General features: G+C 43.9%; 1 protein-coding gene across 4 annotated transcripts; it reads left to right on the forward strand.

The window, feature by feature from the left end:
• Positions 1–4,399: 4,399 nt before the first annotated feature.
• Positions 4,400–112,390, forward strand: LOC141103018 (interferon-induced very large GTPase 1-like). 4 transcript variants are annotated; one of them, XM_073592145.1, is made up of 4 exons: positions 4,464–4,491; positions 25,193–25,316; positions 41,544–41,653; positions 96,755–112,390. In XM_073592145.1, exon 4 carries the CDS (start codon positions 96,757–96,759, stop codon positions 103,963–103,965), a length of 7,209 nt encoding a protein of 2,402 aa, XP_073448246.1. In that variant the 5' UTR covers positions 4,464–4,491; positions 25,193–25,316; positions 41,544–41,653; positions 96,755–96,756; the 3' UTR covers positions 103,966–112,390. The 4 variants fall into 4 exon arrangements, with proteins under 4 accessions (XP_073448244.1, XP_073448245.1, XP_073448246.1 ...); XM_073592146.1 differs by having other exon boundaries at positions 41,547–41,653; XM_073592143.1 differs by lacking the exon at positions 25,193–25,316 and having other exon boundaries at positions 4,400–4,491.
• Positions 112,391–144,179: the final 31,789 nt, after the last annotated feature.

Genomic DNA, 144,179 nt, shown 5'->3' on the forward strand with positions numbered 1-144,179 from the left:
TGATAATAACTTGATGTCAGTCCATGATGTGAGAGTTGTTATAAATAAAATTTAAATATAACAGACCCATCACATCAAGTCCACACACCCTGTTAGGATAGATGCCACCTGCAGCCAGTTGTTTTATAGTTTTTGATGCTTTCTGGTCCATCATACAGATTGTTGGTCCTTTTGTTTTTATTTATTTTTATTTTTGAAATCCAAAGCAGAATGTGTGGATTGTGAAATGATGTGCCCCTTTTTCTTGTAAGTACAGTGGTATAAGCAGAAGAATATTTTGGATTTATGGGCATCTCTCCATGACCGCAGGGTATTGTTATCATTTATTATAATATTGCCAGGAAAAAGTTGTCTTTTGAAACATGAGACTGGAGTTCTTACACAAATAGCGTGATAGAAAACAAGCCATTGTAATATATTTATGCAAGCCGGACCCAGTAATGAAGGGTTCATCCCGATATATCAGAGCTGCAGCTTTTATGCAAAGGTGCTATTAGACAAAGTTAGATATTGTTTTGGTCGAACATTTAATTTTTAATGGTCCGACATTCTGTGCAGCAAATATACAGCTAACTAAATGTTTGTTTAATGAAAGGTTTAAAATATGAGTTTGTTTATGTACAAATCTAACAATGAAAAATGCGTACATTTATTCAAAAGAAAGGAAAAGACACATGTGTTAAATTGATGGTGTAGGAATCAGCTGCTGTGAGCCCAGTGCGGGACACACTCCCTGAAGACCCAGATATTTAATTTTTTGTAGATTTGAGTATGAAGTTTATCACCCAGAAGGATACTCTGTATTCAAAGTCATTGGATCCTTTTTCCCCAGCTCAAGAAACAGAGCTCCATGTTTTAGCAAAGCCTGTGAGCTGTAAAAAGAGTGTATATTTATATAGATAGTCGAGATATAGAGAGCTTTTGGTTCCATTTAAAGGGCCAGAAGTTTGTTTTTACTTCGGCAGGTAAACCAATAAAGCATGCTAAGTTAATTTGATCGGCTGTTTTCAGCCTTCCAGCTTCTTGCTGAGGTAGCCATATTAACTTTCACACATGGAAGCAGACCAGGTGACTAAGGATGCTGCATTTACAGCCCCGGACACTTGATGGGTCTGTGCAACTCACAGATTCCACCCTAGTTCTGGCCCAGTATAGCTGGGATTAATAATTCAACTTTAAGGACCCCAGAACGAGAAGAACAAGTGGTCCACAGGGGGCAACTTCTTATGAAACAGGACTTTGGAAAAGGTGATCATTTATGTCTGTCAGCCACTCTTTTCCCTTCAGCTTGACACATGGACCGTGTCATCAGTCACAAGCAGTTATGGCTGCCTTAGTAAATGAGCATGGGATAGAGCCAGGGTTCTCCACAGTTGTTTTTATAACATACCACTTCTTGTTTTACCTGCTACCAAAGGTGTTACCAAAAGCTGAACATCCCTCCCAGAGATTACAAAAAGATATATCCAGATGCCCAAGTTAGGATCTTACGAGTATGCATTTTGTCTGTATGGACATGTTTTTTGGATGTCTAGTGGCAAATGCTACTGCAAAGGCCACAGTAAAAAGTGTTATCAGAAGTAGTTTGTAAATATAGAGTGCAGAAAGTACAGAGAGTAACAAAAGAAATCATTTTTATAGGAGAGTCCTTACTAGAAGTTTTGAGGTTTTATTTTTACACCCCCTACTGTCTACAATGTATCAGACAAAGTAGAGTAAGAAACTAGAAAACTTTTGCCTGAATGTTTTCTTATATTTTATGAAGCCCCTAAGGGGGATATTGGACTCTCTCCCTATGAGATTTGGTTTGGGAGTGTGTTACTCACTTGCTTATATTTTGTCTCAGCAGCTGAAGTCCTTCATTCGGATCTCATAGAGAATGTTGCTGATCTTTTAAGGTTTTTGACAAACTCATTTATGTGTTTTCTCCCCAATTCCAGATCCTAAAAGTTTGGAAGGATCTAAAACTAAAGCCAGGTGACTTGTGGATTTTTAAGAGACATTTATATATAAGGAAATGTTTGGAGACTCAATACAGCATCTATTTCATGTACAGTTTTTGCAAATCTTGAAGGAAAAGTCACCTGGATCCACACCAGACACTGCAAAAATGACTAAATTAAAGAAATCTTTGTTTGATTTGTTTTCCTCTTGTGATCACAGTCTAGGGTACTTTTTGATTCAGTTACTTTAATTGTAAGGGATATATATATATTTGAAAAATAGTTTAGCCATGTTGAAGTCATATTTGTCTTTTGTACGTCTTCCATTTTATGTAGAATTGTCTGTGTTTACATGTGCTGATAAGTCAGCATGCCAACAATTAAGCTAGAAGGCCATTCTGGCCACAGGAGTGTACAGCCAGTACTCTGTAAATATGTCTTATCAATCATTTGTTTTTCACAATGAAAAGTCATTTGGTAATGAAAAAGTTGCTCAGCTATTATTTTCTCCACAATGGAGTTTTTTGCCTCTTTGGCCAGGACTACCTCCACCTAAGCGTGTGGAGGTTCCAGGTTAAAGGTGATAGCAGGTATGGTTAGTGATCAAAATATTGATCAAAAGAGGGGAGACTGTAATGGAAATTTGTAAGTTCTGTATATAATTGTATTCTATTTTGTATGTATTGCACACTGCCCTCACTGTGCACACGGCACTAATAATGTTTTCAGTAAATGTTTACATTCTTTTGAGTCCTGATTAGAATAAGCCTGTCTATGTAACGCCCCTTGTTACCATAAACATACAATTGTAATATTAATGTGATACCTACGTAATCATGTGCATAAAAACCTTCAATTGCGTCATAATAAAGCAGAACAGTAATTTGGAAAGATGCTGAGCGTATCTTTTGTGTCTGTTCCCTACTGCAGTAGTTATTATTAATTTGGAACCACTAATCAATATGAGGATAGGAGTTGCCTATCATCAATTCAACCGAGTCAGTATCCTGTCTCACCTTGCTTTGCACAAACTCAGTTACTCTCTATTTTCGGCACTTTGCCTAAAATGTAGTCAAATTGCTTAGAGCTTAAAGATTTACTGCTGCTCATGGACTTTGGGCTTCAGCAAAATGGCGGCCTCCAGCAAGAAGAAGCAGAAAAATTGCTGGAAGCAATTTACAGCACACACTTATTTTGGTAGCGTAATTATTAATGTGAAATGCATGTTCTTTGCTAAAGATCATTATTTTTTTATCAAGTTGTTATGGATAAAGTTCTGCTTTAACCAGTCGCCGAACAGCCGCTGCAGTTACACTGCGGCAAGTTGGCTCGGCTGCGCGAATCGATGTACTGGTACGTTGGTTCGTGCACTGGCTTTTGCGGGCGTGTCGCGGGAGCTCACCAGCAGGTCTGCCCGACTCAATGTCCGCTGGCCACCTGCGATCACGGGAAAGAGGGTAAGAATGGAGATCTGTCAATGTAAGCGAACAGATCCCCATTCTGACAGGGGAGGAGAGAGAGATCTGCTGTTCCTAGTGATCAGGAAGAGCGATCTCTTTCTTCTCCCAGGCAGCCCATCCCCCATACAGTTAGAGACACCTCCCAGGGGACACAGTTAACCCCTTGATCGCCCCCCTAGTGTTAACCCCTTTCCCTGCCAGTGCCATTTATATAGTGATTAGTGCATTTTTATAGCACTGATCGCTATATTAGTGTTACTGATCCCCAAAAAGTGTCACTTAGGGTCAGATTTGTCCGCCGCAATGTCGCAGTCCTGCTAAAAATCATAGATCGTCGCCATTACCAATAAAAACAATTAAAAAAAAAAAAAGTCCCTAAATCGTTTCCCTATTTTGTAGACGCTATAACTTTTGTGCAAACCAATCAATATACGCTTATTGCGATTTTTTTTTTTTTTTTTTACAAATAATATGTAAAAGAATACATATTGGCCTAAACTGATAAATAAATTCGTTTTTTTTATAATTTTTTGGGGGATATGTACTATAGCAGAAAGTAAAAAATATTGTTGTTTTTTTTTCAAAATTGTAGCTCTTTTATTTGATTATAGCGCAAAAAATAAAAACCGTATAGGTGATCAAATACCACCAAAAGAAAGCTCCATTTGTAGGGAACAGCGTCGCACGACCTCGCAATTGTCAGTTAAATCGACGCTGTGACGTATCACAAAAATGGCCTGGTCATTAAGGGGGTAAATCCTTCCGAGGCTGAAGTGGTTAAAAGAAATATGTATTTTTGAGGGTTCTAAGTAATTTTCTAGCAAAAAATGCAGATTTTTACATGGATGTGAAAAGTGTCAGAATTGGCCCAGCAGGCAAGTAGTTAAAGTTTACCAAGGATATTATTTTGCTTTTTTCCCCCAAGCCCCTTCCCTAGGATTTCCAACCATTGTGCTTTCCAGGAAATAGCCTGACTTCAAATAGCTACTTCATACTGAAACTGAAACTATGCATGCCCTGAATGTATAAAAGGGCTTGTTCTCAGGACATAGCAGGACTCTGCACTAAACATCCAATAAGGGAGCAAGGTAAGAAATCTTATGGACAATTATAAACGTATGGTCTTGCTTTATATACTATATATCACATTTTTTTTTAAACCAGCTCTTTAAATGCTGATTTAAATTGCTGGGGGTTAAAAATGATCTCTCACCAAAACATTCTTTCTTAGTTTTGGATAGAGTAGGGAAGATTAGAATTCCCATCAGGACCAAAAATGATGAGAAGCCTAAATTTTACATGTGTCACCAGAACAGGAGGTGAGGGAAAAGTGGGACATCTGTGTAATGGTAATATGCCGCGTACACACGAGCGGATTTTCTGTCAGAAAAATCTTGGATGGTTTTTCCAACGGAATTCCGCTCAAGCTTGCCTTGCATACACACGTTCACACAAAAGTTCGCTGAACTTTCGACCCCAAGAACGCGGTGACGTACAACACTACGACGAGACAAGAAAATGAAGTTCAGTGCTTCTGAGCATGCGTCAAATTGTTTCCGAGCATGTGTAGGAATTGTAAGCGTCGGAATTGCTACAGACGATCGCATTTTCGGATAGGAACTTTTTCCGACCGAAAAAAATTGAGAACATGCTCTCAATCTTTTGCTGGCTGGAATTCGGCCAGCAAAAGTCCAATGAAGCATACACACGGTGATAGATTTAGGGATTTATTTTTAATTTTTTACTGGTAATGGCGGCCAATTAAAGATTGAAAAAAATCATATTTCTTCATATATTTAGGCCAATATGTATTCTACATATTTTTGGTATATCTTGGCATATTTTTTGGTTTTTTTTTACTAGTAATGGTGGCGATCAGAGACTTATAGCAGGACTGCGATATTGTGGCGGACAAACTGACACTTTTGACACTCTTTGGGGACCAGTTACACTAATACAGTGATCAGTGCTAAAAAATATGCACTGTCACTGTACTAATGACACTGGCTGGCAAGGGGTTAACATCAGGGGCAATCAAAGGGTTAATGTGTTCCCTAGTGTGTTCTAACTGAAGGGGGGGGGGGTGGACTGTGTAGGGGGAAGAGATAGATCGCTGTTCATACTCTGTATGAACAGAGGATCTGTCAGTTCTCCCCTTGAGAACCGGAAACTGTGTGTTTACACACACAGATGCCAGTTCTCCGTGTGCCCCGAGCGATCGCGGGAGCCCGGCGGTGATCGCGATTGCTGGGAACTCGCATCGGCTCCATGGGCGAGCGCGACCCCTAGTGACCACAGGGCAAAGCGACGTTACATAACGTTGTTTCGCCCAGCTGTGCCATTCTGCCGCAGTACAACTGCGGTGGCTGGTCGGCATGTGGTTAAATTTAAACCAATGAGTGGATGAAAAAAAGTATGTACGGTTGTAAACTTGATGCAACTTCCCTCCATGGTGCGATAAAAGCCAAAAAGATCAGGAATAATAAGGAAAAAATGCATTAAAATAATACAAAAATAAATACAGATATATATAGTCACAAAAACTATTATAGACAAAGTCAAGTTAATCATCATAAAAAATCTGCAAGAAATTTTGATATCCATTATTATACAAACAATGAGGAAGGCATGTAAACTACATGTCGTCACAAATATAAAACATTCCCATATGAAAAATTAAAACTATTGGAGTATGGTTATTATTCCAATATTATCCGCACGAATATACATGTAAAAAAAAACATGCAATGTCGTTAGGACCAAAATAAGAAGGACCCAAGCTACATTAAAGAGGAAAAAACATAGCTATGTAGATTTATATTACATTTGAAACAGACACAAAATCAAAATGACAAGATAAAGGCATAATCTAACTCCACATACTGAGAATATGAGACAATCGCCTTAGTGAAAAAACTGCAAGAGGTGTGTGGAGTCTCACTCCACAAGCTGCATTGTGAGGCAACAACTTCACTAGATAGACCACAAACAAAGCATAGGGCGGAGCTGTAATCCTACTTGGCAGATTGCAATGCAAGAGTCTCAGCCCACACACTGCAGGAAAGATAACGGCACGTCTGGGAAATGTCCACAAAATGGCACAAACATGTTAACAAAAAAATATGTTAAACTAGTGCAAATATTGTCGTGTTACCGATCTAAATAAAGAAACTGTGTATATAAATGAATATCAATAGACCGGGAAGCAGCCTAACCCCTTAAGCCCCGGACCATTTGGCTGTCCAAAGACCAAAGCACTTTTTGCGATTCGGCACTGCGTCACTTTAACTGACAATTGCGCGGTCGTGCGATGTGGCTCCCAAACAAAATTGACGTCCTTTTTTTCCCACAAATAGAGCTTTCTTTTGGTGGTATTTGACCACCTCTGCGGTTTTTTTTTTTTTTGCGCTATAAACAAAAAAAAGCGTCAATTTTGAAAAAAAACGAATTCTTTTTTACATTTTGCTATAAAAAACATCCCCAAAAAATATATAAAAAACATTTTTTTCCTCAGTTTAGGCTGATACGTATTCTTCTACATATTTTTGGTAAAAAAAAAATCGCAATAAGCGTTTATTGATTGGTTTGCTCAAAAGTTATAGCGTTTACAAAATAGGGGATAGTTTATGGCATTTTAATTAATTTTTTTTTTTAGTAATGGTGACGATCAGGGATTTTTATCGTGACTGTGACATTATGGCGGACACATCGGACACTTTTTGGGATTTTAGGACTATTCACATTTATACAGCAATCAGTGCAATTATGCATTAATGCATTGATTACTGTGTAAATGTGACTGGCAGTGAAGGGGTTAACCACTAGGTGGCGCTGTAGGGGTTAAGTGTGTCCTAGGGAGTGATTCTAACTGTGGGGGGGATGGGCTATGTGTGACATTGATCACTGCTCCCGATCACAGGGAGCTGTGATCAGTGACAGTGTCACTAGGCAGAACGGGGAAATGCTTGTTTACATTAGCATTTCCCCGTTCTTCCTCTCCGTGAGACGATTGCGGGTATCCCCGCCGACATTGAATCCGCGGGTCCCGCGATCACGCTCACGAAGCTCCCAGTGGGTGCGCGTGCCTGCAAGCCGCCTCTTAAAGGGCCACATACAGGTACGTTAATCTGCCTGTACGTGCCCTTCTGCCGCAGTATATCTGCGCGAGGCGGTCGGGAAGCGGTTAAAAATTAAATATAAGGCAACTGTGTAACACAATGAGGTTACCAGTTCTAATTAAAAGTGGCAAGGGAACAACTAAAAGATAATTCCACCACTTCAGAGTGTTGACCAAGCAAATGAATCAAAAATATATGTACCTTTCCATGTGTATATGAACTCATATGATTATGTCAACAAAAAATGTGGAAAAAGTATGATCATGTCAAGGTATGAGTAGAAAAACCTTCACTATCATATCAGTGAACCATCAGTATGTAATGCAGACAGGAGGAACAGAGGGAATAACAAAAAAAACACTAAATATCGAGTATTATTAATAAAAATGAGACACATCCCATTCAAAATCCAAGCCAGCAGGCTGCCTCGTATTTAAAGTAAAAATCCAACGAACCTCCTGTCTGCACAGGATGCCAAACTTATCACCACTTGGGGGTTTCACTATTTTATCCATACCCTGAATGGTTATACTGGATGTATCTTTATTGTGGAAATTGTTCCAATGACATGCCACATTAGTAGAATGTTCCTTCACTATGTCATAAATATGATCATAGAGGCGATCCTTGCAGGGCCGATCCTAGGGTCACGGACACCTGGGTGCAGACATATTTCTGTCGCCCCCACATGGGCGTGGTCATCTTACTAACCCCTCCCCTTTACAAATGTTTCTATGGCAAGGGCTCAAACACAGAGATGCTCCCCTAAGGAGACTTCGTTACCCTGGGATACTCTCACAATCTCTTAACAATAAACAAAATACAGGAAAAGAAGCTGAGTACTCTAATGGGACCTGGAGCGGGGTCTCTCTAATGGACACAGAGAGGGCTTCTTATAGAGAGTCTGTTATAAATAGCCTCCCACCAGGCCCCATTAGAGACTACAATGGGGTCTAATGGGACCTTGAGGGGGGTCTCTCTAACAGAGGCCCACTTGGTGTCCATTAGAGAGAGTCTGATAGAAAGAGTCCCCTCTAGGCCCCATGAGAGACTACATTTGAGTGTCACTGAACAATAGTCAGAGAATGCAGACCTACTAGAGGAGATGGTCAGAGACTGCAGAAATTATACAAAAGAGGGTCAGAGACTGCAGACTTGATACAAGAGAGGGTCAGAAACTGCAGACATGATACAAGAGGTGGTCAGAGACTGCAGACATGATACAGGAGATGGTCAGAGACTGCAGACATGATACAGGAGATGGTCAGAGACTGCAGACATGATACAGGAGATGGTCAGAGACTGCAGACATGATACAGGAGATGGTCAGAGACTGCAGACATGATACAGGAGATGGTCAGAGACTGCAGACATGATACAGGAGATGGTCAGAGACTGTGGACAAGATACAAGAGATGGTCAGAGACTGCAGACATGATACAAGAGAGGGTCAGAGACTGCAGACATGATACAAGAGAAAGTCAGACACTGCAGACATGATACAAGAGATGGTCAGAGACTGCAGACATGATACAAGAGATGGTCAGAGACTGCAGACATGATACAAGAGATGGTCAGAGACTGCAGACATGATACAGGAGATGGTCAGAGACTGCAGACATGATACAGGAGATGGTCAGAAACTGCAGAGATGATACAGGAGATGGTCAGAGACTGCAGACATGATACAGGAGATGGTCAGAGACTGCAGACGTGATACAAGAGAGAGTCAGACACTGCAGACATGATACAAGAGAGGGTCAGAGACTGCAGACATGATACAAGGGATCAATGCAGCCTCACCAGTGCCCATCAAATGCAGCTTATCAGTGCCTGGATCACACAGAGCAGTGATCTCCCGCTGTGTCACAGAACTCGGATCTGAATTGCCCGGGTGGCCACTGTAACAAAGTCCTATGATACACGTCACGCAGGCTCCTATGATACACATCACACTGATTCAATTTCCTGACACTGGATCAGTGTGCCGTCTATCACAGGAGCCAGTCTAGGAGGGGAGACTTTGTTACAGCGGCTGACGAACATTTCAGATCCAAGCTCCATGACACAGTGGGAGATCGCCGCTCTGCATGACACCAGTGCTGGGACAAGGTCATCCAGCTCCCAGAGTGAACATTTCAAACTGAAAAAGTGTGAGTACAAGAGTCAGGAACAAGGTTATTTTTAAAATAATATATTGGACCCTGCATCTAGAGGAAAGTGCAGTGTGTGGCAAAAATTGGATGTGGCTTTCACTGTGCTGACTATTGGGTGAGGTTTAAAGGGATGCACAGTGCAAGGGTTCAGTACGAAGTGATGCAGAGTTCAGAGGTCAGTAGTGATGCAGAGTTCAGACTGCTATGATTGTGGAAGGGGGGCATTTAGAAAATTCAAAGGTTTTAGGGTAGGAAGGGTCCTCTTTAAAGTCATTTTACTGTTTGTTCAGAATAGCTACAATACTTTAGTGTGCATGAATAGGGGAGTAATCTGAAAAACAAAAATGTCATATATTGCAGCTTACCAATCATTAGATGCGGTGGCTGCATTTGTATTCTTTTTTTGGGGGGGTTTTTCCACAGTTTTTCGTCTGGTGATCTGGCCAGTAACGCACCTTTATTAGAGCGCTCCCACTCTGGATAAAGGAGCACAGGGGGCACAGCAGACAGTAGCACTGTCAGTCTGGGGGGAGGGGAGTGTTAGATGAACTAGCAGATTTAAATACACTAACAAATTGAAGCCAAACTCCAACTCACACTTTATAATCATTAAAGCGGAGTTTCGCGAAAATTTTTTTTTTAGATGTCAGCATCTGCAAATACTGCAGCTGCTGACTTTTAAAATAAGGTCTCTTACCTGTCCCGGGGTCCAGCGATGTCGGCACCCGAGACCGAACCATCCCTCAATCCTCATGTGCTGCCGCCGCCATTCTCACTGAGGGAATCAGGAAGTGAAGCGTTGCGGCTTCACTGCCCGGTTCCCTACTGCGCATGCGCAAGTCGCGCTGCGCGTCTACACTGGTCCCCGTTATGTTGTGGGAACTGTGTATTTCCCACAACACCACGGGGGTGGGCGGGGGGATTGCGGCTAGCTGCGGCTAGCTATACCCGGAAGTGGGTGCAGATACCTGTATTATACAGGTATCTGCACCCCCCTCCCCCCTGAAAGGTGCCAATTGTGACACCGGAGGGGGGGAGGAATCCGATGAGTGAAAGTTCCACTTTAGGGTGGAACTCCGCTTTAAGACCCCTTTTACACTGATGGGCTTTTCTGGCATTTTAGCGCTAAAAAAATAGCTCCTGAAAAGCGCCTCTCAAGCCTCCCCAGTATGAAAGCCGAGTGCTTACACACTGGGGCGGTGTGTTTGCAGGACAGGAAAAAAAGTCCTGCAAGCAGCATCTATGGGGCGGTGCGGGAGTGGTGTATACACCGCTCCTTCACCACCCCTGCCCATTGAAATGAATGAGCAGATTTGCCGAAGCGCCTGCAAAGCACTTCGGCATCGCTGCAACATGGCGCTTTTAACCCTTTATTTGGCTGCTAGCGGGGGTTAAAAGCAACTCGCTAGGGGCCGAATAGCGCTGCTATAACAGCAGTAAAGTGCTGCTAAGACTAGCGGAGCACAACAGAATTAGTTTAAAATGTCATCCACTTGGTGGATGACATTTTTTTTTTTTTCAACAATAATTTTAATTTATTTTATCAAACAAATACATATCAAATAAGGTTGCTGCTTATATTACACAACACTTGTAATACAATAAACGGAGAAGGCATATAGTATAGAACTAATTTAAACCTTGATGGCCTAGTCCAGCCTACCCCAGATGGGTTCAAGCTGTAGGTCTGGAAGGTCACCTCCTTAACTATGCTTCATACAATATAAACTATGAGTATGGAAATAATATTGGGAAGGGGAAATGAAAAAATTACGAATAACCAAAAAGTAATGGATATCAGAGATAGTGTTCTACAACGACAATTTGCTTAGATGAATGATCACAGTATTTCAGTCTGGAGGGTAAATTTAAATTTTACATTCCTTTAGGTAATTGGAGGCTATGGGATGGGATAACCAAATTTTCCATTTTTTTACTAAAAGAGGTTATGGAGTGGTTTTTATAAGCAAGCATTAATTCAAATTGTGCCTCGGTATTCACTCTGGATATGACCGTAGATAGATTCGGAGCTTCCGTAGATTTCCAGAGGTAAGCTATTGTAAGTCTTGAGGCTATTAAAATGTGGACCACAATTGTTCTATGTATAGTGGGATATTTCTGAAGGTCTATACCTAGTAAGGCTGAAGCGGGAGTAAGCGTGGATAGGTTTCCTGTAATATCTGCTATAACCCCTTCCCGCCGAGCGTACGCAGATGTGCGTACTCGGCTTTCCGGGGTTATACCGGGATAATGCCCGCAGCTGCAGGCATTATCCCGGTACTGTTTTTTAGAGCCGGCGATCGGCTATCCAGGTATAACAACCGATGCGGTTAAAAGCCGCTCGGCTATTATACCGGAGGAGCGGGAGCGGACGCCCCCCCCCTCCCGCTGTCTCCCGCCGCTCTTACCAGGCCTCCCGTTCCATCGGGAGGCCCGATGACCAATCGGCTGGGGACGGTCTGGAACGAAGCCGTGAGTGGCTTCGTTCCAGCCTCCTAATCGCAAACACGGAAGCGATGTCATGACGTCACTTCCCGTTTACTCGGCTGCCAATGGCGCCGGTTTAAAAAAAATACACAGTATTCAGAATCGCCGAAAACGACGATCTGAATACTTTGAAGTGCAAAGGAGGGATTGGAGGTCTTTTAGACCCCCGATCCCTCCATAAAGAGTACCTGTCACCACCTATTACTGCCACAAGGGATGTTTACATTCCTTGTGACAGCAATAAAAATGATCAAAAATGTTTTTTTTTTTAAACACAATTTATTCATATAAAAATAAATAAAATAAATAAGAAAAAAAAAAATTTTTTTAAAGTGCCCCTGTCCCCGAGAGCTTGCGCAGCAAAGAAAACGCATATGGAAGTCGCGCCCGCATATGTAAACGGTGTTCAAATCACACATGTGAGGTATTGCCGCGATCGTCAGAGCGAGAGCAATAATTCTAGCACTGGACCTCCTCTGTAACTCTAACCTAGTCACCGTAAAATAAGTTTAAAGCCTTGCCTATAGAGATTTTTAGGTACCGTAGTTTGTCGCCATTCCACGAGTGCGTGCAATTATAAAGCGTGACATGTTTGGTATCTATTTACTCGGCGTAACATCATCTTTCACATTATACAAAAAAATTGGGCTAATTTTACTGTTTTTGTTTTCTTTTGAAATTCATGAAAATGTCCCTTTTCCCAAAAAGTTGCGTTTAAAACACCGCTGCACAAATACCGTGTGACATGAAATATTACAACAATTGCCATTTTATTCTCTAGATTCTCTGCTAAAAAATATATATATATATATACATATATATATATATATATATATTATATACATATACATATATATATATATATATATATATATATATATATATATATATATATATATATATATATACATATATATATATAATGTTAGGGGGCTCTAAGTAATTTTCTAGCAAAAAATACAGATTTTAACTTGTAAACACCAAATGTCAAAAATAGGCTTAGTCATCAAAGGGATAAATGATGAGACTGAGTTCCAAAAGGTTTTCAGGGTTTTGCAACTCCAGAGAGTGTGTATAAAGCGCCTTTCACACGGACAGCTATTCTGCCGCAGTTAAAAGCATGTTTTTTTTTCTGTGAAATTCAAGACTCCAGGCACTGCGACCAGCTGCATTTGCACAGTGCGATTAGCTGCAGTTGCGTTTAGCTGCGGTTTGCCATTTCCATGGCAACCTGACAGTGTACCGACTCGTATTGAACAGGGATCCGACTTGGATCCCCGCCACTGTTTGGTATGAATCTTGAGGGGGAACTCCACACCAAATTTTAAATAAAAAACCAGCATGGGTTCCCCCTCCAAGAGCACACCAGGCCCTTTGGTCTGGTATGGATTTTAAGAGGAACCCTATATGCCAAAAAAAGACGTGGGGTCCCCCCAAAATCCATACCAGACCCTTATCCGAGCACGCAGCCGGTCGGTCAGGAAAGGGGGTGGGGACAAGCGAGCTCCCCCCCTCCTGAACCGTACCAGGCCGCATGCCTTCAACATGGGGGGGTGGGTGCTTTGGGGGAGGGGGGCGCCCTGCAGCCCTCAACCCCACCCCAAAGCACTTTGTCCCCATGTTGAGGAGGACAAGGGCCTCTTCCCGACAACCCTGGCCGTTGGTTGTCGGGGTCTGCGGGCAGGGGGGACTTAGGGCCCCCAGATCCCGGCACCCCACCCTATGTGAATAAGTATGGGGTACATGGTACCCCTACCTATTTACTTAGGGAAAAAGTGTCAATAAAAAAACACACTACACAGGTTTTTAAAGTAATTTATTAGACAGCTCCGGGGGTCTTCTTCCGGCTCCGGGGGTCTTCTTCTTTCGACTTCGGGGGTCTCTCCGGCCTCCGGTTCTTCTCCGTTGTCTCAGGCCTCTTCTGCTGGTACTTCTGCCGGCTCCCCCGCTATCTTCTGCCACTCTTTTGCTAGCGGTGGCCCGGACTTCTGCCTTCTGCGTTCTTGTCTTTTTCCCTCTTCTTCCGATGTTGACACGACGCTCTCTCCGGCTGGAATGCTCTCTGAGTGCTCTGCTATGACTTATATAGGCAGTGACTCTGCCCCCTTAAGACGTCACAGTCCCTGGGCATGCTGGGACTGTGACGTTTTAGGGGGTGTGGTCACCGGGTGACCGTTTTAAAAACCTGTGTAGTGTGTTTTTTTTATTGACACTTTTTCCCTAGGTGAATGGGTAGGGGTACCATGTACCCCATACTCATTCACATAGGGTGGGGGGCTGGGATCTGGGGGCTCTCTTATTAAAAGGGGGCTTCCAGATTCCGATAAGCCCCCCACCCGCAGACCCCGACAACCAACAGCCAGGGTTGTTGGGAAGAGGCCCTTGTCCTCATCAACATGGGGACAAGGGGCTTTGGGGTGGGGTTGGGGGCCGCAGGGCGCCCCCCTCCCCCAAAGCACCCACCCCCCATGTTGAGGGCATGCGGCCTGGTACAGTGCAGGAGGGGGGGCGCTCGCTCGTCCCCACCCCCTTTCCTGACCGACCGGGCTGCGTGCTCGGATAAGGGTCTGGCATGGATTTTGGGGGGATCCCACGCCGTTTTTTCGGCGTAGGGGGTTCCCCTTAAAATCCATACCAGACCGAAGGGCCTGGTATGCTCTTGGAGGGGGAACCCATGATGTTTTTTTATTTAAAATTTGTCGTGGAGTTCCCCCTCAAGATTCATACCAAACAGTGCCGGGCATTGGCGGGGATCCAAGTCGGATCCCCGTGCTTGTCGCTCATTGGGAAAGGAAAAAACATTTTTCTTTTCCCGATGAGCAGCTTGGCGCTGTTATCCGCAGCTGACACAGTGCACTGCGATTACCTGCGGTTATGTGCGGATAGCTGCGCTAAATCGCTCCTGGACGCAGTCAATTCTTTTTTTTCTATCCGCACAGAACCGCATGTAACTAAATCGCAGCTAAACGCAGTGTGTGAATGGGGCCATAGGAAAGCATTGTGTGCTTTTAGCTGCGGTAGAAAACTAGAAGATCCGCAGCTAAAAGCACCATTCTATCCGTCCGTGTGAAAGGGGCCTAAGATTTCCAGTTTGCTCATTACACCTCCAACAAATGTCGGGTGTGGATGGATAGATTTTGGATAATTTATACGGGGTTAAATACCACCTGTTAGTTATTTTTTGAGCATTGTCCCAGTGTTCTATACACGATGATGATTTGTGGATTATTTGGAATGATTTTTTCCACTGGTCCCATGAGAAGTTTTGATCTAAATCTCTCTCCCATTTTAACATGTGAGCATTTTTATTATCTGGTTGGAAGGAGAGTATCTCATAGAAAAAGGAGATGCCTTTCATTGTATAGTCCTTATGATGAGAAAAATATTCCCATATTATCGATGGAAATTCTATCAAATTATTAGGATTGAATTCCTTTAAACGTTTACACTTTCCAAGCTTGCTTATAATAACATCCTTAAGGTTCAAGGGTAGATTTTTATATAATGACTAGGATTGGTCTGGTTCACGGGCAACACCCAATATACAAGGCACCTCATCCCAAAACAGTATAGGGACAAGAGAGAACAGAATAACAGGGACTTTAACGGTGCCAACAAAACTTGAAAAATGCTTACATATTAAAAATATCAATTTTATTGGTACAAAAAATGTTTAAATAAAGCAAATTCATTACACATGGTACATCTCTTGTTACAAAGGTTATAAAAACAAGGTGGTTAAGAGATATGCAGGTTCAAACCATATTTGAGAAAAATTGCACACTAGCCCAACATGTAGGGTTGTCCCGATACCGATACTAGTATCGGTATCGGCACAGATACCGAGCATTTGCCCAAGTACTTGTACTCGGGCAAATGCTCCCGATGCTTCCCCCAATACCTGGAGGACAGCTGTGATCGGCGCGTGGGGGAGTTACAGGATTCTCCCCCAGCGGCTTTCACCAGCTTTAGTGACATACAGCGGTGATCGCTCACCGCTGACTGTCACTGCATCCTCCTCCGTGCCCCCTCTGTTCCTCTGTGCCTCTCCGCTGTCCCCTGCATTCCTCTATCCTTATCTGTCCCCTCCGTACTCCCCCTCCGTTCCTCTCTCCTTATCTCTCCCCCTCCGTTCCTCTATCCTTATCTGTCCCCTGCATTCCTCTCTCATCTGTTCCCTCCGTTCTCCCCCTCAGTTCCTCCGTCCTCCTCCTCCTTCCTTTGTGTATGGATAGAGTCAGCTGACTCTGTCCATTCACATAACTGAAACATTGTAATCTTCTGTGATTACGATGTGTCAGTTTATGAATGGAGAGAAGCCGCTGTCTTCTCTCCATTCATTCTCAGTGCAGCTGACGCTGCAGAGAAAGGGACTGGGGAATCTCTATCCTCTGTCTCTTTCTCTGTCTCAAGGGGGAGATATCAGAGGTCTGTTAAGACCCCTGATATCTCACCAAAGCCCCCCAACAGGGCTGATTTAAAAAAAAAAAAAAAAAAAAAAAAAAAAAAAAACAATAAATAATAAAAAAATATTATTGTAAAAAATAGAAATTGTAAAAGAAAACAAAAAAAAAACCACACACACATACAACGTTCACCCCCCCCCCCCCCAAAAAAAAATAGCAAAAAAAAAACTGTCACGTGACATTAAAAAAAAAGTATCGGTAATCGGCATCGGCGAGTACTTGAAAAAAAGTATCGGTACTTGTACTCGGTCCTAAAAAAGTGGTATCGGGACAACCCTACCAACATGTTTTGCTATTTGCTTCTTCGGGGGACGTGCAATTCAGAGACAAATTGGTATGACAACCTAAACAATATAGAAAGAGAAAAAAGGCAGTTTAGATCAAGTGCTCTTTGAGTATTGGTTTATAGCATAGAAATATGTTCATTAATATAGTATGGTGGCCAGGATTACACTGCAGATCAAATGAACACAACCACTCACCCCACAAATAGCACCACCAACAAACACGCCAACCGGATGCGAAAGCTCACCTCTAGAGGTTTCCCAGCACAGAAGGGAGATGGTCTAGGTAGTGGCCATAGAGGGTAGAAGGATCGGGCTGTAATGTGAAACATGGGATGTTAGGGAATGATATACATGAGATAAACGGTGGCTAACATAGAAGATAATATTAGAGAGAAATTTTTTATTAAATTATAATTGACACACTGCAGGGGGACTGATGTCTCTCATAAAGTTTACTTACTTAATAAGGTTATAATCGATTGAGTAGGAATTAGTAAGGATAGGACTAATTCTGAAACATCTGCAGACTAACGGCATAGAAAAGTGTTAAGGAGGATGCTTTAAATAAAGAGAGGATATGGTTCAATTAATATGCAAATAGATAGTAACCTCAGTGGAAAATATAGCAGATGGAGTAATGGTGCAGTAAACCAAGAGGTGATTAAATAATGGACCAGGGATTGCCTTAATGCAAAAGACTATGTCTCAAAGAAAGTCAAGGAGTGCAAGTACTAACGTTTAGAGTGCTGCACACTCTGAAAAATAGTAAGAAGGTAAGAATCTCTCTCCCATTTTAACATGTCAGCATTTGTATTATCTGGTTGGGAGGAGAGTATCTCATAGAAAAAGGAGATGCCTTTCTTTGTATGGTCCTTATGATGAGAAAAATATTCCCATATTATCGATGGAAATTCTATCAAATTATTAGGATTAAATTCCTTTAAACGTTTACACTTTCCAAGCTTACTTATAATAACATCCTTAAGGTTCGAGGGTAGATTTTTATATAATCTGATTCCCTGTTTGATCCATACGTCTACTGAAAAACGGATTCTGCAATAATTAATAACTTCTGTAGGGAGACATATTTTAGATTTTTTTTTAATATGTCTAGTTTTAGAAAGTATGTGTTTCCAAGCAAATATTGTAGTTTTAATACTCAGTAGATTTGGAGTGATTACTTTAGGAAGAATGACAGTGGCTATTGCTAGGGCATATAAATCAGAATTTTTAGTAGATTCTTGTTCTATGTTTAGCCATAGCTTATCTTTTTTAGGGTAAAACCAATATTTCATCTGGTCTAAAATGGATGCGTAATAATAGTTCTTGACATCTGGTAGATTCATTCCTCCCTTAGTTTTAGTGGTGGTTAGAATTGAAAATGCGACTCTAGTTTTTTTTTTTTATTCCATATACATTGTTTAAGTTTGGTATTCAATTGTGTGAAGAATTTGGCGGGTATAGGGATAGGTAGACAACTAAAATAGTATAGAATTTTTGGTAAGGTTTGCATCTTGAACGCAGCTATTTTGCCGACCCAGGATAAATGTATTTTTTGTATATGCATTAGGTCTTGATTAATTTGTTCTAAAGGGGTAGGGAAGTTTACGTCATATATTTTAGTTGGAGGGGAGGTGAGTTGTATCCCTAAATATGTTATCGAGGTATTGTCCCAATTAAAACCATGTTTTGTACTTAAGTCGTAAATTGTTGTAGCAGGTATATTCATAGGTAGGATGTGACACCTACTTTGATTGATATTGTAGTATGACACCTCTTTGAATTTATCTAGTACTGTAATTACTGATGGTAAAGAAGAAATATCAGGCTTGGTTAGTGTCAGTATGATGTCATCGCCAAATAAGCCTAATTTGTGTACATCTTGGCCAATGGTAATACCTTTGATCTCTAGGGAAGAGCGTATAAATTCCGCTAAAGGTTCTATCGCTAGGGAAAATATTAGTGGGGATAAGGGTCATCCCTGTCTGGTCCCGTTGGTTAAAGAGAAATTTCTAGATAGCATACCTGTTGAGAAAATCTTTGAAGTGGAATGGGTATATAATGCCATAATGGCAGAGTGTATAAATCCTTGGAAGCCAAATTTGGTTAGAGTATGTGAAATATATTCCCAATGCATTCTGTTGAATGCTTTTTCAGCATCTAATGCTAGTAGTAGAGAGGGTGTTTTGTCGTTATGTATTAGGTTAATAATATTTAACATCCTTCTTGTGCTGTGGGGTGCTTGCCCACCTTTGACAAAGCCTACTTGGTCAGGTTTAATTAATGAGGGGGTTTTGTTGACTATTCTATTGGCCAGTATTTTTGCGTATATTTTAAGATCAGAATTTAATAAAGATATGGGTCTATAATTTAAGGGGGATGTAGGGTCTTTTCCTGATTTTGGTAATGTAATTATTATGGCCTCTAGAAGTTCTTTTGAAAAGGTGTTTGAGTTTGCCACTTGGTTTAACAATTTGGCTAGACATGGGATTAAGGTGTCTTTAAAGGCTGAGTAATATTCTCCTGACAGGCCATCAGTCCCTGGTGCTTTATTTTTTGGTAGTTTGTTTATGACTTTTAAGATTTCTTCATTGAAAATGTGTTTTTTAAGCTTTTCTAGAGATATAGGGTCGATGGAGGGAAGATTAACATTGTCTAGAAATGCTTTAATTTTGTCGGTGTCAGGTTGAGGGGTATTTTTATCATCTTTTAAGTTGTATAGCACCTCATAGTATTGTGCAAATGTGTCTACAATTTCTTGGGGGTTTAGTATTACTTTGTTTGAGCTGTGGTGGATTAGCTTAAGAATTTTATTTTTTTGTTGACGTTGGCGCAGTTGAGAAGATAGTACGGTAGTTTACCCGCTTTGTTTCCTTGAGAGTAATATTTTAAATTTAATTTTTTAAAATATTTATCGTGATCAGCAATTAGGGCAGATCTGAGTTTGGCTCTTAGATTACTAAGTTGGCATTCTAGATTTATGTCTTGGGGCTTTTTTTATGTAGTACTTCCAAATTGGATATATCTTTTAGAAAAGTATTTATTTTGTTGTTTCTACTATTTGTATTAGGAGGCCTCTGGCATAGGCTTTGTGAGAGCACCATAGTGTAGAGTTATTAACATTCAATAAAAAAAATTCCTCAAGGCTTTTTTTTCATCACAGACCGATGTTTCTCCTGGGAGAGAATAGATGTGTTATTCCTCTATAAATAATTATTGGGACAAATTTGGTTTGAATTAATTTCTTGTGTAATTGGAGCGTGGTATGACCACGTTAAATTGTGAATGTGAGCATTTGTTATTTTTGGGAGGAGATATTTGTCTGTGATGAAATAGTCTATCCTGGAATATGACTTGTGAACATTAGAAAAAAAAAGTGAAGTCTTTTTCTGTGGTGTGTAAACATCTCCAGGTATCATACATGTCTTCAGCAGAGAAGATGTTGGCCAGTCCTCTTCTAGGAGACTTTCCTTTCTTGGATGTGTCCATGTCCGGATCCATTGGAGCATTGAGTTCATCACAAATAATGAGGTGTCCTTTCTGTATTTTTTTTGTTTTCTTGATAAACTGGTGAGGGTTTTTGTTGGGAGCATATATGTTGACGATTGTGTATATCGTATTGTCAAATGAAGCTACCAGAATTATGAATCTTCCTTGGGCGTCTGTTTTGATATCAATTTGTTGAAAGGAAACGGTGTCTTTTTTAGCTGTTATCACTCCTTTTTTTTTTTTTTTTATATTACTGGAAACAAAAATTTGTGGAAATTTATGGTGTTTAAATTTTGGTGGGTTATCCTTTGCAAAGTGTGATTCTTGAATACAAATGACGTTGCTTCCAAATTTAATAGCTTCTGACCATAGAGCTCTCCGTTTGAATGGGCTATTTAGGCCCTTCACATTCATTGACATAAGTTTAGGAATCATTAATGGTATAAGGATGGATGCTGAGGTGTAGTATCATATTTACCGTATTTATCGGCGTATAACACGCACCGGCGTATAACACGCACCCCAATTTAGGAGGGAATTTTAAGGAAAAAAAAACTTTTAGGAGGGAAGTTGAAGGGAAAAAAACTTACATTTAAATGCCCATCATTGCAGCCTTCTCAGTGCAGCCATGTCAGTACAGCCTTCCCCAGTGCAGCCTTCCCCAGTGCAGCCTTTCCCAGTGCAGCCTTTCCCAGTGCAGCCTTTCCCAGTGCAGCCTTTCCCAGTGCAGCCTTCCCCAGTGCAGCCTTCCCCAGTGCAGCCTTCGATCCCCTGTCCTGAGCTTTAAAATCGCCGACCGCGATTTGAAAATGGCGCCGCCGGCGCCGAAATACACCGAGCCGGTCCTCGGCTCTTTCCGGCGGCTCTCGTTTACTTTCGGCTTCACTCGTAGTCCCGAGCGGAGCTATCCGAACCTACTCGGCTAGGTTCGGATAGCTCCGCTCAGGACTACGAGTGGAGCCGAAAGTGAACGAGAGCCGCCGGAAAGAGCCGAGGACCGGCTCGGTGTATTTCGGCGCCGGCGGCGCCATTTTCAAATCGCGGTCGGCGATTTTAAAATTGTGACAGCTCAGGATTGCAGGGGATCGGCGTATAACACGCACCTGCGACTTTCCCCTGATTTTAAGGGGAAAAAAGTGCGTGTTATACGCCGATAAATACGGTATATATAATTGATTGCTGAAATGTAGAAAAAGCAACTTGAAGGTGCAGTTATACTTTTCCTTCAGTAGATGGAGGTGTTGTATTAAAGTGGAGGGCCACCCTAAAATAAAAAATTGCATCAAAAATATTAAAAAAAAAAATAAAGAAAAACATTTGAAACATTTTTTTTTTTAACTTAACTGAAACCCTTGTTGCTAGGCAGTCTTCCTAATCTGCCTCTTCCTATTCCGCGGCGCTTCCTCCTCTTCGGCGACTGGCCCCCTTGCCTTCTGGGAACTGTGTGTGTCCCAAAAAAACACGGGGCCATTCACAAAGCGCTGCGCGACTCACTCATGCGCAGTAGGAAACAGGCAGTGAAGCCGCAAGGCTCCACTGTCTATTTCCCATCGTTAAGATGGAGGCGCCGGCGGCCAATCCGATGGATGTATCGGCCTCGGGGGGGCCGACATCGTGGGCTCGCTGGACAGGTAAGTGTCCTTATTAAAAGTCAGCAGCTACAGTGTTTGTAGCTGCTGACTTTTTAAAAAAAAAAAAATTGCGTCCGGAACCCCCCTTTAGATAAAATATACAAGTGAAAAAAACATAGGGAGAGTCATTCAACAAAAACGAAGTAAAAAACATGAAAAAAGAAGTGGAGTTGTGATGCAACTCCAGTGTACAGTAACATGTACTCCTAATCAGGGGATTGTCCGGAATAATGGGACTAATGCAGAATTTCCCGAGATCCGGCTTCAATGAGCTTCATTTAAATCCTGAGGATTAACATTGGAAGGTACTTGTAGGGGTACAAATTATTTAACAGAGTTGAACTTACTCTTTTTTTTTAGATCTTGCCCTTTTAGGATTTTTTGTTCCAGTCCTGAGATATTGGTCCAGGTGCGTTAGTATCCATTCTGTTATTCTTCATGTTGGGGATTAACCCCCAAGAGCGAAGGATTTTCAAGCCTTGTTCCAGGCTATTGATTGAGTAAGAGGTTCCTTTGTAGTCCACAAGTAGTTTTGTGGGAAATCCCCATTTATAAATCACACTATGGTTACGCAGGATCTTCGTAATCGAGTTTAGATTTTTGCAAAGTAAAATTGTCGCTTGAGATAGGTCTGAGTACACGATTATACCTGCGTAGGGGTCAAGGAGAGGTGAGTGGCAGCGTGCGTATTGCATAAGTTGCTCTTTTACTCCAAAAAAATGGATTCTGGCTATGACATCTCTCGGAAGTTTCTCTGCAATATGATGCGGTTTAGGCAATCTGTGGGCTCTATCAATTTCCAGTTCTTGTTGTGGAATTGAAGGGATTAGCTCAGAAATAATTTTTTTAATGAAGCATTTCAGATCTGACAGTTTCACATCTGGGATTCCTCTGAATTTTATATTATTTCTCCTACTTCTGTCTTCAATGTCTTTGAATTTTATTCTTAGCTGTCTTACTTCTTCTTCTAGTTCAAAGTGGGAGTCCACTAGATCGTGTGTGCTGAAGTAAAGTCGCACATTTTATTCTCCATACAGTCCACTCTTTCGTCCAGTGCATCATCATGCTGTAGAGCACCTCTTAAAGAAATTTATCATATCTTTGATAGTTATGTCTAGTATGGGTTGCCCTGCTGTTGGTATGGCATTTAATTTATCATCATATGGGTTGTTTTCTGGAGTGTAAGTGTTGTCAGGAGTGGCTGTGTTAGATTTACCTTCATTAGCAGAGATCCTTCTCTTCTGTTTCACAGGGCTCAGAATGTCATCCTGGAATTCACTGTTGATCTTGCTCTGTAAGGCATATTGCTTTTCCTCATTCAGCTCTGAACGAGCAGCCTGTCTTTCAGTGTTGTAGTGAGGGGCGGAGTTAGGGCCATCTTGGTCTCTCTGAGTCCCAGTCGGCCTGCAGAAGGCACTCAATTTGCGAGGCCCCCTTCTGGTTTTTCGTTTGGCCGACATTCTCCTTTCGTTCCCGCTGATCTCCGATGGATGACATTTTAAACAAATTCTGTTATGCTTCTATGTAATCCAGATGTAAACAGCACTTATGTATTTTTATTTTTGAACAGGATGTCTGTTTTAAGTAAAAAAATTATGAAGAAGCAAAGTTGTGAAACGCGTCGACCTCTTGACATTTGTATTAACAGAGATCTCTAAATCATTGATACCTGATTATTTTTCAAATGATTTTATATTTGTAAAAAATAATTTTTAAACTTTTTGTAATAAAGATAATAAATACTATTTTGTTTAAATGTCCCTTACTGGTACCGTTAAAGTCCACCATATCAGTTCTATCTCTCAAAAAAATATATAGGATGAGGTACCCCCATAGCCTATTCAAATTTTTTATATACATAAATGTGACAAAATGTATTTTAAGTTTGGTTTGCTAGGAGTTGATGTATTTGTTGCCCTAAAGAAAAAAGATCCTGTTCTCTTTAAGCAGTGATGGCAAACATTGGCACCCCAGATGTTTTGGAACTACATTCCCCATGATGCTCGTGCACTCTGCAGTGTAGTTGAGCATCATGGGAAATGTAGTTCCAAAACATCTGGGGTGCCAAGGTTCGCCATCACTGTCTTAAAGCATGAATAACAGCACAGTGCTTGTGCTGTGTAATTTGGCCCCCTGTATCATCTAAAATACCTGGCTGATCCTGACTGGTTCTGCCCTCCCCTTGTAAACTGACCACAGTTTATCATGGCTGCTGAGCCCTGACAATGTGGTCAGTTTACGTACCTCCGTCATCTGCAGCTATCTGCAGATCTCCTCTGTCCCCCCCCCAACCCCCGCCTGTCTGCTCGTACCAGTGCCCACCCCTCCCCTCCTGCTGCTAAAAAAAACCTATGATATAATTATACTATAACCTCTCTTAAATAAGGACATGTGCCCCACTGTATGTGTTTTATAAAAAATATGCCCCAAAAAACTTGCATTTGAAAAACTGCTGCACAAATACCATTTGAAATAAAAAATTGCACTACCCACCATTTTATTCTCTAGGGCCTCTGCTTAAAGGGAAAGTTCACCTTTACAGAAAAATCTGTAAGGTGAACTTACACTGGACCCTCTCCTTATACCCCCCCAGTCCCGCTGACCTGGAGCCTGGCGATCACCAACTAGGAGTCCTCGTATAGCCACCTCACCGGCCTGGGGCTTAGAAATCCCCTTGGCTCAATCTCCTAAACGTACCTTGTAAGGAGGTATGTATAGGAGCATTCTAATTGGTCAGCGCCATCACATGGTCGACACCGACCAATCAGAACCTGCATAGCTCATCCTGTCACCGCAGGGGAAGAGGAGAGAAAGCCGTGGGGATTTCAAATTCCCAGACTGGTAAAGTGGCTATACGATCTGTCAGATCAGGTGATCCTCAGACTCAGGTTAGCGGGACCAGGTGCGATGGGGAGGGGCCCAGTGTAAGTTCAGCTTACAGATTTTCTGTAAAGGTGAACTTACACTTTAAAAAATATATAATGTTTGGGGGTTCTAAGTCATTTTCTAGCAAAAAATGCTAATTTATACTTGTATGTGAGAAGTGTCAGAATTGGCCCAGTAGGCAAGTACAGTAGTTAAAAGTTTATCAAGAAAAACTATTTGCATTTTCCCCAAGTCCCCTCCTTAAGATTTCCCACCCTTGTGCTTTCCAGGAAATGGTCTGACTTCAGATAGACCAGTAAGGAAACTGAAACTAAAGCCCTTGAATGCATAAAAGGGCTTGTTTTCAGGACATAGCAGGACTCTGCACTAAACTGGCAATTATTAGAGAGCGAGGTAAGAAATCATATGGACAATTGTAAAAGTATAATTTTGCTTTATATATTACTGTATGTTTTTCTTTTTTTTTTCATCAAGTCTTTAAATGCTGCTTTAAATTTAAAATGATCTCTTGCCAAAGCTTCCTTTTCTATTTTTGCATAGAGTAGGGAAGGTTAGAAACCTAAATTTTTCATTTTTCACCAAAACAGGAGGTTATGGAAAAGTGGGGACATCTGTGTAATGGTGCAAGGCTCGATTCACACCTATGCTTTTTTGGTGCTTTTTGCAGAAACGCACTACAGTACATTTAACATGATTTCCTATGAGACACATTCACATCTATGTTTTTTTTTTTTCAGCCGCTGTATATTTGGAAAGGGTCAGGGACTTTTTGAAGGCAAGACAGTGATTTTTTTTGTATAAGCTTCAGAAAAGCATGTAGTGCGTTTTGCCTTTTTTTTAATCTGCCCAACAACAAATTGGCCCAAATAAAAATGCAAATTGCAGTAAAATGCATGTGCAAAAATGCAAAACACGCTGCAAAAAGCACTGTAGAAAAGGATCAAAAGTGAACTGCATAGGTATGAACTGAGCTTTATGGCTTGTACACACTATAAGAAAACTGAGCAAACATTTTAGTCCGAGGAACGATCTGACAATTTTCGACAGCCGATTCCGACCTTTTGAATAAAAATTTCCAAAGGGACAAACTCCCAAATTTTTCTCGTACTGGAACAGAATGAACAACTTTTGTGTCATGTGTACCGTTTTTCTATGATTGATGTACGAGAAGAAGCAGAAATTAAAGACTGTGCATGATCAGAAACAATAGACAACAAAGAAAAATTTGTCGTATGAGAATCTTCGTACATTATTTCTTTCCTTGGTTCCGACTTGCTGTGAAACAACAAGGAAAATTGGACGATCGTTCAACCATTTTCTTATAGCATGTATCCCACTTTAGGGTACATTCTCACCAGTCACTGCATTACAAAACAGGTGGGATGCAGTGGGATGACAGCAGCCCTGTGTTAACATGACCTCTCGTGAACTGATCTCTTGTGTACTGACTGGGCTTGTTCTGATTACGTTGTCTGCAGCCCGCCCTGACCTTGGCTCGCTATCTGGTTCTCCTTTGCTTCATCCATCCATCCTTGTCTGACAGTGTCTTCTGGTACTTCCCTAGCGAGCAGGGTGAACCCGGGGGTCGTGACCTGGGGTTAGCACGCAGCTAAGCCCAAACCCTTGTGAGGGGTCCCTGGCAGAATACCGGCTTGCCCTTAGACTCCAGGCCCTGGGGGATCCCGTGTCACTTGCTCGCCTTTGGGCTCACTGTAAGTAGTACCGTGACACTCTTAGGCAGTGTCCGTGAGCTCCTTCAGTCTGTCCCTATACTCAAGAACGTATGCTACGATAGAGGACCCTTGGGGAACAATTCCCCCTTCCCAGTGGGCTCCGTCTAGATCTATGGGTCTCCTCACCATCCTCCCATACAGTATCTCAAATGGGGAGAACCCGGTAGATTCCTGAGGCACCTCCCGATAAGCAAAGAGAAGGTGCCACAGATATGTCTCCCAATCCCTGTGAGTGGTTGTGAATGTCCTAAGCAGCTGTTTCAGTGTTCCATTGAACCTCTCACACAGCCTGTTGATCTGGGGGTGATAAGGAGAGCTCTGTAGGGGCTTTATCCCACATCCCTTATCCTTTATCCCTCCATAGCTGTTGAGTGAGCTCAGCAGTGAACTGGGTCCCCTGGTCGGAGATGATTTCCAGAGGGAAACCCACCCTGGCAAAGATCCGAAGCAAGGCATCAGCCATGATTTCTGTGTGGCTATTTGCCAGGGGAATGGCCTCCGGCTACCGGGTGGCATAATCCATCATGGTAAGGATATATCTCTTCCCAGCAGGACTAGGTCAGGGCAATGGCCTACCAGGTCTATGCCAACGTGGCTAAAGGAATCATTAATGATAGGTAAAGGGTGTAGGGGAACTTTCAGTGGGCCCCCATGCTTACCCACCCGCTGGCATGTGTCACAGGTCCAGCAATACTGACAGACATCCCCCATAATCCCTGGCCGAAAAAATGACTGAGTTAAACGGTGGAGGGTCCAGATCATCCCTAGGTGTCCGGCTAAGGGTATGTCATGCCTAATGCACAGCAGGTCATGCCGATATTTCTGCGGCACAACCAGCTGCCGCTTGGGAGGTTGGGAGGCTGTCTTTCCCTCTGCTCCCTCTGTTACCCGGTAATCCCTGGGCCCACTCTACCCGATCCCCCTCCAACCCCCCGGTGTCTAATCCTGCTCTTTCCCTATAGCTAGCTAGGGAAGGGTCGCTGAGAGTTGCCTGTGCAAAGTCTTGGGGAGAAGCCCAAGTTGGGGTAGTAATAGCTGAGGTAGTACAGTCTAGGTCAGGACTGACAGGTCTTACCAGAGTCCCGTCCTCGAGGGAGCACACCTCCATCCAGGCTTGCTGGTGGGTGGTAACAGAGCAGGCTTCTGGGGATACATCCAGAGAGAAGGCTGAATTTCAACGTCCCAAATCGTTGCCCAACAAAACCTCCACAGGTAAGTTCTGCATTATTCCAACTTCCACTTCTTTGGCCCCTGAACCCCAATCAAGGTGAACCCTGGCAGTGGGGACCCGCATAACATTTCCCCCAGCCACCCGCACAGCCACAGACCGTCCTGTCAGCTCTGCCATCCGGGACTGTATCAGGGTAATAGTAGCTCGCATGTCTCGCAGTCCCTGGGCAGCCCGACTATTAATCCACATAGCTTGTCGATGGTGCAAATGATTATCCGTAGCGGCAGCTTGCACAGGGTCTGCCTCATGTAGAATTCCAATATTCTCCTCACTTGGGTAAGTCACATCATCTCTCACAAGACAGTGTGCAGCAGCCCGGGCAGGTCCAAGGGGCCTGTGGTTCCAAGGGGCCTGTGGTTCCACGTGTCCTGGGAAACATTCTGCGGACAATACCTCCTAACAATGTTGAAAAAAGGAGGGGTGTGGAGGCGCCAACTGTGGTAGCTTGTTTATGCAAAAATGAAAGTTAGTGTAACAATTACACTTACTGGTTCACAGGGTGGAGGTGTTTCTTTGAGATGGGAAGTGTCCTGGGATGTGCTGTTATCTCGTTTCCGGCTCGGATTTCATTCCTTCAGGCGTCTGGGTGTGGAGTCTGTAAACAGGCTGAACCGCTGCATCCAGTGCATGGAAAGCTCCACGCTGACCACTCTGGAGTGTGGAAGCGGAAATGACGTCACTGATGCATGGCAAACGTCCAGGCTGGTGTTGGGGATGATGCAGGGATAGTACAGGCTACGCACTTGGGGCTCACAGCTCCTTCTACTGGCCTTTTTCCTCCCTGGAGGAGAGCAGCTTGAATATATAGTGGAGGCAATTGGGCAATTAGGCAATTAGGTTAAAGTGTATGGGCTGGAGGTCTGTGGCTGTGGAACCACAACAACCATCGGACCCACAATCTTCCAAAAAACACAAAAAGGTTGAAAGCGAAGTATGAAGAATTAAAAATATGCTTAATTGGGGGTAAGTTTAATAAATATAAGGATAATAATAGTAAGTGGAATTAGAGTTAAAACATTTATTTAAAAGATGAAAAAATGTGGAAAATTAAAAATGAAATAAAAATAAAATAAAAAATAAAATGAAAAATAAAAATAGGAAAAAACTATGAAAAATAGAAATAAAAATAAGTATAAAAATAAAAGTAAATATAAAATTAAAATAAAAATAAGAAATAAAAATGAAACATAAAAATAAAAAATAAAAATAGAAATAGAAAATGGGGGAAAAAAAATTAGAAAATGAGATTAAAAAGCACTGGGATACACATTATGAGGATGAGCTCAGGGGGGACATGAGGGGAGGGGTGGGGGGGAGGAAAGAGGGGGGTGAAGTTGTTATATAGAACGGTGGAGTTGCTATCTGGGTCCATGAGGGGACAGCGGTCCCTCAGGTGACTGGATGATGCGACAGCAAAGGACCATGGGGGTATTTTTATGTTGTAAAAAACTTCTACATGGTTTGTATAGTGATGGGCAAGGTGTGTGTATATATATATATATATATATATATATATATATATATATATACTAAGAAAGTGAAAAACGAATGTATGATTGGAAAGGGGAAGAGGGGGTGTTTGCCGTGCATCAGTGACGTCATTTCCGCTTCCACGCTCCAGAGTGGTCAGCGTGGAGCTTTCCATGCACTGGATGCAGCGGTTCAGCCTGTTTACAGACTCCACACCCAGAGGCCTGAAGGAATGAAATCCGAGCCAGAAACGAGATAACAGCACATCCCAGGACACTTCCCATCTCAAAGAAACACCTCCACCCTGTGAACCAGTAAGTGTAATTGTTACACTAACTTTCATTTTTGCATAAACAAGCTACCACAGTTGGCGCCTCCACACCCCTCCTTTTTTCAACATTGATTATCAACAGAGGTAATGGACACCCTCTGAGGATGGCTGCCTCCTCATTCTAGAATTTACCTGCCTTATGTTAATGTGCTATTATAGCTACCATTGTACTATTTACCTTAGACATCACATGCTGCGGAGCGCCGGAGACCCCCCCTTTTTGTTTCTCTGCTGATTACTGAACAGTCGTGCCCTTCTCCGAGCTGCACCGCTTTTTGGATGTCTTCCTATTTTTTATGCCATAATACTAAGCACATATATACATTTTTATATATTTTTAATTAATTTAAAAACTTGTGGAATTTTTTTTTTTTCTGTTGTTGTACCGATACACACTTATGGAGCTCATCATAGAAATTGAGAAAGCCAAATTTAACATTTTAGATGAATTTTACTCTTTGTTCCCAACCAATTTCTTCAGTCCCACCTCCCCCTATCCAGGTCACCATGGTAAATCCCTATGCAAAAAATTCTTAAAATTAGAAGACTTAATCTCCTCCGCCAATCAAAATTGGTGGGATGGTTTTTTCCTGGAACAATATTTATCATATAAAATTACACCCAGAGGCTTGAGAGTGTTAAAACACTGTTCCTTCTTAGACCCAGACCTATCCAAAGAATAGGCTTTTGTATCTGAATTCTGTACAGAAAAATGGATAAAAATTATTATTGCACAAAGAAAAAGGAAATATGAAACCTTGGTAGCTGAAATTAGGGAAACCTGCAGCGACATCACACAACACATTGCGCAACTTCCATACACCTGGCTCAGGACACTAAAAAGGAACACCATCAGACAAGAAAATGACCTTATCCAAAACAAATTAGGAAAATTCAGGAGGGACATTGGTGATTATACCAACAGGGTTTTCTGCTGGAAGAAAAAACTGGTTGCTCCACCACCCTGGAGACCTGCACGTAGGTCACTCTTAACAGGCCCCTCACCGACAACAACCACCCAGCACTCCCACCATAACCCTCCACCTATCCCTGTTCCCCAACCTCTTCTCCAACTCATTCCCAAACCACAGCGAGTGACAAAAACCAACAAAAACAAAAAAACTCATAACCCCCAGTCAAAAACAATGCTCACACCAGTCAACAATACTCATGCGGATCCAGATCCATCACCAGATTCACCTTCAAACCCCGTGGTTGAACCTAACTCCACTACACTTTGCCCTGGTACTCCTCCCTTCAACACCAGGGTTATAACAAATACACAGTCCAACCCAGTCACCCCCCTTTTTCCTACTTCATCCTATAGCCCCACAGTGACCAACAACACAGAAACAACCAAGGATGATGATTTTTTTAGGGTCAGCCCCCCCACTCGGCACCTTCAAAAGAAAGTACGCAAGAGAGGAGGAAGGGGGGCAGAGGAAGACTTAAAAGGAAAAATACGGAAAGTATACAAATTTTCAACATATCCACTCATATATTATCTATGGAAGAGACCTCACTGTTGGGCAAAGGTCTCACCTTTGCACCTACCATCCGCCCAAACCCATTCATGCTATTCAAAGACCTTAATAAATTTATACGAGACTTGACAGTGAAAAGATTCTACAATATCCAATCCTCTCTGAAACCCCCACCCTCGCAAGAACCCATTGAAACCATTAACCATGATGTCCTCCCAATAGATACCGACACAGATTCCTCCATCATCTTGGACCCAGATGAACGCCATACAGAATATCCCTTTGCAGATATGGAATTGTACACTCAACACTACCAAACATCCCCTCCGATTCAACATACAAAATTCAAGCCCAAGTCCATCTTCAACCCAGTACATAAAAAAGGCCCCTATCTACAGGCATTCTATCAAGTCATGTATACCGACCTTGTCCAAATGTGTAAATCGGCTCCCAAGAAAAGAGCTAACCTCTCTAAAGCAGAACAGAAGGCCCTGGATGAGTTAACCAACAACCACAATATCATCATAAAGGCAGCAGACAAGGGAGGCGGCATTGTAATACAGAACAGTTCAGACTACATGGCGGAATCACTCAGACTATTATCCGACACCAACACTTATTCCAAACTCACTCATGATCCCTTACCAGAATTCACCCAGAAAGCCACAAAATTAGCCCACAGAGCCCTAGAAGATGGTATTATTTCCAAAGCTGAACTGTCATTTCTCATCAAAGGTTTTCGCAAAACTCCCTATTTTTACCATTTACCAAAAATCCATAAAGACCAGTCCAACCCACCAGGCCGTCCCATAGTAGCTGCTATGGAGAGCATCACCAGTGGGTTTTCTATGTACATAGACCATTTCCTTCAACCCCTTGCGCAACACCTCCCATCTTATATTAGAGATAGTACCCACCTATTGGAGATGCTTTCCTTCTACACCTGGGAACCCACCCACCAGTGGGTATCCTTGGACGTTACATCTCTATACACTTCCATCCCCCACGCAGTAGGCCTCAGAGCAGTAGAATATTTTCTCTCCGAGGACCCCCTCATCAATCCCAGACAGGCACAGTACATCCTGGAGGCTACACAATTCTGTCTAGAACACAACTACTTTGAGTTTGACCACACCTTCTATCTACAAACTCAAGGCACTGCCATGGGTGCCAATTTTGCCCCAAGCTATGCCAACCTGACTATGGGCTATTGGGAACTACAATACGTCTCACATAACAACCCTTTTGCCACCCATATCATATATTATGGGCGCTACATCGATGATATCATTCTGATCTGGGAGGGCACATCAGAGAGTATAGAGTCCATTGTCAAGCATTGCAACTGCAACTCCCTAGGGTTATCCTTCACCTATGCCATAGACCCTGAAAAACTAGTCTTGGACTTAGAACTTTTTCATAGTGAATCTGAAATACATGCTACAAACTTTGTCAAACCCACCGCTGGGAATTCCTATATTCACTACCAGAGCTGTCACCATCCAACATGGATCAACAACATACCAAAGTGCCAATTCCATAGAATTTGGCGGAATTGCACCAAGGACGAAGATTACCACATACAAGGTAAACTCCTTTCCAACAAATTTCAGGACAAAGGATACCCACCACATCTGGTACAAAAGGCCTTCCTCCAACAGGCAAAGAAACCTCCACACCTTCTATCTACAAACTCAAGGCACTGCCATCGGTGCCAATTTTGCCCCAAGCTATGCCAACCTGACTATGGGCTATTGGGAATTGCACCAAGGACGAAGATTACCACATACAGGGTAAACTCCTTTCCAACAAATTTTAGGACAAAGGATACCCACCACATCTGGTACAAAAGGCCTTCCTCCAACAGACAAAGAAACCTCCACCCAAACCCAAAACTGAAGATAATCCACAACCAACACGTTTCACTACCCAGTTTCATGATTGTCACAAGAAGATGGAGAACATCTTAGCCAAACATTGGTGCATCTTGCTTGGAGACCCCTTTCTAGGTTCTTCCCTCACCCAACTACCCAAGGTTTCATATCGTAGAGCAAAAAAATATTAAAAGTAAGATAGCACCCAGTAAAATCCGTAAAGTCCCACCCACTCCAGCCTCACAAATCCCCCTAATTCTATTAGTGGGAATGTACCAATACCGGAAAAAATTATGCCTAACGTGCAAATTTGTTGACCATGGACAAAAAAACTTCACTGATAAAGACAAAACATACACCATAAAAGACTTATATAATTGCTCCAGTGAATACGTGGTGTACTGCCTGACCTGCCCATGTGGTCTCTTTTATGTGGGCAGGACCATACGCCCCCTACGCCAACGTTTTGGCGCACACAGGCGTTTCATAGAAAAGGGCTGGGACAAACAGTGTCCCTCTTCATTTTTTGAAGGAACACCAAAAATCTACCATGGGCCTCAGAGTCTGGGTCATCGAGGCCATGCCCAGAGGTCTTCCTGTTGCGGAACGTTTTAAACGCCTGTGTCCTACTGGATATATTCATTGGGTACTCTCTCGCCAGGGAGACTCAATGAAGAATTAGAAACACATTCTTTGTTGTAGTTTATTTTTCTCCCCCCCCGTTCCCCTTTCCAATCATACATTCGTTCTTCACTTTCTTAGTATATATATACACCTTGCCCATCACTATACAAACCATGTAAAAGTTTTTTACAACATAAAAGTACCCCCATGGTCCTTTGCTGTCGCATCATCCAGTCACCTGAGGGACCGCTGTCCCCTCATGGACCCAGATAGCAACTCCACCGTTCTATATAAAAAATCCGAGCTGGAAACGAGATAACAGCACATCCCAGGACACTTCCCATCTCAAAGAAACACCTCCACCCTGTGAACCAGTAAATGTAATTGTTACACTAACTTTCATTTTTGCATAAACAAGCTACCACAGTTGGCGCCTCCACACCCCTCCTTTTTTCAACATTGATTATCAACAGAGGTAATGGACACCCTCTGAGGATGGCTGCCTCCTCATGCTAGAATTTACCTGCCTTATGTTAATGTGCTATTATAGCTACCATTGTACTATTTACCTCACATGCTGCGGAGCGCCGGAGACCCCCCCTTTTTGTTTCTCTGCTGAATACCTCCTAACATGCCCTGCTTGGTTGCATCTGTAGCAGAGGTCAGTCTTCCCTCGTGAAGATGGTAGCTGAGTGGGACAGGAGATCAACGGCTGGTGTGGAGGGGCAGCGCTCTGCGGAATGTTTGGGCCAGGCCGGGCTGGGGTCTTATGCTCTGGTTGTACAGTCCGTCTTGAATCCACGTATTGGTCAGCTAGGATGGCAGCTTCATCTACTGTGACTGGCCGCCGATCCTTTACCCAGTCTCTAACTTCACGTGGGGTATGATTGTAGAATTGTTCCAGAAGGATTAGCTGGAGCGCATCTGCCATGGTAACAGCTTGGCACCCGGTCATCCAACTCTCCGCTGCTCGGGTCATTTGATGAGCCCATTCTGTGTATGGCTCTCTCTCCTTTTGGCAGAGGTTGTGAAACCTCAAATGGTGTGCCTCTAGAGTGATGCCGAAGCAAGCCAATAGTCTTTCTTTTATCCTGTCATAGTCCTGGCTGATCTCGTCTGGGACATTATTGTACGCCTTTGCAGCCCTTCCTGTGAGCCGGCTGACCAGAAGTGTGACCCAATCTGCTTTATCGACACCTTTAAGTCCGCATTGCCGCTCAAACATTTGTAGGTAAACATCCATCTCATCTTCTCCGTCTTGAAACATGCGGAAGGCGGCATAGGGTAGCTATTGTTTAGACTTAAACAACTAAGAATAGGCTTTGGGCAAATCCAAGAAAACAGTCTTTCAAAAATGTAACAAAAAGAGGAATATAGCAATAACAAATAACAGGGTGAATGTGGGCAGAAAAGGTCCTTGCAGCCAGTGTCCGTGACAGGGTCATTTAAGGGATTTTTTTACTGTCCTAGCATGTTGGGGTCTTAAGAATTGAGATAGGCATTCAGTACTTCAGGTGTGATCAATTTTCAATAACTGGCACCATAGCTTGTAGACTCTATAACTTTCACAGCAACCAAATAATATACACTGATTTGGGGTATATTTACCAAAGAAATATAGGAGGATACATTTTGGTGAAAATGTATAAAGAAAAGTTACATATTTGCTAAATTTTATAACAGAAACTAAGAACAGTGCATTTTTTTCCTAAATTTTCAGTAGTTTTTTTCATTTGTAGCGCCAAAAATAAAAACCCAGTGGTGATTAAATACCAGCAAAAGAAAGCTCGATTTGTGTAAAAAAAATATACAAATTTCATATGGGTACAGTGTTGCATGCGTAATTATCATTCGAAGCGAGACAGCACTGAAAGCTGAAAATTGGTTGGTTTGTTAAAATAGCATTGTAGCTGGGTACTAATGCCCACTCTCAGTGATATCCCTGTGAAATTGTGTGTTTGAGTATTCAGCCTGATGTGTCAGAGAGGCTGAGGTATTTGGGAAGGTCAAGGCCAGCAACAGAGGACCCATCTTAACTAATAGCTTCTTTAGAGGTAGCGCTACATAATAATAAACCACTGAATCCGTTTTCTCTATGGGCATCCAGAGCTCTAAAGCAAAGGACTTCCAAATACACATTAAACGGAGGAATACTTTGAAGTAATATTGTGCAATGTAGATGAAGGTATCTCCTTTGATAATGGATAAGTAGAATGAATGAGCAAAATTAAATCTTGGGTGAAAATGGGTACATTTTGGACACTAGATGAGTTCCAAGCCATAGCGATCTTTAAGATTAATTACATCAAATCCTCTGCTCTGAATAGCTCTCTACCTCCAGAACTTGTTACCCAATGTAAACACAACCCTCCATTCCGGTGGTCACCGAGATCTATAAAATTATTTAAATACACCTACCGTCCACTCACTTAACTAGCCAATACCTAGTATACCAACTTAAACTATTGGGCCAGGACACAATTCTCCTGGATTGGCCAAGCGTCCATATTAAAAATTAACCCTCCCCCCCCCCACTGTACTTATTCCAAACAATCCCAATCTTGTTGCCCTGCCATTTTTTCACTACTTTTTTAGCAAAAACCTTGAACCCTTCTTTGCCATTATAAATGCCCCACAGTAAAATATGATACTCTCACACTCCCGAAGATGGCTGGTGGCATTAGTCTCACTGATGTTCAAAGTATTACGGGGCCTGCCTTCTGCTTCACCTAGAAGACTGGTAAGTACACTCCACCTTTAAAAGACTGGGTAAGATTTGAACAATCCTTAAAGCCAACCCCCTTGCATATGTAGTCATGGCTTAGTTAATCCGACATTCCAAAACAAGTCAAATCTCACGCCCTGCTTAAGGCCACCCTGCATATGTTTAAGACACTACGACTTAGACATTACTTAACAATTGAATACCCACCTCTGACGCTGGTACGCCAAAATCTCAAGTTCTCATCTGGGAACACACCATCCTTTCCCAGGTCCTGGTGGATTTTGCCACTACTTCCAGATGGCACATTTTTTGCTCAACAAACCTTCGCTACCTCCATGCCCTCCAAGTGCTGGACCGATTCAAACCGTTCCCAAAATGGATCTATCTTCAGATCCAGCTCTTCTTAAATGACCCACCCAGACGCACTCATCATACCAGACACGTAACAGAGTTAAAACGCCGCTCTCTTCACCTTCCCGCAGACCCATCTCATATCAAGGATTTATCCTATCCTATTTCCCACGAACCCTCCCAGTGCAGTGCAGACACCGGTGAAGGCCTGGAATAGGAATTTGGGGTTCAACCTTACTGAAGATGACTGGTCCCATATAAACACTAACCTACTCAAAAGTTCCATTAACGTTAACATCCAGGAAACAAACTAAAAAATTACACAGCTGCTGGTATCGCATTCCCACATGCCTTCGTACTATTTTTCCTTCTGTGCCAGGCCAGTTCTGGCGACGCCAAAGTGACAAGGGGACTCTATTACATATTTGGTGGTCATGACCCTTAATACGTTCCTTCTGGACTAACATACACTCGCTGATAAAGCAGATTATAGATTAACTCCCCTTTGACACAGCAGCTTTTCTGCTACACCATACAGACTTATGCCCCGTACACACGGTCGGATTTTCCGACGGAAAATGTGTGATAGGACCTTGTTGTCGGAAATTCCGACCCTGTGTAGGCTCCATCACACATTTTCCATCGGATTTTCCGACACACAAAGTTTGAGAGCAGCCTACACACGGTCGGAATTTCCGACAACAAGGTCCTATCACACATTTTCCGTCGGAAAATCCGACCGTGTGTACGGGGGCATTAGAGCGAATGTCATGGCAAAAACTGGGATGGGTGGCGAAACAAGGAAAGGAATAATAACAACATTACACGTGACGTACCACATGAATTATACATGCATAACATATATATGAGCAAGTGGCAGTTCACACAAGGGCAAATAAATAACAGACATTATATACAATTTTACGTGTGGCATACCACCAAACAGGAACAGGTTACCTACATCCTAACTATCTATCTATGCACAAAAAACAAAAGGTTACTAGTGCTGTCCAAGTTGAAATCACTCTCTCCTTGTCCAAGGAAGACAAAATGGGTGGAGGAACACCTGAAAGAGAGAAACACAGACAGCAGAGAAATACATCCTATCCCTACGATAACACAGTGCAAAATATACATAAGTGAATAAGTAATTCTTAATTGCTCTCAGCCGAGAACAGCATAGCAGTGTAAATACACCCTATAATATATCTGAACTATACACATATAAATGAAAGTGGGCCCTGTTCTCATCTGAGATTGCCACCCCCTTCTACAGCTATCCTACAAAACGTTCTTAGCATTTCCTATAGATAAACACATAATGTGAATGAAGGCTCACTCAGGCTGGCACTTCTCACACCACCTAGTGGCCAATATATGACACTGGACAGTCCATTATTCAAAGTATACGGTAAAAACTTTGCCCCCCTTTTGCCACAGTCTATTCTATCTAGCTAACTAAACACCCCAGTGTCTTTAAAGCTTCAGAGTCCATCAATATATTCACTCGGGGTAGAACAACATTTCCCAGCAGTTTCCCTTTTTCTTAGGGATAACTCCGGGGACAGGTGGCACAAATGCAAATAGGCAATAAGCAGCCAGGCCATGATGCAAGGGACTGCACTTCTGAACATAGGTCCCCTTCCAATGGTAGTCTCAGACTGTCCACATGACAGCTGAGGACTGAGAAAAGAGTTCCTTATTAGTTGAAGAACCAACCTGCTGAACGTCACATCACAGGTCACTTTTCAGAGGGAGGCACACCGGCAATTCCACAGCACTCGCCAGCACGACTCAAGTGGGCACTCCCTGTATCTGCCAGCAGTATTCAGTCCAGCACAGTCTCAGCAATACAGCCAACAGGAATGTTCGCCACTAGGAACAATTTTCTGCACAAAAGATGGAGTGGCTTTTAAGCAGAGCGTCTTAACTCCACAAAGTACACATTTGTAATCCACATGGTGTCAGTGAAACACAATTCAATATCTTCTACCAGTAATATCCGGGATCAGGTAACTTCAAGGCCTCTCCTTTGGTATTTACTGTAGTAATGAAATGTTGAATGTCCCTTTTGTTTGGCCTACGGATGATCACACAGTCTAAGATAATTTTGCAACCATAGCCCCAGGTATGCAGCACTGAAATATACTTTTCAGCTATCTTGGGTGACAGCTTTGGAAAGTCCACCCGCAGAGGGATTCGGAGGAAACTTTGCACAGCTTCATCTACTCATTGGGTTTCTTTATCCAGAATCTCTTCCTCTAAAGTAGCCGGTATATAAGGGTACAGAAATCTGTATTCCTCAGCCACTTTCTTAATGATGATGCACTGTACCTTTGACAGCCGGGGCAGGGTCTTAGGGTCTCCATACCCGGGTAAAACCCGTGTGTCTGGAGCAAGCCGAACCGGGTACTCTGCAACAGTATCGGGTTTGCAGTCAAGTTAGTTGCTCCTATCGGTTTGGTGGCTATAACTTTAGGGACCCAACGTTCCCAGAGATTCTCCTCAAAGGATTTAATAACAAACACACACTGTTGGAGCAGTGTTAGTAGACAGTTCAATCTTTACACTTGCACTGGGCCCCGGAGGAACCTCATCCTCTTCCAAATCACACAACTGTTCCTCTTCACTCTCACACTACTTTCCAGTCCAAGAAAAGTGTCCGAAAACAGTTTAGATAACCCATCAGAAGGGATGTCTGAAATGGATATTGTGGAGCACTCCTCGGCCGGGAGATATTAGCGCGTGGAGATGGCTTTAATTGGCACAACCATATTGTCTCCCATAATGGCCACAGGTATCACCTCCCCCACTGGCACACCGCTTTCACCCCTTGCAGGCTTCCCAACTCCAGCACCCTTTTCCCCAGTGACTCCGACATTAAGGAGAGCAGGTGGGCCCGACCACGGCCTCGAGGGACGGCCAGAGTGCTGGGTCCTGGAGCAGCCGCCATAAGATAGGAGGAGCAGCTTCTCGCATTCTTGTCCCAATCCGCTTGCAGTATCAGCGAAGGTTGGGCTGGTGGGACTACCTCGAGCAGGGGTTCCCCACAGTGTCCACAGACAATTCAGGGCCTTAGATGTGTGGCCAAGCCGGAAACACTTCCCGCAGATCAGTCCCAAGGCTTCATAGCCGCCAGCTATGACAGGGCAAGACTACCTTTAGGTGTATACCGCACTCTGGTGTCAGTCAGAATGCTTTTTGACTAGCTCAGACCAAAGCCAACACCCGGAGTGTACATTTTCTAATCCGCCATTGCACTTCCAAACTGCCCCATCTTCTCCAACCCACAACCAGGCACACGTAGCAGCACTTCCTTGTCCTCCTCTGCAGAGTGGGGGCTCCCCCCCGCCTAAGGATTGCTGCAGATACTTTCTGGAAACGTTAGTGTCTGCCTTTCTCCTTCTGCAGCATGCCAAATCTGGAATGGAGTCTGTTTTAACCCTTGCAGCGCTGGTGGGAAGTGTCAAAAGACCAGGCTGGTACTCTCCCATTAGCAATGAGACTTGTTGGTTCTTCTCCACGTTGTTAAAATGCATAATAACACAGTCTATAAGAAGTAGAGATGTTACTTGCCACTTTCCCATGGAGCCACATAAAATACCAATGTAGCTGTAGCCGGTTGCTATGGGCGACTGCTACAGGAATAATGCCTTTGCCCCACATTGGGTGCCAAATGTAGCAATGGCCCTGACCCCTAGAGGACTAATGGTGACTTCCGGAGTTAGGGACAGCTGACATCTTTATGTCTAGAGAGAGTTACAAGGCATGGTGGGTGTAATGCAAGGTAGATTGATGGGTGCAAGACACTTCTTGAATGCAAAGAGATTTATTGTCTCTTGAACAGAACTGTGGGAGAGAGGGTTTGGGCCAGGACACCCTTTAGTAGATGAAATGTTAATTGTCAGACTCTGAGACTTCTATAGGCAGACAGCCATGCAGGGAAAGGCATCCAGCTAGACACCACATATGCATGAGTAGGACCGCTGTCTCCTATGGCAACAATCTTGTAATACTTTCTAACAAAGGTTGTAACAAACTCCACTTCTTCTACAATCTTCCTCAAGCATCACCCCCGTGTCCCTGCTGGGTCCCTAGCTTAGCACTCACAGATACTCCTCAAGCGTCACACCGCTGGCCTGCTTGGTCCCTAGCTTGGCACTTGTTGAAGTTTCCCAATTCTTCAACGTTCCCGGCTGTTGAGAATACTGCTCTGGTACTTGCTTCAGTTACTCACAGTGGTCCCCGGTAACAAGGTGGATGGTCCCTTAGTGGCGACATCTTGGTTCTGAGAGAGTTGCCAATTGTCATGTGCCATTCACATTACCTATTATGCTGCATCTATATTGGCACCCCCTGGTGTTCTTCTCAATTGATACAGGTACATCTGCCAATGCAGTGTGTATACCCTGATCCGTTGCCTTTGCTGAGACCTGGACCAATGATCGATGATATTATTTTTACTAATTTTATGTGAGTTGCCATTTGTTGTTTTTTTTTTTTTTTTAAATGTATGAAATCCACTCCACTTAGATTGCACACTCTGCTGTGTTTTATGTGCCATTATATAGATCTCTTCAGTCTCCTGGAGGTGCTGCATAAAAGTTTTCTGGATTCATTGAAAACTTATCCTCACAAGCTATAAGGATCTGTTAATGAACTATACACCACAGATTCTTCTAGACATTTTTAGACTTTTTTCTGAATTCCCATGTGTAGTTATGGGCTAAGAGCCCTAGTTGTCCCATTGTGCCATTTCACTCTCTATACTCGAATAATCAATTTTAATTTTTCCAGCAGTGATTTTATGGGAAGACCAATATCCTGTGCATAGAGACCGGCCCTGACTTAATTTCAAGTTGTATGAGAAACGTTTATCTGGAGTTCTTATGCTTCACTGACAGCAGGTAAGCTTGCTCAACAGAGATGCACAAGGTGTGGTATGAATAGACTATATAACAATGGAATTTGCTGCCAATCCATACGTGAAAATGCAGTTCTAGTACTACAAAAAATAAAGCAGAGTTGGACTTTAATCAGAGGAGGTTTCAGGTGATTAGCGGTTAAAAGGGTGCTTATGGGGGTGGATGAAGTGATAGGATTCTAATCAGGAGTAATTATGCCTGGTCCTTAGTTCATAGGGAAATATTGCCAAGTTTGAAAAACCTGCCCTGTACACCCATGTTAGAGACATTATTGGTGAAACAAAACCTATTGAGAGAGTCTGCCCTGTGTAAGATAGACTGGCAATTAGTGACTTCTCTGCTGAATAGAGTACTGGCATGTGAATGATTCCTCTGTTCGGAAAAGACTGCAGTACTTTCCGCATCGGAGTTGCAATAGTTGACATTACCACTGCTGTACAGCAATAATATCAATATCTTGCACACAGAGCTTTTTCTGTATTGTCATTGTAATGACAATAACCTTAGGTTCACACCTATGCTCTTTTTAGTGTGTTTTGCAGTTTGCAGAGATGCACTACAGTCCATTTTAACATGGTATCCTATGGTACACGTTCACATTTATGCATTTTCAGTCAATTAATTTTTGGAAAGGGTCAGGGACTTTTTTCCCACAGCAGATAGCATTTTGAGTGTAATAGACTTCAACGGACCCGTACCAAAAACACAAGTGTTGCATTTTTGATGCGTTTTTACTTGCATTTTGCATTTTCTTTTTCTCTTTAACACACTGGGGGTTATTTATGAAAGGCAAATCCACTTTGCACTACAAGTGCAAACTACAAGTGCAAAGTGCACTTGAAATTGCACTGAAAGTGAACTTGGAGGTGCAGTTGATGTAAATCTGAGGGGTAGATCTGAAATGAGGGGAAGCTCTGCTGATGTTATCATCCAATCATGTGCAAGCTAAAATGCTGTTTTTTATTTTCCTTGCATGTCCCCCTCGGATCTACAGTGACTGCACTTCCAAGTGCACTTTCAGTGCAATTTCAAGTACACTTTGCACTTGTAGTGCAAAGTGGATTTGCCTTTTGTAAATAACACCCATTGTGTATAGCTAGTGTGTACACAGAAGCCAGCCACTGAGTCCTGAACAACCGACGAGTCATCAGCTGAATGTAAAAAATAGAATTGCCAGCAAAAAAAAAAAAACGGGGAAAAAAATGACGTGGGGTCCTACCTCCTCCCCCCACCCCCAATTTTGAGGGGAACCCCATGCCAATTTTTTTTTTTAAATAACGTGGGGTCCCCCAAATACATACCAGACCCTTATCCAGCGGGATCTGGGGTCATCTTGTTAAAGGGGGCTTACAAATTCTGATATGTCCCCTGCCCGCAGAACCCCCACAACCACCAGCCAGGTTTGTGGGGAAGAGGCCCTTGTCCCTATCAACATGTGGACAAAGTGCTTTGGGGGGGTAGAGCCACCCCCTCCCTAAAGCACCCCCCCATGTTGAGGGCATGTGGCCTTGGTATGGTTCAGGAGGGGCGGGCCGCTCGCCCCCACTCCCCTTCCTTTCCTGACCTGCCAGGCTGCATTCTCGGATAAGGCTCTGGTATGGATTTTGGGGGGAACCCCACGCCATTTAAAAAAATGTTTTTGGCATGGGGTTCCCCTCAAAATGCAAGACCCTAGGGCCTAGTATGGATTTGACTTTTTTTGCCGCCAATTCTTTTTTTTTTTTTTTTTTTTACATTCAGCTGTCAGTGGAGAATCCCGCTGACAGCTGATGAATCTTTGGTTGTTAAGGATGCAGCAGCCTGCTTCCCGGCCGGCTTCCTGGCCCGCTCCTTAACAACCAGCTATACACAGTTTTTTTAAAGAGAAAACTGCATGCAAAAATGCATCAAAAACGCACCACAAAACGCACCTGTAAACCACATCAACCGCAACTGCATAGATGTGAACCTAGAGTAAAGAAGATGCCTGGAAGAGTCAGATGGGAGCTAGGGAGTGAAGGAGTCTCTGGGGGTTATTTACTAAAGGAAAATCTTTGCACTGCAAGTGCACTTGGAAGTAAAGTTGCTGTAGATCCGAGGGGAACATGCAAGAAAAATAAAAAACAACATTTTAGCTTGCACATGATTGGATGATAAAATCAGCAGAGCTTCCACTTATTTCAGATCTACCCCTTATGGGGCATAAACACGGTCGGACTTTTCGGCTACAAAAGTCCGACGGACGCCAACGGACCAAATCCGCCGGACAATCCGATCGTGTGTGGGCTTCCCCGGACTTTCAGCGGACTTTTCTAGTCGCAAATCTGACGGACTTTAGATTTGGAACTTGCTTCAAATCTTTACGTCGTAACTCCGCCGAACCCAGATATCCGCTCGTCTGTATGCTAGTCCAACGGACAAAAAACGACGCTAGGGCAGCTATTGGTTACTGGCTATCAACTTCCTTATTTTAGTCTGGTGTACGTCATCTCGTACGAATCCGTCGGACTTTGGTGTGCTCATGTTTAGGCAAGTCCGGTCGTTAGAAAGTCCGCCAAAAGTCAGTCGAAAGTCTGTCGAAGGTCTGTCGGACAGGCTGTCGGACGTTTGTAGCCGAAAAGTCCGACCGTGTGTACTGAAGTAGAATAGTAAAGTATCGAACCAGGAAATTCAGCAATGCAGGTTTATTAACAGCTGATAACATACAGGTTTATGTTCAAAGTATTACAAGACACAGGTCTAATTTATACAGTTTGTTACAATGCAAGCATATTAGATATAAATAGTCTTATCCTCTAACCAAATTAAAACAATTGTGAATTGTTCTCACCTTGAACCAGAATGGGTCTTTACTGCCAATTCTTGGGAACCCGTCACCTGATAGGGACCAGTCAATCGGCCGGTGGTCTGGTCCCCTCACAGAGTTCTGGGTTCCAGCTCGACCAAGTTCGTGAGGGAAATTCACTTGAGACCACATTCTGGAACAAGTCAAGAAGTCTTCTCTGACTCGTACGAGGAGACAAGTTAGGACAGATACTTGCCCATTGGTTCTGACCTCTATGACCCATGCAATAGGGCAGCATACACAGAGTCCAGCCTTATGAGCTCCTATCTGACTTGTCTGTCTAACAATTGCAGAGCTTGCATTTATATACCATTTTACAAGTCTTATCTCAACCATCTCTCTTACATATGATTGGTCGCTAAGATCTACGTCAAAGTAACCAACCATAAATCTGACACCTGTTCTACAACCAGATAAACTTAATTATTCCCAAAATTCCTATATGTTCATTAAAGTGATTTATAACTGTTTTTGTCCAATTAAAAACACCTGTATAGAGACAGTCTGGCACCCAGCTGTGTTATCAAACTCTCCTTATCTTGATAAGATTTAACTAGCTTCAAGGATTTGCAGATTTACAACTTTGAGACAATTAACTTTCAATAACCCCACCAGATGTTTTATATGTTTCACTATATGCATGTATTTGAACAGTTTTAATGAGGGCACAAGCAGACCTTTGTTTGACCCTGTCAAACTTAATTAATGTTCTGTACATAACTTTCCTGTATTCCACCTAATTATTTTAACCACCTGTTTTCTTATCTGTCTGAGACAATTCTATATTACTTAAATCTATTCTAATGAACTTTCACCCAGTAGACTATCTTAATACATTTTCGAGAACACCTGTGTACAAGTACTTGTCATAAAGCAGAGGTCATTTAAAGTTCAACACTTAAAAATGAAGACTTTCTAAATCTGGAAAACACAGTATACATTATTAAAGATTAATAATTGTTGCTTTACTTATTGAATAATAATATTGATAAAACCACTACTATATAATAATAATAATAATAATAATAATAATCAATAAAATACATGCAAATCAATATGAATAATATGAAATACATTGGCTAATATGAGATTCTACAACATTTCCCCCCTGTTGAGGCTTTACACAAGCCTCACAGCAATTACAATACAGATCACCCACCACGCCCTTCAGAGACCCCATGCACCCGACACTTATCGCATAAATTGTCCAAAAAAAAAATAAAAATAAATCAGTCCAAAAAATAAATAAATAAATAAATCAGTCCAATCAAAAACACTGCATCTTCTTCTGTAGCTGCAAAGTCCTTCTCCATATGTGGCACGGAAAACATAGTTGTCAGTCTCAGTGGCATCGTGATCATTCTTGCCACAAACTTCTTGCAACAGGCAACAGTTACTCAGCAACATCACATCAAGGATAACAAGGAAGAGGAACAATCCGTTTAGCTAGTGAATGAAAGCCAAGTATGTGGTCCCAAGGAGCATTCAGCAGACTCAGTCCCATAAGGCTCTGCCTTTTCCTGCATAGGTCTTTTCAGCTTAGCCAAGTGCTTGATGTTTTTTGGAGAGATCTCCTTCTTCATCATCAGTTGCTGGTCCAGTATCATAGCACAAGCTGCTTTGGATGCTGTAAGACACAAGTTCAGTGCATACCTGTTCTGCAAGGGTACAAGTCTCAGATGTTCCTTTATTGCATGAAATCCTTCCTTTGTAGCAATTAACATTTGTAACAAGTTGCATTATGTCTTCTGCGATCACCCGATATTTGTCTGGATATAAAATACACTTCAAAATTATAGTTGTAAAAAATACAAAAATAGTTAGTGTCAGGATACAATAGGTCTCTGGCAAGCACTTCAGGACAACCTACAAAGCAATGGCTCCTACACTCTCATTTTATCTAATAACTTAATTTAGAGTGTTCCTTTTACTTCTACAACATCCGCTGAAATAATATACATGTATCTATATAGTTGTACCATAATACAATACTCTTAGAATATTAATAATAATTATCAGTATAAATCCCTTGAAGTACATGTTTTCAGTACAAAGTATTTTATATAAACTATTCTTTTACATTTCCCAACCTATACTATTTCCCATACAATAATTGTAAATTCTTATAATTTCTTAACCTTGACTCCACCTTTCAGTCACTATTACCCTGGTCATGTCATACTGTCAATATAGTCAGTCCAGATATTTCATTAGTTTTAATTTTGTAATCTACCCACAAAGTTTGCTAAACCCAAAACCATTTCACTTTTTGTCCATCCCTGCACATACTATACTGCAGAATATTATACAATAACAGTCAGCATGGGTCTCTTCTGTCAGTCACTGCTATACTGTCTAAGTCAGTAGCCTACCTCTCCTATGTCTTAAAACATGAATTATAAAACAATATCAAGACAAATATCATAACATCCTATAAAGCATCAATAGCATACAGTCTTTAGCGATAATGTCATACTCATTACATTACACCTCCCCACTTTTTTTTTTTTTTTCTCAAAAAAATGATAAAACTATTTGTTTATAATGATTGAACATTTACTCAAAGTGGAACTCTACTCACAAAAATGTGATAAAAAAAGGTTCATTACCAAGAAAAATACATTCCACATTAATTATTATGCTACCATTCTACTGAAGCCCAGAACCTTTGAACAGCAGTAGAATTTTAGGCTGTCAGCAGACTGGCCTCTAAATTTTATTCAGTGCAAAAAAATAGAGCACAACTGAGCATGTGTAGAGCAGGGTGGAACAGTGGATTTTAAACAGTATAGGCACTTATTTTTTACTGTGCTTCATAGCTACACCTGCAAAAGGGGTCAGCCTCAAGTAACCCAGCAGGAATTAATTTTCTGACCAAAGTTCCACTTTAAGGTGTTCACAATAATACTTATAACATATATAACAAACAAAACAACAGTAATAGGGCGTACACACGGTCGGACTTTGTTCGGACATTCCGACAACAAAATCCTAGGATTTTTTCCGACGGATGGTGGCTCAAACTTGTCTTGCATACACACGGTCACACAAAGTTGTCGGGAAATCCGATCGTTTTAAACGCGGTGACGTAAAACATGTACGTCGGGACTATAAACGGGGCAGTGGCCAATAGCTTTCATCTCTTTATTTATTCTGAGCATGCGTGGCACTTTGTCCGTCGGATTTGTGTACACACGATTGGAATTTCCGACAACGGATTTTGTTGTCAGAAAATGTTATCTCCTGCTCTCCAACTTTGTGTGTCAGAAAATCCGATGGAAAATGTCCGATGGAGCCCATACACAGTAGGAATTTCCGACAACACGCTCCGATCGGACATTTTCCATCGGAAAATCCGACCGTGTGTACGGGGCATTAGTCTCTACATACAAAGTATCACATATAATTAATTAGAATTGTCCATTACTGAAATACTTCCAATGTCTTTGTCTGCAACAGTCTCTTGTATGTATTCCAACGCACTTGTGTGAATAACACTCAGACTTTGACTACTATACTTTGACTACTAAAGAAATGGAAAATGTCAATGTCACAAATGTGGATTTAAATGGACACTTGAATTGTGAATTCTTCCACTTCCTTTTATGATCTTTAATGTACTTGCAGTCATCAAGGGTTACTGACATACATTCCTTTAGTGGCTTTGATTGGAACAAGAGATCACATCTAAAACAGGGATCTGTTTAGAAACAAAACTACACCAATTTGGTTAATTATTTTAAACACAAGAACATTTTATCTCCCACTGTACAGCATGAAGTCTAAGCAACTATCATTTGCCTCTAGAACTCCTAAACTTAGTGACAAATCTATCCAAAGTTTCATATGGCCCAGCAAATTGTATTTCATTTGATCAACAACAGCCCATACAACCTATCCACCAAACAATATGAGTGTGGACACAAGGTTCTATTGTCTATGCCAAGCATAGAGCAGAATGGAACTGATTTTTCATAAAAATGGGTACAATTATCTGATATCAGTGCTGTATACACTCCAATCCTGGGAAAGATTTCCCACATCAGACACTTAGCTGTTGTCTCGTACATTTGCATGACCATATGAAAAACTGTGATTTACTTTAAAAAGGAGCAGACATTTATTAAAGTATATCTATATCTACAGCTTTGTTCTTTCATTGCAATAAAGTCTATATACAGGCACACAAAATAGACTTTGAAGAACTACATTTTGTGAAACTACATTGTGATTGTTCATAATTAAAAAGAAATCAAAATAAAATTACATGGTCACTTGCACAGTCTGTTAAATCTAAAGAGGTTAAGAAAATGTGCATTACTATGTCCCTTCCTTAAGAATAATTATATACAAATTTTATTGTTAATTAGATCATATTAATGCAGAGTGACCCTAATCAAAAAACTGACTTTGCCACCTGTAGTAGCATAACTAGGAACTTGAATAATAAAAAAAAAATCAAAAGGAGTGAAATTTTACAAAGTATAACTTTACATATGAAAACGTGCTGGCTGCTCCTGGAATAAAGAAACAAATTATTTATTTAGGCAAACTAATAATCAACCTGATTATTACTAAATATTGAAATCAGGTAGGACAAAATAAAGTATATCGACTATACCAATAAGGGACCTTGCTCACCAGAGCTTACAAGCTAAGATTAAAAATTAAGACTCTAATTATCTAATTCACCCCCCTGTATGTGCTACATATAGCACATATAATAAGATGGTAGCAGTGTTGTTACCATGCATTACTCTTCACTATTCTTTTTAGAAAATAAGAAACAAAAATAAATTTGGAGTTCCCTTGTACCAAATAAATAAATCCCATTACTATCTTTGTGATTACTACTAAGTAGGCAAATATATAAAGATGACAGTATACATAATACTGTACAATAAGATAGGGACATGACAAAATAAACAACAAAAGCTACAAGGGAGAATAAGCACCCTACTTACAAGAGTGATACACTAAAAATAAAATGCACCTTTCACTACTACAGTCCATAATATAAAAGACAAAATACCTATTATAATCTACAGTTTATATTCTAATAAAAAAATCAACAAATGTTTAAGAATAAGAACGCATTCTGAGATTTTATTTATTTTTTGGTCAGCTCATCCAGTTTCTGTCTAAAGGCACCTAAACGTGCCCCTTTATCTCAGTACAGAGCACTGAGATGAGCTGTCACAAAAAGTGATTTAATGCTGTTGCACATAAGCTCCTAAACACATACTGAAAAAAAAAAAAAAAAATACAGTATTTCGTCTAACATGTAAAACCTACAACTGTAAAATCTTTTAAGTATGACATTAATTACACTAGCGGCATTGAATTTATCTACAGATTTTTCCTTCCAGAAGCAGTATGCTGGATACAAAAAAATATGGGTGAACTTTGTGTCGTAAATTACTTAAAACGAACAACTTTCTTTTTTCTACAGTTTAAATAACTTCTAACTCCCTAAGCTCATTCATGGCGCTATCTAGCTAAGGTACATATTCAAAAAGAATATAAAAAAGATTAAATGAATCGTGCCTTCCACGCACACACTCACTGCCAATAACATTTAGAACTTTGACGTTAAAGTCAATCAGTCACCATAGATGTATCAATCCCTAGCCTCTCAACGAAAGACACATACAATCAATCACATAGGGATTCATTTTACACCTCATACAAAAAAAAAAAAAAAAAAAAAAAAAAAAAAAAAAAAAAAAAAACACACACACACACACACACACACACACACACACACACACACACACACACACACACACACACACACACATACATTTAACTCATATAAATATAAATCCTCCTATCAAATACTAACAAGTGTCACGAAATCAAAGATATGACACAGAAAGTTCTAATTGCATTTGTATGGAGGATACATACCATTTCCCTATTCATCATACACTATGCAGAATTCAGCATCAGTTACATACTTCTTATACCCCGTACACACGGTCAGACTTTGTTCGGACATTCCGACAACAAAATCCTAGGATTTTTTCCGACGGATGTTGGCTCAAACTTGTTTTGCCTACACACGGTCGCACAAAGTTGTCGGAATTTCCGATCGCCAACAACGCGGTGACGTACACCACGTACGACGAGACTAGAAAAGGCCGGTTCAGAACCAAGCGCGGCACCCTTTGGGCTCCTTTTGCTAATCTCGTGTTAGTAAAAGTTTGGTGAGAGACGATTCGCGCTTTTTCAGACTCGTGGCTTTCAGATCGTTTTCTGCCGTTCAGTTTGTGCTTGTGGGTTTGTATCTGCTCTTCAGTGCGTGCAAGCAAGTTCCGCGTGACTTTAAGTAGTCATTGTATTCTTGTTCGTTCGTTACTGGTTTTCAGGTCGCTCTTCACAGGCCTTGCTGTTCTTCAGTGCGTTCTGTTACTTCGTTCTGAGCAGCCGACCGTTTTCTAGCCATGTTTCGTATGCGTACTCCTCGTAGAGTTCGTGCTGTGCGGGGGCTTGGTGTTGGGGTCCTGAGATTGACACAAGTCCAGTCCATGAACAGGGTGGGGAGGAGTTCATGGACCAAGAATTGGTTGCTTCAGCGTGACCAGTTCTCTCATATGCCTTTGCTCCGAGAGATCCGTGAGAATAATCCTGATGATTTCAGGAACTTTCTCAGGATGACGGACCCCGTGTTTCACCGTTTGTTGGCTTCGCTGACCCCCTATATCAGCAGGCAGGTTACCTGCATGAGGCAAGCCATCACTCCGGAGCAGAGGTTGGTCGCTACCTTGCGGTATTTGGCCACAGGGAGAAGCCTGCAGGACTTAAAGTTCTCAACAGGCATCTCCCCCAGGCTCTGGGGATCATTATCCCAGAGACCTGTTCTGCCATCATCCAGGTCCTGAAGAAGGAGTATATGAAGGTAAGATTTTTATCCTTTTATCTCACATTTTATTGTATTTAATGTTTGATAATATCTTGTATTTCTTTCCTCATTCCATAATTACCATGATTGTAATATGCTGTGAATGTCGCCTTTGTTCTCATGCATGCTGGATTGTTATGTAATTATTATGTTAGGTCCTTCATACATATTTGCCCTTCAATAACCTCTCCAGCATGGTGTCTCCTGCCCTATATTCACCTCATGTAGTCACTTAACAATGTATTTTATCAGCTCTATAGTAGTGCTTTACCCCAAACACCCCCTAAAATGTTTGGAAATGTGATTTTTGATTTCAATTCAGGCAGAGTGCCAGAGGGTTTTTTTTGTGGTGTCCCCCAATTTTTTTAACCCTCCCTCCCCCAACTGCTAAGTCAGCTGATCCCAATTCTCTATCTATCCTCAATCATCTATCTGCTGACTTTGCAGAGGGTTACCTGTCCTAGAGTTCCCCCCCCTATAATGTTAGAAATGGCCCATGAGAGGGGGGGAGGGGGAATATGATAGGTGTACCTTATACTTTGGCCTTGTTAAATTCCCCTTAGTAAATGCTATCTGGAGGTTGCCCCATAATGTTTGTGTCTAATCTGCTTGCCATGTATCTTAGAAAAAATAGTAATGTTTATTGTTTTTTCCTCAACAGTTTCCTTCAACGCCACAGGAATGGCAGACTGTGGCCTCCCACTTTGCCCAGCGGTGGGACTTTCCTAACTGCGGAGGGGCAATTGATGGGAAACACGTCCACATCGTCCCACCACCCAACTCGGGGTCATACTATTATAATTACAAAGGGTTTAATAGTATAGTGATGTTGGCGGTGGTGTCGGCTAATTACGAGTTCTTGTATGTGGACGTGGGGAAGAATGGCCGGATGTCCGATGGTGGAGTGATCGCCCAGACGGAGTTCTACAGGCGTCTCCAGAATGGCAGCTTGGACTTGCCACCTCCAGAGGACAATGTTGAAGGTCTCCCATTTGTGTTCGTTGCTGATGAAGCATTTGCGCTGGGGGACCACCTGATGCGGCCATTCCCGATGAGGACCCTCACCCCGGAACAGAGGGTTTTTAATTACCGGCTGGCCAGAGCCCGAAGAGTGGTGGAGAACACATTTGGAATCCTGGCCAGGCGGTTCCGATTATTTCTGACACCCATCCATATGGCGGAGTATAAACTGAACCATATAATACTTGCCTGCTGTGTTCTCCATAATTTTTTAAGAAAACATTCAGCCAACTATGCTGGCTCAGTTGGGCCTGAGGCCGGAATCCCAAATCCATCAACACTGACAGCGCTTGAAAGTGGCCGTCCTGGCTTGCCCTCCCTGAATGCCCGTGATGTCCGGTTACGCTACCTGGAGTTCTTTGCGGGTAGGGGGGCTATCAATATGCCAGACAATCTGTGACACCTTTTTCAAATAAAAAACAACCAAAAGAAATTCTTGGTGGACATTTACTGCTTGTGTTTGTTTTAGCTGACCCTGACAGAAATGTGTTGAGTGCAGAAAATGTCGTGATTGGGTAACCTTATAAAAAACAGTGTTGGCTGGTACTTCCTAAATGCCAAAACATTTCACTACAAGTGCACTTGCAACTGCACTGAACCTGCACTTGTAGTGCAAAGTGTATTTGCCCTTAGGAAATACCCCCCATTTTTGCATAAAACAGCAATTACATCACCCCAAAAGTGTTGTAGTGTTGAGACAATAATCCACACATTCTTGAGTAAGGCACTTTTTTATACCTGCACAATCACATATGCATTTCCCAAAGGTTTTTAAAACAAACCAACATGTTTTAACATCATGTGTTAACATCAATGATGTTATTATTTTTTTTAATAACAACAGTGATTTGTTGCTGGATGTTTTGCAATTGGAGATTACACCCCATGATCTCCCCGATGAGTATCTGGGCACTTTCAGATGTAAAGCGTTCTGGATCACGATCACCTAAAAAGAGATAAAGAACAAAAAAAAAGGTCTCAAAAATCTGCCACCATCCATCTCTTTTACCTGAGCCTGTGGTCGCAGACACTCACCTGTTGTGCCAATCTCCACCACGTCTTCTTCCTCCTGCTCAGCTTCTTGGGTTGGTATTTCCCCTTCTTCCAGAGGGGGGGGGCTCTGGTCTCCTCGGATGAGGGGTGTCCGAGTCTTTTCTCCCCTATGTAAAACAAAAATGGTATACTTAGCACACAGATATTTGATGACAGAACTAGAAATAGGAAACATTGCTTGGAAGTGGGGTACAATTGTCTATTTTAGCCGAGTTCCAAGATGTATCTTTTTTAGTGTCCTTTGTCAAGCTGCAATACTTTACCTGTTTGATACAAGCTTCACAGATGTAGCCCCCCCTATAGTATACACTGGAGCACCTGTGTGGTCCCCCTAATAAAAAGGGTGTTCTGGGGTCCAACACTAGTGCTCCAGTGTCCAGATGTGAAAACAGCTGCTCAGTGTCCTCTCCTTACACACAATCTAGTTTGCATTTCATTCTAGTAACAAATCCATCTACACAAACAAATATTTGGCATCCAAGTAGGCCCAAAAAAATTTGTGAAAATGCATATGGCCTAAACAATGGTGTTCTAGAGGCTGAAAGAAAAATGTTTGATACGAACGAATAATGGGCCCATGAACATTAAATTTGACCTTTTTAAACGTTACAATTAATAAAAGCATATGGAGCAGAACGAACGGAATAAAGACAGAAAGAATAGGAACACAGCACAACTACTTACTTTTTTGCAGCACTCTCTGGATCTTTCGGTACTGCTCTGGCTCTCTCAACCTCAGGTCCGACCACCGCTTCCTGAGCTGATCTTTCGATCTTCGGACCCCGAAATTCCGCTCAAGACTCCTGACCACTTTCGCCATGATCTTGGCCTTTCGGATGTTCGGGTTGGGGTAAGGCCCATATTTTCCGTCATAGTCGGACTTCTTCATGATGTCGACCATCTCCAACATCTCCCCAAACGACATATTTGTGGCCTTAAAACGTATCCTTCTGGATCGGGACGTGCCTGGATCTGGGCTTTCCTCCTCCTCGTTGTTAGAATTATCACGCATCTGTTGTAACTCCGCCATCATGCTCTTCCCCCACTGCGCCGAACAAAAAGGGGCGGGGAATACACTAGAAAGAACGTCAGGGGCGGGTGGAGTTACACGCATGCGCAGTGTGTATAAAGCTTAACACGCGTGCGTATTACGTACGATCTGTGAGCGGAGGAAGGAGCATTGGACGCGCCGAACGTAAGAACGAAGGTAAGAGACAAACTTGTGCCTATACTGCTTCTAGATTGAGGCCTATATTGTAACAAGATTAGGAGAGTTTTGTATGACATTAGGCTTTGTCTTGTGTTGTGTCTTGCAGTGAACATGCATATCTTAATGAAAGATAATGACTTCATGTCAGTATTCATAGATATGCTAAGTCAGCTGCCCTGTCTGTGGGAGATTACCCACCCCCATTTCAAGAACCAAGCAAAGAGGAAGGCAGCACTGGAGCAATTGTGTGAAATTGTGAAGCAGGTGACCCCCACGGCAGACATCACTTATTTAAAGATTTTCATTGGTGGCCTGAGGAGCACATATCTGAGGGAGCGCAAGAAAGTCCTGGATTCACAGAGATCCGGAGCAGAAGATGACATCTATGTCCCCAGGATATTGTACTATGACAGGCTGCACTTTCTGGCAGGCCAGACTGAACCCAGGTCATCACTCTCCAGTCTTCCTTCCACGCTTCCTTCCCCCCCGGCTGAGGCTTCTGACGCCCAACCTGGGCCTTCCAGGCCACATGTAGAGGAGCCCAGATTGAGCCAGGTATAGCATTCCTCTAAATATTTCTGCTTGTCCAATCAATGATGTTAACTAGATGTTAGTTGGGAGTACTAATTTAGGATTGTGATTGATGATGCAAAAACTAAAACTATGTCCCTTTTTCATACACAGGGAAGTCTCAGCCAGGAGGTGGCCGGGCCGAGCCGGCTGGCTGATATCAAGGTCCCTCCACCCCCCCTGAAAAGAGAAAGTGGCAGTAGGAGGAGTACCCTAGAGGAGGCGGCTATAGCATTCTTTTGGAGAGCTACAGAGGTCCTGGGAGCACCCCACACCATGGAGAAGAACATTGCTGCCTTCATAGCATATAAAATGCAGAGGATGGAGGAGGGCCAAAAAGTCTTGTGTGAGGCCCTCATATCGGCCCTGGAGAAAGGTATGAGGGGCCAAATTACACCTCACACACATCTTTGGGATGGTCCTCCTCCTCCTCCTTCTCCTCCAGGTCCTCCCAGTCCTCCTCCTCCTGCAGGTCCTCCTCCTCCTCCTCCTCCAGGTCCTACTCCTCCTCCTGCCACATCTCCAACTGCACAGCCACAGCCCGGAATGAAGCGTGAAAGGAAGACCAGAAAGTGAGGACCCTGGATCCAGTCTGGTCAGCCAAAAAATGCAGCCTCTTGTGGTACCACAGCCTGGGGACACAGATGTCATCTGCTGCTATCCGAGTCTCTGTGAATCCCGGACCAGACTGCACTCCCTTACATATGGACTCCTCAGGCCACCAATTTTGATGTTGAAGAATTGATGTCTGTCGTGGGGGTCCCAGGCTTCGCTAATTTCTCCTGTTGATCCAGTGTTGCCTTCCTCTTTGTTTGGTTCTGATCCCTTAATAAAGGATTTTTGTTTTGAATTATACTCTCCTATGTGTTTTACTTCAAAAATGACAGTTTGTTTGTGAGGATTCAGGTACATTTCAAATATACAATGTGAAATGAACAAGGGACACCAACACCAAACAATCTCCTGGAGATTAAATAATAAAAGAGATCAATGGTGTTGGGGTAACTTGACACACAAAACACACCCAAAAATATTCTGGAGTAAAAATAAAAATAACATTGAACAAAGATCAGCCTTGGAAAAAATCCAAACATTAAAGAAAAAAAAAGGCTTAAAATCCAAAATAAAAAAAAAAAATTTAAAACTGTCAGATGTGACAACTAATAACAATATATTCAAGGAATCCCACTAAAAAAACACAAATAAAAGTTTGTGAGAAGTGTGTGTGAATATGAGCAGCAAAACGACTTAATTCTTGTCACATTATAAAGAAGAAGAGAGTGCGCTGTATTAAACCATTTTTAACATTGCAGCGTGACGAAAATGCTGTATCCATTGCGAACGCTAAGTTTACCAGAACGAGCTGTCCCGTGTCGGAATTTCTTCTGAGCATGCGTGGCACTTTGTGCGTTGGAACAGGCCACACACGGTCGGAATTGACGCGATCAGATTTTGTTGTCGGAAAATTTTATCTCCTGCTCTCCAACTTTGTGTGTCGGAAAATCCGATGGAAAATGTCCGATGGAGCCCACACACGGTCGGAATTTCCGACAACACGCTCCGATCGGACAATGTCCATCGGAAAATCCGACCGTGTGTACGGGGCATTACAATTCACTCATAGAACTAACACACAGGGTCCTTTCACACCAACGTTTTTACAACCACTACAGACTTATTCTAACCTAATTTGGGAGATGATTAGTCTCCCTCACACATACAATATTCCCTAACAGTCTACAAAGATTACAAAGAAATTAACTTACATTTGTGAACATTCATTAACAAAATGTCATTATCTTCTGTTTTCTATATAGCAATACACAGTCACTCCACCTAGCAAAGTATGCATACACATGAACACAAATTCCTGACTATATATAAATATACAAACATTCACAAAATTATTAAAACTGACAGGATAGTTAGTAATTACTTATGGACAGCAGTGCTCAGAGTAAAGCCAATATGCACCGTATGCGCATGCGTCTCCTTACCAAAACGCTTGTCTCAAGACACGAAAAACCGCCAAGCCCTGCTTGCCACGGCGATCAGGAATGTCTCAACCTGATCTTAACTCAGTTAGTACACAGACCATTACAACAGATACATATAAACACATACACTTATAGCACAAAGACGATACATACCTTTTAACTTTGTTAACAAATGGAGCTCAAAAAACCTTCACCTTATTTACATGTCAGGACTTACCTTTCCTGACTTTTCTAAACTCATGAGTATTATTTTACACCACAATTTTTATGTTCAATATAATACAAAACAAAAGGTACCTTTTTCTACTAGTAGCTACACATCAGTACTGTTTTTGTTTTTAACTTAGGCTTTCCAGGGGTCTGATAACCCCAAAGCCTCCTCCAGATTGATTGCCAATCCAGGATACCAACATGCATGTAAATTTAGGCAACTCAAGAACCTCTTCCAAACTGGACTTACCAGTCTAGGATACCTATTCTTCCAGAACTCCTATAGGGCTAGCATACCAATAAAAAATAAACCTCTTCTAGACCAATTTACTCAGTCTAGGATACCAACATGCATGTTAAAGGTATGTTCTCCAGGGGTCAAAACATTTACCCCAGAACCTCATCCAGACCTCTTGTAGGTCTAGGATACCAATCAAAATAACCTCTTCTAGACTGATTTATTCAGTCTAGAATACCAACATGCATGTTAAAGGTAGGTTCACACAGAGAGTAGCTAGCCTTCTACAGGGGTACCCCTTTGGAAAAAAATTTTCTTCTTTTTTTCTTTTTTTTTTTTACCCAGGGTATTTCATCCTGTACAATGCATTTTAAGGCATTCACAGTTGAGAAAACCCAACCTACCATCACAAAGATCTGCCTGGTGGACAGCGATACCCCAACAACAACCACCTGCCCCTCCTAGCGCTAGCAAAACACGGCACAACACAATGCAGAACTAATAATAGGTGTCTGCTAACCTGATATAAATTGCACAAAATTGTGTTGAGCTCAGTGCCTCACCAGCCTAGGAGTTAGGCAAGATCGGAGTTGAGGTTATGCTGTCCCCGTACGGGCCACCAAATGAAGTAGAATAGTAAAGTATCGAACCAGGCAGAAATTCAGCAATGCAGGTTTATTAACAGCTGATAGCATACAGGTTTATGTTCAAAGTATTACAAGATACAGGTCTAGTTTATACAGTTTGTTACAATGCAAGCATATTAGATATAAATAGTCTTATCCTCTAACCAAACTAAAACAATTGTGAATTGTTCTCACCTTGAACCAGAATGGGTCTTTACTGCCAATTCTTGGGAACCCATCACCTGATAGGGACCAGTCAATCGGCCGGTGGTCTGGTCCCCTCACAGAGTTCTGGGTTCCAGCTCGACCAAGTTCGTGAGGGAAATTCACCTGAGACCACATTCTGGAACAAGTCAAGAAGTCTTCTCTGACTCGTACGAGGAGACAAGTTAGGACAGATACTTGACCATTGGTTCTGACCTCTATGACCCATGCAATAGGGCAGCATACACAGAGTTCAGCCTTATGAGCTCCTATCTGACTTGTCTGTCTAACAATTGCAGAGCTTGCATTTATATACCATTTTACAAGTCTTATCTCAACCATCTCTCTTACATATGATTGGTCGCTAAGATCTACATCAAAGTAACCAACCATAAATCTGACACCTGTTCTACAACCAGATAAACTTAATTATTCCCAAAATTCCTATATGTTCATTAAAGTGATTTATAACTGTTTTTGTCCAATTAAAAACACCTGTATAGAGACAGTCTGGCACCCAGCTGTGTTATCAAACTCTCCTTATCTTGATAAGATTTAACTAGCTTCAAGGATTTGCAGATTTACAACTTTGAGACAATTAACTTTCAATAACCCCACCAGATGTTTTATATGTTTCACTATATGCATGTATTTGAACAGTTTTAATGAGGGCACAAGCAGACCTTTGTTTGACCCTGTCAAACTTAATTAATGTTCTGTACATAACTTTCCTGTATTCCACCTAATTATTTTAACCACCTGTTTTCTTATCTGTCTGAGACAATTCTATATTACTTAAATCTATTCTAATGAACTTTCACCCAGTAGACTATCTTAATACATTTTCGAGAACACCTGTGTACAAGTACTTGTCATAAAGCAGAGGTCATTTAAAGTTCAACACTTAAAAATTAAGACTTTCTAAATCTGGAAAACACAGTATACATTATTAAAGATTAATAATTGTTGCTTTACTTATTGAATAATAATATTGATAAAACCACTACTATATAATAATAATAATCAATAAAATACATGCAAATCAATATGAATAATATGAAATACATTGGCTAATATGAGATTCTACAACAGTACGCCCCATTAGATTTAGAGCGACTGCACTTCCAAGTGCACTTTCAGTGCAATGTGGATGTTCCTTTCGTAAATAACTCCCACTGTGTAGCTACTGTATATATATAACAGGTGGGGAAGTTCCTTGAGGACTATTGTTTGAAGGAGGTCATCAGTATGGGAGGTTCCCATCAATCTGGGGGTGCAACTTGCAAGTGGTTAACAGTCACAGAAGTAAGAGGGAGGTGGAACAAGAGTGGGCACACCTCAAACAAAAGAATCTGTGCCTCATAAGTGGATGGAGCTTAGGAGAATTAAAACAACTTGAGGTGGGGACATATTTCACATCTCACTGGCCAATTTTATAAAAGAAAAGCAGGTCAGCTGGTTTCACAGTGGGACTCTGGCAGAGAAGGGGGATTTCATCTAACAGAATAGGTGACACTAGAACTGTTATTTCATCTACTATGTTTAATAATTGTCACTAGTGGATAGAAGGGACCAGGATAATTATAAATGCTTTAGCACACGTTTTCTGATGTTTTAAAGGGCAAGTTCACCTTTGTAAAAACAAAACAATAAATGCACATCTTTTTGCAGGTAAAAAAAAATAGCATTTATTATTTTTTTATTAGGAGCCTGGAAAGCATTGAACTCACAATCAGCAGTTCATGGGTGCAACCTCAGGCTCTTGCAGACTGTCAGTGTAGCGGTCTGCTAGGGATGAACATTGCAGAACGCCCCATAATGCACTGCGAGATCGTGCATTGGTGTCTTATGATTGGCCAAAGCATGCACCTCACCTGCATGCTTTGGCCAATCACAGCGCGCTCTGCTGAGAGAGCCATAATTGGCCAAAGGCAGGGTGCCTTTGGCCAATCATGGCTCAGGAGGCTAAGTCTACCACCCACACTATATAAGGCTGCTTACTCGGTGGCCGAATATAGTGTAATTATGAATGAAGAGAGATTAAGCAGGTTAGTTAGTGGCGTGCAGGCAGTGTATTTGATATATATATATATATATATATATATATATATACACAGCCTAGTGTGTGTGTAATATATATATATATATATATATATATATATATATATATATATATATAGTAACATCGGGGGTTGATTTAGCTTAAAGGTAGAGCTTACCAGTGAGCCGAGTCCACGCCAGATACGCAGTTTTAAGGGCTTGTAGGCCCACTTTTATTAAAGAAAGAAAATGTCCGATAACAGAAGTGTTGCCCACACAGGGGTTTCAGCTTTCCACAGCAACAATGTAAGTTCAATCAGAAATACCAAGCCACCTGGCTCTCTTTAGCAGCACTGCTGCTCAAACTTATGCTTCAGCCCTCTCGGCTCTATAACAGAGTTCCTGTACACCCAGTACACTCAGCACTCTTTTTCAGCTTCCTTTTCCAGCCCACAGGCTTGGACCCTCTGTCTACTCTGACAGACCTGTGCAGACATGCACACTTCTCCCTTGCTTGCCTGGTCTCCTCGGGAGGGTGGAGCCCAGAACTATGGTCAGGTGTCTACAAATAGCCCAACACACACCTGACCAGTCAATATGCTGGTGGATCTCAAAACCTGGAGAAAGCTGCAAAAGCAGTTTTCTCCAGTCCACATTTATGCTCTGAAGCCTTGCCCCAAGCAAATGTGCATACCCTGTGTCCACTTTAACCCCATTTTCATAGTGACAGGGACTCTCACTATTACATATCCCCCCTTTGTTTCGATCCGGAGGGAGGAACACCAGCAACCGTCATGGTTGGGACACCTCTGTGCTGGCTGTCAGCCACGTAGGCCCAACCTTTTTTTCGGGTGCGCTTCCAGGTACATCCCACCCTGGATCTTAACAGGGTCCTACATTTCCCTATACTCAGCCTTCTCCCTCTTCTTTTTGGGTGCCTGGGCTTATTCATCTTTCTAGGGGAAACCCTGCTTTCCCTGATCCTTTCTTTCAACTCACTGACATCAGCTTTAACCTTCACTATAGGTACTAATACCTTTCTCTGGTTGTCTACGGCAACCACATCATTATTAACAGCACCAATCATCAGATCACCAATTTTGAGATTCCAACTTCCGATACCACCAGTGCTTTTTTCAGAGTTTGTTAGGACCTGTCCTGAGGAGGGACCACACACACAGGCGAGTGACTATGCTCCATGGAACTATCACCAAGCTCCACCTCACCTGCTGTCCAACGCTCCATGGGCGGCTGTCCTAACAAACACAGACCCAAGCACAAATCATTCCTTACTGCGATAATGCCAACTGGTGTACACATTACATTGCTACAGCAACCTTCAGCACTTTCTCCCACAGTGTCTCCGGGTACCTTAACCTGTACCTCTTGGCCAGTGACAGAAAGCATCTTGACTACTGCCGCGTCCATTCTGGGTCCTTCCTTTTCATGAGGTCTAGCAGGTGAGACAGTGTCTGCGCCCTCTACTGACCACTGCTCAGCCGCACCTCGGACCGCACCAGCAAAGATGTTCTCAGTCACTGCACCAGGCGGAGAGACCTCTGATATCTCCAACAGTTCCCCTGAGCGACCTCCATACCAATCAACAACTGGAAGTACTCTCACCGGGAATCGAGAGATCCTGTGCCAAATGGTTAATAAACATTGGTTCCACCAATTCCACTCTTGGGCAAGGTTTTCCAGCACCGCCTGTATCACCTGGCTCCACCCATTGGTACTACGCAGCACCACCTGGTCCGACCACGATGGAGACACCCAAGTGTACAGTGAGTGTGTTTTTGCCAACTCCAGCATTTCAAGTAAAGTTTCTGTCATTTCAATACATTCTAAGTCTAAATTTGTGACCTCTTTAGGGACCTTTCCCTCCTCCGAGACATGGAGGGGCTCATCCACTGTAGTCTGAGAGGTTGAGACCTTGGAAGAGACCTCCACCTCTTTGGAGGTACTCACCATCACTGCCTGTTGCTCCCCTGGAGCACTATCAGCCACATGTCTCCTCTTCCCCTCCAACTCAACAATGAGCCTCTGCAGGTCAACAATAGTCACGTTGTCACCTTGACACTTGCTATTACTTAGTTGCTGGGCTGTGGACAACCCATCTGCCATGCCTGCGCCCAGAACCGTTCCTTCAGACTGGAGGGCCTCAGTCTTTACAGGGGCTAGTGTACCCATGAGCATCGGCCATTCTGTGACCCCTCCAATGGGCATAGCAGGTGTTCTGTCCACACCTTTGTTACACATCATTGTTTTGTAAGTCTTTGTCACTTGGTCTAGCGCTGCAAGTGTTTCCTTGCACCAATCATCCCAGTCCCCTGTGGTTCCATCACCAGTGCTCCACAGCACTGCATCAGCTGCTCTAGAAGGCCCCACAGGAACCTGGGATTCACTAGCCAAAACAGCACACTTGTCACTTCTATCTACCTCACATTGTGACAATATTTTTTTACTCACATCAACTTGAGAGATTGCATCCTCAACCAAGGCAATGTGCAATGCCTTATTTTGACCACATTGCTCTGGTGGCGCTACAAACACATCTAGCTTTGAACTCTCAGCTTTTACAGGCTGAATTAACACCTTGCCAACTGGGCTACCCTTATGCCCCGTACACACGGTCGGACTTTGTTCGGACATTTCGACAACAAAATCCTAGGATTTTTTGTTGGCTCAAACTTGTTTTGCCTACACACGGTCGCACAAAGTTGTCGGAATTTCCGATCGACAACAACGCGGTGACGTACACCACGTACGACGAGACTAGAAAAGGCCGGTTCAGAACCAAGCGCGGCACCCTTTGGGCTCCTTTTGCTAATCTCGTATTAGTAAAAGTTTGGTGAGAGACGATTCGCGCTTTTTCAGACTCGTGGCTTTCAGATCGTTTTCTGCCGTTCAGTTTGTGCTTGTGGGTTTGTATCTGCTCTTCAGTGCGTGCAGTCAGTTCGTATCGGAGTTTTCTGTGCGATCTTGCCCGCTCGTTGCTGTTTTTCAGGTCGCTCTTCACAGGCCTTGCTGTTCTTCAGTGCGTTCTCTTACTTCGTTCTGAGCAGCCGACCGTTTTCTAGCCATGTTTCGTATGCGTACTCCTCGTAGAGTTCGTGCTGTGCGGGGGCTTGGTGTTGGGGTCCTGACCTTGACACAAGTCCAGTCCATGAACAGGGTGGGGGGGAGTTCATGGACCAAGAATTGGTTGCTTCAGCGTGACCAGTTCTCTCATATGCCTTTGCTCCGTGAGATCCGTGAGAATAATCCTGATGATTTCAGGAACTTTCTCAGTATGACGGACCCCATGTTTCACCGTTTGTTGGCTTCGCTGACCCCCTATTTTAGCAGGCAGGATACCTGCATGAGGCAAGCCATCACTCCGGAGCAGAGGTTGGTCGCTACCCTGCGGTATTTGGCCACAGGGAGAAGCCTGCAGGACCTCAAGTTCTCGACAGGCATCTCCCCCCAGGCTCTTCTTTGTGGACATTTACTGCTTGTGTTTGTTTGAGCTGACTCTGACAGAAATGTGTGGAGTGCAGAAAATGTCGTGATTGTGTAACCTTATACAAAGCACTGTTGGCTGTTATTTACTAAATGCAAAGACACTTTTCACTACAAGTGCACTTGCAACTGCACTGAAACTGCACTTGTAGTGCAAAGTGGATTTCCCCTTAGGAAATTACCCCCATTTTCTCATAAAACAATTACATCACCCCAAAAGTGTTTTAGCGTTGAGACAATAATCCACACATTCTTGATGAGCAATCTTTTTAATACCTGCACAATCACATGTGCATTTACCAAAGGTTTTTCTGACAAACCAACATGTTTGTTGTATAACAATTTTTGTGGTGTCATTATCCAAAATCAAAATGTGCATTTTATCGAAAACAGGCCTGTGTAAAACCCACAAGAAAGACACAAATCTTGATCTTACAAAGTTCACATTTGGTAGAACTTGAAGGCAATATCAGACATGAGTATTTAGGAACTGTGTTTGATATTGCGTTCAGATGGGGGGAAATCACCCCAGGAAAAGCCAAATTTGGAAGATGCACACAAATTTCCCAATGTCAACATGTGCTATCTGCCATCACGGGGGATCAAGGGACATGTTTTGGGGGAGAAAGCCCTTCCTCACCGTTACTTTATTATTGAGGAAGGGGTTGCACCCCCAAAACGCGTCCATTGATCTCCCGTGATGGCAGATAGCACATGTTGACACACTGTGTGCATCCTCCAAATTTGGCTTTGGGAAAAATCACAAAAACATTTAGCACATTGTAGCACACAAAAGAAGAAAGTGATTGGGAGGGGTTTTAAACTCGCCCCAAAACATCAATGATGTTTTTATATTTTGGAATAACATCATTGATGTTTTGCTTGATGTTTTCCAATTGTAAATTACACCCCATGATCTCCCCGATCATGATCTGGGCACTTTCGGATGTGAAAGGATTTTCATCCACAACCTCACGATCACCTAAAAAGAAAGGAAACCCAAAATAAATTAGGTCTAAAAAAAAATGCCGCCATCCATCTCTTATCTGAGCCTGTGGTCGCAGACACTCACCTGTTGTGGTGACTAGTTCCACCACGTCTTCTTCCTCCTGCTCATCTTGTGTTGGGGGGATTTCCCCTTCTTCCAGAGGGGGGGGGTCTCTGGTCTCCTCGGATGAGGGGTGTCCTCCGAGTCTTTTCTCCCCTATGTAAAACAAAAATGGTATAATTAGCACACAGATATTTGATGGCAGAACTATAAAGATGAAACATTGCTTGGAAGTGGGGTACAATTGTCTATTTTAGCCGAGTTCCAAGATGTAGCTTTTTTAGTGTCCTTTGTCAAGCTGCAATACTTTACCAGTTTTGTACAAGCTTCACAGATGGAGACCCCCCTATAGTATACACTGGAGCACCTGTGTGGCCCCCCTAATAAAAATGGTGTTCTTGTGTCCCACACTAGTGCTCCAGTGTCCAGATGTGAAAACAGCTGCTCAGTGTCCTCTCCTTACACACAATCTAGTTTGCATTTCATTCTAGTAACAAAGCCATCTACACAACACAATTCTTTGAAGACAAGTATAGGGCCTCAAAATGGTGGCCAAATGCATATGGGCTAAACAATGGTATTTTATAGTCCGAAAAAAAATGTGTGATCCGAACAAATAATGTGCCCATGAACATGAAAGTTGCCATTTTAAACTGTACAACAGTTCCTAAAAGCACATGGAGCAGCACGAACGTAATAAACACAAGAACAATAGGAACACAGCACAACTACTTACTTTTTTGCAGCACTCTCCGGATCTTTCTGTACTGCTCATGTTCTCGTAATTTCAGGTCCGACCACCGCTTCCTGAGCTGATCTTTCGATCGTCGTACCCCGAATTTCCGGTGCAGACTCCTGACCACTTTCGCCATGATCTTGGCCTTTCTGACATTGGGGTTGGGGTAAGGTCCATTCTTTCCATCATAGTCGGCCCTCTTCAGGATGTCCACCATCTCCAACATCTCCCCAAAGGACATATTTGAGTCCTTTAATCTCCTTCTGGATTGGGACGTTTCAGGCTCCGGCCTTTCCTCCTCCTCCTCGTTGCTGTAATTAGCACGATCCTGCTGTCTATCCGCCATGTGCTCTTCCTCCACTGAGCCGAACGAAAAGGGGCGGGGAATAGAATATAAAGAACGTCAGGGGCGGGCGGAGTTATACGCATGCGCAGTGTGTATAAATCGTAACGCGCGCGTCTTACGTACGATCTGTGAGCGGAGGAAGGAGCATCGGAGACGCTGATCGTGCTAACGAAGGTAGGATCTAAACTTGGGCCTATACTGCTTCGAAATTGAAGCCTACATTGTAACAAGATTAGGGGAGTTTGGCCTGACATTAGGGTTTGTCTTGTGTTGTGTCTTGCAGAGAAAATGGATGGGTTCAACGACCACAATTTCCTGCCCCTGTTTATTGACAAGTACAGAGAGCTGCCCTGTCTGTGGCAGGTCAGACACCCCCACTATAATCACAAACAGAAGAGGCAGGCAGCGCTGGAGAAACTGCTGGAGTTGGTGAAGCCGGTGGTCCCCACAGCAACCATCCCTTATTTAAAAGCTAAAATTGGTGGCCTGAGGAGCACTTATCTTAGGGAGCGCAAGAAGGTCACAGATTCCCAGAGGTCCGGAGCTGCAGCAGATGACGTTTATGTCCCCAGGCTGCGGTACTATGAGAGACTGCGATTTCTGTCAGACCACACTGAAGTCAGGGAATCCCTCTCTACTCTTCCTTCCACCCTTCCTTCCACACCAGCTGAGGCTTCCGATGTCCAACCTGGGCCTTCCAGCCAGGAAGAAGTGGAGGAGCCCAGCTGGAGTCAGGTATAGCATTCTTCTACAGATTTCTGGGCAATAAATAAATGATGTTTACTAGATGTTATTATTGATCACTAATTGCTGCTTGAAAGTGTTTTACATATCAATAGACAGTAGTGGGCACCCAAAATTGGGACAAGAATGCAAAATGCTGGGCTCAGAAGGATAGTCTGTTATATTTGTTAACATTCAATTTGCAGCAGTCAGGAGGTGAAAATTGTGTGTGATTGATGAAAACAATACTAAAACTATGTCCCTTTTTCATACACAGGAAGACCTCAGCCAGGAGGAGGCTGTGGAATGTGGCAGTCAGGAGGAGGTGGGGATTATTAGTGTCAGCCAGGAGGAGGCGGGGATTAGTGGCAGCCAGGAGGAGGTGGGGCTAAGTGTCAGCCAAGAGAAGCCAGGGACAAGTCGCAGCCTGACTGAGTCTCAGATTCCTCCCCTCCGCCTGCCATATAAAAGGGCCAGGAAGGCCACTCCCAGTCCTGTGCAGGATTCAGCGTACAGGCTGATCCAGGAGGCTTTGGCGTCCCTCAGAGCCTTCCCCAGTCCTGAAGAGGCCTTTGCCTGCATGGCTGCCACCAAATTGCAGGGCATGCAGGAGGGCCAACGCAAGATTTGTGAGGACCTGATTTATAAAGTCCTTCGTAAGGGGGAGAGTGGGGAACTGACACACAAGACAGATGTCATGGAGAGGGACGATCCTCCTCCTCCTCCTCCTCCTGCTGCCACAACTACACCACCACAGCCAAAGCCTGTAAGGAAGCGTGGAAAGAAGACCAACGAGTGATTGCCCTGGGTTCAGTCTGGTCTGACAGAAGCTGCAGTCTCTCGTATGACCACAGCCTGGGGACACAGATGTCATCTGCTGCTTTCCGGATCTCTGGGACTTCTGGACCAGACTGCCCTCCCTTAGATAAGGACTCCTCAGGCCACCAATTTTGCTTTTAAATAATTGATGTCTGCCCTGGGAGTCCAAGGCTTCGCCCACTTCCGCAGTTTCTCCAGCGTTGCCTCCCTCTTTGTTTATAGTTGTGACCCCTTAATAAAATATTTTTAGGTAAATTCTACTCTCCTGTGTGTGTTTTCATCCAAAAAGGACAGTTTGTTGGTGAGTATTCAGGTACATTTCTAAAGTACAACGTGAAATTAACAAGGGACAACAACACCAAACAATCTCCTACAGATTAAATAGAACAACATATCAATGGTGTTGTGGGAACTTGTCACCAAAAACACACACATTTTCGGGAGTACAAATCAAAATCACCAAAAAAAAAAAAAAAAATAAAAAGAGAAACACCAAAAAAAATTCTACATTAAAGTAAAAAAAAAAAATATGTTGTCAGATGTGAGAAATCAAAATATATTGAGGGAATCCCGATAAATAGTAACGAAAAAAGTTTGTGAGAAGTGTGTGTGAATATGAGCATCAAAACGACTTAATTCTTGTCACATTATAAAGAAGAAGAGAGTGCGCTGTATTAAACCATTTTGAACATTGCAGCGTGACGAAAGTGCTTTATCCATTACGAACGCTAAGTTTACCAGAACGAGCTGTCCCGTGTCGGAATTTCTTCTGAGCATGCGTGGCACTTTGTGCGTCGGAACAGGCCACACACGGTCGGAATTGACGTGATCGGATTTTGTTGTCGGAAAATTTTATCTCCTGCTGTCCAACTTTGTGTGTCGGGAAATCCGATGTAAAATGTCCGATGGCGCCCACACACGGTCGGAATTTCCGACAACACGCTCCGATCGGACATTGTCCATCAGAAAATCCGACCGTGTGTACGGGGCATTAGGGTTGTCAGGTTGTGCCCACACACACTCACTGTGTGACTCAGTCCAACCTTGTTCCACCAGAGTAGGACCAGAACCATCCTGGACAGACTCTGGCTTCATCACATGGAGACCCCCTGAGACCTCCATGGACAATCCTAAGCCTCTGCCTGTCACGTGAGATCTACTCTCATCATTGGTAGTGAACACATTACCAACCTCACTCTCAGATATGACATTACAAGAAATACATGTTTCAATGTCATTACCATCCACATCACTTTTACCCATAGTAACACTTTTGTCAAAACAATCATTAGCATTTTCATTGCATGTAGACACAACTGCCATTTTTGGGGGTTGTCTATGAGCTACCATAACCTCTAAGTGACTCTTCACAGTGCCTGCTCTCTGTAAAGGGGCACTCTTACCTATTTGGGCAGCTCCATAGCTGACCTGGGAAACTCTCTGCTCCGTCACTGCGAGCTCCTTGGAAGTTTCCCTGGGCAACCCTGCAGCACCTGTAACTAGGGAACATGGCACCAGCACTGTTTTGGTCACCCCTAGCTCAATTTTCTCAGCCATCTGCTGGATTATAGCAGGCACATGCAGAGTCCCCATGTCCTTTCCAGTCTCTAGCCCTGCAGCTAGTTGGGCTTTACGCTGCGCCTTCCCACTGCTCTGGGTAGCACACTGCAGCCAGTCTATGTCCTTTGGTACTGCGGATCTCCCCACTGAGCATACTCCCACTTCACTGGGTTCAGCATCATAAACTGAAACAGTCTTACCAGTTCCTGCAGCTGGTGTCGTAGCCTTCACTTGAGTGCGATGTCTTTCATCTGTGGTGTCTCCACAGGCTGACGCCCCCATGTGGTCACGGAGCAATACTGCAGCCTTTCTAGACCCACTGATGCCCCCTGTAGGCAACACAAGATTCCTGTTGCTAGGGGTAACAGCAGACTTGCACTCCAAAACTGGTTGGCTATACCTCATGCAGGATGTAGACTGTTGCACCCTCCTTTCTGGGCTCACCACTTTCCCTAAGCGGCCATGACACGAAACTTTGCGTTTCTCTGTATTTCCAAAATCTTGGTCTTCCGGTGACACCTCTCCCATCCTGGAGCATTGCTGGTGGCCCATGATACGCTGGAACACTCCTCTAAGAAGAATTTCCTCTTTAAACTTGCAGTAGTCATCCTGTTCCCAATCCATCAAATGGTAAACCGACCGGAACTCTATCCGTAACAAGGGTTGCAGCAATTTTGGCCACCGATCCCTAGGCCATTTTCTCCTTACAGCGACTTTTTCAAATTTTTTCAGGAAGTCCCCAACCTCCTCTGTAGGTAGCATGGGTTGCACATAGTCAGAGGCCACAATCTCAGCCCCTTGCACTGCGCCCCACTCTTTGCGATTCCGCTTGAACCATTCATTTACTGCATCGCACATCACTAGGCCTTCTGGACTGGCCCTCCTAGGTGGCGACATCTTCTCAGGCCACGCTGAGCTCACTTCCACCACACTTTTGCGCTTTCCAGCAAAAAAAAAAAAAAAAATGAAGCACTGTTACTTAAAAGCAAGTTGCTTTTCACTTCATGCAAGCTTTCCTCACCTGCACAGTGTACACACAGATTGTGCTGTCTCATGCACACAAACACAGTTTATAGCAGAGAAAAAAAAATTTGACTTTTCATTCACAGGTACACCACCTGCAACACGCAATGCCTTTTGCCTGGCTGCACTTCCACACACAGCCAATAGTTCCTGACTTGAACTCACTGTGAAGCAAGGACCCGGATTCCACCGTCTTCTGCCCGCATCCAACAACCACTTGTAACATCGGGGGTTGATTTAGCTTAAAGGTAGAGCTTACCAGTGAGCCGAGTCCACGCCAGATACACAGTTTTAAGGGCTTGTAGGCCCACTTTTATTAAAGAAAGAAAATGTCCGATAACAGAAATGTTGCCCACACAGGGGTTTCAGCTTTCCACAGCAACAATGTAAGTTCAATCAGAAATACCAAGCCACCTGGCTCTCTTTAGCAGCACTGCTGCTCAAACTTATGCTTCAGCCCTCTCGGCTCTATAACAGAGTTCCTGTACACCCAGTACATTCAGCACTCTTTTTCAGCTTCCTTTTCCAGCCCACAGGCTTGGACCCTCTGTCTACTCTGACAGACCTGTGCAGACATGCACACTTCTCCCTTGCTTGCCTGGACTCCTCGGGAGGTTGGAGCCCAGAACTATGGTCAGGTGTCTACAAATAGCCCAACACACACCTGACCAGGCAATATGCTGGTGGATCTCAAAACCTGGAGAAAGCTGCAAAAGCAGTTTTCTCCAGTCCACATTTATGCTCTGAAGCCTTGCCCCAAGCAAATGTGCATACCCTGTGTCCACTTTAACCCCATTTTCATAGTGACAGGGACTCTCACTATTACAATATATATATACATATACTAACTCACTAACTCACGGTGGAGCTGCTGGTTTAAGCGGGTCTGTTACCTTCACCTTGCTTCCCTTGGTTTCACCGGCACCGGGTCTAGGGGTTCCGTTGAGTTTACTTCTGGACGACACACGCACCAACACTGGAGTACGTTTTCAATGCTTTATTGAACAACAACTTTAGGAAGTAGCAGGAAAGAGGCGGAAAGGGAAACTTTCAGGAGAAACTCAAATATCGTCTTATAGAATCTTAGCGACAAATGTCCTGGTGGAATTCAGATAATTAGGTGGAATGCGCTCCCCTTGTGGGACACACTCCTTGCTTGTCTGGATAGGCCTCTCTCACCGGTCTAGAAGCCAGCACGCAGCACAAACGAAAAGTCTCTGCCACAGACTTGTTTATGGGGTAAAGCCACACGATCCTCTGCCACAGGATGTATCAGTTTTTCTGCAGTGAAAGTCAGTCACAGTGCCTGAACCTTTAAGCCGAACCGGCAACACTATGCAGTATAGTTACTTCTTTTGGATACATCCTTCGACCGAGTCACCAGGCCCCTCTATAGACCAGCACGCTGCATGATCTCTCCAAGACGGGTCCTCCCCTGGTATCTCCTCGGCCGTTTAGCTTCGTCTCACAGGACCGACAGCTCAGGACCATTCCTCGGCCGCGGTGGTAGGCCCCAGATAAGCCTCTGGACCCACCCCTGCGCCGCTGTATCGTGGGCCTCCCCATCGGAGGACCATGAGGTAGCTCCTTAACGCATACCTGTCGGCCAGGAGGGCCAGCAGGTGGCTGTAAAATGAACCCTAGAACATGGCGTCTGTCCCATAAATACCCTCTTCCCAGAATGCAACTCGGAGGGCCACCTCCACTGAGCTTGTCTCCGAGACAGAGGAGCAGCTATACACTTCGACACGTTGCCTTTCCAACACTAACCAGTGATAACAGCGACACCCACCGGTCAGCACGGAAGCACACACAACGTCAGCCAAGCTGGAACAGAGGCGAACATTTAACCTTCCTAACACACAATTTACTAAATTTACCTAACCTGCGGTAGATTATAAATCTACCAGCGCTACATATATATATATATATATATATATTTATATATGTATGTATATACAGTATCTCACAAAAGTGAGTACACCCCTCACATTTTTGTAAATATTTTATTATATCTTTTCATGTGACAACACTGAAGAAATGACACTTTGCTGCAATGTAAAGTAGTGAGTGTACAGCTTGTATAACAGTGTAAATTTGCTGTCCCTTCAAAATAACTCAACACACAGCTATTAATGTCTAAACCGCTGGCAGCAAAAGAGAGTACACCCCTAAATGAAAATGTCCAAATTGGGCCCAATTAGCCATTTTCCCTCCCCGGTGTCATGTTACTTGTAAGTGTTACAAGGTCTCAGGTGTGAATGGGGAGCAGGTGTGTTAAATTTGGTGTTTTCATTCTCACTCTCTCATACTGGTCACTGGAAGTTCAACATGGCGCCTCTTGGTAAAGAAGTCTCTGAGGATCTGAAAAAAAGAATAGTTGCTCTACATAAAGATGGCCTAGGCTATAAGAAGATTGCCAAGAGCCTGAAACTGAGCTACAGCACGGTGGCCAAGATCATACAGCGGTTTAACAGGACAGGTTCCACTCAGAACAGGCCTAGCCATGGTCGACCAAAGAAGTTGAGTGCATGTGCTCAGCGTCATATCCAGAGGTTGTCTTTGGGAAATAGACGCATTGCTGCAGAGGTTGAAGGGGTGGGGGGTCAGCCTGTCAGTGCTCAGACCATACGCCGCACAATGCATCAAATTGGTCTGCATGGCTGTTGTCCCAGAAGGAAGCCTCTTCTAAAGATGATGCACAAGAAGCCTGCAAACAGTTTGCTGAAGACATGCAGACTAGGGATGAGCCGAACACCCCCCGGTTCGGTTCGCACCAGAACCCGCGAACGGACCGAAAGTTCGCACGAACGTTAGAACCCCATTGACGTCTATGGGACTCGAACGTTCGAAATCAAAAGTGCTCATTTTAAAGGCTAATTTGCATGGTATTGTCCTAAAAAGGGTTTGGGGACCCGGGTCCTACCCCAGGGGACATGTATCAATGCAAAAAAAACTTTTAAAAACGGCCGTTTTTTCGGGAGCAGTGATTTTAATGATGCTTAAAGTAAAAAAAAAAAAGTGAAATATTCCTTTAAATATCGTACCTGGGGGGTGTCTATAGTATGCCTGTAAAGTGACGCGTGTTTCCCATGTTTAGAACAGTCCCTGCACCAAATGTCATTTTTAAAGGAAAAAATCTCATTTAAAACTGCTTGCGGGTTTAATGTCATGTCGGGTCATGGCAATATGGATGAAAATCAGTGAGACAAACGGCATGGGTACCCCCCAGTCCATTACCAGTCCCTTTGGGTCTTGTATGGATATTAAGGGGAACCCCGCACCCAAATTAAAATAAGGAAAGGTGTGGGGCCACCAGGCCCTATATACTCTGAACAGCAGTATACAGGCGGTGCAAACAAGACAGGGACTGTAGGTTTGTTGTTAAGTAGAATCTGTTTGTAATTTTGAACATTTTTAACGTGTTTAGCTCCAGCCAAAAAATCTTTTCTAAGCTTTTTGGAAAACATAGGGAAGGGTTATCACCCCTGTGACATTTGTTTTGCTGTCTTTCCTCCTCTTCAGAAGATTTCACCTCACTTTTTTGTCCCAATGAAAAATGTTTTTTGAAAATTTGGGTTTTTTTGTGGAACAAGGATTGGAAAGCATCAGTGGAAAGGAGAACTTGTTTTCCCATATTAACTCTTACAGGAGAGAATTTCCCTTCCTAGGGGTAGATTTCATCTCACTTCCTGTTGTCTCCTTCCGTTTGCAAGTAGGAGTCGTTTGTAAGTTAGATGTTTGAAAGTAGGGTCCTGCCCTATATACTCAGCAGAAATTTGGGCCTTAGGTGTTGCTGTGGCCACAACACTGTAAGCCCTCACAGGGCCCTGCTGTGAAATATTAGATCAAGAATTGTAATTACATGCCCCTGTTGAACAGCAGCTGAAAAATTAGGCCTTAGGCACTGGTGCTGGTGCCACAACACTGCAACCCCTCACAGACACTCTAGTTGGAACGCAGGAACGAGCCCTGCTGCAAATTATTGCTTCAAAAATTGTAATTACACGCCCCTGTTAGACAGGGGCAGAAAAATTGGGCCTTAGGCACTGGTGCTGGTGCCACAACACTGCAACCCCTCACAGACACTCTAGTTGGAACGCAGGAACGAGCCCTGCTGCAAATGATTGCTTCAAAAATTGTAATTACACGCCCCTGTTAGACAGGGGCAGAAAAATTGGGCCTTAGGCACTGGTGCTGGTGCCACAACACTGCAACCCCTCACAGACACTCTAGTTGGAACGCAGGAACGAGCCCTACTGCAAAGTATTGCATCAAAAATTGTAATTACACGCCCCTGTTAGACAGGGGCAGAAAAATTGGGCCTTAGGCACTGGTGCTGGTGCCACAACACTGCAACCCCTCACAGACACTCTAGTTGGAACGCAGGAACGAGCCCTGCTGCAAAGTATTGCATCAAAAATTGTAATTACACGCCCCTGTTAGACAGGGGCAGAAAAATTGGGCCCTAGGCACTGGTGCTGGTGCCACAACACTGCAACCCCTCACAGACACTCTAGTTGGAATGCAGGAACGAGCCCTGCTGCAAAGTATTACATCAAAAATTGTAATTACACGCCCCTGTTAAACAGGGGCTGAAAAATTGTGCCTTAGGCACTGGTGGTGGCGCCCAGAACCAAAAATGTTCTTACAAGCTATCAGCGTGATGATTGAGGAGGAAGAGGATAATTACTCAGGGATAGTCACTCAGCATCAGCATAGGCAGTCTTTGAAGGGATCTGAGATTTCAAAAAAAATTATTCGGTTACATCAGCATCAGGTGCTTGGTAGCTGGTGGTGATCCAAGACTCATTCATTTTTATGAAGGTCAGCCGATCGACCGAGTCGGTGGACAGACGCACCCTGTGATCGGTTACCACGCCTCCAGCAGCACTGAATGTGCGTTCCGAAAGAACGCTGGATGCAGGACAGGCCAGTAGCTCAATTGCATACTGTGCAAGCTCTGGCCAGTGATCCATCCTCAAGACCCAGTAACCCAGAGGATTTTCGGTGGGAAAGGTGTCCAAGTCTGATCTTGCCCCTAGGTATTCCTGCACCATGTAAAACAGACGCTGGCGATGGTTGCTGGAACCGATCATACCTTGGGGCTGCGGACCAAAAAATTGTCTGAACGCATCGGTCAGACGGCCACCTTCTCCACCGCTCCTTCTTTGACTGACCGAAGCCTCAGCAACACGTTGTCCAGAAACAGGAGTTTGTAACCTCCCAGTCTCTGGGAACGCGTTGCACAGACCTTTCTGCAAGGCCTCCCGAAGATGTTTCATCCTCTGCTCCCTCTGCGATGGCAAGATAAGGTCCGCAACCTTACCCTTGTAACGTGGATCAAGGAGGGTTGCCAGCCAGTATTGGTCCTTCTCCTTGATACCACGAATACGAGGATCCTTACGCAGGCTTTGCAGGATCAGGGAGGCCATGCAGCGTAGGTTTGCTGAGGCATTCGGTCCGGAGTCCTCTGGGTCACTAAGAACGACATGGTCCGCAGCCACCTCCTCCCAGCCACGTACAAGTCCATGTGTTTCTTGGGACTGATCCCTTAAAGACTGCTGCTGATGCTGAGTGCCAGGCTCCACCTCCATACTGACACAATCTTCCTCCTCCTCCTCTTCCTCCTCGTCCTCTTCCTGTGTGATCGGCGGGCACGCAGGAACACTGTCTGGATAAAGGGGGCCTTGAGAGCTAAGGAAGTCCTCCTCTTCCTGCCTCTGTTCTGCCTCAAGTGCCCTGTCCATTATTCCACGCAGCGTGTGCTCCAACAGGTGGACAAGGGGGACAGTGTCACTGATGCATGCACTGTCACTGCTCACCATCCTCGTGGCCTCCTCGAATGGTGACAGGACAGTGCATGCATCCCTGATCATGGCCCACTGGCGTGGGGAAAAAAAACCAAGCTCCCCTGACCCTGTCCTGGTGCCATAGTCGCACAGGTACTCATTGATGGCCCTCTGCTGCGTGTGCAGCCGCTGCAGCATGGCCAACGTTGAGTTCCACCTGGTGGGCATGTCACAGATTAGGCGGTTCTTGGGCAGGTTAAACTCCTTTTGGAGGTCCGTCAGCCGAGCACTGGCATTATATGACCGGCGGAAATGCACACAGACTTTCCTGGCCTGCCTCAGGACATCCTGTAAGCCCGGGTACCTGCCCAAGAACCGCTGCACCACCAAGTTAAGGACGTGAGCCAAACAGGGCACATGGGTCATTTGTCCCTGTCGGAGGGCAGAGAGGAGGTTGGTGCCATTGTCGCAAACCACCATTCCTGCCTTAAGTTGGCGTGGCGTCAACCACCTCTGAACCTGCCCCTGCAGAGCTGACAGAACCTCTGCCCCAGTGTGGCTCCTGTCCCCCAAGCACACCAGCTCAAGCACCGCATGGCATCTTTTGGCCTGCGTACTTGCGTAGCCCCTTGAACGCCTACGGAGCACCGCTGGTTCCGAGGAAGAGGCCATGGAGGAAGAAGAAGAGGAGGGGGTGGAGGAGAGAGGTGTGTCACAATCAGCATTTTGGAGGCGTGGTGGCGGAACAACCTCCAACACTACTGCACCTTGTCCTGCATCCTTCCCAGCTGCCAGCAGAGTCACCCAATGCGCCGTGAAACTTAGGTAACGTCCCTGTCCATGCCTGCTGGACCATGAGTCAGCGGTAATATGCACCTTACCGCTGACCGCCCTGTCCAGCGAGGCATGGACATTGCCTTCCACATGCCGGTAGAGAGCCGGAATCGCCTTCCGTGAGAAAAAGTGGCGTTTGGGTACCTGCCACTGAGGAACCGCACATTCCACAAACTCACGGAAGGGGGCAGAGTCTACCAACTGAAAAGGCAGCAGTTGAAGTGCTAGCAATTTTGCCAAGCTAGCATTCAACCGCTGGGCATGTGGATGGCTGGGAGCAAACTTCTTTCGGCGGTGCAGCAGCTGGGGCAGGGAAATTTGCCTGGTACAATCTGACGTCGGTGTACCAAAAGCAGATTGCCCACAAGTACTTGGCTGTGACACACCTAATTCTACACCTTCATTCCTCTCACTGTAGGTCTCAGAGAGGACTGAAGGTCTAGTGGGGTTGGAAATCTCAGCTGATGAGGAGCAAGGAGAGATCCTCTTTGTTCTTTGGTGTGGGTCTTTTAGATACGCTTGCCAACGAACTGCATGGCAGGTCAACATATGTCTGGTCAAGCATGTGGTACCCAAGCGGGAGATATTTTGGCCACGCGAGATACGCTTGAGACATATGTTGCAAATAGCAGCGGTGCGATCTGATGCACTCGTCTCAAAAAAGGCCCACACCAAAGAACTTTTTGAATAACGCGCAGAGACTGCAGCGCCCTGCACATGTGGAGCTTTGGGGTGTGATGCAGTCAATGTGCTGCCCTTAGGCTGGCCCCTGGAGGGCATCCTGCCTCGTTGGTGATGTGCTGCCGCCTCCTCCTCCTCCTCCTCCTCCTCCTCCTCCTCCTCCTCCTCCTCCTCTCTCCTATCAGGCACCCACGTTGAGTCAGTGACCTCATCATCCCCTCCCTCCTCATCACTGGAGCAAACCTGGCAGTATGCTGCAGCAGGGGGAGCATGACTGCCAGATTGCTGTCCTTCTTGGGCACCCCCTCTGTCCGCGCTCATGTTACTGCCTTCATCGAGCTCAGTATCGTCATCAGAGCCTTCCAAACGCTGGGCATCCTCCTGGAGCATGTACCCAACACTGTGGTCAAACAGTTCGAGGGAATCCTCATGAGGACATGGTGGAGCTAGGGAAGGAGTCACTGATGACATTGAGCTGAGGGAAGAGGCCGCTGCTTTGCCAGACAAAGCACCCTGGGCATGGGTGAGAGAGGATGAGGAGGATGAGGACGGCTTGGTCATCCACTCGACCAAGTCTTCCGCATGTTGCGGCTCAACATGGCCAGCTGCCGAAAAAAAGGCCAAGCGTGTCCCATGGCCACGTGCTGATGAGGATGCACCGTCTCCACGACCAGCACTAGACACAGAGCCTGCTTGCCCTCTCTTATTGGCTTGTGACTGTCTGCCTCTCCTTCTTGGCCTTCCAGACATACTAATGGCCTGTAGCTGCACTAAGCTGGGATAGAACACCTGTAATTTTCTTCAAGTAGCTTTATATACTGTAACCAGACAAGCCTGCCTGTCAGTAGGAAGATAACAGGAACGGATCTAGCTGAACACTGTGAGCAGGACGCACTGTACTAAATGTAAATAGTCTAGCTGCCTGACCGTGGTACTAATAGGATCAAATAGAACACCTGTAATTTTCTTCAGGTAGCTTTATATACTGTAACCAGACAAGCCTGCCTGTCAGTAGGAAGATAACAGGAACGGATCTAGCTGTACACTGTGAGCAGGACGCACTGTACTAAATGTAAATAGTCTAGCTGCCTGACCGTGGTACTAATAGGATCAAATAGAACACCTGTAATTTTCTTCAGGTAGCTTTATATACTGTAACCAGACAAGCCTGCCTGTCAGTAGGAAGATAACAGGAACGGATCTAGCTGAACACTGTGAGCAGGACACACTGTACTAAATGTAAATAGTCTAGCTGCCTGACCGTGGTACTAATAGGATCAAATAGAACACCTGTAATTTTCTTCAGGTAGCTTTATATACTGTAACCAGACAAGCCTGCCGGTCAGTAGGAATTTAACAGGAACGGATCTAGCTGAACACTGTGAGCAGGACACACTGTACTAAATGTAAATAGTCTAGCTGCCTGACCGTGGTACTAATAGGATCAAATAGAACACCTGTAATTTTCTTCAGGTAGCTTTATATACTGTAACCAGACAAGCCTGCCGGTCAGTAGGAATTTAACAGGAACGGATCTAGCTGAACACTGTGAGCAGGACGCACTGCACTAAATGTAAATAGCAGGAACGGATCTAGCTGAACACTGTGAGCAGGACGCACTGCACTAAATGTAAATAGTCTAGAAGATAACAGGAACGGATCTAGCTGAACACTGTGAGCAGGACGCACTGCATTAAATGTAAATAGTCTAGATAGAAGATAACAGGAACGGATCTAGCTAAACTGAATACAGTGTATATATATATATGCAACACCTGGGATGCATATATATACACAATACACTGTAAGTGCAGCTAACTGACTGACTGTTCTGCCTAATCTATCTAACTCAAATCAAATGACACTGTCTCTCTCTCTCTCTATCTCTCAGCACACCGGAACACACACTACACAGGGCCGCCGTGCAGGCGGCCTTATATAGTGTGGGGTGTGTACTAAATGCCCTGAGCCGTAATTGGCCAAAGCCACCCTGGCTTTGGCCAATTACAGCTCTCTCTACTGACAGCGCTGTGATTGGCCAAGCATGCGGGTCATAGTGCATGCTTGGCCAATCATCAGCCAGCAATGCACTGCGATGCCGCAGTGAATTATGGGCCGTGACGCGCCACACGAATTTAGCGCGAACGGCCCATAACGTTCGCAATTCGGCGAACGATCGAACAGCCGATGTTCGAGTCGAACATGGGTTCGACTCGAACACGAAGCTCATCCCTAATGCAGACTAAGGACATGGATTACTGGAACCATGTGCTATGGTCTGATGAGACCAAGATAAACTGATTTGGTTCAGATGGTGTCAATTGTGTGTGGCGGCAACCTGGTGAGGAGTACAAAGCCAAGTGTGTCTTGCCTACAGTCAAGCATGGTGGTGGGAGTGTCATGGTCTGGGGCTGCATGAGTGCTGCCGGCACTGGGGAACTACAGTTCATTGAGGGAACCATGAATGCCAACATGTACTGTGACATACTGAAGCAGAGCATGATCCCCTTCCTTTGGAGACTGGGCCGCAGGGCAGTATTCCAACATGATAATGACCCCAAACACACCTCCAAGACAACCACTGCCTTGCTAAAGAAGCTGAGGGTAAAAGTGATGGACTGGCCAAGCTTGTCTCCAGGACCCAAACCCTATTGAGCATCTGTGGGTCATCCTCAAACGGAAGGTGGAGGAGCGCAAGGTCTCTAACATACACCAGCTCCGTGATGTCCTCATGGAGGAGTAGAAGAGGACTCCAGTGGCAACCTGTGAAGCTCTGGTGAACTCCATGTCCAAGAGGGTTAAGGCAGTGCTGGAAAATAATGTTGGCCACACAAAATATTGACACTTTGGGCCCAATTTGGACATTTTCACTTAGGGGTGTACTCACTTTTGTTGCCAGCGGTTTATACATTAATGGCTGCGTGTTGAGTTAGTTTGAGGGGACGGAAAATTTACACTGTTATACAAGCTGTACACTCACTACTTTACATTGTAGCAAAGTGTAATTTTTTCAGTGTTGTCACATGAAAAGATATAATAAAATATTTACAAAAATGTGAGGGGTGTACTCACTTTTGTGAGATACTGTGTATGTGTATATATATATATATATATATATATATATATATATATATACACACACATATACAGTCATGGCCGATATTGTTGGCACCCCAGAATTTTTTTCAGAAAATCAAGTATTTCTCACAGAAAAGTATTGCAGTAACTTATGTTTTGCTATACACATGTTTATTCCCTTTGTGTGTATTGGAACAAAACAAAAAAGGGAGGAAATAAAGCAAATTGGACATAATGTCACACAAAACTCCAAAAATGGGCTGGTCAAAATTCTTGGCACCCTTAACTTAATATTTGGTTGCACACCCTTTGGAAAAAATAACTGAAATCATTCGCTTCCTATAACCATCAATAAGCTTCTTACACCTCTCACCTGGAATTTTGGACCACTCTTCCTTTGCAAACTGCTCCAGGTCTCTCTTATTGGAAGGGCGCCTTTTCCCAACAGCAATTTTAGGATCTCTCCACAGGTGTTCAATGGGATTTAGATCTGGACTCATTGCTGGCCACTTTAGAACTCTCCAGCGCTTTGTTGCCATCCATTTCTGGGTGCTTTTAGACGTATGTTTGGGGTCCTTGTCCTGCTGGAAGACGCAAGATCTCGGACGCAAACTCAGCTTTCTGACACTGGGCTCTACAGTACGACCCAAAATCCTTTGGTAATCCTCAGATTTCATGATGTCTTGCACACATTCAAGGCACCCAGTGCCAGAGGCAGCAAAACAACCCCAAAACATCATTGAACCTCCACCATATTTCACAGTAGGTACTGTGTTCTTTTCTTTGTAGGCCTCATTCCATTTTTGGTAAACAGTAGAATGATGTGCTTTACCAAAAAGCTCTATCTTGGTCTCATTTGTCCACAAGACATTTTCCCAGAAGAATTTTGGCTTACTCAAGTACATTTTGGCAAACTGTAGTCTTGCTTTTTTATGTCTCTGTGTCAGCAGTGGGGTCCTGCTAGGTCTCCTGCCATAGCGTTTCATTTCATTTAAATGTTGATGGATAGTTTGCGCTGACACTGATGCTCCCTGAGTCTGCAGGACAGCTTGAATTTCTTTGGAACTTGTTTGGGGACGCTTATCCACCATCCGGACTATCCTGCGTTGCAACCTTTCATCATTTTTTCTCTTCCCTCCATGCCCAGAGAGGTTAGTTACAGTGCCATGGGTTGCAAACTTTTTGATAATGTTGACAAAGGCAAATCTAGATCTCTGGAGATGGACTTGTAACCTTGAGATTGTTGATATTTTTCCACAATTTTGGCTCTCAAGTCCTCAGACAGTTCTTTCTCCTCTTTCGGTTGTCCATGCTTAGTGTGGCACAATCAGACACACAATGCAAAGACTAAGTGAACTTTATGAACTTTTATCTGCTTTCAGGTGTGATTTTTATATTGCCCACACCTCTTACTTGCCCCAGATGAGTTTAAAGGAGCATCACATGCTTGAAACAATCTTATTTATCCACAATTTTGAAAGGGTGCCAAGAATTTTGACCAGCCCATTTTTGGAATTTTGTGTGACATTATGTCCAATTTGCTTTTTTCCTCCCTTTTTTTGTTTTCTTCCAATACACACAAAGGGAATAAACATGTATAGCAAAACAAAACTGCAATACTTTTCTGTGAGAAATACTTGATTTTCTGGAAAAATTTCTGGGGTGCCAACAATTTCGGCCATGACTGTATATATGTGTATATATATATATATATATATATATATATATATATATATACTCTGCATATATTACACAGTGAATTGAAGTGGTTAAGGGGAACCCTGCACCAATTTTTTTTTTTTAATGGCGTGGGGATCCCCCCCAAAATTCATACCAGGCCCTTCAGGTCTGGTATGGATTTTAAGAGGAACCCCGTGCCAAAATTAAAAACAAAATGGCGTGGGGGTCCCCCCAGAATCCATACCAGACCCTTATCCGAGCATGCAACCTGGCAGGCTGCAGAAAAAAGAGGGTGGGGACGAGAGAGCCCAGTATGGACTGGGGGGGGGGACCCATGCGTTTTTTTTTTTTCAATGATTTTTTATGTATGTTGCCGGGATCCGGCAATACATTACAGCTGCGATCAATTTTGAATGAACCTTTTTCCTTTAGAAATGTAATCTTGCTGCGGTACTGTTATAAACACTACGACTAAGGGGACCCTATTTAAAGGAATATTTCATTTTTATTGTTTCACTTTAAGCATTATTAAAATCACTGCTCCTGAAAAAACGGTTGTTTTTAAAAAATTTTTTTGCATTGATACATGTCCCCTGGGGCAGTACCCAGGTCCCCATACACTTTTTATGGCAATAACTTGCATATAAGCCTTTAAAATTAGTACTTTTGATTTTACATGTTCGTGTCCCATAGACTTTAACGGTGTTTGCACAAATTTTTTGCCTGTTCGCAGCGGGGGGGGGGGGGGGGGGGGGGTTCGGCTCTTTCCTAATGTCTGCCTGTACCTCATATGGTCAGGCAGTTATTCAATGACAGGAAGATTTAATGGACTACCTAGAGTGCTCATCAGCGCCCTGGTAGTTAATTGAGAACTACAAGCTGTCAGCAGCAGTGGATGAAGGTAGTTGTAGTTCCCCTTTAACAGAACTCTGTAAATAATGATGCTGCTGGGTGGGTGGAGCTCTGCATGGCCATGTTTTTTTAAAATTGTGACAGTGGGTGAGGGGAGAAATTCTCTGGCCCTCTGTCACATCAGGGTGCTTTTTTCGGGGAGTGGCGGCTTTGGATGCTGCTGCATCAGTTACATGTTATACTCTGGATATGGGTGTAACATGTAACATGCTTTAGAAGGTGAACTTATCCTTTAATTTATATTTTTCAGTACTCTGCCTATTATTAACTTGCTCTCAGTTCTGCTCTAAAGTGTATATATGAGCAAAATGTAACATCATATATTCATTTCCACAATGTATTTCAATAATTTCTAACCATCTCCTATTAATCTGAACAACCTTGCAGTTGAGAAACATACTTTGTGAATATCCCCACACATTTCCTCCCTTGAATTATGTGACACGTAGTCATTATGATCTGTAAGCAGACATTTCTGCGTCACACATTTCAAAGATACTGCCTTCTAAACTACAAAGGAGCTGAGAGGAGGAGTTTCAGGAGGCGGGGTCAGTTCAGGAATCAATGCAGTGGCGGAACTCCCAGTGTTCCAACACTGTGAGAGGCCCCCAAGCAGTGTTGCAAACCATACATTAATGTAGGGACAGTTTTGTAAAACAGGCTGATTTTTCCTGTCCGACAAAAGAATTAGTCTATAAATGTAGGGACCAGTGGCTGCACCTGAGCCAAGTGACACTCTCACACAGTCCAGTGAGCACCCCCCCCTTCCTCGCATGGATGGGAGAGGAGAGAGGAATACAGCCTGCTCCTCCTCCTGCCCCTGTTCCCCTGTGTTTGCCCAGCCTGCCTTCACTCCTATCTCCAGCGTACAGCTGTATCTGACAGAGTAGATGTGTGGGTGGGAAATCTAAATGATGCCGCTTCCTGAGCAATCGGATATCAGCCTCAGCCCTCAGGTGAGTGAACACTGCAGTACACCATGATCACTGAACTGTCTCGATCTCCCTCCCTTCTCTTCCCCATCTGTCTCCCTCCCCCTCTCTGTTCTTCCAAGAGCTTCCCAGACATGCTCAGTTCCAGTTAGCACTTAGGCAGCCTATACATTAATTTTTTTTTTGTTTAACCATCTGGTTGAATGGAAAAAAAATATGATCAAATTCCCCCATCTACACGGAGACAGTGGCAGAACTACCAGGGTTGCACTTGTGACTGGGCCCTGGTATTCCACCAATGTGGGGGTTCCCATCCTCCTCTTGCTGTCCTGCACCTGCTATTGACAGCACCAGTCCAGCGTCTCCGTCACAATAGCAGCTGCGGCAGCACATTAGGACCCAGTGGCAGGTACATTTTTTTTTTGAAAATTCTTCTTATTGAGTTTGCATAAAAATAAAACAAGAAAGTTACATAATACAGCCTCTGGGCATACCCCGGCTGAGGTAACAACCAATAAAACAATCTTATACATTTATACCTATCTATAAAACTTCTATAACTTAAACTACTCGTGTCATTAAGATTGAGAAAACAGGGGGAGGATAGTGTGTCATGTATTTCAGGTGACCCCATCGGGAAGAGCTGCTGAGGTTGAGGATAACGCCTTTAGGAGAACCTTCAGATAATGGCAAAATTAGACTGCTACAAGACTTTTAGCTGAAGTAGACAATCAGCGTCAACAGTGCCTATTGTGTTGCGATCGTGATGTCTGATTCTAACCATACGCGCCATATTTTGTCAAACTTGGCTGGGCAGCATCTGGCGAGATAGGCCTCTTTGTATAGTGGCACCGCTGAGTTGATCTGCGATTTCCATGTATTCAAAGTAGGTACCTCAGTTTGTTTCCATTTAATGAGTAGAGCCTTCCTAGCGTAGAATAATAGAAGTCCTATCAGTGTTTTGGTTGCTCGGCGGTGGGCCAAGGAGCCCACCAGACCAAGCAAACAGATCGATACATTCAGGGGTACATGAATCATGGTCAAGGTTTCAATGAAGGTCATGACCTCCGCCCAAAAGGGCTGGATTCTGGGACAGGACCACAACATATGATTGAAGTCGGCATTTGCCATATCACACTTCCAACAGTTGGAGGAGGAATTCGGGTTCATTTTGAATAATCTTTGGGGTGACAAATAGACTCTATTAATCAGTTTAAATTGTATCAACTGATCTCTGACAGAGATGAGCTCTAAGAAAGGATATTCCCAGGCGTCCTCCCAGTCTTCCGAATCCAGATCTGGGATCTCGCCCTGCCACCTAGAGAGCAAGTCCTCCAGACCAAAGTGGACTGAAAGCAATAAAGCTTTGTAAATAGTAGAGGTGGGTTTGACCAGAGAAGTATCCCTTAATGTGGATTCAAGGTTGGACCGGATGAGAAGTACCGGGGTGGGACCAAATAGGGTAGCGAAGGCATGGCGAATTTGAAGAAATCCAAAGAATTGTCGATTGGTGAGCCCGAATTTCTCCTTGAAGGAATCAAAGGTCAGAAGGGAGCCACTAATACAGATATGCTCCAGGTTTTTGATACCTCTAGTAGCCCAGAACCCTGGGTCTGGGATAGTCAGAAAGTCTGGTAAATGTGGGTTGAGCCACAGGGGGGTGTCTGGAGATCTAGTGTGAGGGTCCCTTTGTAGTTTACAGATCAACAATTGCCCTGATCACCGCCTTCATGGAGGGTGTGAGAGGATAGGGGGCTCTGACTCCCCTATATAAAGCATTACTCAGCGCCTCGTAAGAACCAAGGTGGGCGGCCTCAAGGACTACAGCAGCATTGGTTAATTCTGAGGCTAGCCAGTTATGGGCGTGTGACGGTACTGCAGCAAAGAGATAGTTCTGAAGATCAAGACAGGCTAGGCCACCCTCTGTCCAGGGCCTTTTGAGTATAGATTTGTTTATTCTGGGGGGGGGGGGTGAGATTTCCACAGAAAGGGGGTTATAATGGAGTCAAATTTTTGGAAAAAGGCTTTGGGGATTCAAATTGGGGAGTGCCTCAAAGCATATAGAAAAACTGGAAGGAATTTCATTTTAAGTAAGTTTATCCTGCCAATGAGGGATAATGGCAGGTTATTCCAAGCCTGAAGCTTCAGTTTGAGCTGTGTTAGTAAGGGATAGAGATTTAAAGTCAGGTAATGCCCAAATAATGGATAGAGGAGGTCCAGGCTAGTGAGACAGAGGGGTCTGCATAAAGTTTTGCCTGAGAGTCAATAGGTAGTGCTTGGGATTTTTCCCAATTAACTCTGAGCACAGATAGTTCGGAGAATTCAGAAATGATAGTCAGAGCTGCACGGAGGGAGGATCCCAAGTCATTGAGAAACAGCATGAGGTCATCCGCATATAGAGCGAGTTTTTCAGTGATGGTGCCTACTTTAATACCCCTCACAGAATTTGAGTTTCTGAGGGTCGTGGCTAGGGGTTCCATGACCAGGGCAAACAAAAATGGGGAGAGGGGACACCCCTGCCTAGTTCCTCTCTCCACTGGGAAGGGGTCAGACAGCAGGCCCCCTAGTTTGATCTGTGCTGTTGGTGATTTATTCAATATATCTATCCACTTGCAAAAAAGAGGGACCGAAACCAAAGAATTGCAGGACTGATTTCATATATTGCCATGTTACCATATCGAAGGCTTTTTCAATGTCTAGTGCTACCCTTACCCGGGTTTGTGAATGAGAGTTTGGGAGCTACAGATGAGTGAGAACTCTTCTCAGGTTGATGTCAGTAGATTTTCCTGGCATGAACCCAGTTTGATCAGTGGCAACCAAATCTGGTAGAACTCTGACCAGCCTAGTGGCGAGAACCTTGGCCAGAATTTTTTAGATCATAGCTCAAAAGAGAAATAGGCCTGTAGGAGGCACAGTATTTCAGGTCTTTGCACGGTTTAGGGATGAGAATAATGTGGGCTCTGTACATAGTGGGTGGTAAGGAGTTGGCCTCTAAGCAGTGGGAGAAGAGTAGCCTGGAGCTTGGAAGCTATAATCTTGGTGTATCTTTTGTACCAGTCACCCGGGAGACCATCTGGGCCAGGAGTTTTGGAGGCAGGTAGCGAGGCGATGGCCAACTCTATCTCCTGGGTTGTTATTGGGGCATCCAGGGCCTCGATCTCTATAGATGAGAGGCTGGGGAGATGTAATTGTTGCAGTTCAAATTCAAGAACCTCAGGAGCAGGGCAGTGGGGTTGGTGATATAGGTTGCTAAAAAAACATAACATTTTTGGAGAATTGTGTCAGGATCAGTAATACTAGTCCCAGTCTCTCATAGTAATTCGGGGACTATAGTTTAAAATTGTGGGTCAGCCACCAGATTGGCTAGCAGGCATTTTTTTTTTATACCCTGATTCAAATATTTTACTAGACAACAAACGGACATCAGTTTGGGTTAGAGAAGTGTAGTGTAGAGCTATATTTCTCCTGGCTTGGACCAGTTGGAGATAATTGGGTTTGTGGGTTGCTCAGCAAAGGAGACAGAAGCGTCAGCCTCCAGACCTTCTAGTCTTGAGGTTTCAGAAGCGCAATCGGTTCTGGTAGCTTTGATGGCCGAAATATAAGAGCCTCGGATTGTGGCCTTGAAGGCATCCCACACCACCCCAGGAGGAGCTGTGTCCATATTGTGAGACCAGTAATCTTAGAGTTGTGGAGATACGAGCTCAGACACACTGTCATTGGTAATCCATCTGGGAGCTAGCCTCTAGGTGCCCGGATCTTTCCGTCTACCCAACCGGAAGCATATTTCAAGCGGAGAGTGATCAGGGAGTCCTGCTGGGAGATACGAGGCCTCAGATACTTTAGAAAGCGCTGGGGCGCTGCCAAACGCAAAATCAATTCTGGAGCCAGATTTGTGGGTTGTGGACTGGTGTGAAAAGACTCTGGAGTCAGAATGTTTCCATCTCCATAGCTCAGTTAGAGCAAAGGTGTCCGCCCATTGAGTGAGATCAGGGCAGACAGTGCGCTGGGGATTAGAGGAGTCTAGGGCAGGATCAAGAATTGAGTTAAAGTCCCCAGCAAAAATGATATGTGTGGAGGGAAGGGAAGCTAGTTTCTCGCTAAAGTAGAGTGGGGTCTACAGGAGGGGGTAGGTAGATATTTACAAAAGCCCAGAGGACTGAATGAAGTTCAAGTAACAGAATTATGTATCTGCCAATAGGGTCCAAGATCACTTTCTCAACTTTACATGGTAGGGCTTTATTAATTGGGATTGTGACTCCTCTCGCATAGGTCGAGTATGTGGCATGAAAGGCCTGTCTTACCCAAGATCTATGCAGAGCCAATATCCTACTTCCCATGAGATGAGTCTCCTGTAGAAAGAGGATGTATGGCTTGTGGGACGCTAGGAATTTGAACATTAGGGAACGTTTAAATTTGTCAATTAGGCCTCGTATGTTCCAGGAAACCAGTTTAACATCAGACATAGCCATCATGTAATAATTTCAGATAGTGAAGACTTTCAGCATATGTTTCAATATTGACCTTAGAAAAAAGTTCCTCAGCAAACAGTGGCATAGAAATGCAGATGGAGTGGTGATAAGCATGGCAGTGTAATCAGACAATCGAGTAGTTATAACCTTAGTAAAAACTCCCTACTACTTAGCCAATACCCCAACAAAACCAGGCTTGTAGTTTAAATACCTAAACTTTGGTACCAACAGAAATCTCCTATGAGAGGCTCAGAGTTTGGCAGGTACATTATGGAGCTGATGGGGACATGCACCTGAGGGCCGCCAGTATTGGTTGTAGACAGCTGAGCTCCCCACCAGTCACCTAGCAGTGGTGACGCTGCATAGCCTCTTGATATGCTGATCGGGATGTGATCTGGGCGATGCTCCTGATCAGATTTAATATTAAATATAATAGTGGTTTGATCAGAGCTACCACCTTACTGGCATGGAGCCCACGCAGCTCCTAAACATATTTTTAATATACTGTATGCAAGTAATTGGGCATACAAAGGGTATGGGGGTCAGGGTACTGCCCTAGGGGACATGTATCAATTGAAAAAAGTTTGTAAATAACATAATTTTTAAATGAGCAGTGATTTACTGATGCTTGAAAGTGAAACCATAAAAAAGAGAAATAACAAAAGAATTGAAAAAATCCTATAAATATAGTGCATGGGAGGTCCCCCTAGTCTGCCTGTAAAGTGGTGCATCTGTACCGTGTATAGAATCTGCTGCAGCAATAAAGTCAAAAAAATGACATTTTCCCAATCTTTCTTTATTTTGTAAACAATGGCTTCTGCATAATGAGGCCCCAATTTAGTGAACAAGATCAGAGATTTTTTGGATAAATTCTGGTGTCTCTTTCGCAGACTTTGGATAGAAGTAAGTGTGGAAAAACTGATCTTTGGGTGACGGTGGTGCCTTCACACTGTAACCCTATAGAGTTACTCTTGATGAAAGCAAGAATTGACCTTGCTGTCAAAAATTGAAATGATATGCACCCATCAAACAGGTGCAGAAAAATTGGTCCTTGTATGTGAATTGTGCACCAAGAATGTCTTCCAGATTAAATCGCCACCCACAAAGCTGGGCAGCCTAGACAATCTTTCAGAGATTCCAGATCCAGAAAGGGCACTTAATCAGCAACATCGGCATCAGGGGCTTGATAGCTGCTGCTAATCCAGGACTGATTCATTTTGATAAATGTCAGCCGATCCACGGAGTCTGTGGACAGACGTGCTCCCTTATCTGTCACAAAACCTCCGGCAGCACTGAATGTCCATTCAGAAAGCATACTGGATGCAGTGGTCCATTCTCATGACCCAGGACCCAGTGAATCTTCAACTGGAAAGCTCTTTATGTCTGTTTTCGCCCCTAGATAATCTCCCACCATATAATGCAGATGCTGCCGATGGGATGTAGAAGCTGACAGACCTGGTTGCCGAGGACTAAAAATTTTTTGAAATCCATCACTGAGGCTGCCCACTTCTCCAACGCTTGTCTCTTAACCAACAGAAGCCTCAAAACTACATTTTCTATGAGACTGTAACCTACCAGAGTCTGGAAAGGTTTTACATAAACTCCTTTTTAATGTGTCCTCAAGAGATTTCTTCTTCTGCTCCCTCTGTGGGGATGAGTTCCGAGGCTTTCCCTTTGTAACAGTGGTCAAGGAGGGTTGCCAACCAATAGTGATGCTTCTCCTTGGGTCCTTTTGCAGGCTTTGAAGATTGAGGGAGCCCATGCACCAAAAGTTTGCAGAGGCATGAGAAGCAGACTCCTAAGGGTCACTGAGGATTACAGTATCTGGAACTGCCTACTCCCCACCACGTACTACTCCCAAGGGTTCTGGGGATGGAAAACCATCTGTTAAGGGTTGGTGTATGTCTTCCTTTGCTTCAATACCTCCAAAACTGCCAGAATCATCATCACTCCTCCTCCTCCTCCCTCTCCTCTCGTGTGTTGTGTGGCTTCGCAAAAATGGTGTTTGCATAAATCGGGCCTTGAGAGGAAAGTAAGTCCTCCACTTCCTCCCGCTGCTCTGCCTCGAGTGCCCTGTCCATAATGCCACGCAGAGTCTGCTCCAGCAGAAACACAACAGGGATTGTGTCACTGATGCATGCATTGTCATGGCTCACCATCTCACCATTTCCTCAAATGGTGACAGTACAGTGAATGCGTCCTTTATCAGCAGCCAGTGGCATTTGGAAAAAAATCTGAGCCAGCCTGAGCCTGTCAGTTGATAGCCCTCTGCTGCATGTGCAGCTTCTGCAGCATTGCCAAAGTCAAGTTCCGCCTGGTGGGCATGTAAAAAATCAGGCGGTTACGGGCAGGTAGAATTTCCGCTGAATTTCAGTCAACCGAGCACTGGCCATGTATGACTGCCTGAAATGGCTACAGACTCTTCTGGCCTGCTTTAGCAGATCTTCCAACCCTGGGTACTTGCTTAAGAAATTCTGCACCATCAAATTGAGGACATGTGCCAGGTGTGGCACATGTGTCAATGTTCCCTCTCTGAGGGCGGACACTGAGTTTGTGCCATTATTGCACACCACCATTCCGGGCTCCAGCTGGCGTGGCATGAACCACCTCTGGGCCTGTCCCTGCAGAGCTGCAAGAATCTCTGCTCCGGTGTGAGTCCTGTCCCCTACACAGACCAGCCGAAGCACTGCATGGCAACTTTTAGCCTGACTCAATGAATAGCCCCTTGAGCGCTTAGGGGGTACTGATTGTTCATAGGACAATCAGCAGAGGAGGGCATGGAGGAGGAGGAGGAGAAAGGGGTGGAGCTGACAAATCTTGCATCATCACCACTAGCTGTATGGAGTTGTGGCAGCACAACAAGCTGCAGTGCTGAGACCTGTCCTGCATTCTTCCGAGTTGCAAGTAGAGTTACCCAGTGTGCTATGAACAAAATATAGCGTCCCTGTCCATGTTTGCTAGACCACATGTCAGCAGTAAAGTGGACCTTACGGCTGACTGCCTTGCCCAATGATGCCACAACATTGCCTTCCATGTGATGGTACAGAGCTGGAAGGGCCTTACATGAAAAGAAATAGCAACTGGGAACCTGCCATTGTTGTACAGCACATTCTGAAAAATCATGGAAGAGGGCAGAATCCACCAGACGGAAAGCAGGAGTTGTAAAGCCAGCAGCTTTGACAAGCTTGAATTTAGACGCTGGGCATGTGGGTGGCAGCGACTGTATTTTTTTTTTCCACTGCAGCAGATGGGTCAGAGAAATTTGCCTGCTATAGTCTACGGCTAGTGGTGTGCTACTGGCAGGTGTGCTGCAAGGACCTGTGACACCCTTCACTATACCATCATACCTATCAGTGGAGGCTGCTGAGAGGTCATGAGGTGTAGTGGGGGAAGACCAGAAAGGTGAGGAGTGAGGAGGATCAGAATTGCATCCAGATGCTCTTGCCAACGGGCTGAGTGGTGGGAGGTTAAATGCAATGTCAAGCATGTGGTACCCAAATGGCTGGTGTTTTTGCCACGCTTGATCTGCTTGAGGCAAAGTTTGCAAATTGCTGAGCTGTTGGAAGTGGGCCGAGAGATACCAGCTCCACAATCTGGTGGAATAGGGTGGCTGCTCTCTACTCTAGAAATCTCTCCTGCGCTCAGGTGTCCAGGGACTGAATATGTGGTGCGACCACCTAAATGAGGTAATGCCTGACGTCTTGCAGCCCTCCTTTGAACAATGGCTCTGAAGAAAGGGGTGCTCCCCCCGAAACGCGTTAGCCATCGGCCATTCGTACCGGTCTGACCCTCTTGGCAATAGGTCCTGGTGTGTCGATCCGCAGAACAGCGCATTTGCGCCCTTGTCAAAGCCGTTTTTGATAGCTCGTTTGTGAGTATATTTTTTGCTGTTTTTATGCTGTAATAAAGTTTACCAGTGGTAATGCACTAGGTGGGTGCGCCCTCCTTTTTTTTTTTTTTTTGCTCTCTACTCTAACATGATGGCTGCCTCATTGAAGTTGTGCCACACCCTCACTTTCCTCCTCTGCTCTATCACCCAAGTCGCATCAGTGACCTCATCATCCCCTCTTATCCTTATCATCACTGGAGCCAACTTGGCAATACACTGTGGCTGGGGGAACATGACTGCAAATTGGTTGTTTACCAGTGTTCTCCCCTCTCTGTAGGTTCATGTCCCTACCTTCCTCAACCTCAGAATCAAGATCTTAATCAAGTCATGGCTGTGCATTGTCAAGGAGCAAGTAGCTGATGTTATGTTCAAATAACTCAGCTGACTCCTCCATGCCTGATGCTGGGGCTATGGCAAGAGTAGCTGTGGACAAGGAGACAGAATAAGCCACTCTGGCAGCTGCGGTGGACTGTGCACTAGTCTCTGCTTTTGTGACAGAGGATGAGGGGGATGAGGATGGTTTAGTAAGCCAGCCCACCACCTCCTCTGCATGCTGTGGCTGGATAGCAAGGGCAACATCACTAAACAGAGGAAACGATGCCCTGCCTGAGGACGTACCACGTCCACCTTTGTTTGCGGACACAGACACGGCTGGCCCCCTCACATTGCCTTGGGAACGTTTGCCTTTCCTTGTTGGCCTCCCAGACATGATGGGGGGGCTTATTAATGAAATGTAATAAAGATGTGGAAATGTGTACATGAATGCACTTTATTCAATGAAAAGTGGTGTTTGCTGCACTTTAACTTACTACACAGACATACTCAACTGACACACTACAATATACTGCAGTAAAGTCGCACTGACGCACTGCAATATACTGCGTTAAATGAGCAATAACTCACTGAAATGTACTGCGTTAGATGTGTACTAATGCACTGCAATATACTGCGGTAAACCTGCAATAATACACTAAAATATACTGCGAGTAAACCTGCAGTAACGCACTGCAATGTGCTGCAGTAAACCTGCAATAACACACTGAAATATACTACGTTAAACATGCACTAACACACTGCAATATACTGCGGTAAACTTACAATAACGCACTGAAATATACTGCGTCAAACTTGCACTAATGCACTGCAATATACTGTGGTAAACCTGCAATAATATCTAAAGTATACTGTGGTAAACCTTCAGTAACAAACTGCAATATACTGCGGTAAACCTGCAATAACACACTGAAATATACTGGACTGACTATCCATTGGAATGCCACCGGCTGGAAGTTTTTGGTACATTGCCTGTTGCTTTACTCACTAAATGTAAATGCATTTTTAACATTTTTTTTATATAATAAATAATACTACACTTAGGGGGAAAGGCAAATCCACTTTGCACTACAAGTGCAAAGTGCACTTGAAATTGCACTAAAAGTGCACTTGGAAGTGCAGTCGCTGTAAATATAATGGGTAGATCTGAAATGAGGGGAAGCTCTGCTGATTTTATCATCCAATGATGTGTAAGCTAAAATGCTGTTTTTTATTTTCCTTGCATGTCCCCCTTGGATCTACAGCGATTGCACTTCCAAGTGCACTTTCATTGCAATTTCAAGTGCACTTTGCAGTTGTAGTTTGCACTTGTAGTGCAAAGTGGATTTGCCTTTCGTAAAAAACCCCCTTAGAGCAGCCCACTCTCCTTTTGGTTTTTGCCACTGAACTTTTACATCCACTGATGAGACCATGAACCAGGAGCAGTTTCCTATCCATCCTCTGTACATCTCCATTGGGAGCTATCAGAAGGACACATTAGGGTTGATTTACTAAAGTCAAAAAGACTTTGCACTTTGCAAAGTGCAGGTGCACTCTGCAAGTGCAGTTGCTCCAGGGGTTAGTAAATGAGCAAAAGGCTCTGCTGACTTCCCTCATCCACTCATGTGCAAGCAAAAATGTGTTTTTTTTTTTATTTTCCTTGAATGTGATTGGGTACTTTTTGCAAAGCCTAACCTCATTTACTAAGCTCTGGAGCAACTGCACTGTTGCAGAGAGCAACCGCACTGTGCAAAATGCACAGTCTATTTGCCTTTAGTAAATCAACCCCATATTGAGTAATGCCAGTGTTACACCATCTTCATGTGAGCGCATCTCCTCATTTTTTTGTACATTGCATTTTATAATACTACACAGAGAGTGGTGTGCTTCTTCTTTCTCCTCTTTCTTATCATTTTATATCCATATTCTTAAGAAGTCGCCACTGAACATATTGATATGATGTGTTTTATCCATGAGCATATTTGAGTGCAATACTTATTTTCCAGTTTTTTTAATTGATTTTCCCAGGGCTAGCCTAGCCTAGCCAGGCCTCAAGGGTTACTCGCCACCAGTTGCCCCACCCAACCCCGCCCCTAAACACGCCCTCATAAATTATCTCATTTAATGACACTTAAATGTTTTTGCAGAATTAAGTTATTAAAAAAATATTAACAACAACTTTATCCGTGCCCACCAATGCAGGCTGCCTGTGCCCACCAATGCAGCATGCCTGTGCCCACCAATGCAAGCTGCCTGTGCCCACCAATTCAGCCTGTGCCAACCAATGCAGCCTGTGTCCACCATGCAGCCTGTGTCCACCATGCACCATGCAGACTGTGTCCACCATGCACCATGCAGCCTGTGTCCACCATGCAGCCTGTGCCCACCATGCAGCCTGTGCCCACCATCCACCATGCAGCCTGGGCCCCCCATCCATCCACCATGCAGCCTGTGCCCACCATCCACCATGCAGCCTGCGCCCACCATGCAGCCTGTGCCCACCATGCAGCCTGTGTCCACCATCCAGCATGCAGCCTATGTCCACCATGCAGCCTGTGCCCACCATCCACTATGCAGCCTGTGCCCACCATCCACCATGCAGCCTGTGCCCACCATCCACGATGCAGCCTGTGTTCACCATCCACCCTGTGCCCACCATGCAGCCTGTGCCTACCTGTGCAGGGGAGGAGAGGAACAGGAGAGCGGCCCGGATTTTTAGAGCGCAGCCAGGGAACACAGCGATATTAGCTTTCGCCGCCACTCAACGTCAGATACAGCCCCACCCCCTGGCCGGGGAACTTTGATTGACAGATCACCCGGCCTGGGTTTGGACGTGTGATCTGTCTATCAAAGTCCCAAGTCCAGGGGGCGGGGCTGTATCTGACAGCGAGCGTCGGGGAACACGGCAATGTGAAATGAAAGCTAATATCACTGCGTTCCCCGCGCTGTTCTCTGAACATCCAGGCTGCTCTCTCTCTCCCATCCATGATTGCTGGGAGAAGGACTCCCATTCCACCCAGGCTGCCGGCGATGCTCGACCCCCCCCCCCCCCGTAACCAGGCAGCCCTTCCTCGCCAGCCCTCAAAATGCACTCTCAAAATGTGAGCAGGCGAGTGCAATTTTTGAGGGCTGATTTTCCTATCACTACTATGCTTAGACAGTGATGCTGTCTCCCCCCCTCCCTGTTTTTTTAACCTAGGCTAAGGTAAGTTTTAGGGGGGGTTGGGGGAAGTAAAAACCTTTAGCCTTTAGAACTACTTCAAATATCCTTCAGAGTAATAGGCATAGGCTAGAAATAATTGAAATACAATGTGGAAATGGATATATGATTTTACATTTTGACCATTGATATGCTTTAAAATATATTTAAAGTGGACTTTGCAGTAAAACAGAAAGTCCACTGATACTGTCAGTTCCTCTTCCCCCTTGTAAAAATATGTCAGTAGTTCCAAAATGTACCAGTAAAAAAAAAAAAGTTAGATTTATACTTCTCTTACTTGTCCACACTGCACATGGACCGGCTATGTGCAGTGTGGACGGCTATGTGCAGTGTGGACGAGGGGGGGTTGGAGTTAGATCACCTTTTCATTTTTTATGAAAAAGTAGATTTAGTTATGTTTGGATGTACTGTATCTTCATTATTGGAAATTTTGGAAAGAAATGTAAAAAAAAGAATGCAAAAGGGGTTAATTTACCCAATAATCCAATTCATAATTCAATTCATTGACAAATGATCCTAACATATGAAATGTGTAAATATTTTAACAGAATTTGTTTAAGTTATTTAAGTGATTATTCATACATCTGGTATAAGAATTTGTTTACCTAAAACATTTTTTATTGTATTTATAGAGATGTCAGGTCATGGATCCAATGGCTGCTCTGCCAATACTGATCTTAAAAGTAAATTGGAAGAGATGGGTTTGGATACTGAGTACTGGCTTTCCATCATAGAAGAATGTTTGGGCATACGAAATATTCAATCATTAAACTATACTCAGCCTGAAGAATGCACTGTGATAGAGAAAAAGGTTCGCTATCCCTGGGAAAAGAGGGCATTACATAAATTGTTTAATATACCTGACAGCAGTGTAAATATTGCTGAAGTGCAAGAAAAGAGAAACCAATGCATTAAGGAAAAAAATAAACAAGCACGTAATTTAATAGAAGAGTTAAAAAAAAAGTCATCTGAAGGGAAGAGTCGAAATGATGGCATTGTTAAAGAGCATGAAAAAGAAATGTGGAAAATTCTGGAGATTCCTACTGAATACTCTGCACCCCCTGAGAAATCATTGTTGGATCTTATAAATCACTTTGAAAAGCAGATTAACCTCAAAGAGGAGTCATATTCAAAAAAAGAAAACCTAATTGATGAAGAAGTCATCCAACATTCATCTGGAGGCCTAGCACTAGAGGGAATTTTCCAAACCAAAAATTCAGAAGATATGTTTAGGAAACGTGAACCACTTCTGTGTATCCCAGAGGGCTTCAAACTTGTTGGACCAGAACAAAGTCCTGTTTTTGAGCAAAAAGAATTTACCTCTCAGAAAGCAGAATCACATTTTCGTAAAACAGTTGAGAAAATTGGGTTAAGTTTAGGCAGCTCAATTACTGCAGGTTTCATGGGATTTGGTCTAAAAAGTAGTTCTAACTATAACAATTCTGTAGAGTCTGAGAACACAAGCAAGCTGTCAGTTCAGCACGGCTATGTTTGCACCACCAGATATAATTACATTCCTTTAGCATCCTGTTACTTCAGAAAGGATCAGCTGAAACTTTCTCCTGCTGCTCTAAATGCATTACAGGAGATAGAAAAGTTATTTAAAATTGATTCAAATTCACCCATATTGTCAACAAAATGCTCAGAGTTTTTCCAGAGATTTGGCTCACATGTTAATCTTGGACCAATACATTTTGGTGGGATATTTTGGTGGAAGGCATCCATGGAAGAAGTAGACAGCAGCAAGATGGAAGAAGCAAAAAAGATGACATCTGAAGCACTGAATATTTATGTGGGTGTCAGTTATGCTGGATTTGGAGGAGATATTGACTGGTCAAAAACAAATACACAGGGATCTGTGCACATTTCGAAAACATCCAACCTTCAGAAAGATGTCCAATTGTTTGTTACTAAAACTGGAGGCCCATCAGAGGCTGATTCTCTCCCACAGTGGAAATCTGGTTTAATAACCAGTAACAAAACCTGGAGTGTCATCGATCGTGGATTTCAGCTGATACCAGTATGGAAGATTATTGTGGAAAATCACAAGGAGGAGTTTACAGATAGTTTAAAACTTGCTTCCTGTTTGATTGACCATTATAGGTCAGAGACCGGTCTCACCACAGAAATTATGTATGGAGAAAATTTACCAAATGCTTTAGAAAAAGCAAATTTATTCCTGCAGGGTGTGGAATTCTGGGATGTTAATAATGCAGAAAAACACATACAGGAGTTAAATGACTTTAAAGTGGAACTCTGTAAAACATCAGGAAGTTACAGTGCTTGGAAAATTATTTGTCTGTCAGATAAAAATCTGCAAGCATTTTTAGTAAGTATTGTTGACAAATACAAAGACAATTCTACAGAAGACACAAACCTTATAAAAACTTTAATGAAATCTTTAGTAGAGCCTCACATTTATTCCATTGAAAATTTTCCAAATGCTTCACGTATTATGAGATGGATATATGACTCTGACAAGGATGAACTTGGCAGAATTATTGTGTCTGATTTTGCAGAGCTTCTTGGTAATTTAGAGAGTTCTATGGATTACATTCTGCAAGTTACTGTCAATAAAAACTCATCCGTTGATGAGCAACATCAAGCAAAGATCAAAGCTACAATGAACATTAGTCTTTCATTGTATTCCTTTCTAAGCTTCCTAAGGAAAAACAATCAAATTAACACAGAATTACTGTTCCTCTATATTGCCAACAACTCTGGGTACTGTATTCAAAACTACAACTTTAAAAATCTTTTAGGATATAAAGAAATAGAGTTTCTAAAACATCAGATGCAAGAAACCTATAAGAAGTACACAAGCATCAGGAGTCAGTGCACTGATCGAGCTCAAGCTTTTGTCCTGTACACAGCCCTGACATCTGTAGGTGAATACAAAGCAATGTCTCTAGACCTGAAAACAGAACGTCTACATTTTATGAAGACACACATGGCAGGACTTATTTCTCCTGATGTTGATAAAATAATTGACCAATATTCAGAACATGAATGGTACAAAATAGAAGAAGACCTCAGGGCATTTAGCTATGGGGAATCCACAAACAAAGAACTGGAAAAAAATAAGATTGCCACTGAGCTGAATAGTATATGCAAGGAAGAAAAAAACTCTACTAAAAATGATATAACAACTGATTACAGCAGCATGGACAAAGACTTTTTATTACTGCTGAAGAGATTGGACCTTGAAAAGTATTACCCAGAAAAAATGAAGAATGCAGATTTTCATAAGATTTGTCAACCTTCTTTGTTTGAAGAACAGATATCTGAAGAAAAACAACTTCCTCTCCATTTCCTGCAGAAGTTACTTATATTGGACTATCGTGCAAGATATGTGCAGTGTGAATTCACTAGTGAACCTGCCCATCCAAAGGTGAGGAGCATTCAAGAAGAAGAAAACATGGACACAACCGATTTTTTAGAACAATTTCTAGATGTTGATGAAAATGAAGATTTTGAGCAGCAAAATGCAAATAGTGAACAACCTATTCACCCAATGGATGTCCAAATGTCAATTTTCTATTGTGCTAATGATTTCATGAGACAATATCTTTGCACAAAGCTTTCATTTTGTCAGTTTGCTCTTCCGCTTTTGGTAACTCTTCCCAGTACAAGTACTATTGAGTTCCCACTTTGGGCTTTTCAGGAAGTTAAAAAGAAGTGGAAGAATAAAAGTGGTGAATCTTTTGACAAGTTTATTAAGAAAACAGACGTTCCCATCATATCCTTCATTCGTATTGGTCCATCTTCTACCTCTAAATCACAGTTAATGAACTGGTTGATTAGTAAACAGAGGCATGATATCTTCTATCATAGACATTGCAGAGGAAGCACACAAAATGCTTTACTGATGAATGGAGTGACAGAGGTTGCCTGGTATTGTCCAAGTGGAAAAGAGGATGACACATTTGATGACTGCATTGCATTCACCAATTTACACGGTGATGCCAGAGAACATGACCAGCAAGTGAAATTCTTAGAAGAAATTTCCTCAATCATTGTCATTCTATTCACTGAATTGGATACAAAAGGGAAAGAACTGTTACAGTGGCTATTAAAATCCTCAAAATCACTAATTTGCCTGCGTGCAGACAAAGAGAAGTGTCCTCCAACTAAGGGAACCAAAGTACAAATAGGTATAAAAAAAAGAAATGAAGCAGAATTGTTACAACAAATATCAAAAACAATACAATCTTTGTTCGCTATTTCAAAGGAAAAATATTCACTTGATAAATGTGCCAGTATTGCCAGGAAACATGGATATGTAGTGGATGAAAACAAAAAACAGTGCAAACAGGGAAAGGAACAAGCAGAGGTTTTACTGTCACTGTTAAAAGAGAAAAAATTATCAGCTATGAAAGAGGCATTTTTGCCTCTACAAGGAGATCTCTGGTACAAATGGTGCAAGAAAGACAAAGAATTGACTAGACTGAAGCAAACAAGTAACATGAGTATTGAGCAACAGCGGAGCAACATTGAGTCTGAAAAGCAGGCAATAAGGAATACACAACTTCAAAGGGCATTTCCCCTCAATGACTTCATGAGATCTTTCCTACAGATTCTTTTTTCAGATAGCCAAGACTCAAAAATATACTTTCTGCGATGGTTTAGCATGTATTTAGATGACCTGTCTTCAAAAACTCTTTCAGGACTCTACCAGAAATACCACAATAAATGGTCAAAAATAAAGGAGGAAAAGGAACTAAAAGATAAAAATAACCAGAATATAAAAACAATGGAGAGAGGATTAGAGAAATTATCAGTTGAAATTGAAGTCTCAACTTTTGGCCTGGAACACATTCTAAGAGAAATTGGACAAATATATGAAGCTTTAGAAACATTTCCAGAAAAGGATACAAGTTTTTTCAAATTGCCAAAAGTTGTTGCCAATCTCATGGTCTCAGGGTATCCAATTGAGCTGATGGATGGTGATGCTGCACACGTACCATTGAGATGGATTGGAGCCATTCTGGATGAGCTGATTAAAATATTAGGAGACAAAAAGCTGTATGTCCTCTCTGTATTAGGTATACAGAGTACTGGAAAGTCCACTTTACTCAATGCTATGTTTGGTCTTCAGTTTGCAGTGAGTGCTGGCAGATGTACTAGAGGAGCATTTATGCAGCTTTTAGAGGTTGACAAAGAACTCAGACAGGAAATGAATTTTGACTATGTGCTTGTTGTGGATACAGAAGGACTGAAAGCTGTTGAACTCTCAAAAAAAACTACACTTAATCATGACAATGAACTGGCTACTTTTGTAATTGGTCTGGGTAACCTTACCTTGATCAACATCTTTGGGGAAAATCCCTCTGAAATGCAAGACATCCTACAGATTGCTGTTCAAGCATTTTTGAGGATGAAGAAAGTCAATCTACAACCCAGCTGTGTATTTGTTCATCAAAATGTTGGGGAAATAACAGCCAAAGAGAAAAACATGGAGGGAAGGAGACGTCTTCAGGAAAAACTGGATGAAATGACATTGTGTGCTGCACAGCAAGAGCAGTGTGATGTCACATGTTTTAATGATGTCATAAGATTTGATGTAAACACACATATCCATTACTTTGCCCACCTCTGGGAAGGTGACCCACCCATGGCTCCCCCAAATCCAAGTTACAGCCAGAACGTTCAAATGCTAAGACAGGTCATACTTGAATCAGGAAAACAGGAAGGGCAACACAATATTTTAAATATCTCCACATTCAAAAAGCGAATAGATGATTTGTGGAATGCATTGCTTAATGAGAATTTTGTGTTCAGCTTCAAAAATTCACTTGAAATTGCTGCATACAACAAACTGGAAGTAAAATACAGTCAGTGGACATGGAAATTAAGGGAACACATGTTGACTCTTCAAAGAAAAATCAGCAACCAGATTTACAAGGATGAAATAAAGCAGGTTGATAAGTTGTTTTTAAATAAGCAGTTTGAAGAAATATACGGCACAGTCCTAGGAGAGCTTAAGGCATTTTTTGATGGTGAAAAGGACAGAGAGGTATTAGTTCAATGGATAGTAAATACTGAAAAAAGAGTGGCTGAAGTCAGAGACGACCTGATAGAAGAGATAAATAAAAAAGCTAAAGAGCTTATTAGATCAAAGAACAATAATAAAACCATAAACGATCTGAGTGAGAAATATGAAGATAAAATGTTAGCTGAAAGCAAGAAATTGGCCCTGTCTTTGCAGGGAAAAAATGTCACAGAAGAGGAATTGGGAGAAAAATTCAATACAATGTGGAATTCTCTGATAACTAAAGTAACTCAGGAAACATATACTCCTGAACCGCCACAAATCGGCAGCGATTTACAAAATGTGTTTCTCGAACGATTCAAAACTGAACCCAATATAGCTGATACAATTAAGGATTCTTGTAATTGGAAGAACTTACTACAAGTATTCTCTAAATATATGTCAAGCAAACGAAAATATTTATTGTTTTCAGAAAAGCTTTCAGATGATGATCAGAAAGCAATTAATCATACAATACAGATTCTAACCCAGAGAATGGATGAATACATAGATTCAAAGCAGCAGGAAAAACTTGATTATCAGAATGTTTACTTCCATGAACTTCTGAATATAATAACATCTGAAATAAGATTCACATTAGATAAATTTAAATTCAAAAAGGAGTTTACATTGTACGCATCTCTGTTCTTCTGTCAGAAAGCAGCTCACAGATTTCACAGGATTTCTGAAGCTTTTAGAAAAGCTAATGACCCCCTTGTCTACCTGGGAGATAGGAGAAATGAATTATGGCAAAGTTTTAAACTTTCCTGTGAGGGAAAAAAAAAAATCGCAACATTGGCAGATTTCTTGTGTAACAAGTTGGAAGAAGTCATAAGGCAAGAAGTCGATGAGAAATCTGCAATAGACTTAGCTGGGGAGGTAAAGAGTAACCATCAAGCCTTGAATGGAAACAGATCAAAACTAGAGTTCTGTCTACTCAAGTCACTGGCAGAGAAGGAACAGTTTCAGCATTATAGAAATTATATCGATGATCCAAAATCTGCAATCAGGGACTTTATAAAGGAGTGTGTTGATCAGTACTGTAAAGACAAGAAGAATATGCCAGAACTTTTAATCATTTACCTGGATGAATTTAGAAACACTATATTAAAGTCCATCAACATATCAACTACAAAAATCAATGACAAACAGGGTGATATCAGTGAATGGCTGGATACTTTCTGCTCTCAGCTTGGAAGTGATGTGAAGCTGTCAAGTAATGATCTCAAGAGTGTGAAATATCAGAATATAACTGATATAGATTTTCTAAAGGAGGCAATGACACAGGCTTTGGAAACTGTGGTGAAAAAGCTCAAAGATTTATGTTCTGAATATGATCATAATGATCTTGTGAAAAGGATTCATGAAATCCTATTTAAACAATTTTCTGGGTGCTGGGTAGAGTGTCCATTCTGTAGGGCTGTATGTACAAATACTATTTCTGGGCATAGTGGAGACCACAGTGTTCAATACCATCGTCCTCAAGCCATGACAGGTACCAATTGGCATGAGAAAAATTACTTTTCTATAGAGATCTGCTCCAGTCTTGTATCTAGTGATTTAAATTGGGTGATGGCTGATGAGAGGGAAATTCCCTTCAAAAAATACAGAGATGGTGGAACTCCTTACAATACCTGGTCTATTACTGAAGACAAGTCATCATTATCTTACTGGAAATGGGTGACTTCTTTCTTTCAACATGACTTTGAAAGGCATTACAACTTAAAATTCACAGATCTGGGGGCAATTCCATCTCAGTGGGCTCGTATAACAAAACAGGAAGCAATTGAAGAACTTAAAAAACATATGTAAACGTCTACAGTAAAAATGATCCTGACACATTGGATGGACATTTCTGAGAACCTAAAGACATACTTTATGTTTAACCCCTTAGAAAGTTTAAAGGCAACCTAGATGGATGATTTATTCTTAGATGGATTGTACATATGCAGAAAGTTGGATACAGTCATTGGTCTGAAGATGACTGAAGACCCGTAAAAAGCAGCTTATCCAATAGTGTACAGAATGAAACCTACAGAAGATGTGTCTGGCTCACTACCGCTCACATACAACTCTGAACAGTGAAAATTGGCCAGAAAAAAAAATGATTTGCCACCAAAAATAATTCTGCAGATTTCAATCTGGAAATTATCTTAATAATTAGGAAGAACATTTGACTAAGCTGCAGTTTAGGTATGGGTATTTTTGTGTAGTTACATTGATTTAATGTAAGTATGTGTAATCTTTCTAGTAATCACCACTAATACAGTGATTGATGCTAACTTCTGGGTCCTGTCCCGCCCTGCTGCTTAGTGAACACAGGAGGTCGCTCACTCAGCACAGGCTCACTCAGAGAACACTTTGCATTTTCTCAATGAATGCAGTGTTCTTTCTGATTGGATGAGGTGGAGATTGGGATATCACCACGCCACCTCTCCACCTCATCCAATTAATCCAAGCTAGGCCAATGTATCTATGCAAAAAATATCCATACTTAAACTCCAGGTTTAAGGAAGAAAACCTGTGTGGATCAACATACTTATCTTTCTTTTTTAATTGATCTGTAGTAACATGCACAAAAATATATACCAAAAAATCATTTGTCTGTTATCTTTGTATTTTATATAAAAAAAAAAAAAAACATTTATTCTGCAGTTTTCCATTTTATAAATGAAAATATAAAAGGCTGCCATTGCAAACCTGCTTTAAAAAAATGCTAATTTCCTGGCTCACCATGGCTTTTTTTTAGAAACCTATATGGAAAAAAATATAGAGACTGCTACTGCTCACCACCTTCTGAAAATATTAGTTGCCTGGTTGTCTCTGGCTTCAGTACTTTGAGACCCTGGGGTTGATTTACTAAAGGGAAATAGGCTGTTCACTTTGCAAGGGAATTGTCATTTTGCAAAGAAATTTTATCTTAGCTTAGCGAATGAGGCAAAACTCTGATGACTCCTATCGTCCAATCATGTGTTTTTAATTTCCTTGCACATGATTGGGTGTTCTTTGCAAAGGGAATTTCATCACATTTACTAAGCTAAGAGGCATGTATGTATGCAGCCTATTGAATTTGGGTGTGCACCCCAAAGCTCAAATACACATGCCTTTCTCTACAGCCTCAGCTGCATAGGAAAGTGAATGAATGGGAAGTGCTCTGTTCTGTGTCCTGTTAATTCACAAACTGAAACATAGTAAACACAGTTTATTATGCTTCCGTCATGAATGAACACAGTGAGTGAGTTCACTGTGTTCATTTAGAAAAGGAAGGGGTCGGTAAATGACATACTGTATTTACTAGCCCATTCCCCCGCTCTCCAAACTGAAACGGGAGGAGAGGAGGGAAGCCAGCAGCACTGCGGGGCTGGGGTGGAAGGGCCAACACAGGAACACTAGGGGGGATTCCCCCATGGGCACTAGGGGGGATCTGCACCAAACTTAGTAATTAGAGTGTGCCCAGGCACACCTGGCACACCCCCTGTGCACACCTATGCTAAGAGGAAATTCCCTTGCAAAGGGAACAGCCTATTTATACTCAGTAAATAAACCCCCTGACCTAACAAGCAAACAGATCAGGAAAGTCAGACTGAAGTCTTAACTTTGTGAACTCATTGTGGGTCAGTTTCTTAGAAAGTATTGAAGCTAATGTATAATAATGGCAGTCAGGGAACTAGTATTTTCAGGAGGAGAGGTCAACAATAGCAGCCCCATAAATACAAGTTTCTTTTAGTACTTTGTAAATCACTAACCTATAATAAATACAGAGCATATGCTTCCAGGTTACTCTTCCATCCCCAGGTTGTGAATGTTTATCACTGGATATTTTTCTCCTTCCTCCTACTTGTCCCTAGTTTTTACATTAACCACCTCAATACAGGGCACTTAAACCCCCTTCCTGCCCAGACCAATTGTCAGCTTTCAGTGCTCTCACACTTTGAATGACCATTACTCAGTCATGCAACACTGTACTCAAATGAAATTTGTGTCCTTTTTTTTCACACAAATAGAGCTTTCTTTTGGTGGTATTTAATCACTAATGGGTTTTTTATTTTTTGTGCTATAAATAAAAAAAGACCGTAAATTTTGTGAAAAATTGCTTTTTTCTTTGTTTTTGTCATAAAATTTAGCAAATTAGTAATTTTTCTTCATAAATTTTGGCCACAATTTATACTGCTATATATCTTTGGTAAAAATAACCCAAATTAGTGTATATTATTTGATCTTTGTGAAAGTTATAGAGTCTACAAACTATGGTGCCAATCACTGAAAATTGAAAACATCTGATCAGGCCTTCAGTACATCAGGTGAATCTCATTTCTTGAGGTACTAACAAGTCAGAAAAGTACAAATACCCCCCAAATGACCCCTTTTTAGAAAGTAGACATTCCAAGGTATTAAGTAAGTAGCATGGGGAGTTTTTTTTAAGGTGTAATTTTTTCCCACAATTCTTTGCAAAAGGAAGAATTTTATTTTTTTTTTCAATATTTTATATTAACTGGTTATTTCTCTCACAGAGCATATGCATACAACAAATTACACCCCGAAATACATTCTGCTACTCTTACCGAGTATGGGGATACCACATGTGTGGGACTTTTACACAGCCTGGCCACATACAAAGGCCCAACATTGAAGTCGCACCATCAGGCGATCTACGAGCATAAATTGCACATCTCATTTCTCAACCACCTATTACACTTTTGAAGGCCCTGGAGCACCAGGACAAAGGAATTGCCCACAAAATGACCCCATTTTGGAAAGCAAACACCCCATTGTATAATCTAAGAGGCATAATGAGTCTTTTGAATGGTTATTTTTTTTACAGATGTTTTTGGAAAATGTGGAAAAAAAATGAAAACGCATTTTTTTTACACAAAGTTTTCCATTTATAAGATATTTCCAACACATAGCAAATACATAGCAAAAATGACACCCCAAAATACATTCTGCTACTCCTCCTGATTATGGCGATACCACATGTGTGGGACTTTTACACAGCCTGGCCACATACAAAGGCCCAACATTGAAGTCGCACCATCAGGCGATCTATGAGCATAAATTGCACATCTCATTTCTCAACCACCTATTACACTTTTGAAGGCCCTGGAGCACCAGGACAAAGGAATTGCCCACAAAATGACCCCATTTTGGAAAGTAAACACCCCAATGTATAATCTATGAGGCATAATGAGTCTTTTGAACGGTTATTTTTTTTCCAGATGTTTTTGGAAAATGTGGAAAAAAAAATGAAAACGCATTTTTTTTACACAAAGTTGTCCATTTATAAGATATTTCCAACACATAGCAAATACATAGCAAAAATGACACCCCAAAATACATTCTGCTACTCCTCCTGAGTATGGCGATACCACATGTGTGGGACTTTTACACAGCCGGGCCACATACAAAGGCCCAACATTGAAGTCACACCATCAGGCGATCTACGAGCATAAATTGCACATTTCATTTCTCAACCACCTATTACACTTTTGAAGGCCCTGGAGCACCAGGACAAAGGAATTGCCCACAAAATGACCCCATTTTGGAAAGCAAACACCCCAACGTATAATCTATGGGGCATAATGAGTCTTTTGAACGGTTATTTTTTTTCCAGAAGTTTTTGGAAAATGTGGAAAAAAAATAAAAACGCATTTTTTTTACACAAAGTTGTCCATTTATAAGATATTTCCAACACATAGCAAAAATGACACCCCAAAATACATTCTGCTACTCCTCCTGAGTATGGGGATACCACATGTGTGAAACTTTTACACAGCTTGGCCACATACAGAGGCCCAACATCCAAGTAGCACCATCAGGCGTTCTAGGAGCATACATTACATAGATAATTTCCTGGCAACCTATCATTTTTGAAGGCCCTTCATATTTCTAACACATAGCATGTACATACCAAGAATTACAATCCAAAATAAACTCTATTTCGGAACGGATAAAAAAAAAGTATTACCTGTGCTTTTAGTAGTGTCCACAGAAGAGAGCACTGGTCCAGGCAGCAGTCAGGGATGTGCTTAGCGACAGCAATAATAACTATCCAGGCAGCAGGCAGGAATATTGTCTATAGTCGGCACAGCACAGTCCATAGGAATTGTCCAGGCAGAGACAGCCAGCACAGCCATAATATTGGTCCTGGTACACTGTTACCTGCAGACACACATTATTGTACCGCTCTCCAGCCCTTCATAAACATACTGCCTCTTGCTACAGCGAATTATTTGCATAGTCCAGGTAGCAGGCAGAGGTGTGGTCCGTTCATGCGGCAGGCAAAGGCATGATGGCAGTAAGTCAGCAGAAGGCTGAGGGCCGCAATCGGGTAAGACCTGTGCACAGGGGCACAGGTGTAGAGGCTTCGACCCACCCAAATCTCTATGAAGCCTCTGGACTCCAGACCCTAATCCGGAAATTACAAAACCGGGAGAAAACAAAAAAAATTGTTATCTCCATCCGGAAAAACTATTCTGGAGCCCCTCACATATGTGAGACCCCTGTGTACTATAGTAGCAGGGCAACAGATCAGTCCAAGCGGTAGGCAAAAGCATAGTCCATAAAACAGGCCAGGGTCAGTTAACGTGCAAGCAGTCCAAGCAGTAGGCAGAAGCGTAGTCACAAAACAGGCCAGGGTCAGTTCACGAGCAAGCAGTCCAAACGGTGGGTAGAGGCATAGTCAAAACAGGCCAGGGTCAGTTCATGTGGAAGCAGTCCAAACGGTAGGCAGAGGCATAGTCAAAAAGCAGGCCAGGGTCAGTTCACATTGAAGGCAGTGGCATGGTTATTTGGGGAAGCATGGAAAATGATCAGCGAAAATGGGGAAAATATGGGCTAATAATTTAGGGATGTATGATACAGTTCGAAGCATTCACCAATGCAAAGGCCAGGTTAGGAGGGACACTAGGGACAATGGTAGCTGGTATCTTTTCGAAAACCTCTTCTGCTGCACACACGACATCTTTTTTGCCGTCTTCGGCCTGCTTCCGATGGTGGAATGTTGTACAGGAAGTGGCCTTCATGAAGTTGGCTAACAGCATCAGAACGAGGTACTTCTGGGAGGGGTCTTTGTGGATAGATGAGGGACGTGACTACTACTTCTATGAATTTTTTTAAAGGGGGCGGGGCTTTCTGTGGATTTTGTGTAGATTATGTAGGAATTGTAAATGGCCAAATGGATTAGATATATTGCTACCTTCTTATACCAGAATCGGGACCTCCTTATTGACAAATAAGGCTGAATCATTTGGTCATTGAAATCCACCCCCCCCCCCATGTAGAGATTATAGTCTTGGACACATGTCGGTTTTTCAATGGGACCTCGTCTTCGCTGAACTACAACCGTAGTGTCATCATGAATGGTGGACATCATGTGCACGTTCCTGTTATCCTTCCACCTCAAGGCCAGCACTTCATTACATCTCAGTGTGCTCTTTCCCCCTTTTTCAGCCTTTTGTTCACAATGGATTGTGGGAAGCCCTTCCTATTTTTTCTTGAAGTTCCGCAGGCCAGGGTTTTTTCAATATATAGGTGTCTGAAAAGGGGCAGGCTGGTATAAAAGTTGTCCAGGTATATATGATAGCCTTTTTTCAGAAGTGGGTAAGCCAGGTCCCATACGATTTTTCCAGTTGTGCCCATGTAGGGCGGGCACTCAGGGGGCTGGAGCTGGGAATCTCTTCCCTCATATATGCGGAATGCATATAGATATCCCGTGGCTCTCTCACACAGCTTGTAAAATTTGACTCCATATTTGGCCTTTTTGCTAGGAATATACTGTTTCATTCCTAGCCGGCCTGAAAATGGTACCAGGGACTCATCCACACATATATTCTTCTCGGAGACATAAAGTTCTGCAAATCGTTGGGAAAATAAATTTATTAGTGGGGGAATCTTGTATAGCTTATCGGAATTTGGATGATTGCGGGGAGGGCACTGGGTGTTGTCGTTAAAATGAAAGAATCTCATAATCATCTCATATCGGGACCTGGACATAGCGGCAGAATACATGGGCATGGTGGATGGGGTGGGTGGACCAATAGGTATGTCCTTAATTTTTTTTTGTAATCCCCATATTTAGAGTGAGGCCCAAAAACAATTTGAACTCCTCCAAATTCAAACCTCTCCACTCAAACGGACGGGCATAAGATGATTGGGGGTTGCTGGCAATATACTGCTGGGCATACAAATTTGTCTGGTCCACAATGAACTGCAGCAAAGTGTTGGGCAAAAACAGGTGAAAAAAATTGATCTCTGTAAAATTTTGGGTGTTGGCCTGCACACCTGGTTGTGCTGTGAAAGGGGGAATATTTGGTGATCCCGAGTTGGAAGGCAGCCATGTTGGGTTGGCAAGACCATCTGGCATATAGGTAGCGGCCCTGGCTCTTGGGGGACGTGACACTCCAGTAGTTGGGGGAGTTGAATTTCCTGTGCTGGAACTCAGGTGTGATGTGGCAGCACTGGTACTGGGCATTTGTGCGCAGGGCCTATCTCTGGTGGCAGCACTGGTACTGGGCCTTTGTTCCTGGGGCCTATTGCTGGCGGCAGCACTGGTACTGGGCCTTTCTTCCTGGGGCCTATTTCTGGCGGCAGAGCTGGTACTGGGCCTGGGAATATGATCCCGGTTGCTGGCGGCTTCCTGGTTTCCAGAGTGTCGTGCCCTTTTAGGAGGGACCCATTCTTCATCCAAATCATTGCTACTCTCGATCTGTTTAAATGCCGAATTTGATTCGGAATCAGAATGGGACTCTGATGAGAGCTCCCCGGTGCTCTCATCAGTCATAGAGAGGATCTGGAACGCCTCCTCACTAGTATATCCTCTTTTGGACATGGCTGTGTGGCGGGTAGCTGTGCGACGGGTGACAGATGGGTGGCAGGTGACGGTCACTGATGGGCTGTGCGATGGGTGGCAGGTGACGTTCACTGATGGTTCACTGATGGACGTTCACTGATGGTGTGATGTGCGATGGTCACAGATAGTTGACAGGCGACGGTCACTGATGGGTGACAGGTGCACCGCTGATGGTCACTGATGGGTGACAGGGCACAGTCACTGATGGGTGACGGGTGAGAGGGGACGGTCACTGATGGGTGACAGGCCATGGACGGTGACCGGTCGATAGTCACAGATTGTTGACAGGCGACGGTCACTGACAGGCGACGGTCACTGATGGGTGACAGGTGCACCGCTAATGGTCACTGATGGGTGACGGGTGACAGGGCACGGTCACTGGTGGGTGACGGGTGACAGGGCAGGTCACTGATGGGTGACGGGTAACAGGGCAGGTCACTGATGGGTGACGGGTGACAGGGCACGGTCACTGGTGGGTGACAGGGCACCGCTGATGGTCACTAATGGCAGTCTCTATGTGACAGGTGCACTTTTTATGGGGTGACTGTTGGGTGACAGATGACAATTGGGGGGGCAATGGGACAGAAGTGGTGTTGGTGCAGACACTACAATACAAAGATCTGTAACTCACTGCTCCTAGCTCTTCTCTCCTCACACTGGAAACGGTGTGTGAGGAGAGAAGGGCTAGTAACAGCTAGTGACAGCTCTTTGTTTACAGTTAGTGATCGGCTGTGAATGGATCACAGCCGATCACATGGTACACAGAACTGGCCAATGGCTGTAAACTATCGTCGGTGACGAGCAGTGTTCCCGGGGAACACGGCGCAACCGACGTGCACGCGCAGCGTGCTCACAATCGCGCGCATGCGCCGTGCAATGCGGGATGTACCATTAGTGATCGGCCGTTACTTCATCACGGCTGATCACGTGGTAAACAGCCATGCCCAGTGGCTGTTCACCCCTGTCGGTGACGAGCGGTGTCTCGGTGACACGCCGCCACCGACAGTACAGGGCTGCGCGCTCACGATCGCGCGCATGCCCTGTTTAAACGGGCGGACGTCATATGACGTCCGCCCAGAACAATAGGCTTACCGTCCCGCCGTCATATGACGGTGGGCGGTAGGCTACTGGTTAAATACTATACTACCCCCATGGGACTTTACAGGCAATATACAAAAAGTTTTTCTCTTTTTAACGTGTAAATTTTATTGAATTTCACAAGATTTTACACTTCAATATTACTGTTCATTTTTTTTTTTTTTATACAGTGTAATTTAAATACATTTCAGACTGAGCGTGCGATCATGAAGCTAAACCATATAACTGTGAATAACCAAGTATTCCATTTTTATGTTAGAATATGTTCAATAAAATTGTTTGTTAAACATGCTAATCGTTTTTGTGTCCTATCTGTGTCCCAAATATAGTTTTCTCTCTTTCTTTCTTTCTTTCTTTATTTCTTTCTTTCTTTTCTTTTTAGACATAACCTATTATGCACAGGGCTGTGTTTTGGCCTAGGCCGACAAGGCCTAGGCCTAGGGCGGCACTTTGCGGGGGGCGGCAAAAAGGGCCGCCCCCCCGCATGAGACAAAGCCCCCCACCTGTCTTGCTGATTCCCGGCTCCCGCTGCCGCCTCCAGCACACATGCAGCCCACGGCGGCCGGCTTTCTGTAGCGGCGCCACTGTGTATGGGCGTGCTTGTCAGAGGGTGGAGGCGTGTATCTCACGCCCCCCTACTCTGACAAGCACGCCCATACACCACGGCGCCGCTACAGAAAGTCGGCCGCCGTGGGCTGCATGTGTGCGGGAGGCGGCAGCGGGAGTCGGGAATCAGCAAGACGGGTGGGGGGGCTTTGTCTCATGCGGGGGGGCGGCGTGTGTCACTCGCGCCCCCATAACCAACATGTGACAGGTGGAGCCCTAAGCTCCGCCTACCCTCCCCTGCACTGCTTTGCTGCAGTGAATCTAATACTCGGCCCTGGGGCTGTGACGTCAGGAGAGAAAAGAGCACGAGGGAAACCCCCAGGACAGCAGGTACAATGATTTAATAAAGTATATCAGTGTTATGGGCACAATGGCAGCATCTGATGGGCACTGGCAGAATTTGATGGGCACAGTGGCAGCATTTGATGGGCACTGGCAGAATTTAATGGGCACAGTGACAGCATTTGATGGCACAGTGGCTGCGTTTGAGGGCACAATGGCTACGTTTGATGGCACAATGGCTGCGTTTGATGGCGCGGTGGCTGCATTTGATGGGCACAGTGGCTGCGTTTGATGGGCACAGTGGCTGCGTTTGAGGGCACAGTGGCTACGTTTGATGGCACAATGGCTACGTTTGAGGGCACAATGGCTACGTTTGAGGGCACAGTGGCTGCGTTTGAGGGCACAGTGGCTGCGTTTGAGGGCACAGTGGCTGCGTTTGAGGGCACAGTGGCTACGTTTGATGGCACAATGGCTACGTTTGATGGCACAGTGGCTGCGTTTGATGGGGCACAGTGGCTGCGTTTGATGGGGCACAGTGGCTGCAATTGATGGGCACAGTGGCTGCAATTGATGGGCACAGTGGCTGCAATTGATGGGCACAGTGGCTGCGTTTGAGGGCACAGTGGCTGCGTTTGAGGGCACAGTGGCTACGTTTGATGGCACAGTGGCAGCATTTGATGGGCACAGTGGCTGCGTTTGATGGGCACAGTGGCTGCGTTTGATGGGCACAGTGGCTGCGTTTGATAGCACAGTGGCAGCTGGCTGCGTTTGAGGGCACAGTGACTGCATTTGATGGGCACAGTGGCTGCATTTGATAGCACAGTGGCAGCGTTTGATGGGTACAGTGGCTGCGTTTGAGGGCACAGTGGCTGCATTTGATGGGCACAGTGGCAGCGTTTGATGGGTACAGTGGCTGCGTTTGAGGGCACAGTGGCTACGTTTGATGGCACAATGGCTACGTTTGATGGCACAGTGGCTGCGTTTGATGGGGCACAGTGGCTGCGTTTGATGGGGCACAGTGGCTGCAATTGATGGGCACAGTGGCTGCAATTGATGGGCACAGTGACTGCAATTGATGGGCACAGTGGCTGCAATTGATGGGCACAGTGGCTGCGTTTGAGGGCACAGTGGCTGCGTTTGAGGGCACAGTGGCTACGTTTGATGGCACAGTGGCAGCATTTGATGGGCACAGTGGCTGTGTTTGATGGGCACAGTGGCTGCGTTTGATGGGCACAGTGCCTGCGTTTGATAGCACAGTGGCAGCTGGCTGCGTTTGAGGGCACAGTGGCTGCATTTGATGGGCACAGTGGCTGCATTTGATAGCACAGTGGCAGCGTTTGATGGGTACAGTGGCTGCGTTTGAGGGCACAGTGGCTGCATTTGATGGGCACAGTGGCAGCGTTTGATGGGTACAGTGGCTGCGTTTGAGGGCACAGTGGCTGCATTTGATGGGCACAGTGACTGCGTTTGATGGGCACAATGAGACCCCCCCCCCCCCGTGATAGCATTAAAACTCAGCAGCTAAAAATACTGTAGCTGCTGACTTTTAATATTAGGACACTTACCTGTCCAGGGATTCAGCGATGTCGACACCTCAGCCAATTTTCGGATTGGCTCTCGGGTTTTGCCACTATCATTCATGGTAAGGGAAACCGACCGGTTCCCTACTGCACATGTGCGAAGCACGTTGCACTTTCTGAATGGCCCAGTGGAGGAAGGAGGAGGGGGGGCAAACTTCAGAGGGGACAGAGCAGTCTCCCAGAAGTGGGGAAGGGTACCTGTCAGAAACAGGTACCCGTTCCCCCCTGAAAGGTGCCAAATGAGCCTAAAGAGGAAGGGGTGTTGTTTACAGATGATAGGGTGGGTCTTAAACAGGAAGGGGTGTGGCCTCGGCAGGATGGGGTGGGTCATATTTAAATTAGGGGGGTGCATGCGTTTAGTCAGGCCTAGGGCAGCACAAAACCTAAATACACCACTGATTATACATTTGTTTCAAATATTAATATATCTTTTTCTAAGATTTTCACCTCATTGATTATACTGCAATATCTCCCGACACATTTTCAATCCATTTTCTCCAGACTTTATCAAACTTTTTAGTGCATCCTCTGGCTTGGTATGTAAGTTTGTACATTGGTAGAGCATTATTAACTAATTTCAGACAGTCTTGTAGGGGGGGGGTCAAATTTTTCCATTTAAGGGCCAGAGCCTTTTTGGCATAGCAAAATACTATTCTCAAAAGGGTCTTCTGTGATGTGGTCAGTTCTTCCTCCTCCAGGTCTCCCAGGAGGCATCTGGCCGGAGAATATATGTTTGGGAGCCCAAGTTCCTCCTCCATATATGTGAGGATTGTCTTCCAGTATGACATCACCCGAGGGCATTCCCATACCATATGGAAGAAGTCTCCCACTTCTGCATTACATCAGGGACGCTCCGGGGATTCCCTCCTTCCCATCTTGTCGAAACGTTTGGGGGTATAATAAATTCTGTGTAAGTAATTGAACTGGAGCATTTTATCTCTGGCTGAGATAATCGAGGGCACCATTGTGTCTAGTACCTCCGACCAGGTTTCCTCCATAAGGGATGGTATATCCGTTTTCCACTGTGCAGCCACCCTCTCCATTCTGGGAGAAGAGGATGTCAGCAGAGCGAAATAATACCTAGAGATCAATTTCGAGTGATCCTCAAGAGCAATTAGTTTTTCCATATTAGAAGGGGAGAGAGTCACTTCGCCCCTACCATATTGAGCCATTGCTGCGTGACGTAGCTGGAGGTATCTAAAAAAGAAGGTATTTGGGATAGCATATTCAATTCCATCCCTGAACAGCTGATGAGCATATTTAACCCCATAAACTGCCCAGCATGCCCCGTCTGGTACCTTGGCTATTTCTTTAAGCTGAGAATTATGCCATAGTGGAGCATTAGGAGACTCCGCCAGGCTGGAGCCACCCGTTTTAGCATTACACACATGAAATATTTTGTATGACAATTTCAAAATATCAGCACCCTGTTCTGGATAAGGACAGTTCCTATAAAGGACATTGATCAGCGCTTCATACGAACGAACTTGAGCTGCCTGGGTTGTCACCAAGGCGATATTCCTTTGCGGGAAGCCCCACCAATGCACATGTGTTAGTTGGGCTGCCAGGTAATAATATTGTAGGTTTGGCAGAGCTAACCCTCCCGACCTCACTGGTAAGTAAAGTGTCTCTAGTGATATTCTGGCTGGCTTGGGTCCCCACAGAAAGGAGGAGAGTGTCTTATTTATACCTATAAACCATTTCTTAGGGATATAAATCGGGGCATGTCAGAGCAGGTATAGACACCTGGGCAGGTAAATCATTTTAAATATGTTAATTCGCCCAAGGAGGCCGAGAGGCAGCCTAGCCCAAGTTTGTGCACTTTCTTTTAGACATCTCCATATGGGTGATAAATTATTGGACACATATAAACTTAGTGGTAGCTGGATCTTGACCCCTAAGTATCTAAATTTGGGGACTATCTTTAGTGGAACCTCTGGGGGAAGTCTTGGAACATACTCAGAGTGAAGGGGGAATATTATGGATTTACTCCAGTTCACTTTGAACCCGGAATATTTCCCAAAGTCTGAGATCCTGTCCAAGGCCATGGTCAGCGATCCCTCTGCCTCTTCCAGATACAGGAGCATATCATCTGCATATAGAGATGTTTTCTCATCCCTTTCGTTAACCTTACAGCCCCTGATACTCTCATCTGCTCTTAACAGAGCCGCCAGCGGCTCTATTGCCAGGGCAAACAGCAGGGGTGATAAAGGGCACCCCTGCTGTGTTCCCCTAGCTATGCTAAATGGATCCGTAATGATATTGTTGACCCGTAATCTGGCTCTTGGTTCTGCATATAAGAGTTCAACCCATTTTATGAACCTAGGGCCGAAGCCCAGCCACCCACGGACCGCTATTTGGTATGGCCATTCTATAGAGTCGAACGCTTTATGAGTATAAATGAGCACCTCAGATTTATGGCAGTCGACCTCTCAGGAACGAATCCTGTCTGATCAGGATGAATAATAGAGGCGATTACTTTATTCAGTCGTTTGGCCAGAAGTTTGGCTAAAATTTTCGCGTCAACATTAATAAGGGATATTGGCCTGTATGACTCACATAAATCATGGTCCTTGTGTGGCTTGGGGATTAGCACTATCAGTGCTTCTCTCATGGACTCGGGTAGTAAATCCCTATCATATGCATCTTCGTACATTTCCAGTAATTTAGGTGCTAAAGTTTCTGTATATGTCCCGTACCACTCAACTGGGAGGCCATCCAATCCAGGGATTTTATTAGGTTTTAGGGACCTTATAGCTGCTATAACCTCTTCAACCGTAAAGAGACTATCCAGTTCCTCCGCCCCCTCCTCCATGAGCTCTAATAAGGGTATTGGGGTCAGATATTCCCGTACCTCCTCCAACCCGTAGTCTACCCTTGAGGTATATAGTTCAGTATAGAATGCCAGAAAGGCATCAGCTATATCAGCGTGCGACGCACAAAGTTTCATATGCGTGTCAAATATACGTGGGATAGAAGTCGGAGCCTGTTGTGAGTGTGCTAGGTAGGCTAGTAGCCTGCTATTTTTATCTCCAAATTCAAAGATCCATTGTGATTGGTATAGTAATTTTTTCTGAGTTTTTTCTAACCTAATCTAATTGGCGTATACTCTCCCTCCATATCCTATGTGTGTCAGAGTTTGGATTTTTAATGTATTCTACTTCAGTCTCTGTGGCTACCTGCTCAGCCTCCCTGATCTTCCACTCCCTGTCTGATTGGAGCTGTTTAATCATTCCTGAAATGGAACCCCGGAGTGTGGCTTTGAATGCATCCCAAGTTACCCCCATCGGGACCTCTCTTCTATTTTCTATCCAGAAGTTGTTAACTGACGTTGCAGTGGACCTCTCGAAGCACTCCTCCTTGAGCCACAGGGGGGTCAACCTCCATACCACATACCCCTGTGGTTTATCTATATCAATGGTAAGAAGCATGGGGGAGTGGTCCGAGATGGCCCTTGGCAGGTATTAAGCTCCCAGCACTTTTGGCAGTAATTCCCTGGACACAAAACACAGGTCTATCCTAGAGAGGGTATTAAAAGTAGAGGAAAATCATTAATACTCCTTGGCGTCGGGGTGTTTCCACCTCCATGCCTCTACTAAATCATAAGGTTTTACACAGGCTTCCAGTGGGGATCCTTCCACTGTTGCCATTCCATATCTATCTTTGTCCAGGGATAACACTGTATTCAGATCACCAGCCAAAACAATAGGTCCCTCCGCCATCTGCAGCACCTCCGCCATCATCGCCTCCCACACCTTTATTCTAAATGGGGGTAGTATATATAAGGTATATGCTTGATTATTTATGATCAATACCAAGGCTACATATCTGCCCATAGGGTCTAATTTCACCGTCATGGTAGTATATAGTAGTGATTTGGACACAAGTACAAGTACATAGAGCCCAGGGTCTTAGAGCCCACTAGATGTGATTCCTGGAGGAATATGATATGTGGCTTCCGTTTTAAGATACATTTGAATACTAGGGCTCGCTTGATCTTGGAATTAAGCCCTCTCACATTCCATGAGAGGAGATTAAGGGACTGCATGAGGGTAAATAAAGAGTATGTGATCTATAGGATTTTGTTTATGGGAGAGCGATGGCGTCAGAGATCCCCCCAGGCGGGAGCATCCGACATAATTAACCTCCGTTTTTTTCCCTGGAGGCAGCATGTTAATACATATATAATAGAATATAGTATAACCTTAAGGCAAAGATTAGCAACGTTTTAGGTTCAACTGTCTGACACAGTTTTTGGGTACACAGATAGGAACTATGACCAGAACTCCTTCTTAACCAGAGCTTGTGAAAAAATATGCTTAGGAAAAACACAACAGAAAAATAAGAAACAACAAAAAAACATCACTTTCCTTGGATCCATCACTGGTGATCCTAACTTCCCTTCCCCCCACCATGCCTGCAGCCCCGAACATCCCGCAGACTTTTGCCCCAAACATCAAACTGCAAATTCTCCCTAAATGGGGGGTATTCTTCCTGTACTAGCCGGACAGGAGGATTTAGGGGTAAGCATGTAACAGTCTACAGAGCATACAAGGGACCGCATTGCTTGAAGATTATACAGCATTATCCCTGTCTGGCTTAAGTTCTGCAGGATCTTTCAGAACGGCATCAGTCAAACTTGATGATTAATAGTATAGACGACAAAAGCACATGTTGCAATAGTTAATTCTGTCACATCTGCCCGGGAAGCCTCTCGGGTTCTTCTGGACAATATCTCCTTCTGTTGGTGGCATATATTCACTAACCTTGTCCCAGGGACTCCAACCAGCGGTTCGCCTCTTTGGGTGACAGAAAGAATTGTGTCTGCCCCTTGTGCACAACTCTCAGTTTAGCTGGATAGAGCATACTATATGGCAAGCTTCGTTCCCTCAGTCGCTGCTTCACACTCTTAAATGCTGCTCTCTGTTTCTGCGTGGCAGCAGAAAAATCAGGAAAAATGGAGATCCGATTATTGTTGTGCATCAATTCAGGTAGGATGCGGGCTTTTCTCAGTTTAGTTTCTTTGTCTCTGAAGTACAGAAAGCACGCCAACATGGGTCTGGGATACCTCCCCGGAGGGGGGCTCTCAGTGGGACCCTGTGCGCCCGTTTTATAGCGAACAGGTGAGAGAAACTTTCAGCCCCAAATATTTGCTTGAGCCAGGACAACAGGAACTCCTCAGGATTCTTTCCCTCTGTACCTTCTGGGAATCCTAGGAATCTAAGTTTATTTCTTTGCAGCCTGTCTTCAATGTCTCCCATTTTGGCCTCCTGGGACTTGTCTGCCATCATGTCTCTCACTTGTATTAGCAAAGGGTTGAGGTCATCCTCCACTGCGCTTATCCGTTGTTCGGTCTGTAAAACCCTTTGTCTCACCTTCTGCACATTATCTTTGAGTAAAGCAAAGTCCACCCAGGTGGTTTCTATTTGTGTGGAGAGGGCCGCATGGCAGCTCTTGATGCTGTTCATAATCTGCAGCAGCGTCGGCTCTCCTCCCTGTGTACCGGAGCCACTCTCTTCTGAGTCTGATCGCAGAGAGGGCAGGGGATGTGCCAACAGATCAGTGCCAACGGATCCAACCTGTCACTCTCCCCCTTGGTCCATCTACGGTCCGGTGGAACAGATGTGGCGCACCGCTCCTTTCCCTGCTGGGCGCCATCTTGGGAGTCCTCATGTGCAAACTTTGCCAGCTTCTCCGCAGGCGTAGAGTCCACACTCGGGCCATATTTGACCATGTCTGGGTATCCAATGTGTTCCTCTATCCCTTCCGGTCAGTATGGGCTGAAAAGTTTAAGCCTGCAGGTCGTCAGGATAAGTCAGGATATTGGTGTGGTCGGAGCTCTGGAGAGAAGCTTCCTCACATACAGGAAGTTGGACACGCCCCCCACAAAAAGTATTATTAAAAGGCAATGTATGCCAATCTTTATTACAAAACCTTAAACAGGAAATTACAAAAACAATATAGCAGGTTTAAATATACATATATAGCACAGTGGGGCTGATTTACCAACCGTTTGCGGCTCAGCCCAATACCAACCACAAAGCACCTTGTACACACTAGTCTAAAGGGGCTTTCTACATTCTGTAAAGCCCCCCTGTCTGCAGCCCCCCAAAACCCCAGCCTAGGGTTGTGTGAAAGAGGCCCTTGTCCCCCTGAATATGGGAACAAGGTAGTTGACTTTTGGGGTGCCTGAGCCCCTTCTGCTTCCTAGTATCCACCCCCCATTCATGGGCTGGCTTGCTATGTGTTTGGATAGGGGTTTGTTAGTGCGTGGGAGGGGCACAATATTTTTAGATTTTAAGGGTGGTATTTTTCACGTGGTGGTTCTCATTTTAAGCCTTTACAGCCCCAAATGGCCTTGTATGTATTGGGGGGGGGGGGGGGGCAGGCTATTTTTGGTTTTGTGTTAAAATCTTGCAGCTGCAATGTCGATGTGTATGTTTTCTCTAAAGCCGTACATCTTTGAAGCAGCATTTTGGATACATGCAACAGATGCACCACTTTACAGGCAGAGTAACCCCCTCCCCCCAAGTTACTAGCTTTAGGGCTAGTTCACTCCATAGAAACGCAGTCCAGATGCATTCCAGATGCTTTTCTGCATGTGCGTTTTTGATGCGATCCAGAGCGTTTATGATACGCAGTCCAGTACTTTTTTCCACACCTTAATTAAGGACATGCTGTATGATGTGTTTAATTTTGGACAGGAAGGTGGCTTATTTTCTGCTAGCTGCATTTGGGTTGGTCTGGGCATGCTCATAGAGCGTGTTTTTTGGGTTAGTAATTTAAGGACATTCTTAACAGGTGTACCCACTTTGAAGTTCTGTCTCTACATTGGGTGAACTTGCATTTTGTGTTTCATGGACTGTGCGTGTGTTTTCAATTGCCTCATTAGCACACAAACCTATGTTATATAAAGCTTGCAGATAGCATTCTTTACCTTGGCCTGAAAAGAGGCAAGATTGTGTGTGTGTGGGGCCAGCAAGAAAGTACATTTGGGTGTCCTTATCGAGTTTGTAACACATGTATTTTCTCTTTGTATTTAATTTGTTATGTCTTTGCTAAACAGATGTGTTTTCGAGCAAGTTTTTTTTTTTACTTTGGTTTATTGTATTTTTTTGGGTGGGTGATATTTTCCCCTGAAATGTTTGTTGTCAATGTGTGTCGTTTGTAGGTTGTTCACTTTGATTTAATTGTCTGTGCTGCATTATTTTGCAAAAACGTTCTCAAGATGTTGTGACTAATGTTTAAATCCTTAATAGAAATCCATTTGTGGGCGCACTACTTTTAACTCATGTTAACCATATTCTGTTAGTGTCTCAAATTAATATACATGTGGTTTTTTTTTTGCTTTCCTTGCTCTTTTCCAAGTCCTGTTTTGTTGACCAATAAAATTTGTAACAAATTTTAATGTTTTGTGTTTTTTGTTACTTTTCATGCAACATATTTCCCAGCTGCAGCTTAACTAGGCTGATTGGCATGGCAAATCCCAAAAAATGTGTGATTTGTCTAAGTTACTTTCCTGGTGCCTTCATGGTAGCATATTCATGGATTGTGCGTATGCTGCCATGGATAGGCACCAGGAAAGAAATTACAGAGAGGTGAGTATTCAATTTTCCATTTTAGCGCAGTGGTTCTCAGCCTCAGTTCTCAAGTACCCCCAACAGGACATGTTTTGGGAATTTTATCTTGGCTAAAATAGCTGTCCAAAATACCAAGCCATTGACTGATTTAAAGCACCTGTGCAAGATGAAGGAAAACCTGCAAACATGGCCTGTTGGGGGTACTTGAGGACAGGGTTGAGAAGCACTGATTTAGGGCACTGAGCTAAAATCTAGCTCAGGACAATCCTATTCTAATTTTGGGCATTTGAGGGAAACCAAGTGAGTTTTAGAACCCCTGTTTGTCTTTTTTAGGTTGGGCCTAAAGGTTTGTGTCCCTTATCTTAAAATTGGCTTCACTTCCTGTCACATAGCCAAACAGGAAGTGAGGGTAAAACCCTACCAATGCCTTTCCTTGGGGACTCACAGGTCAATCTATCTAGTGTCCCCATTAGGCAAATTGCACTCTAGCACTTTGTTGTGTACACCCCAAATTCTTAGGTATTTTTGGGTTTATTAAAGGCAAATCCACTCTGCAATACAAGTGTAGTTGCTGAAAATCTGAGGGGAAGCACTGGTGATTTTAACATCCAATCATGTAGAAGCAAAGATGGTGGTTTTTTTTTCCTTCTCCTCGGATCTCCACCAAGTTCACTTGTAGTGCAAAGTGGATTTGCCTTTAGTAAAAAAAAAACAAAGTCCAAGATACCTAATAATTTGGGGTGTACAGAGCAAAATGCTAGAGTGCAATTTACCTAATGGGGAAACTATATTGACTTGTGTGTCCCCAAGGAAAGACATTGGTATGGTTTTACCCTCACTTCCTGTTTGGCTATGTGACAGGAAGTGAATACATTTGAAGGAGAAAGTGGCAACATTTGGGAGGTGTCTTCACCATGTCAGGAGTGCAGACATCCCCAAAAACTGACCAGACTTCTAATGCCTCTGCACTCTATCCACAAGCAAAAATAAGAGGATTTCATTTAGTTTAACTTTGCAAAAAGTCATTCCTAAGTACAACTGTGATGCATGTCAATGGCCCATTTAGACCTTGTTTAATAGAAAACACCAGTTACTTTTCACTAGAAACATTTGTTAGTCCAGTCCTAGAAATCTGAATTTGCTTTACTACTAATTTCCATAAAAATTGGGTTTCTACAGCTAGATGCGCCACCGCCGTGTATGTGAGATGCGCAACTGCTGTGTGCACACAGGTATGCGCATATGTGGCTTTAAAAATATATTAGAAGTAATAGGAATGAGATTAGCATCAAAAGGGTTAATTAAGTGAGATCACCTACTAATTGCCTAACAAGACACACCAATGAGATGGGAGTGCGCTATTATCACAACAGTTACCCTACCACCAGTTGCCGTTTACATATTTATTATCTCGTTGCGTGTCTGCGTGCTCCGGTTCACACGCCCAATCAATGATTTATCTGGCGCACCAAATAAGGTATGAACCAGCGCAACGCACTGTTCTTAGTAAATCAGCCCCATTGTAACCTAATTTTTTATATTTAAAAAAAAAAAAAAAGATATTATATGGTGTTTGTGTGCACTAAAATGCATTCAAGTGTATTTTTTCGCTGAAAATTTGCATTTAATAAACAGCTGCATGAATATCGTGTGACATAAAATATGGCAACAACCACCATTTAATTCTCCAGGGTCGCTGACTTCAGAAAATATATCATGTTTGGCTATTATAAGCCATTTTCTAGCTAAAAAAACATGTTCATTTTAACAAGTGTGTGAGAAATATTAAAATTGTCCCTGACAGTGAAGGGTTAAAATGTTTACAAATTGAAATGTTTTGTCCAAAAAAAAAAAAAAGAAAAAAGAGGTCATGTGACATGGCCATATGCATATTTGATTTTTTTAAGTTAGGAAAAATTAAATAAAAAAATAATTAAATCTTGACTTTTTGGATATTTATTTACTCATCTTAACCTCATGTTTTATAAAATAGGTATGGTGTTTGTGTGCACTAAAATACATTAAAGCGTATTTTTTCCCTGAAAATTTGCATGAAATAAACAGCTGTGCGTATATCGTGTGACATAAAATATGGACGTGAGTTCTGCTGCTCTGAGACACGTTGCTTATTATTTTATAATAGCACGTTTTCATAGCGAGAGAAGTGCGATAAAGTCAGCGGATCTTCTGTTTATCATCAAAGGAGACCCAAATATGCAATCCAAAATGGTTGCAGCGGAAAACCAGCCCCCCGCACAGCCCAAAGCCCCTCGTAGGGGGGTGTGTAAGGCTATCAGGCGGGGGTTCAGGGCAGTTCTAAACACTGTCTGTATTCACCTAAAACCCAGACAGAAACACGCAGAAGGTATGTAGGATTTCATTCAATTAAAATGTAAGAAACTGGAGAGAATTCTATACTGGATACATTGTTATTATTCAAATATAATCTCAGCTCACTCCTTCAACTGGCAGTTGGGCAGCAGGAGACATGAATCAGGTGTGTGGAAGGAATGCCTAGATCTCATTGGCTGCCTGATGTAATTGACAAACACTTGTGTCCCATCACTAGTTTTAATTATAAATGCAAAAGCAAAGTAATTATTTCAATCATCATTCTGCTAATTAATAATTATCCTAGTATTCTATATTTGATTTTATTACATTAGTTATACAGAAGAGTTCTATCTGTCACATGACCTGGGATTGCATCTAACTGACAAATTTCAAATTAAAAAAAAAACACTGCTGCTGGTAAACGGAGGTTTAGGATCAGTTGGGCATTTTTTCAGCTGCCCCTGAACTCTGCTCTGTTATCTTATCAGTACATGTACACGGGGGGCATTTATAGTCCTTTCTAGGCAGTTGCGTTTTGAAGCATTTTTTGGAAAGCAAAAAAAAATGTTCAGAGCTATTTGAAACGCCAAATGCCTGTAACAGCTTGTAATTGCAGTAACTTGTGTTTAGTTGCGTTTCGTTTAGAGCCCTTTCACACTGAGGCAGTTTGCAGGCGCTATTGCACTTAAAATAGCACCTGCAAACCGACCTCAAAGTGCCGCTGCTTTGTCTCCAGTGTGAAAGCCCAAGGGCTTTCACACTGGAGCGGTGCGCTGGCAGGACGGTAAAAAAAAGTCCTGCTAGCAGCACCTTTGGAGCGGTGAAGGAGCGGTGTGTGTACCGCTCCTGCCCATTGAAATCAGTGGGGCACCGCGGCTATACCGCCGGCAAAGCGCCTCTGCAGAGGTGCTTTGCGGTGGTTTTTAACCCTTTCCTGCCCGCTAGCGGGGGGTAAAACCACCCCGCTAGCGGCCGAATACCGAGGGTAAAGCGCCGCTAACAATAGCGGCGCTTTACCGCCGTCACTGCCCCGCCCTAGTGTGAAAGGGGCCTTACAGGCGTTTGCGCAGCAAAATGGACATTTTTTAAATGTCGGTTACTATCTGTCTAGTTAAAGCGTTCGGGAGAGGTTTTAAAACATCCCGTGTACATTAGGGGCCAGTTCACACCATAGAAACGCAGTCCGGATGTGTTCCAGGTGCTTTTCTGCATGCACGTTTTTGATGTGTTTTTTTATGCAGTCTAGTGCATTTTTTCTCCCGTTTTATACTTAACTTTAAATAAGGATGAATTTTTCATGCGATGATTGCCAGCCACTGGCTCGGGATGAGTGGCAGGCAACGAGCATTTTTATACGAAGGCCAACAAGAGTCATCCTTGTGTCCCTGTCATGTCGAATGTATTCATTGTCTCTGGCACAAGAGTTTTGAACTTTTCTCTCTATAATTTGATGTTGTACAAAGAAAAATATATGAAATATAGGTGAAGGTGCTAAATCTAATTTAATCTAAATCTCTTCCTCTCTTTTTCTTTTTTTTTTAAGATGTTTGCAGTATTTACTGCAGACAAGGCTCACATGGCAGGCCTGTCGATCATCACATTGAGACGCCGCCAAAATGTGACATTCAAATTGAGACTCCAACAGAGTGCGACCGTGACATGGCCACTCCACCAGAGTGCAACCTAGACATGGCCACTCCACCAGAGTATGACCTAGACATGGCCACTCCACCAGAGTGTGACCTAGACATGACCACTCCACCAGAGTGTGACCGTGACATGGCCACTCCACCAGAGTGTGACCGTGACATGGCCACTCCACCAGAGTGCGACCGCGACATGGCCACTCCACCAGAGTGCGATCGCGACATGGCCACTCCACCAGAGTGCGACCGCGACATGGCCACTCCACCAGAGTGCGACCTAGACATGGCCACTCCACCACAGTGTGACCTAGACATGGCCACTCCACCAGAGTGCGACCTAGACATGGCCACTCCACCAGAGTGCAACCTAGACATGGCCACTCCCCCAGATTGCGACCATGACATGGCCACTCCCCCAGAGTGTGACCTAGACATGGCCACTCCACCAGAGTGTGACCTAGAAATGGCCACTCCACCAGAGTGCGACTTCCACACGGAGAAACAGAGAATCCACCAGCATGCAACGTTCACATTGATACTCCACCAAAATTCCAGGGGAATGTCTCCAGTAAAGATGGGGGCAAGGTTACAAGAAAAGATAGGCAGATACTAGTGGTAGGGGATTCAGTTATTGGAAGGATACAGAGGGCGATCTGTCACAAAGACCGGTATCGCCAAACAGTATGTTGTTTACCAGGCGTTTGGGTTCGGAACATTGTAGATTGCATGGACAGATTGTTGGATGCGGCTGGAGTGGACCCAGCTTTTATGGTATATATCGGTACCAATGACAAAGTTCGAGAAAGATGGAGCGCCCTACAAAATGATTTTTAGGGACTTAGGGGCTATATTGAAGAAAAGGTCCCCCAAGGCAATATTTTCAGAAATACTGCCTGTACCTCGAGCCACACCAGAGAGGCAGCAGGAGCTTATGGTACTTAACAAATGGCTGAGGAACTGGTGCGGGGAGGAGGGGTTTGGGTTCATGGAGAACTGGACTGACTTTTCGAGAAATTACCGGCTCTATAGCAGGGACGGACTGCACTTAAATGAGCTGGGTGCCGCTCTATTGGGAGAGAAGGTGACCAAAAAGCTGGAAGAAATTCAGGCTGATGCTCCAACAGAATGTGAAGCTCACATTAGGAACCCACCAGAATGTAAATCTCACACTGAGACTAACCCAGAATGTGACATTCAAGATGAGACTCCACCAAAATGCCAGAGGAACCTTGGCAACATCTCCTCCAGTGAAGATGTGGGCAAAGTTACAGCAAAGAACAGGAAGATACTGGTGGTAGGGGACTCAATAATTAAAGGGGCAGAGAGGGAAATCTGTCACACAGACTATTGTTACCGAACAGTATGTTGTTTAATGAATGCTTGTGTTCGGGACATTGCACATCAGATGGACAAATTGTTGGATGGGGCTGGGGAGAACCCAGCTGTAATGATACATATTGGAACTAACGACAAAGTTAGAGGAAGATGGGGCACCCTAAAAAATGATTTCAGGGACTTAGGGGCTATATTGAAGAAAAGGACCTCCAAGGCAGTATTTTCAGAAATACTGCCTGTACCTTGAGCCACACCAATGAGACAGCAGGATCTTAGGGAGCTTAACATGTGGCTGAAGAACTATTGCAGGGAGGAGGGGTTTGGCTTCATGGCGAACTGGGTTGACTTTTCAGTCGGTTACCATCTTTATAGCATTGATGGATTGCACCTAAATGGGAGGGGTGCAGCTTTTTTGGGAATGAAGATGGCCAAAACGTTGGAAGAAATTTTAAACTAGGATATGAGGAGGAGGGATCAGAAGACGATTTGCTAGTGAACATGAGGGAAAAGATCTTCAAGTCAAGCCATCATCACCGTAGTCCACTACGTCATCACTCTCTTGAAAGATTCTCATCAGCACCTGTCTTCAAGAGAGCAATACCACCAGCTATCTTTACCAACAAGAGTGCCACATTATCTCTTCTGCATAGTTCAAGTTTTGTGTGTGGGGATAGTGTTAGAAGACTCAATGGAAAGTCTGAGGAACCCTCCCAGGGACCCGGTACAGCTGTACCAACACAGGTTCCTACACTGGTGGCGGCTGCCACTCCAGTAACCAGAGGGGATTCCCATCAGCCCTCTATTCCCCTTTCTGCAGCTTCTGAATCACTATCAATATAGTTGAACAAACAAGACAATTGGCTATTCCTAGAAGAAGACTCAACAAAAAGTCTAAGGAACCCTCCCAGGGACCAGGTACGGCTGTACCAATACAGGTTCCTACACTGGTGGCGGCCGACACTCCAGCAACCAAAGAGTCTTCCCATCAGCCCTCCCAGGAACCCAGTACCTCTGTACCAACACAGGTCCCCACACTGGTGGCGCCTGCCTATCCAGTAAACAGATGGTCTTCCCATCAGCCCTCCAGAGGACCAGGTACAGCTGTACCGACACAGGTCCCCACACCCGTGGAAGCTGCCACTTCAGTAAACAGAGGATCTTCCCATCAGCCCTCCCAGGGACCAGGTGTGGCTCGAAGAAACATCCATGACCTTTTGGCATCTGCCATCTCGGCTATCTTGAGGAAATGGTAATCGGCCCTCCCAGGGACCAGGTACGACTGTACCAAGACAGATCTCTGCACCAACGCTTCTACTGAGATCACCTAAAAGGTATTTCCAATTTTTCAGCCACATTTTTTACGCCTACTTTATATTTTTTACTTGTTCCCATTCACATAGCATAACTTTAAGAAAATTTAAAAAATTGCTGATCACAATTAAAGTCGGAACCCCATGGAAAAAAAAATACCTGGCCACCCAAAATCCAGACCCCCTCCTAAGCACACATCCTGACAGGCCAGGAAAGGGGGGGAGGGGGTGAGCATGCACCGCCCTCCTCTCCTCACCCATACCAGGCCACATGACCTCAAAATAAAGAGGTGCCTTCTTAGGGGGGAGGGGGGTTCCCCTTTGCAAGGTCCACTCCCCATGTTGAGGGCATGTGGCCTGGTATGGCTGAGGAGTGGAGGGGGTGCACGCCCATCCCCCCCTTTCCTGACCTGCCAGGCTGCATGCTGGGCTGGGGTTCTGGTATCAGATTTGTAGAAGCCATGTTTTGTTTATCATTTTTCACATGTGATTCCCTCTTTAAAGGTGAGCAACAAACTTTTCAGTTTTTATTAAGTTTTATTCTGTGAATGAGAACATGTAACATGTATAAAATAGGTGTTATCCCAATATGGCTGCAAAAGTGGAAATACCTTTCAGGTGAGCATCAATGAAGTAGCGCTGGTGCCCCATTCAAGTGGTCACCATTCAGATGCCCTAAAAACAGCAGAGGCCGGCCAGCAGACCTGGGCACAGTAGGTGGAGCTGGTAGCAGCTCCACATACAGACAATCATAGACAATGATGATGGACTATCAGGGCATCCTTGTTGCCCAATCGACCATACTGGGAATGGACTTTCTACCATCTATGAAAAGCCAGGCTTCCACATTCAAGTGAGTTGTCCTGTGTTTGCCTGTCTACATTTCAGGTTACACCCATGGCTAGCCTCGTTTCTCCTCTGCCCTTTCACTGTTCCTCCCTGTACATATGCCCCACCCCTGTACCCCCTGCTCATCTGCCCCACCACTGTAACCCCCTTTCTTATCTGCCCCAGCACTGCACCTCCTGCACATCTGTCCCACCTCTGTTCCCCCTGCCCTTCTGCCCCACTACTGTAACCCCCTGCTCATCTGTCCCACCAATGCACCTCCTTTCACATTTGCCCCACCGCTGTACCCCCTGCTCTTCTGGCCCACCGCTGAACCCCCTTCTCATCTGTCTCAACACTGAACCCCCCCCTGCTCATCTTTCCCACCACTGTAACCCTCTTAACATCTGGCCCAACACTGAATCCCCCCACTCATCTGTCCCGCCACTGTAACCCCCTGCTCACCTGCCCCATCACTTAACTCCCTTGCTCTTCTGTCCCACCGCTGAACCCCCTTCTCATCCCTCCCACCACTGTATTCCCTTGCTCTTCTGTCCCACCACTGTAACCCCCCTGCTCATCTGCCCCATCAATGTACCCCTTTTCTCATCTGCCCCACTATTGTACCTCCCTGCACATCTGCTCCACCGCCATATCCCCATGCTCTTCTGTCTCACTACTGAATCACCTTCTCATCTGAACCCATCTGCTCATCTGCCTCACCACAGTAACCCGCTTTCTCATCTGCCCCATCAATGTACCTCCTGCACATCAGTCTCACTTCTGTTCCCCCTGCTCTCCTGCCCCACCACTGTAACCCCCTGCTCATCTGTCCCACCAATACACCTCCTTTCACATCTGCCTCACTGCTCTACCCTCCTGCTTTTCTGTCCCACCACTGAACCCCCTTCTCATCTGGCCCAACACTGAACCCCCCTAATCATCTGTCCCACCACTGTAATGATCTTCTCATCTGTCCCACCGCTGTACCCTCCTGCTCATTTTCCCCACCGCTGTACCTTCTTCTCATCTATGATATTCTGGATATGCAGAGTGGTGAAAGGAAGCAGAGATGAGACACATCTACCTGTCCTGGCACACTCATCCTGCTGATCCAACTCTGGCATCAAGCCCACGTACTTGTATGTGACGTATGTGATGTATGGGATGGATGTATGGGATGTATGGGATGGATGTATGGGCTGTATATGCCGCAGCAAAGTTGGGTGTAATTTTCATTGAGCTGAATACTGGCGGTGGCTTAAAGGGACACAGAGTGCAGGGGTTCAGTAGGAAGTGATGCAAAGGTTCAAGAATAATTCCAACAACATTCCCAGAAGCGCAACAGTAATTTCACAAACTGTCACCTGATTGTGGTTTTCTCAATCACAGTGAAATGCCTTCTTTCTGAGATTGGTAGTGGCAACCAAGGGAGTCATCTTCCTACAGATGGTGGACGGGGCTAGCAGGACTGTGATTGGCTTTAGCAGTGGCCATGACAGTCCTCCTCCTCCTGGAAACAGGGACACCCCCCCCCCCCCCGCAGAACTGCACTCAATCTCTTCCCTATCACAAAAGCTGACGATCGCAGCTACAGCAAAGTTAGAGAACTAAACAATGTTTCCCATCTTTTACAATGTGTGGGGGCACAGTGCCTCCCCCTCAGTGCAGGTGCTGCGTAGGGAATTCTGAAATTGGAATACATTAATGTCTCACTGACACTTCCCTGCACTGCTCTGCTGATGGGGAGGGAGTCGAGTGACGGTAAAAGAGGCTTTGCGTGCCGCTTGCAGTACCAGTGTCGGGGGTTGCCTACCCCTGGATTACAGGCTCAGCTCTTCAGCTTGAGGAAGGGAGAGAGGAGAGTTTAGAAAGCATACTATCTGCAGCAAAGCTGGCTGTGTCAGTGAGAAACACCATAAATTGGTTCTACCAATACATTTGGTGAGTGATGTCAGCAATTCATTTTTTTTTTCTTAGTGCAACTGACAAGAATGCAAGAAGAACATTTCTTATGAGAAAAAACATCACCCCCTCTAACTTCTCAGGTTGACTCTAAAAGCTGAAAAAAATTAATTAATAAATTATTTCCATACCGCGATCATATGCATCTATCAATATATATATATTATATTTAATAGTAATGATAAAGTCCATAAACCACCACCAACGACTCTTGAATCGTGTGCACAGTGAAGTATGCAAATTCAGTGAAGAATATGTGCCGTCTTCCATTGGTATTAGGCAAACATCCTACTCACCAGACCAATCAGGCACCCATGACAGATGTCAAACAAGCAGGGATATATATAGAGATGTAAAACGGCCCCCAACGATGATTCAGCCAAACGAAGAAAGAGGATAATATATCAAGGAAAGAAGAGAGACCTCCTCATAGTGCAACTTGTAGCTAGTTTATTTGTATAAAAATGTCATAACTTACAGTTCAGTACACTTTAAGAAGCCCATGAGGTAAGCACGCACGCCGATCGGGTTCCACCTGCTCTCCAATAGGATGGCGGATGCGACGTGTCATGCACTAGACGACCCGATGCGTTTCGTCAGCAACGTCTGACAACATCAGGGTTCATGTGATCAGACCCGTCACCTCCTCCGCACATTTTATACAGTCATCGTAATTTGGATATTTGTTCTCTTTTCTTTCCTTGATATATGATCCTCTATAATCCAGCCATGATTATAATATACATGTTTCGGCCAATATTGTGTGGCCACACCTTCTGGTTGGTGACCTGTGTGCTCACAGGTGTGGTGGAGGTGCTCCAAAGTGGTGGTAAAGAGGCAGCATTGGTCAATTTTATCCAGATGAACTGCAGACAGCGTATTTATTTTACATATGGATTTTCTAATCTTCCTAACCCTGGATGTTATTTCATCTCCACTATTTCCAATAATTTTGGGCATGCCCTGGCTCCAGGCCCACAACCCTCTTGTTAACTGGGTCACGGGCGAGATCAAGTTCCAGTCACCCTATTGCCAAAGACATTGTCTACCAGAATCCTCTAAACCTGCTGCTACCTTACTTTGTATGGACATTGACCCAGACCTGCTCCAAGATGTACCAGAGGTCTATCGGGAATTTGCGGATGTGTTCAGCAAGAAGGGGCAGACACCCTGCCTCCCCATCGTCCCTATGATTGCCCAATTGAGCTGCTTCCTGGGGCTGAGATTCCTTTTGGACGCATTTTTCCGCTGTCCGAAAAAGAGCAAGAGGCACTTAAGGTTTACATAAATGAAAACCTCGAAAAAGGTTTCATCCGACCTTCCACTTCACCAGCTGGTGCCGGAATATTTTTTGTTTCCAAGAAGGATCAGTCTCTTCGCCCCTGTGTGGACTATCGGGAGTTAAACAACATTACAGTCAAAAACCGTTACCCGCTGCCGCTGATACCTGAACTGTTCCAGAAGCTGAGGTCTGCTACTATCTTTACCAAGCTGGATCTGAGAGGGGCCTACAATCTAGTCCGCATTCGGGCCGGGGACGAGTGGAAAACGGCTTTCAGGACCCGTTTCGGACACTATGAATATCTCGTCATGCCCTTTGGTCTATGCAATGCTCCCGCCATGTTCCAGCATCTGGTCAATGATGTGTTTAGAGATTTCCTGGACATCTTTTTAATTGTCTATCTGGATGACATTCTAATCTTCTCCAGTTCACTTGAGCAACATAGGGAACATGTCCGTAAAGTCTTGACCCGACTCCGTTTGCACAGACTGTATGCTAAGGCGGAGAAGTGCGAATTCGAACAGAAGGAGATTCAGTTCCTGGGGTTAGTGATCTCCCCAACCGGCATCAAAATGGATCCTCAGAAGGTATCTGCTGTGTTAGAGTGGCCAGCTCCCATGGACAAAAAGGGCGTACAACGCTTCATTGGGTTCGCAAACTTTTATAGGAAGTTCATCAGGGGGTTTTCTGCTATCATCTCCCCCATCACGCAGCTAACCAAGCAGAACTCTCGCTTCCATTGGAACCCAGAAGCCCAGAGGGCCTTTGAAGAATTAAAGAATCGTTTTACATCAGCTCCGATCCTTAGCCATCCGGATCCATCCCTACCTTTTATCCTGGAGGTTGATGCGTCCGAAGTAGCCGTGGGTGCTGTTATTTCCCAGCGACAAGGCAACAAGGACCTGATGCACCCCGTAGGCTTCTTTTCTAGGAAACTTTCACCGGCTGAGCGGAACTATGATGTGGGGGATCGAGAGCTACTCGCTATCAAGACAGCTTTGGAGGAATGGAGGTACTTGCTAGAAGGCGCAGTTCATCCAGTACTGATTTATACAGATCACAAGAATCTTGAGTATTTAAGATCTGCCAAGAGGTTAAAACCCAGACAGGCCCGTTGGGCTCTATTTTTCACACGGTTCTGTTTCCACATTACCTACCGGCCCGGATCCAAGAACGTAAAACCGGACGCGCTGTCGCGCATGTTTGATAACCCTAAAGACTTTTCTGTACCTGACACCATCTTGCCGGCAAATAGTTTCCTTCTTCTCCAAACAGATCTTCTGTCCATGATCAGGGAAGCATCTCCAGAACCTTCAAGCCTTCAGGGATCCTCTTTAACACCTCGTGATGGACTTTTGTGGAGAGGAAGTCAAATTTTCGTACCAGAGAGCGCCCGAGTCAAGGTGCTAACACTTCTGCATGACCACCCACTTGCAGGACATTTTGGGGTACGTAAGACCCTTGAGCTGGTGCAGCGCACCTTCTGGTGGCCTAACCTAAAGGAATTCTGCAAGAAATATGTCAACTCATGTTCTGTCTGCATCCAGAATAAGACTGCCAGGAACAGAGCTTGGGGATTACTGAGACCATTGCCTATACCAGATAGGCCCTGGAGAATGATAGCAATGGACTTTATAGTAGAACTGCCTTGCTCTGAAGGATGTTCGGCGATCCTTGTGGTTGTCGACCGGCTGTCCAAAATGGCCCACTTTGTGCCCCTAAAGGGAACACCCTCTGCTGTGGAGACGGCCCGTGTGTTCATTAAGGAGATTGTCAGGCTACATGGAATCCCTGCAAATATAGTGTCCGATAGGGGGGTACAGTTTACATCACGTTTTTGGAGAGCGCTTTGTGAGATCCTGAAAATTGAACTAGCCCTGTCCTCAGCATACCATCCCCAAACAAATGGGCAAACTGAAAGGACAAATCAGACACTGGAGCAGTACATAAGGTGTTTTACATCTTTTGTGCAGGATGATTGGGTATCTCTGCTGCCCCTAGCGGAATTCGCTTATAACAATGCCAGCCACTCTGCTACCGGTCAATCCCCTTTCTTTTCCAACTATGGTTTTCATGCATCTTTTTTACCAGATTTTCTTTCAGAATCCCCAGTTCCAGCGGTCCAGGACACAGTGCAGTTCCTTAGTCATAATAACCAAATCTTACGGGAAGTGATATCCAAGGCACAAGCGGACAACAAAAGGTTCTTTGATCAGAAAAGAAGAGGAGACCTAAACCTTCAGCTTGGTGACAAGGTATGGCTGTCTACTGATAATATTAGATTAACCTGTCCTACTAAGAAGCTTGCTCCTAAGTTCATTGGGCCTTTCCCTGTGAAAAGAAAGATTAATGAGGTGTCCTATGAATTGTGTTTACCTGATTCACTCAAGATCCACCCTGTGTTTCACGTGTCACTCTTGAAACCTGCTGTAGATGATCCTTTTCCTGACAGGGGCACCAGGGTCCCTGAACCGGTTCTGGTGGACGGCAACGAAGAATATGAAGTGGAGGCCATCCTTGATTGCAGAAAGAGATCTGGGCAAGTACAGTTTTTGATTAAATGGAAGGGGTATGGTCCTGAAAATAATTCGTGGGAACCTGACTGTAATATTCATGCCAGACGTTTAATCCATGCTTACTTCTCTGCTCATCCTGAAAAGAAGGGTATTCTGGGCATCCGGAGGCTGCCCGTTGGGGAGGGGCAATGTCAGGGGCATATCAGTGGCCGTCGGGCAAATATGCGTGCACACAGGTGCACAAGAAGCTCTTCCAGGACAATTTTGCTTAATTCCCCACCAGGGGGCGCCGGAGCGCTCCCGCGTGTGCCCGTACGTGCGTTCGCGAGTGCGCGTGCGCGCCCGTTCGCGCTAGCGCTGTTTTGGTGCCAAGGGCCCTTTAAAAGGATGACAGGTGCTTCTGTCAGGTGCTGTTTGTCTGCAGCTCTGTACCTGAGTTCCTGTTCTCCGCTTGATTTGTATTTGCTAGTGACCCGGCTACGTCTGACTATTCTCCAGTCTCCAATCCGACCCGGCTTGTCTGACTTTGTTTATCTGATTACCTGTTGCCGAACTCCTGCCTGCCTGACTATTCTTGGATCACCCCTTGTTCATATCTGCCTGATCTCCTGCTGAACGGACTGTCTGACTTTGCTTTTGCCTGTGTCCTGTGACGCTGCTTCCAGCCTGCTTGTCAAGCATCCTGCTGCTGCCTTCTCAGCTACCTGCCTGCCTACCGGCCTTCATCTGCCTACCTGCATCCGCAGCTCAGCCATCCCTGAGGGGCATCCTTCCAGATCATCATCTGCTTCTGCTGGAACCGCATCAGGCCCTCCTACCCACTGTGCTCAAGAGACCACTGTTCCCACTTCCAGTGGCTCCTGAACCAGCGCTTAAGAGAGGTCTCCTCCCACCAGTGAGGCTCAACTACCAGGTACCTTACAACAATATTTGATCCGAAAGGCCATGGGTGCTACTTGAACACAGAGTCATTCCTAGGGAATCCATACATATACACAACATTTACAACTCTCAAACCCTGATGAAGGCACCAGAGTTACCGGAAATGCGTCGGGTATCGGGGTGCACTACCCCCATGAGAGTATATTAACTATTGTCACCTTGTATATTTTCTCTGTTTCAGATTCTGTTTCTATGCTGTATGGAATGTTTTTCTCTGATTTTTTTTATATACCCTATACTATAGACGCTCTTACATCTTTTTTAAAGTAGATCAATAAAATATATTTTTTATTATTTAAATGGGTCTGGTGGTCTGTTAAAGTCCCAACCTTCAATACGTAAGGGATGGGACCACCACACTCCATATTTGCCATGATGGAAGCCCCCGTTCTTGCCTTAATGCATCCCATTAGGTAATAAATTTAAAAGAGCGAACAAAAGTCCTGGATGGCTTAACTCCAATGTAAAAATGCATATAAATGCAAAGGAGAAGGCCATCAAAAAATACAAGGTTGAGGGATCATCATCACCAGCATTCAAACTTTAGAAAGAACGTAACAAGAAATGTAAGGGTACAATTAGGGCGGCTAAGATAAGAACACGAAAGACACATAGTGGAGGAGAGCAAAAAAAAAATACCAAGAAATTCTTTAAGTATGTAAACCGTAAAAAAGGGAGGACGGACCATATTGGCCCATAAAGAATGAGGAAGGACATCTGGTTACAAAGGATGAGGAGATGGCGAAGGTATTGAATTTATTCTTCTCCTCAGTCTTCACGAGGGAATGGGGGGCTTCAGTAACCAAAACTGCAGTGTTTATCCTCGTGACACATCACAGGAAGCACCTCCATGGTTAACAGAGGACAGAATTAAAATTTGACTTGGGAAACTTAACATTAATAAATCACCGGGACCAGATGGCTTACATCCGAGGGTACTTAGGGAACTCAGTCAAGGTATTGCCAGGCCATTGTTCCTAATTTTTACTGACAGTCTACTGACTGGAATGGTACCAGCTGATTGGAGAAAAGCCAATGTAGCACCAATATTTAAAAAGGGCCAAAATACATTCCTGGGAATTACAGACCAGTTAGCCTAACATCAATAGTATGCAAGCTCTTGGAGGGGATGATAAGGGACTATATACAAGATTTTAGTCATTAGAACGGTAGCATTAGCAGTAGCCAGCATGGATTCATGAACAATCGGTCTTGCCAAACCAATCTATTAACCTTCTATGAGGAGGGGAGTTGCCATCTAGATAAAGGAAGGCCTGTAGACGTAGTGTACCTGGATTTTGCAAAAGCATTTGACACAGTTCCCCATAAACGTTTACTGTACAAAATAAGGTCCGTTGGCATGGACCATAGGGTGAGTACATGGATTGAAAACTGGCTACAAGTGCGTGTTCAGAGGGTGGTGATAAATGTGGAGTACCCGGAATGGTCAGGGGTGGGTAGTGGGGTCCCCCAGGGTTCTGTGCTGGGACGACCTGGAGGATGGGGTAAACAGTTCAATCTCTGTATTTGCGGACGATACCAAGCTAAGCAGGGCAATAACTTCTCTGCAGGATGTGGAAACCTTGCAAAAAGATCTGAACAAATTAATGGGGTGGGCAACTGCATGGCAAATTAGGTTTGATGTAGAAAAATGTAAAATAATGCATTTGGGTGGCAAAAATATGAATGCAATCTATACACTGGGGGGAGAACCTCTGGGGGAATCTAGGTTGGAAAAGGACCTGGGGGTTCTAGTAGATGATAGGCTCAGCAATGGCATGCAATGCCAAGCTGCTGCGAACAAAGCAAACAGAATATTGGCATGCATTAAAAATGGGATCAACTCCAGAGATAAAATGATAATTCTCCCGCTCTACAAGACTCTGGTCTGGCCGCACCTGGAGTATACTGTCCAGTTCTGCACACCAGTCCTCAGGAGGGATGTACTGGAAATGGAGCAAGTACAAAGAAGGGCAACAAAGCTAATAAAGTGTCTGGAGGATATTAGTTATGAGGAAAGGTTGCGAGCACTGAACTTATTCTCTCTGGAGAAGAGAGACGCTTGAGACGAGATATGATTTCAATTTACAAATCCCATACTGGTGACCCTACAATAGGGATAAAACTTTTTCACAGAAGGGAGTCTAACAAGACACGTGGCCACTCATTAAAATTAGAAGAAAAGAGGTTTAACCTTAAAGTGGGTGTAAATCCACTTTGAAAAAAAAACAAAAAAACTGACACCTGCAAGACAAAGGCATAATGAGCTAGTATGCATAGCATATTAGCTCATTATGTAATACTCACCTGGGATTGAAGCCCCCGCTGCGGTGGCTGACACAGCACCGGTCGCAGACATGTCGTCCTGGAGTTACTTCCGGGTAGCGTGGCTCCAGCGCATGCGCGCGGGAGCTGCCAGTCACGGCACGTCCTCCTTTAGAAACGGCACGACCGCCATTTCTAAAGTGCGCCTGTGCCGTTGTCTACGGCGCATGCGCCGTAGAGATCGGCGCAAGTCTCTAGAAAAAGTGTAAATATCTCCTAAACCGTGTAGGTTTAGGAGATATTTCTAGCACCTATAGGTAAGCTTTAATCTAGGCTTACCTGTAGGTAAAGGTGGTCTGTAAGGGTTTACAACCACTTTAAACTACGTAGAGGGCTCTTTACTGTAAGAGCGGCAAGGATGTGGAATACCCTTCCACAGGGAGTGGTCTTGGTGGGGAGCATCGATAGTTTCAAAAACTATTAGATAAGCACCTGAATGACCACAACATACAGGGATATACAATGTAATACTGACATATAATCACACACATCGGTTGGACTTGATGGACTTTTTTCAACCTCACCTACTATGTGACTATGCAACGTCGTCCCAGAACGAGAGCCTCACCGCCCCTCCATCATTTGACGGTGGGCGGGTGGCAAGTGGTTAAAAAATGCAAAATATAAATTGTGCCAAAAACGCACTACATGCTTTTCTGCAGATTCTCAACTGAAGTTTATCAAACCAAAAATGCACCATTTTACTATTAAAAAAAGTCCCTGATCCTTTCCAAAAATGCAGCGGCTGAAAAAAGCACAGATGTGAATGTGTCCCATAGGAAGCCATGGTAAATGGACTGTAGTGCATTTCTGCAAAAAGCAATAAAAAACGCATAGGTGTGAACGGATCCTTAGTCCTGAGGCTGTAGCCAGGCAGTGACTAAGGACTCAATGAGATGTGTAGAGCACAGGGATCCTGGCGGGTGCTCAGTACTTCTGGAAAGGGTGCAGGTACAGTCAGACCATACAGCAAACATCTACACCTAAACACTTTTACTGTAATCATCATAAGAAAAGTGAGATGCTAATGATGCTTGTCATCATTATCATGATGATCACAGTAAAAGTGTTTAATTATAGATGTATGCTGTATGGCTTTGCAAAAATAATCCCGTTTGCTGTGTTCAGCAGGCAGTACTGACCTCTGAGCATGACCCATTCAATTCAATGTGTGCAATGCATGTGCTGCTGCGTAGCTTAAGGGGATAAAGCAGGTGGTGAAAAGGTGTTGTCTGTCAAATAGTCTCTGAAGAGCGATCCAGATTGTGGATTGCTCTTCAGAAAACAAGACTCATGTGTATCCCCCCATGTGGGGGATACAGCAAACATGTGGAAGAAGGTGCTCTGGCCAGATGAGACCAAAAATGTAACTTTCTGCAAGGGGACTAAAAGGCCAAAATTGTAAAGATAAGGGAACCCATCATTTAGTCCCCAAACCATCGCCTGATAGAACAGAGGCTAGGGGGACAAGCTGCTCATGCTCAGTTTGGTGTGTATTGCCAGAGTTTTTTTCTTGCGAGAGTGCATGTGATCAGCGCAGGGCCAATCAGCACTGTCCAGACAGAGGGTCAGAGGTCCTACAGCCTTATAGGACAGTGAGAGCAGAATGAAAACTCCTCCTACAAGCTTTAACCAGACACTGATAGAAGTTACAAGACTGCACTAACTGCTGATGAAAAAGGCTCTGAAGCGCCAGGACAGTGGAAACAGCCACAAAGTGACATTTTGAAAAGCAAACATCCAAGGTATTTTTAAGAGGCATGAGCATGAATAGAAAGAACGCCTGTCTTGGAGAATATAAGTTCTGGGGAGACTTTCAAAATTCCCTGTGCTGGGAGAGACTGTTAGCAGCAGTCATGGCTTTTTGGTAAGCAAGCTACCTCACTTTTGGGTGTTGACCTGAACACGTGTTGATTTGTATTAGGAAGATTGGAATCACAGCTTCTGTTTCCTGCAATTCACCTTTCCTCCTGTGGAGGCACACTTATTATGGATTTTCTTAAGGATCACTTTGGGACATTGCTTTAGTTTTCTTTTTTTTCACATTTCTTCTTTTTTGATTTTTTTCTTTTTTTGGGCTAATTGTTGGTTTTATTTTATTTATTATTAGATTATCACCATTCGAGTATTTCACTATTATGTTTGTTGCTATATTTAGATTTACTCCTCTCAAATTTATTATTCAACTTGCAATTTATTTTTTTGAGTTTATTTCAATAATTTCTGGTACCATTTTTGGTTGAATATTTTTTCATTTCTAGCGCCGCACTGATTGCATTATTTACCTCCTTGTACCTCTAAGCCAGTTTGACCAGTGGACTGCAAAGCTGAGGGTCCACGAACTCTGGTGAGTGGGGTCACGAGAGGTGAGAACATCTAATCAGAAGCACCCATCCATTAATATTGATTACTATTGGAAGCACTTAGCACAGCAATTTTTGAATATTTTTCCCATATGGTTTATTGTGTTATCTATCAACACTCTACCTTGATAGCGATTTTATATTTATATGTTGGAAGCACTTTACGTATATATGTTTTTTCACATTGTTCAGTGTGTTATATTGTGTTATGTTAGCACTTTATTCTGCCAGCGCTGTTATTACCTATATACATTATCTTCAAGGTTCTAGTACCTTTGCAACAGCAGCTGCGGTTTTTTATATATTCTTATATATTTTTCTTTCACATTTTTCCACTAAGCGTGAGTTATAGTTTGTTTTTTGATAATCTTAGAAGAAAACCTGTTATGCCCCATACACATGGTCGGACTTTGTTCGGACATTCCGACAACAAAATCCTAGGATTTTTTCCGACGGATGTTGGCTCAAACTTGTTTTGCCTACACACGGTCGCACAAAGTTGTCGGAATTTCCGATCGACAACCACGCGGTCACGTACACCACGTACGACGAGACTAGAAAAGGCCGGTTCAGAACCAAGCGCGGCACCCTTTGGGCTCCTTTTGCTAATCTCGTGTTAGTAAAAGTTTGGTGAGAGACGATTCACGCTTTTTCAGACTCGTGGCTTTCAGACCGTTTTCTGCCGTTCAGTTTGTGCTTGTGGGTTTGTATCTGCTCTTCAGTGCGTGCAAGCAAGTTCCGCGTGACTTTAAGGAGTCATTGTATTCTTGTTCGTTCGTTACTGGTTTTCAGGTCGCTCTTCACAGGCCTTGCTGTTCTTCAGTGCGTTCTGTTACTTCGTTCTGAGCAGCCGACCGTTTTCTAGCCATGTTTCGTATGCGTACTCCTCGTAGAGTTCGTGCTGTGCGGGGGCTTGGTGTTGGGGTCCTGACCTTGACACAAGTCCAGTCCATGAACAGGGTGGGGAGGAGTTCATGGACCAAGAATTGGTTGCTTCACCGCGACCAGTTCTGTCATATGCCTTTGCTCCGTGAGATCCGTGAGAATAATCCTGATGATTTCAGGAACTTTCTCAGGATGACGGACCCCGTGTTTCACCGTTTGTTGGCTTCGCTGACCCCCTATATTAGCAGGCAGGATACCTGCATGAGGCAAGCCATCACTCCGGAGCAGAGGTTGGTCGCTACCTTGCGGTATTTGGCCACAGGGAGAAGCCTGCAGGACCTCAAGTTCTCGACAGGCATCTTCCCCCAGGCTCTGGGGATCATTATCCCAGAGACCTGTTCTGCCATCATACAGGTCCTGCAGAAGGAGTATATGAAGGTAAGATTTTTATCCTTTAATATCACATTTTATTGTGTTGAATGTTTGATAATATATTGTATTTCTTTCCTCATTCCCTAATTACCATGATTGTAATATGCTGTTAATGTCCCCTTTGTCCTCATGCATGCTGGATTTTTATGTAATTATTATTTTAGGTCCTTCATACATATTTGCCCTTCAATAACCTCCCCAGCATGGTCTCTCCTGCCCTATATTCACCTCATGTAGTCACTTAACAATGTATTTTATCAGCTCCATAGTAGTGCTTTACCCCAAACACCCCCTAAAATGTTTGGAACTGTTATTTTAGCTTTAAATTCAGGCAGAGTGGCAGAGGCTTTTTTTGTGGTGTCCCCAAATTTTTTGGAACCCTCCCTCCCCCAACTGCTAAGTCAGCTGATCCCAATTCTCTATCTATCCTCAATCATCTATCTGCTGACTTTGCCAAACCCATACACACTATACCCATCTCTTTACTGGTCAGATTTATGGATGAATTCCCCAAAGCATGTAGTGCAAGGGCCTGCCTGTATACTTTCCAATGATACTGTTTACATTTTTGGTATCCTATTATTATCTTGATAGGTAATAGCAGAATGTCCAAATGTCCTCAAATGTGTACAGTGTGTATTTATATCTTTGTATTATGACACTTCTTACCTGTCCAGTGGTCTGCCAATAGTGTAACTAAGGAGGGTCTGTTCCAAGTAATACCCTGTATTTAGGCATTCATCTCTCAATGAAGTCAAGAGGGTTACCTGTCCAAGAGTTCCCCCCCTATAATGTTAGAAATGGCCCATGAGAGGGGGGGAGGGGGAATATGATAGGTGTACCTTATACTTTGTTGTTGTTAAATTCCCCCTAGTAAATGCTATCTGGAGGTTGACCCAGAATGTTTGTGTGTAATCTGCTTGCCATGTTTCTGTGAAAAAATAGTAATGTTGTTTTTTCCTCAACAGTTTCCTTCAACGCCACAGGAATGGCACACTGTGGCCTCCCACTTTGCCCAGTGGTGGGACTTTCCTAACTGCGGAGGGGCAATTGATGGGAAACACGTCCACATCGTCCCACCACCCAACTCGGGGTCGTACTATTATAATTACAAGGGGTTTAATAGTATAGTGATGTTGGCGGTGGTGTCGGCTAATTACGAGTTTCTGTATGTGGACGTGGGGAAGAATGGCCGGATGTCCGATGGTGGAGTGATCACCCAGACGGAGTTCTACAGGCGTCTCCAGAATGGCAGCTTGGACTTGCAACCTCCAGAGGACAATGTTGAAGGTCTCCCATTTGTGTTCGTGGCTGATGAAGCATTTGCGCTGGGGGACCACCTGATGCGGCCATTCCTGATGAGGACCCTCACCCCGGAACAGAGGGTTTTTAATTACCGGCTGGCCAGAGCCCAAAGAGTGGTGGAGAACACATTTGGAATCCTGGCCAGCCGGTTTCGATTATTTCTGACACCCATCCATATGGCGGAGTATAAACTGAACCATATAATACTTGCCTGCTGTGTTCTCCATAATTTTTTAAGAAAACATTCAGCAAACTATGCTGGCTCAGTTGGGCCTGAGGCCGGAAACCCAAATCCATCAACACTGACGGCGCTTGAAAGTGGCCGTCCTGGCTTGCCCTCCCTGAGTGCCCGTGATGTCCGGTTACGCTACCTGGAGTTCTTTGCGGGTAGGGGGGCTATCAATATGCCAGACAATCTGTGAAAACTTTTTAAAATAAAAACCAACCCAAAAAAATTCTTTGTGGACATTTACTGCTTGTGTTTGTTTTAGCTGACCCTGACAGAAATGTGTTGAGTGCAGAAAAAGTCGTGATTGGGTAACCTTATAAAAAACTGTGTTGGCT

Source organism: Aquarana catesbeiana, linkage group LG07 (genome assembly GCF_042186555.1).
Source record: "Aquarana catesbeiana isolate 2022-GZ linkage group LG07, ASM4218655v1, whole genome shotgun sequence".
NCBI classification, from domain to species: Eukaryota; Metazoa; Chordata; class Amphibia; order Anura; family Ranidae; genus Aquarana; species Aquarana catesbeiana.

What these genes read in the sequence shown, in the direction of transcription:
- LOC141103018 (XM_073592143.1), top strand. Translation starts at nt 96,757, where the DNA reads ATGTCAGGTCATGGATCCAATGGCTGCTCTGCCAATACTGATCTTAAA.